Source organism: Nomascus leucogenys, chromosome 19 (genome assembly GCF_006542625.1).
Source record: "Nomascus leucogenys isolate Asia chromosome 19, Asia_NLE_v1, whole genome shotgun sequence".
NCBI classification, from domain to species: domain Eukaryota; kingdom Metazoa; phylum Chordata; class Mammalia; order Primates; family Hylobatidae; genus Nomascus; species Nomascus leucogenys.
In genome coordinates, this window is record NC_044399.1 from 70,266,176 (window position 1) to 70,399,709 (window position 133,534).

Genomic DNA, 133,534 nt, shown 5'->3' on the forward strand with positions numbered 1-133,534 from the left:
AACAAAAGCTGAAAAAGATTAAGACCAACATAACTCATTAAAGGAAATTGTTGGACATGCATCAGACAGAAGAAACATGATCCCAGATGAAAGAAAATTTGAGATGCAAGAAGGAATCATGAGAAAAGATATTGAAGCCAGGCACGGTGGCTCACGCCTATAATCCCAGCACTTTGGGAGGCTGAGGCAGGCAGATCACCCGAGGTCAGGAGTTCGAGACCAGCCTGACCAACATGGAGAAACCCCATCTCTACTAAAAAATACAAAATTAGCTGGGCATGGTGGCTCATGCCTGTAATCCCAGCTACTCGGGAGGCTGAGGCAGGAGAATTGCTTGAACCTGGGAGGCAGAGGTTGCAATGAGCCGAGATCTCGCCACTGCACTCCAGCCTGGGCAACAAGAGCAAAACTCCGTCTCAAAAAGAAAAAAAGATATTGATAGATACCTAAGGAAATCTAAACAAACTTTAATAGTAAAATATAACAATGTCTTATTTATGAGAATTATCACAGTACAAATACTAGTCAGTAGTTGCATTAAATGAAAGAAGGGTTCAGAATTGAAGCACTGTAAGATCCTAGTATGATTCAGTAAGAGAGTAACTGTGTTTTTTAACTATATTTTATCTTATTTTTATTTATTTATTTGATTTGATTGTGATTGATTAGAGACAGCGTTCACCCTGTCACCCAGGCTGGAGTGCAGTGGCATTATCTTGGCTCCCTGCAGCCTCGACCTCCTGGACTCAAGTGGTCCTCCTGCCTCAACCTCCCAAAGTGCTGGGATTACAGGCATGAGTCACTGCATCCAGCCTATATTTCTAACTTTAGACTTTAACTTATATAGCTTAAAATAATTTTGATAAAATTTTAAAAAATACAAAACAAAGAAAAATAATAATTTGGGTAGTCACACACAAAAAATAGACATAAAGCATAGATTTTAAACATATAGTGAGAAAATAATGAAATCGGAAAAAATATTAACCCTCTGGAAGGCATGAGAGGAAAGGAGGAAAAGTGAGAAAGATAACTATGAAGTAAACAAGAGAGTAGAAAGAAAATCCAAATGTATTAGTCGTCATGCTAATGCAAATAGGCTAAATTCTCCAATAAAAGGACAAATGGTTGTAAGAAGGTATAAAAAATAAAAGCTCATGATATACTATTTATAAGAGGCTTAAATGTAAAGATACAGAAAGATGGAAGAATAATATACTTGAAAAATCCCAACTGAAAGAAAAACTGGTGTAGCTATCTCAGATAAAATTGACCCTAAGTTGGCCAGGCACGGTGGCTCATGCCTGTAATCCCAGCACTTTGGGAGCCTGAGGCGGGTGGATCATCTGAGGTCAGGAGTACGAGACCAGCCTGGCCAACAAGGTGAAACCCTGTCTCCACTAAATATACAAAAATTACCCGGGTGTGGTGGCGGGCGCCTGTAATCCCAGCTACTTGGGAGGCTGAGGCAGGAGAATTGCTTGAACCCGAGAGATGGAGGCTGCAGTGAGCCAAGATTGCACCACCACACTCCAGCCTGGGTGACAGAGCAAGACTTCATCTCAAAACAAAAACAAACAAACAAAAAATGACCCTAAGTTAAAAAGCACTTCTTGAGTTAAAGAGGATTGCTACAATGACAAAAGATTCAATTCACCAGGAAAGTATCACAATTTTAAGCTGGAATAAACTAAAAACATTAAGCATACAAAGTAAGACAAGTAAAATGAAATTGAAAAATTGGTGGGACCCAGTGTCTCAAGCCTGTAATCCCAGCACTTTGGGAGGCCAAGGTGAGTGGACCACCCTGAGATCAGGAGTTTGAGACCAGCCTGGCCAACATGGTAAAACCCCGTCTCTACTAAAAATACAAAAAAAATTAGCTGGGCGTGGTGGTGCGCACCTGTAATTCCAGCTACTCAGGAGGCTGAGGCAGTAGAATCATGGGAACCTGGGAGGTGGAGGTTGCAGCAAGCCAGGATTGCACCACTGCACTCCAAACCTGGGTGACAGAGTGAGACTCTGTCTCAAAAAACAGAAAGAAAAAAAATATATATATATATATGTACAAAATAAATCACTCACAGATCAAACATATCAAAATGGAAATTAGAAAATGATTTGGAACAATGATAATAGAGTCCCACGTATCATAAAAACTTATGGCTTGAGGCTGGGCACAGTGGCTCATGCCTGTAATCCCAGTGCTTTGGGAGGCCGAGGCAGGTGGATCACGAGGTCAGGAAATCGAGACCATCCTGGCTAACATGGTGAAACCCAGTCTTTACTAAAAAATTAGCTGGGTGTGGTGGCACACACCTGTAGTCCCAGCTACTCGGGAGGCTGAGGCAGGAGAATCGCTTGAACCCAGGAAGCAAAGGTTGAGCTGAGCCGAAAGTGTGTCATTGCACTCCAGCCTTGGCGACAGGAGCGAAACTCCAACTCAAAAATAAATAAATAAATAAATAAAAACAAAAATAAACGACCTAGCTGGGCGCGGTGGCACATGCCTGTAATTCCAACACTTTGGGAGGCCAAGGAGGGAGGATCGATTGAGGAGGGAGGATCGCTTGAGTCCAGGAGTTCAAGACCAGCCTGGGCAACATAGTGAGACTTTGTCTCTACAAAAAATAAAGTTAGCCAGGCGTGGTGACTTAAACCTGTAGTTCTACCTACTCAGAAGCCTGAGTGGGAAGATCACTTGAGCCTGGGAGGTTGAGGCTGCAGTGAGCTGACACTGCACCACTGCACTCCAGCCTGGGCAACAGAGTGAAAACCTATCTCAAAAAAATTATATATATTCTCAGGATGAATGAAAAAATGGAGAGAGGGAGAGAAAGAGAAAAAGAGAAGACACATACATACAGTTGATTCTTATTGTTTGTGGATTTAATATTTGCAAATTCACCTACTTCCTAAAATTTATTTATAACTTTAAAATCAATACTTGTGGCCATTTGCAGACATGAGCAAACTGGTGAAAAATTTGAGTCACCCAACGCACACGTTCACCACTGAGGTTAAACAAGGCAGTGCTCTGCCTTCCAGTTTTCTCTTTTCAATCTACTTAATGACATGTTTTTCATAGTTTTAAGGTTTTTGTTGATGATTTTGCTGATTAAAATGTGCCCCCCAAGCCGGGCACGGTGGCTCACACCTGTAATCCCAGCACTTTGGGAGGCTGAGGCGGGTGGATCACGAGGTCAGGAGATCGAGACCATCCTGGCTAACACAGTGAAACCCTGTCTCTACTAAAAATACAAAAAATTAGCCGGGCGTGGTCGTGGGCGCCTGTAGTCCCAGCTACTCAGGAGGCTGAGGCAGGAGAATGGCATGAACCCAGGAGGCAGAGCTTGCAGTGAGCCGATATCTCGCCACTACACTCCAGCCCGGGTGACAGAGCAAGACTCCATCTCAAAAAATAATAATAAATAAAATAAAATGTGCCCCCCCAGACCGGGCGTAGTGGTTCACACCTGTAATCCCAGCACTTTGGGAGGCCGAGGCGGCTGGATCACCTGAGGTCAGGAGTTCAAGACCAGCCTGACCAACATGGTGAAACCCTGTCTCTACTAAAAAAAAAAAAAAAAAAAAAAAAAAAAAATACAAAATTAGCTGGGTGTGGTGGCGCATGCCTGTTGTCCCAGCTACTCGGGAGGCTGAGGCAGGAGACTTGTTTGAACCCAGGAGGCGGAGGTTGCAGTGAGCCGAGATTGCACCACTGCACTCCAGCCTGGGCAACAAGAGTGAAACTCCATCTCAAAAAAAGAATGAGAGAAAAATTTGCAAAAATGATTAAGAGTCTCAAAAACCTGTGGGGGGAAAATCAAAAAGTCTAGTAGGCATGCTACTGAATTCTCGAAGGAAAGAATAGGACAGAAAAAAATATTTGAAAGAATGTCTAGGCCGAGCGTGATGGTTCACGCTTGTAATCCCAGCACTTTGGGAGTCTGAGGCTGGCGGATCATTAAGTCAGGAGATCGAGACCATCCTGGCTAACATGGTGAAACCCCATCTCTACTAAAAACACAATTAGCCGGGTGTGGTGGCAGGCACCTGTAGTCCCAGGTACTTGGGAGGCTGAGGCAGGAGAATTGCTTGAACCCAGGAGTCAGAGGTTGCAGTGAGCCGAGATCGCGCCACTGCACTCCAGCCTGGGTGACAGAGCAAGACGCTGTCTCAAAAAAAAAAAAAAAAAAAAATCTAAAAACTTCCCAAATACGCTAAAAGACAATTTTACGGAATCAAAAATCTCAGGGGATCGCTTCTCGGCCTTTTGGCTAAGATCAAGTGTAAAAATCTCAGGGAAACCCAAACAGGATAAATATGCCTGGGCACACAGTGATGGTTAATGTTATGTGTCAACTTGACTGAGTTAAGGAACGCCCAGAGAGCTGGAGAAACATTGTTTCTGGGTGTGTAGGTGAGAGTGTTTCTGGAAGAGATCAGCATTTGAATGGGTAGACTGGGTAAGGTTCTCTTGCACCAGCGTAGGTGGGCATTGTCCAATCAAGTGAGGGCTTGGAAAGAACAAAAAGGTAGAGGAAGGGTGAGTCCTCTCCTTGAGCTCAGACATCCAACTTCTCCTGCCTTTGGACCCAGGAGCTCCCAATTCTTCGGTCTTTAGACTCTAGGACTTACACCAACGCCACCGCTGCCACCACCACCACCACCCCACCTCCAGTTCTCAGGCCTTTGGACTCAAGACTGAATTACACCACCAGCTTCCTGGTTCTCCAGATTACAGATGGCAGATTGTGAAACTTCTTGGTCCCTGTAATCGTTTGAGCAAATTCCCATGACAAAACCCCTCATTTTTGCTGTGGGGAAGCTCAAGTAAATAGAAAAAAATATATATATAATGCATATATATGTATATATATAATCACATATAAAAGTAATGTGATTATTAGCGCAGGAAGATATGTATCTACTCCGGTGGTTCTGCTTCTCTGGAGAACTCCAATACACACACCAAAGCTAAACTGTCAAAAACCAACGAACCAGAGATAAAAAGAAAATCTTGAAAGCATTTAGAGAAAAATAACACAAGAAATAATGACCCCAAAGACTGTGAATTTCTCACCAGAAACTGTGAGGGCCGGAAAACAGGACATCTTAGGGACTTCCCTTTCAGAAGCCCCTTCTCCCCTGCAAGGGAGAGAGCTGTTCTCCTTTCTCTACCTTTTGCATATTAAACCTCTGCTCCTAAAAAAAAAAAAAAAAAAAAAAAGTGCTAAAAACAAAAAATGTCACACCAGAATCCTATCTCTAGCGAAGATATTCTTTAGGAATGAAGGCAAAATAGACATTTCTAGATAATAGGCTGGGCGCAGTGGCTCACGCCTGTAATCCCAGCACTTCGGGAGGCCAAAGTGGGCGGATCACCTGAAATCAGGAGTTTGAGACCAGCCTGGCCAACACTGTGAAATCCCTTCTCTATTAAAATCACCAAAAGTAGCTGGGCATGGTGGCAGGCACTTGCAATCCCAGCTACCTGGAAGGCTGAGGCAGTGAGAATTGCTTGAACCCAAGAGGCAGAGGTTGCAGTGAACTGAGACTGCGCCACTGCACTCCAGCCTGGGCAACAGAGCGAGACTGTCTCAAAAAAAATAAGTAAAATAAAAATAAAAATACCTCAAGTAAACCAGAAATGACTTGCAGAGGATGTAGAAGATACCACATTAAGGTGCTAACGAAAGGGGGAAAAATAGCCAGCTAAAACCAGCGTATTACCCCCAAGTCCTTTTACTTCAGCTTCTGTATTACAGCATCTGTATAATCTTTTCATTCTTGGTTTGAGGCCAAAATCAAAGCTCATTTTGGTTCACTTGTTAGTGACTCAAGAAAAGTGTAGGAAAAAATACCAGAAGAAAGTATGCCTCCTAGTGGTGGAATTATGGGTGATCATTTTTCTCCCTCTGCATTACACCTTTCTACACTTTTCCAAATTATTTATGACAATCAGTAAAACAGGTTAAAAAGCTGTTATGGTCAATATCACCTTAATACAGGACAAGAGCTGCATCTGTTGTGACTACAACAGACTCAGTACAGAGCAGCGCCTGGCACAGAGCAGGGGCTGTGTGTGGCTTCAGTGACTGCAAGGTCCCCTCCCCCTAACAGATCAGCAGCAGCCCAGGCAGGAGGCAGGGGCCTGGGGGTCCCCGAACCCCAATGAAGCACTCGATGTACATACTTTTGGTCAAAATTAGTAAACTTTATTTAAACTTCAAAAAAATAAAATAACAGACAAAAGGCAGCTTTAGCTTTGTTCTTCCCGAGGATCAGCTGTAACCACTCAGAGCAGGAACTACCCCTAAGTTAAAATACCCTTTACCCGCCCCGCATCAAGCCACAGGCAAGCAAGGATCTTCAATCTGGGGGCAGGCAGGGGGTGGGTGGGGTAGGAATGAGACCACCACTGGGCCAGTGGGTTCTGACAGCACGAGTGGAGAACAAGACAACAGCCTGCATCAGAAACGGGATCCAGAAGTTCACCGGGAGCTCTGCCACAAGGCATTTATGTACAAGGGAGCTGGGCTGGGGGTGACGCCCCGTGAGGGAGGCAAGAACTGCACAGCAGCATGGGCAAGCTGCCCTGGGCCCTAGCCCGCTGCCACACCCCACACGCCCTCAGTTCTCCTCGTCACTGTCATCCGGGCTGATGGCTGGGCTGGTGAGGCTGTATGTGGGGCTGGTGGGCGAGTAACCGGGGGAAGTGGGAGAGTAGGTTGAGCCTTTGGGGGAGGTGGGCGAGTAGGTGGGGCTGGTGGGCGAGTACTTGGGGGAAGTGGGCGAGTAAGTGGGGCTAGTAGGTGAGTACTTAGGAGAGGTTGGGGTGTAGACTGGAGAGGTTGGAGAATAAGTAGGAGATGTTGGGGAGTATTTCGGGGTGGTGGGTGAATAGGTGGGACTGGTAGGCGAGTACTTGGGAGAGGTGGGTGAATATTTGGGACTGGTAGGTGAGTACTTGGGAGAGGTTGGGGTATACTCTGGGGAGCTGGGACTGTAAGAAGGACTGGTTGGGGTGTACTTGGGTGAGGTTGGGCTGTAGCTGGGCGAGCTGGGGCTGTAGCTGGGTGAGCTTGGGGTATAGGTTGGAGACTGTGGTGTGTATCGTGGGCTGGAAGGGGAGTAACTTGGTGAGGTCGGGGAATAGCTGGGTGATGTTGGAGAGTAGCTTGGAGAGGTTGGGCTATAGTTAGGGCTGGTAGGCGTGTAGTTGGGACTAGTAGGTGAATAGCTGGGTGATGTTGGGCTGTAGCTGGGTGACGTTGGGGTGTAATTGGGACTGGTTGGAGAATAGTTCGGGCTGGTAGGTGAGTAACTTGGGGAAGTGGGTGAGTAGCTGGGGGAGGTGGGTGAATAGCTTGGAGAGGTCGGTGAGTAGCTGGGGGAAGTGGGAGAATAACTGGGTGAAGTTGGCGAGTAGCTGGGAGATGTCGGCGAGTAGCTGGGAGACGTTGGTGAGTAGCTGGGAGAGGTGGGCGAGTAGCTAGGGGAAGTGGGCGAGTAGCTGGGAGAGGTGGGCGAGTAGCTGGGAGAGGTCGGTGAGTAGCTGGGAGAGGTCGGTGAGTAGCTGGGAGAGGTTGGTGAGTAGCTGGGTGACGTTGGCGAATAGCTGGGTGATGTGGGACTATAGTTGGGACTGGTTGGAGAATAGGATGGAGAGGTAGGGGAGTAGGAGGGTGAAGTGGGGGAATAAGAGGGACTCTGGGGTGTGTAGCCCCCAGGAGAGCGGGGCTCGTAGGCAGGTGACGTTGGCGAGTAGCTGGGAGACATGGCACCACCTGTGGGGAAGCAACCAACAAAGGAGATGAGCAATGGACAGACTCACCCAGAACTGAGGAGAAAACAAACCTGGCCTGACCGATGGCGACAACTCACCTGGTGAAGGGATATAGGGGCTTGAGGGACCTGGAGACCCCGGAGAGCCCGGTGTGGGAGACCAGGCAGGGGAGTAACCTGGGCTGAAGCCGCTGGCATCTGACGCAGCACTGGGAGAGAAGCCGGCTGCCCCTGGGGTCATTCCACTCCCTACAGAGTGAGAGAAGCAAGTTAAGGCCAAAGCTGGAGACCAAAGGCCCCCAATTCTCCCTGCCCCACCTTTCACTAGCCCTCTGCGGCCTTCAGAGTTCCAACAATAGCTACCGTTCACGATCCCAGCTCACCCACCTCTGAACCACCTGGAGGGCTCTCTTCCTGGATCAGGTTACTCACCAACACTGGGGGACCAGGCGCCATAGGCGGGGGTTGCACCCTGGTTCCAAGGTGTCATGGCAGGAGAGATTCCACCCATGGGACTGGGTGCTGAACCAAAGAACATGCCGGTGGCTGCAAAGAGGCACACAGGAAATCGTGAGGAGCAAGAACAACCACCACGGACTGGTGACACCCTCGCACCCACGGCCTGCCCCACTGCCTCGCCGACGCAAGCAGCTACCGCAGCTGGGGCCTCATACTCACGTCCAGCAGCCCCCAGGCCGGGGATATTGGTGGGGATCTCCATGCCATACTTGCACTTCTCTGCATCAAGCAGGAGATCAAAGCAGCCGGTGCCGGCCGGAGCCAGCTGGCCCAGCATGATATTCTCAGAGACCCCCTTCATGGGGTCACTCTCGCCATGTGCGGCTGCTTCCATAAGCACGTCCACCTGAACAGAGCAGACCGGCCCCATGAGACCCCTCCACACACAGCACCTGGCTGTCCCATCACCACAGCCCAGCTGCCCAAAGTGGGTGCCCTTCTTCCCACACTGCTCCCACCTTCTGCCCTATTCAGAAATTCCACTGTTACCGTTTCCTCAAAGGAACACTTCATGAGTGGTCCTGTGTCCTGGCGGTTGACTCCGTGTCGGGTGATGGCCATCAAGTGGCCACGACAGGTCATGGTATCACACAAGAGAGCCAAATGTCGGTAATTGACATAGGAGCCATCAAAGGAGATGACGTGGTACAGCTCCCGCTCCAGGGCCTTCCGCACGGCTTCAATGCCCAGCACCTGGCACAGGGGAGGGAAGCGGAGGGGAGGGCCAGGACTGAGCAACTCTGCTCTCTTCCCTGCTTCTGTCGCCACCGAGATCCAGGGAGGGTGTCAGGAGCCAGGATATCCCACACTCAGAAATGGAAAAAGTCCGTGAGTGGACAGGACAGAATGAGAGGCCTGAGAGCCAGAGATCCACGAAAGGCTGCTGGGCAGCACACGTGGGCTCACCGTGAAGATCTCCACGATGTCATTGGACGTGGTGCGTACGGGGTCCACATCCTTCTCACTCAGCACCCGCATCAAGCTCACGCCGTCCGTCTCCAGGATCCACTCCTGCAGGGCCTTGAATTCCCCGTCCTCCGTGATGATGATCTTCTTCTTGTTGTCTGTCTGTGGCAAGTGCATGTACACCTGTGGGAAGACAGCGTGCTCAGAGTGGGCAGGGCGGGGAGTGGGGGAGCGAGGAGGAAGGCGGTGGCAGAGGGGATGGCTGACCTTGCTGATCTGCTCGATGCCCTGCAGGGTCATATCTGTCAGCATGTTGGACTCGATGCAGCGCAGGAAGACATCATCATCCATCTTGTCCACCACCTCTTCCTCCTGCAGTGAGAGTGAGGTCAGCACTCGGCATCCTCTGGTCTCTTCCCCGGCTCTCAGCTCCAACTACAGCCTCTTTGAGGGCCGAACAAGTCAGTCACCAGGCTCTGCCCCTCACAGTTCCAGTGAGACTTTTTTTTTTTTTTTTTTTTTTTTGCGATGGAGTCTCACTGTTATCAGCCTGGGCTGGAGTGCAATGGCACGATCTCAGCTCACTGCAACCTCTACCTCCCAGGTTCCAGCAATTCTCCAGTGAGACTTTTAATCCTGACTTTACAATATTAAAAGAAGCCTAAGGAAAGGCACCCAAATCCCATCAACCCATCACAACTTCCACTCTCGTGCAGTCCTGCCTAGCAAGAGGCGGGCTCCATGTACATGTCATATCCTCCAACTGCTGTACCCGAGCACACACCATTCCCTGCTCTGGCACTTCACTGCGTGTTCGCCTAGGCTGCCGCTGGCATGACAGTGATCTCTTCTAATGGCCATATACTGTATTCCATCAAGACCTATCAATGCTTTTATAACTGTTCTCTGACAGCAGTTCAGCAGTTAGTTCTTCAGTTTTTTTTTTGTTTTTTTGAGATGGAGTTTTGCTCTTATTGCCCAGGCTGGAGTGTAATGGTGTGATCTTGCCTCACCGCAACCTCCGCCTCCCATGTTCAAGCAATTCTCCTGCCTCAGCCTCCTGAGTAACTAGGATTACAGGCATGTGCCACCACGCCCGGCTAATTTTGTATTTTTAGTAGAGACGGGGTTTCTCCATGTTGGTCAGGCTGGTTTCGAACTACCGACCTCAGGTAATCTGCCCGCCTCGGCCTCCCAAAGTGCTGGGATTACAAGTGTGAGCCACTGTGCCCGGCCTGAGTTCTTCAGTTTTTATTACTAAAGCACCAGGCACCAACATGTGCCAAACAAATATCTCAGGAGCCATGCCCAGGAGTGAAGTCCCTGATCCTGCCTTTTCAGGGGTCTTGTTATGTCTGTCCACAACTTCCCCTAGGACGCAGCAATTCCTACTGCCCAACCTGTCCCCAAGTCTGGCTCCTGCCTCAGGGCTTGGGTTTGTATTCCCTAAGCAAAGCAAGCTGCAGGAGCCTTGGGGGAGGAGAGTCAAGTGACAGGGCGACAGGGAGGCACTCTTATCTCCTATTTCAACACTACCTGTTTTATCTACTTGGCCAGTGCTGTGGATTTTGAAAATCATTGCTAATCACCATTCCCTATCCCTAAATTAGGTGGGTATGACTGGCCCCTCAATGTTTTTTTATTTTTTGAGATAGTTTCATTCTTGCTGCCTCAGCCTCCCGAGTAGCTAGGATTACAGGCACATACCACCATGCCCGGCTAATTTTTATTTTTAGTAGAGACGGGGTTACTCCATGTTGGTCAGGGTGGTCTCGAACTCCTGACCTCAAGTGATCCACCCGCCTCAGCCTCCCAAAGTGCTGGGATTACAGGCGTGAGCCACCATGCCCGGCCGCCCCTCAATGTTGATTGCATCTTCTTTTCTTTGGTCTCTAACATGATTCATAAGTTTTATTCATGTGACACATCGACTTCTTCTAGGACCCCCATTACCTCTTGCATCTTGTTCTCATCGCTGTTCATGATGCGAATACGGAGCACCAGCTTCTCTGCATTGTCATCATTAAAGATGCAGTTCAAGTCATCACCAAAACCTGGTGGGGCGAGGAGCCATGAGAAAGGCTGCAGCTAAGGGGACTGGCCCCAGCCACCGTCCATTTGCAGCTCTCTCTGAGCAAGGCTCTCTTTTGGCTCCCCGCTCCTCTTCACAGAACCTTTCTTTTCATAGAACCCCTTGGAAAGGGGAAGGGGGAACACTGAGAAGAGAAAGGGAGTGCAGAGGGGACCTGGAGAGTTGGAGGATGCCTCGGAGGGGTGGAAGTGGTACATGGACGGGGGTGAGGGTGGGTAGCTCTTTAGGGGCTCAAGTGCGGTGAACACGATAGGTGGTAGCCCAGACAGCGGGGCTCCTGAGCCAGGCCTGCCCTCCTAGGCTTACCAGCATTGATCTTTTCAGCAATCTGCTCCATGGTGAGCTTCCGGTCAGTCATGTGCTTCCGATCCAGCTCCACTCGCAACAGCCAGGGGGAGATTCGGGCCACATCAAAGTCAGGCATTTCATAGTAGACATTCACCCACTCCTGATCCTCTGCCACCACCGTGCTCTGGGGGTTGGGGTCATAGTAGATGGCTGTGTTGGCAGTAACCTTCCTCAACGTTGTATGCTCCAGGCGGCACAGAATATCCTGGGAAGAGACAGAAGTCCATGACACAGAGAACTGAGTAGCTCTAGAGGCCTCTTCTAACCCTCCTTATCAAGGGAATCCAAAACCCTTTATTCAAGGGGAAGAGTTCTCCTTTTGTTTTCTTTTTTTCAGACGGAGTCTCGCTCTTGTTGCCCAGGCTGGAGTGCAGTGGCACAATCTTGGCTCACTGCAACTCTGCCTCCCAGGTTCAAGCAATTCTCCTGTCTCGGCCCCCACTAGCAGCTGGGATTACAGGCACACGCCACCGTGCCCGGCTAATTTTTCTATTTTTAGTAGAGACGGGGTTTCACCACGTTGGCCAGGTTGGTCTTGAACTCCTGACCTTAGGTGATCCACCTGCCTTGGCCTCCCAAAGTGCTGGGATTACAGGCATGAGCCACCACGCCCAGTTGAGTTCTCCTTCTTTTCTTCCGGCCAAAAAGCCCAGCAGCCCTGATCCCTACCTTGGCTCTCTCAGCATCTCGAGCGGACTGGCCCAACAGGAAGACAGTAAGTGAAGGGGTCTTCGGCTTCTTGGAAATGTTGATGAGCTCCTTAAGTCGGGGCACACCCAGCGTCACATTCTTCGCAGACACACCAGCATAGTGGAAGGTATTCAAGGTCATCTGGGTGGCAGGTTCTCCAAGCGACTGTGCGGCCAGAGCTCCCACCATTTCCCCAGGATGGGCCTAAGGAAAAGCTAGCATCAGACAAAGCCAACGCCTCTCTTTCAGTTAATGAGAATAGGATGCGGATCCGCATCTGGCTTATCACAGTCAGGGCCAGGACTGTAATCTTAAAGGACATGGGCAGATGAGTTTGGAAAAGGCAGACAGACTCCACAAAAAAAAAAAAAAAAAAAAAAACTCTTATTTAATCATCCCCTTCCTCACACAAGAGCTTCCATTTATAGGACACCATTTGGCACCTGGTATGCAGCACATTCAAAGAAAGCTACTATACCATCTGAGATCCAAATTTTTTTTTTCTTTTTTTTTTTTTTGACATGGAGTCTCGCCGTCGCCTAGGATACAGTAGCATGATCTCAGCTCACTATTGCAGCTTCAACCTCCTGGCCTCAGGTGATCCTCCCACCTTAGCCTCCCAAGTAGCTGGGATTACAGGTGCACTCTGCCACACCTGGCTAAATTTTTTGTAGAGATGGGGTTTTGCCATGTTGCCCAAGGGTAGTCTTGAACTTCTGGGCTCAAGTAATCTTCCCACCTCAGCTTCCCAAAGTGCTAGGATTATAGACATCAGCCACTGTGCTTGGCTGTTTGTTACTTTTTTTTTTGAGATGGTCTCCCTCTGTCGCCCAGGCTGGAGTGCAGTGGTAGAATCTCAGCTCACTACAACCTCTGCTGCCCGGGTTCAAGTGATCCTCCTGCCTTAGCCTCCCAAGTAGCTGGGATAACAAGCACGTACCACCACACCTGGCTAATTTTTCTATTTTTGGCAGAGATGGGGGTTTCACCATGTTGGGCAGGCTGGTCTGGAACTCCTGACCTCAAGTGATCTGCCTGCCTCGGCCTCCCATAGTGCTGGGATTATGGGTGTGAGTCACCAAGTGGGCCCAGCCTGTTCATTACTTTTTATTGCTGAATGATGTTCCCTCGTATGGACATACCACATTTTGCCTACCCATTCATCAGCAGATGGACACGTGTTTTCACTGCTTAGCTACTGTAACACTGATATGAACACTTGTGTATAAATGTTTGTGTGGCCATGTTTTCTGTTATCTTGAGTGTGTGTGTGTGTGTGTGTGTGTGTGTATATAGGTCTAATTCATCTATTTTTTCCTTTGGATGCTTATGCTTTTGGTGTCATACCTAAGAATTCACTGCCTAAGCCACAGTCATGAAGATTTATTCGTTCCCTTCTAAGAGTTTTATAGTGTTAGCTCTTGAATTTAGGCATTTTGAGAGTTTTTGTACATGGTATGAGGTAGGAATCCAACTTCATTCTTTTACACGTGGGTATCTAGTTGCCCCAGCACCATTTGCTAAAAAGAGTATGCTTACCCCATTTAATTAAATTGGGACTTGCAAAAAATCAAGTGACCATAAATGTGAGGGTTTATTTCTGGACTCTCAATTCTACTCTATCAGTCTTTATACGTATCCTTATAACAGAAGCACAGTCTTGCTTACTGTAGCTCTGTAGTAAGTTTTGAAATCAGGGAATGTGAGTTCTCCAACTTTTGCTACTTTTAAATATTGTTTTGGCTATTCTATATCCCTTGCATTTCCATATGAATTTTAACATCAGCTTGTAAATTTCTGCGAAAAAGCCAGTTGGAATTTTGATAGGGATTATATTGGATCTATAGCTTATTTTGGGAAGTAATGCTATTCAACAATATTAAGTCTTCCAATCCACGAATATGAGAGGTCTTTCATTTAGGGCTTTTTTTTTGATACAGTCTCACTCTCGTTGCCCAGGCTGGTGTGCAATGGCACAATCTTGGGTCACCGCAACCTCCATTCCCAGGTTCAGGTGATTCTCCTGTCACAGCCTCCAGAGTAGCTGGGATTACAGGCATGTGTCACTATACCCGGCTAATTTTGTATTTTTAGTAAAGGTGGGGTTTCTTCCTGTTGGTAAGGCTGGTCTCGAACTCCTGACCTCAGGTGATCTGCCCACCTCGGCCTCCCAAAGTGCTGGGATTACAGGCATAAGCCACCGCACCCGGCCTCACTTAGGTCTTTTAAAATTTCTTTCAGCCATGTTCTATGGTGTTCCCTAATACATTTTTAACTATTTAATTTATAAAAACTGACTTACAGTAAACAGGTTCAGAGGTATGCCTGCAACAATGCTTTACCCTCTTACTGCTTAAAGCCAGTGAAAGCACATTCCAATATCTATAAATCTTTTTTCCTATTTACTCTCTCCAACTCCCTTTTTGAGACAGAGTCTCGCTCTGTTGCCCAGGCTGGAGTGCAAAGGCGCAATCTTGGCTCACTGCAACCTCTGCCTCCTGGGTTCAAGTGATTCTCCTGCCTCAGCCTCCCGAGTAGCTGGGATTATGGCGCACACCACCACGCCCAGCTAATTTTAGTATTTCACCCTTGTTTCACCATGTTGGTCAGGCTGCTCTCGAACTCCTAACCTGGTGATCTGCCCGCCTCGGCCTCCCAAAGTGCTGGGATTATAGGTGTGAGCCTCCACACCCAGCCCCAATTCCCTATCTTTTATCTAAATTAGACTCTGCACACAGCAGGGAGTATAGAGGAAAAAAAAGAACAATTCTCCTATGTCATATCCCAGTCATGCCACTTACTTCCTATATGACCATCATACAATCCAGTCACTCTCTCCAAGCCTCAGTTTTTGTCTCTGCAACGTGGGACTAACAAACCCTCCCCTACTAGGAGTGTTTTAAAGCCATGATGGTATAAAGGGATAATGGGCCAAACACAGGACTTGGTAAGGTACAAGCAGTCTCTCCATGAATGAGAGCTATTATTAGGTGGTTGTGGTCAGAAGTGGGCTGCTCTTGGAAACCAAAACCACAGAAGTCAACAGGTAAAAGGAGAAAAATAAGACTGCTGTGAAGAGCACAACACTCACAATGGCTTGGTTGAACTTGGACTCAATCTCCCCAAGCAGCCAGTCGAAGGCCTCCCCACTGAGCCGAAACTCCTCTGCCATGCGGCGTGAACACAATGTGGACCGCAGGTGGATGTTGAAGAGCAGCGTGGCATTTTCCTGGGCCTGTCGACTTAGTGGGTCATCCCCATTCACAATCACCAGCTTCTTGCTCAATTCCTTGACTCCTGGGGACCAATTAAAGGTGAGGAGATCATTAGACCAGGGCCCAGCAGTCTCCTATCCCCTAGCCTGGCTTGGAGACCCCTAAGCAGGAACTTACCCTCCACCACTTTGATGGGGTGCAGGTCGGAGGGAAGGCGCGGGTTGATGTGGAAGATTTTCTGAGCATTCCAGATCATCCGCAGCAGGTTACAGGGGAGGACGACCTGAGAGAGGAGGGAATGGAGGGAGGGTAGCTTCTGGGGACAGCCATCCAGGGAGGCACATCTCTAGCGTTAGCACTTCCCACCCACACGCACCTTGCTGTCTCCAGTTGGGAAGATGACCCTGAGCACCTCCCGATCCTCCCGCATCCGCTCAAATTCCCGCTCCAACTCATTCTGGATGTGTGCGTTGCTCAGCACGTCCTTCACCAGGTCCTCCTGCAGAGTGCGCCGCAGGGCCCTCTCATTGGTATAATCAAAGCGGAACCTGGAAGTGCAAGGGGTAGCTAGCGGGCAGGTGGGCTCTGGGACCTTGGTCCCCACAAAACGCACTGTAAGGTTCCCAAAGGTGCACAGCCAACCAGGTACAGTGGTTTGGAGGCAAGAATCCTCGACACAGAAAACTTCAGGCCCAAGGACTGCCACCGGGACCTGAGTACAGGCCCACCCCTCTACATCTGCTTTATAATATCAGCAGGGACAAAGTGGGGACCAATCTTAAATCCACCTCCATCCACCCCCTCCCCCATGTCATACAGCTGTTTCAGATAGGTGGGGAAAGGACGCTGAAAGGTAAGCTCTAGTGCAAGACACATACCAGGCTATCTCTCTGGAATAAGTATGGGAATCCTACTACTCAGGCCCTGAACCCCAGGGGCGAGAACCACCCGCCTGCCCGCCTCCTCACTTCTTCTCAAACGCCTTGTTGGAAGGCTTAAGCGTAGCCAGGTTCTGGAACTCAACACTCTCGCCTGCCAGGCCGTCTTCACCGTAGCGCAGCTGCACCACCTGGTTGATGGAGTTCCGCACAGTCGCATCGTACTTCACCATCACTGACTCCATGGACTTAATCAGCCGCCGCTGGATGTATCCTGGAGAGAAGTAAGGCAAAAAGGGGATGATAAAGCCCAAAGACCCAGGCTGGGGCCTTAACCTACCTGACTGTCAGAAGAGTCAGCTAGTACTCCCTTTGTCTGAGGCCTTTGAATGCAGACTCAGTGTCTACCACTAGATGGACAAAAAGCCCAGCAGGGGGCTTCTGCTGGCCCATGGGACAGGCCAGCAGAATCCCGGAAGCTCTATCCCTGCACTGTGGAATGCTGCACAGCAATCCAAACAAGGGTGTTTGCCTACTCTTGAGTCTCTATTCTTTCCACAAGGGCCAGAATTATACCCTGGGAATAGGAGCCTGAGAATTTCCACTCTCCACCTGTTAGGGGTTTCTCAGCCTGCAGCAGTCCCTGCTAACAGCCCAAGGAAGATCCCTGAGGAAAGCCTCACCAGTCTCAGCAGTCTTGACAGCCGTGTCAATGAGCCCCTCACGACCCCCCATGGCGTGGAAAAAGAACTCAGTGGGTGTGAGGCCGGCTAGGTAGGAGTTCTCCACAAAGCCACGGCTCTCAGGCCCGTAGTCATCCTTGATGAAGTGAGGCAGAGTCCGGTGCTTGAAGCCAAATGGAATCCGCTTGCCCTCCACATTCTGCTGCCCGACGACAGCAATGACCTGGGAAACAGAAAGGTGGGGTGTACTGAATTCCCTCTGCCTTAAGAATAACAGTTCCCAAAATTTCCCCCAACTCCCGTGATCCTCCTGACCCTAATACATACAAACACCTTCCTTCCTCCTCCCAAACTTCAGAGTGGCCCCGTATGTGGAAAGACAAGGCTTTTCACCTGGGAGATGTTAATCTTGGAACCTTTAGCTCCGGACACGACCATAGACTTGAAGTTGTTGTATTCAGACAGGGATTTCTGAGCAGAGGAGCCAGTCTTGTCTCGGGCATCATTAAGAATGCGGTTCACCTGATTCTCAAACGTCTGCCTCAGAGTGTTCCCTGGGGTGGGCTCCAGCTCGTTGTTGTGTGCCTTCTCGATGACCTGGAGGCAGAGTTCTCAGTGAGACATCAATCCCTACTCTCCGCCCCTTCCCTCTAACCTTACACTCCCTTTGCTCTTGATGATGCTAACTTCTAAGTCCCTGGAAACTCCTTATTCTGTCTCTGGTGGCCTCCCCTCTTACCTCTATTACATCCTGCTTGGCCTTCTTAATAGTGTTCTGAATGTCCTGGTAAGTCTTAGAATCAGCAATGGAGTCCCCAATGCCAATAGTATGACCTAGAGACAGGGAAAAGCATCAGCAAACCCCTTTGGACCTCTAAGAAACATGGAATGGAATGATAGCCAAGAGAGTAGAAGCAGAGGGCACCAAATCCAAGGAGGAAAGAAAGGGATGGAAGGACAGTAAGAAGTTAGAGAATTCACAGAGCGGTCTTGGTACCACGCCTCCATGCTCACCCTCGATGAGGAGCCAGTTGTTAATGACAGTCTGAATGTTGGAGTAGAAGAGGCGAGTGATGTCATGCCCCATCTCTAGGTAGGAGATGTGGACCAGGGAGCCAGCTGACGTGCCCAGAGACTTCTTACACAGGATGCCCATGATCAGCTCCCCATTCTCCACCACCACCTAAGGACAAAGCACCCACTCAAGGCCCCTGCTCTGGTCCTGGCTCCCATGTCCAAATTCTGTCCTCACATATCCAGAAGCCAAGCCCTACCTTGGTGTCCCCAGGAGAGATGTGCTTGTAAGGGCCACTGTCTTCATCATCGGGATGGGTGCTGTGGGTACGGATACAATTGATGTGACCAGGTATGATGAGGGAGAAGATCTGCTTGCCTGTCCACAGAGGTCGGGGTTTTAGGATGGCTGGCTGTGGGACCTTGCCGTCCCACGTCGACAAGAACATCAGGAGGTTCATTACTTCACCCTGTAAGACAAAGAGTAAGGCAGACAGAAGTCAGAGTGCAGGCCCCACATCTCAGGGATGAGAGAGAAATGTTGGGGAGATTTCCCTGCCCAAGGGAGAAAGCCAGATTTTGGAGGCAAAGATGACAGGAAAAGTTTTTTCCAAACTTTAATTTTTTTTTGAGACAGGGTCTTGCTCTGTTACCCAGGCTGGAGTGCAATGGTGCAATCAGGGCTCACTGCAACCTCCGCCTCCTGGGGTCAAGCAATTCTCCTGCCACAGCCTCGAGTAGCTGGGATTACAGGCACCTGCCACCACGTCCGGCTAATTTTTGTATTTTTGGTAGAGATGGGGTTTCTCCATGTTGGCCAGGGTTGTCTCCAACTCCTGGCCTCAAATGATGTGCCTACCTCAGCCTTCCAAAGTGCTAGAATTACAGGTGTGAGTCACCACCATGCCCAGTCCCAAAAGCTTTTTTTTTTTTTGAGACGGAGCCTTAGCTCTGTCGCCCAGGCTGGAGTGCAGTGACGCAATCTTGGCTCACTGCAGCTCCGCCTCCCAGGTTCACGCCATTCTCCTGCCTCAGCCTCCCGAGTAGCAGGGACTACAGGCGTGTGCCACCACGCCCGGCTGATTTTTTGTATTTTTAGTAGAGACGGGGTTTCACCATGTTAGCCAGGATGGTCTTGATCTTCTGACCTCATGATCCACCCGCCTCGGCCTCCCAAGGTGCTGGGATTACAGGCGTGAGCCACCGCGCCCGGCCCCAAAAACTTTTAATTAAAAATTCATTGTAATAGTGAAATTTTTGTTTTTGTTCTTTTTTAATAATAAGCAAAAATTTATTTTAATAATTAGGAAGTAAGTGAAGGTTAAAATAGAAAAATAAAATTTTAACAAGGTCCTACTTATTTTTCCCTTTATCTTTCCTTTATGGACAATACCTGGTATTACATGAAATTTTAAGGAATCAAATGGGGAATTAATGCCTTACACCATTTTGGCCTGAGTTTTCCTAACCCCCCTTTTGTTCGCCCACCAGAAAAGACAACCTCACAGACCACTGCTGGGTAAGTCAGGAAAAAAAACACAGCTCTTCCTCCCTAGCCTCCACCTTGCACCCCAGAGCCCCACTGCCCACTTGAGCCAGGTTTCCATTTGGACCACACACCCGCTCCAGGAAGACGTCTCTCTTGGTGAATTTGCGCACTGCTGTGAGTGTGTCCTGCACAATACCCATGACAGGCCGATTGCTCTGGGGTGTGACAATCATGCGAGGAACCATGGCCAGCTCCTGGATCTCTGCTCGTGTCTCCAGAGACTGTGGCAGGTGCAAGTTCATCTCATCCCCATCAAAGTCTGCATTGTACGGAGTTGTCACACTATAGTTAAAGAGAAAAGTCAGGGTTGGGAAGATGTCTGCAGTGAAACCTCAAGAAGCCACCCAGCCTGCCCCCCTTCCCCCCCTTTCCCCAATTCCAGCCTGCTTCCCTCAGCCAGGGACTGACCTAAGATTCAAGCGAAAGGTAGACCAGGGGAGAATGCGGACCCGATGCCCCATCATGGACATTTTGTGCAGAGTTGGCTGCCGGTTGAAGATAACAATGTCCCCATCACACATGTGCCGTTCCACCTAGGGAGATGAGGTAAGTAAAAGGTCTCAGTGAAGGAGGTATCTAAGAATGAAAGGACAATGGACCTAAAGTCCTTTCCAAGTCTGGTGCAGTAGCTCACGCCTATAATCCAAGTACTTTGGGAGGCTGAGGCGGGCACGTCACTTAAGGTCAGGAGTTTGAGACCAGCCTGGTCAACATGGTGAAACCCCGTCTCTACTAAAAATACAAAAATAAGCTGGGTGTGGTGGTGCGTGCCTGTAATCCTAGCTACTCGGGAGGCTGAGGCAGAAGAATCACTTGAGCCTGGGAGGTAGAGGTTGCAGTGAGCCAAGATCACAGCACTGCATTCTACACTCCAGCCTAGGTGATAGAGCGAGACTGTCTTTTGAAAAAAAAAAAAAAAAAAAAAAGTCCTTTGCAAACTGAAAGAGATGACACCGTGGTGCTAATTCACTTGAAACACTTATTAAACACTCCTCTGGACAAGGCCCTGGGCCAAACACCAGGTTATCAGGGATGAATAATACACAGCATCCACCAATCTCAAAAAACTTAAGTCTAGGAAGAAAAGCAAGAGAGACTCTGAACATAGTCTTTTGCACTGTTCCTCCACAGATCCCTCTTCCCTGCCATATGCATGCTGCCCCGGGTTTATGCCACCCCCACCCTGAATGCCAGAGGCCAGCAGTTCCCTGCACACCTGGGCAGCAATAGCCTTTAACAAGACAGTCAAGTCTGGATCCCAATGAACGAGACAGACTCAGATGGCCTATCCCAGCCTGCCCTATTTCAGAAAGCTTTCTGCTCAGGTGGCTGAGAGAGGCCCTGGCCTGCTACGTGCCTTATAGCCGGTCTGCAGGTGAAGGTCACTGGGCTTGGGGTGGAAACGCAAGTCAATGCGATCACCATTGTCTCGGATGATGTACTTGGCGCCTGGGTACTGGCTGTTCCCCCTGCGCACTAGTTCTTGAAGTCTAGGAAGGCAAGAGGTGCAATGAACTCAATGCTTCCTAAAAAGCCCCTGCAGCCACCCTCACCCCAGAGCCCTGAGTGGAAGTTAAACTTCAGAACTTCAACTCCTCCTTGCTCCAAGCCCACGCCCGAGGTAGGATGAGCAGACTCTCGAAGCCTTGCCACTGAGGCCATGTCTTCCCTAGCCATTCCAGGAAGGGCTTTCCAACGGAGGCACACCTGTCAATGTTGAAGGGGGTGACAATCTCCGCAAAGGTCATGTTGGCAGCAATGGAGCGGGGCACGCCAACCTGGTCAATGGAGAGGTTGGGGTCGGGGGTGATGACAGTACGGGCCGAGAAATCCACTCGTTTGCCCATCAGGTTCCCTCGCACCCGGCCTTCCTTGCCCTTCAACCGCTGCTTCAGGGACTTGAGGGGACGCCCGGACTTCTGCATGGCCTGTGAGGAAAAAAACACAGGGTGGGGGCAATCCAGAAAGTCAGCACTGGGCCCTCTTCCAGAGCTCTGAAGCCTCATGCTAGCCCCCACCCTGGCTCCAATACACAGAGGGGTGGGGAGCATGCTGACTCACACGGGGCAAGCCAGGCAGCTCATTGTCCACCATGGTGGCCACATGGAACTGGAGGAGCTTCACATCCTCTGCAATGACATGGGCCGCTGCGCCGTTCTGCTCATTGCGCCGCAGCTGATTGTTGATCTTCACAATGTCAGCCAGTTTGTGAGTCAGGTCATCCTGAGGCAGGAAGTCAGAATCATCATGGTCCAGCCACCACTGCCAGCGCTCAGCAGGCACGTGCCAGACACACAGCACAGCTCTCATCCTCACACCACCCCAGGAGGCAGGACTGCCCACTATCATTTATAGATTCAGAAACACCTTTGTGGCCTTTAACCACGTGAAAGGACTCATTAAAGATCATACAGCTAGTAAGTGGCAGGGGAATTTTCAAACCCAGGTCCATCCATCCATCCCCCAGGCACACCCCAGCCCCACCTACAGGGCTTCCTCCCTTTAGACACCTCGCCCTCCAGCTAAGAGGCAGAGCCCTGGAGCCACTGACCTGGTTACGGGCAGAGCCCTGCATCACAACAGCAGGCCGCACGGAGAGCGGGGGCACAGGCAGCACTGTGACAATCATCCACTCTGGCCGTGCATAGCGGGGCTCCATGCCCAGCACAAAACACTCCTCATCTGAGATGCGTTTGAAGATCTCATGCACTCGCTCTGGACTCAGCAGGATCTTCTTCTCCTGAGAGTCCTCATTAACGTGCTTCCATTCCGCATACAGCTCTAGGCCGGAACGCCGGATCCTGGGCTGGTACCGCCCACAGCCACCATGGCCCTTCCAAGGAGAGACAGGGGCCATCAGAGCCCAGAGGTTGGGCCATTTCCCTCCACACCTGGCCAGCCCCTCCTGTTCCTCTGTGTCCTTCCCTTCCAGTTTCCTCCCTCCAGGCCTCTGACCCCTCCTTCCCAAAAGTCTCTGCCACCCCCAGCCACCTTTTCTTTGGTCAGATCCTCGTCACCCTCAGGTTGTTCCACACCGAACTTGTTGTCCATCTCCTCCCCACCCTCGCAGATGTTTTTGCCCTTGCAAAGGTCGTAGACATGTGTAAGCCGCTTCTTGGGCTGTCCCTTGGACTTAGCCAGGATGTCCTTGATCTTTGGGTTGTTCTGGGGAAGGGCAGAGCGAGGTCAGTTGAAGCTGTCCCCCTGCCCCCTACCAAGCACCCCCACCTCCCAGACCAGAGCCTGTTCCCCACTCACAGAGTCCACAAGCAGTTTGGAGCAGAAGAAGCAGACACAGCGCAAAACTTTCATTGTCTTCACCAGGAAGCCCACGTGAAACACAGGCTTGGCCAGTTCAATGTGGCCAAAGTGGCCAGGACACTCTGTCATGTTTCCTGTGGGACACACACCCAGTGCTTTCCTCCCAGCTCCCACTCATCTCAGAGGCCTCCAGGTGTCGACCGTCAGCCCTAGTTTTGAGGACCCAACCCACCTCCCCTTTGGGATCCCACCTGGCCCCCAGCACTTACCTGCACATGTTTGGCAGCGGCCAGTCCGCTCAATTACCCCCTGCCTCGGGTCCATCAGCCCCCCAAGCTTGGGGCGGCCTCCCTCAGTCGTCTCTGGGTATTTGATGCCACCCTCCGTCACAGACATTCGCTTCTGCAAAGAGAAAGAAAGGCCAACAACTGAACAGCATTCCTAGTTTCTAGCCTTTGTGGCTGGGGAGCTCTGGACTAAGGTCTGGGAAAACCCTGAACTACTTACAGAAGAGCTAAGTTTAGCTTGGAGTGAGGGGAATGGGGGATTGGTGTGTGTACACTTCTGAAAAGGCCAAAGTTGAATATCCCAAGTCAGAGGCTTACTCCAGTCACTGAGGCAGGGAAAGCACTCACACTAGATAATGGTCGATCCTGGGTTCCATACAAATCACCTGCTACTGGGACATGAACCCCAGACTTCCATCTGGGTTGAATTCTAGGTCTCTGACATCCATAGGATTTAGTCACAAAAAGAAATCAAAGTTGCTTCAGGAAAAACAAAAAAACAAAACAATGCTTTATTTGTTCCTCCCAAGCAGAAATCAAGCTCATGAATCTGAGATCCTGGCAGGAGCCTCTCTGTACCTGTACCCTTGCCATGATGGCCCAGGTGTTCTGCACCAAGACATGCCCCGCCAACTCAAGCCCCTGATAAGAAACGAGGCACTCAGAGATGCAGATCTGTTTCTTTACCCTCATCTTTGTCATGCCCTCCTTCTCAAGGCCTGACCTGCTTGAACCCTTTCGTGTCCAGATGGAGATTTTATTATTGGTTTTGTTTTGTTTTGAGATGGAGTCTTGCTCTGTCGCCAGGCTGGAGTGCAGTGGCGCAGTCTCAGCTCACTGCAACCTCTGCCTCCCAGGTTCAAGCGATTCTCCTGCCTCAGCCTCCCAAGCAGCTGGGACTACAGGTGAGCGCCACCACACCCAGCTAATTTTTGTATTTTTAGTAGAGACAGGGTTTCACCAGGTTGGCCAAGATGGTCTCTTGACCTCATGATCCGCCCGCCTCGGCCTCCCAAAGTGCTGGGATTACACGCCTCGTGAGCCACGGTGCCAGGCCAGAGATTTTATTAAAAGACTGGAGAAACATTGTACTGTACTAGGAAGACAGGTTGGTGGAAATGATTTGAAGCAAAAGTGAATAGCTGGAATCCCAAGAAAGGCAGGGCCAGGACTTGATGGGGACATTTCAATGAAGGAAAGAAGGAAACAGAAGAACTCAGAAGTAGATGGGCCGGGTGCGGTGGCTCACACCCATAATCCCAGGACTTTGGGAGGCTGAGACGGGTGGATCACCTGAGGTCAGGAGTTCGAGACCAGCCTGGCCAACATGGTGAAACCCCATCTCTACTAAAAATACAAAAAAATTAGCTGGGTGTGGTGGCGGGCACCTGTAATCCCAGCTACTTGGGAGGCTGAGGCAGGAGAATCACTTGAACCCAGGAGGCGGAAGTTGCAGCGAGCTGAGATCGCGCCACTGTACTTCAGCCTGAGTGACAGAGCAAGACTCCGTCTCAAAGAAAAAAAAAGATGTAATGCTATTGCACACTTAGACTTAGTAGACTACAGCATAGTACAAACGTAACATATGCACAGGGCAACCAAAAAACTTCATGTGACTTGCTTTATTGCGGTGGGCTGGAACCAAACTCACAGTATCTCCAAGGTATGCTTGGATACTCATTCTCAACTCTCTAACTCCAGGCCTTACTTTTCTTCTGGACTTTGGGTTCACATATGTGACTACCTACTGAACCCCCTGTAAACATCCCACCAAAAAATCAAATTAAACATGTTTAAAAGCAAACTCCCTTTTCCACAAAAGCTTCTCTTTTTCCTTTAGCCTCCATCCCAGATTCAGAAACCTGTGCTTATCCTTCCTTACCTTCAAGCACAAAACAGTCCAAAGAACATGGACTTAGCTGTCAGGCACCCTGGCTTTGGAATTCTGCCTCTATTACTTATGAACTATGTAACCATTAAGGACTTAATTAGCTTGCTTAAGTCCAGTTTGTAACTGGTGCTTTATGAATGGACATTATTATTATTCAATCATTCACCAGGTACTGGTCACTTTTACCTCCCCCCACTTTTTTTTTTTTGAGAAGTCTCACTCTGTCACCCAGGCTGGAGTGTAGTGGCGGGATCTCAACTGGGTTTACACGCATAAGCCACCACGCCTGGCCTCCTAAGTGTTTCTTGAATCTTGCCTCTCTTCTCCATCCCCACCACCACTGCCCTAGTTCAGGCCCTTCCTTTGTAGTCTACAACAGAGCATTCCTATGGGTCACCAGCCTGTCTCTCTCCAATCCTTCTACATTACAACTGGGGTGCTCATTCTAAAATAAAAATGTGTGCCAAAAATAAATAAAATAAAAATTAATAATAAAACAAAATAACATAAAAATGTAATCATTCATACCCTCTTGTCCTCAGACTGACATCCAAACTCAGCAGGACAGCTTCCCAAAAGGATTTTATGATGTTCTCAACCTTCATTTCCCTGATGCTCCATACATTCCTGTTCACTCCTCAGTAACAATTCCCCGGAGTCCGCTATGACATCCAGCACAACATGTGCTGCGTTCCTCTAGGGTTTTCTATATGCTAGTGCCTCTCTCTCTCTGCTTGGAATGCTCTTCCCACTGTAAAACTCCTATTTCAAGACTTGGCTCAGGCACTGCTTCCTCCAGGAAGCCTTTCCACAGCCTCCCCAAAGTAGACAGGGACCTCTCCTCTGTGCTTCCACAGCCCTCTATCACTGCACATACAACAATGCAATAAAATGACCTTCAGGGGTCTGTCTTCCCTATAACTGTAAGCACCTCTCAGGCAGGCAGAATGCCTCAACCATCCTGAATCCCATGTGCCTGCCTGAAACATGGCAGGTTCCTAACAAATGTCTGTTAAATTGACCTACTGCTTAGGACTCTCCACTGCAGGGAGGTACCCTCAAAAAACTTGGAAAAAGAGAGGTTACCCTCTGACAGTCAAACCAGTAATCCCCTCATAACAGGTCTGATTGGCCACTGCTGGGTAGAAACCAAAATGGTCTACAGATGCAAAGCTGAAGAAGTTCTGAACACCTCTCAGCCTCAGACAGGTTCAAAACTCTCATCAACATGACCTGATGAAATCTCAGGGAGACAGTCCTCATGGATGACTACATTTGCAAAGCTAGAACCTCATCAGCTGCAATGTGTCTGGTGAGAAACATGAAGGGGATTTGCTCACCTTGAATGAGACCAAAAAAAGTGGAAGCAGTTACAAATCTGGCCTCCAGAACAGACACTGCAGAGGAGCCTAAGGGAAAATCAGGCTCAACATTTTCAACCTCTTTCTGCTCAAAGTCTATGCCAGCCAAGCCAACCACCCTTCTAATGACTAATTCTGCTTTCAGGCTTTCTGAGACCAGGTCAGGGGGTGTCCTAGACAGCAGACATGCATATCCTTGTTAATGAGAAGAGCTATCCCTCCACCACCAAGTTCATGAACTCTCATTTTTTATTTTATTTTATTTTGAGACAGGGTCTTGCTCTGTCACCCCGGCTGGAGTGCAGTGGCACAATCTCGGCTCACTGCTACCTCTGTCTCTCAGGTTCAAGTGATTCTTGTGCCTCAGCCTCCCAAGTAGCTGGAATTACAGGTGCTCACCACCACACTTGGCTAATTTTTGTATTTTTGGTAGAGAAAGGGTTTCACCATGTTGGCCAGGATGGTCTCAAACTCCTGGCCTCAAGTGATCCACTCACCTTAGCCTCCCACAGTGCTGAGATTACAGTCGTGAGCCACCACACCTGGCCTCAAACTGTCATTTTTAAATTAGCCCCCAACCCTTCAGCCAACACGTTCTCACTGCCTACAGGATAAAGGTTAAACACTTGAGGGGGTGGCCAGTCAGGCTGGGTTCTCTTTGGGTTCTGCCCCTGAGGCCAGAGAACAAAAGGGCTGTCACTGAATCTCAGTAAATACTCATTCTCTTTCCTCTGCTTTAGCAAAGCTAACAAGGTCCTTATTATAACTTGGCTTCAAGTCGCTTTTACAGCTTTATTTGGTACCAGATTCTCCTACCCACCTCCCACATTTATGTTCTAAATACAATAGATTTCTCAAAATTCCTTTTGCTTCACACGCCCCCTTGGGAATAAACTTCTATTTATTCTTTAAGACCCAGTTCAGAGGTCACCTCCTTATGAAGTCTTCTCTAACTCTTCCTAGCCTTATGCACACCCCAGCAAGGTTCTCAGCCCAATTTTAATTACTTAGTGACACATCTGTCTCTCCCATTGGACTGTAATCCTTGAGGGCAAGGGTCATGTTTTCTCTTTATATCCTCAGCACCTAGCACAGTAACCAACATATGGTTGAGGCTCAGTAAACTATTTGCTGCATACACAGGAAATCCCTCACAAGATTATAAATAACTTGAAGACAAGGATCATCTTCTGACTCATCAATGTAGCCCACACTCGACCTAAAAGAATACATTACTGGCCAGGCACGGTGGCTCAAACCTGTAATCCCAGCACTTTGAGAAGCCAACACGGGCAGATCACCTGAGGTCAGGAGTTCGAGACCAGCCTGGCCAACATGGTAAAACCCTATCTCTAATAAAAATACAGAAACTAGGCCAGGTGCGGTGGCTCATGCCTGTAATCCCAGCACTTTGGGAGGCCAAGGCAGGTGGATCACGAGGTCAGGAGTTCGAGACCAGGCTGGACGACACAGTAAAATCCCATCTCTACTAAAAACACAAAAAAGAAATTAGCTGGGTGTGGTGGCGCACTCCTGTAGTTCCTGCTACTCGGGAGGCTGAGACAGAAGAATCGCTTTATCCAGGAGGCAGAGGTTGCAGTGAGCACAGACTGTGCCACTATACTCCAGCCTGGACAACAGAGCTGGACTCCATATCAAAAAAAAGCAACAAAAAAAGAATACATTACTGCTTTAAATCCTTATTTAAATAAGTCAAGGTATAAATAAGTTATGCATTCCATGGTAGACAGTTGTTTTTAATGAATAGGGGTCAACTACTGCGAATGAAATCCGGCACCCTCTTTCCCCCAAATTTTGTGCACACACTGGTACAAAGCTCTAGTACCAACCTGCTTTGTAACGTTCCCCTCACCTAGCAACATCTAAATCCATCTTTTAACAGCAAGGACAACAGCTCTATCTCAAAGCCAATTCGAAGAGCTCTCTGTACCTCCATACACTCTGACCTCAAGACTTCTGTAAAACATTTTAGCCTAAAATACCACCTGTTTCACAACAAGAGGCCCCCTTACCCTCACCCATCCTTCTACCCAAAATTGAACCATCTGTTGGTCCCTCAAAATACAGACATCGTATAAACTGCAAGACATGCGGAGCACTATCAAAGCCCAACAATCCTACACCCCAGAGATGACTCTGGTAGAGCTTTGTCAACAGTGTCCCATACTTTTACTTGTTATTATTATTCCATCTTGCATCAGTACAACCTCTGCCTACCAGGTTCAAGTGGTTCATATGCCTCAGCCTCCCAAGTAGCTGAGATTACAGGCACCCGCCACTACACCCAGCTAATTTTTGTATTTTTAGTACAGACGGGGTTTCACTAGGCTGGACACAATGGTCTTGAATTCCTGACCCTCAGGGATTTGCCCACCTTGGCCTCCCGAAGTGCTGGGATTACAGGAGTGACCCACCGTGCTCGGCCCATTTATTATTATTTTTTAATTGAGATAGGGTCTTGCTATGTTGCCCAGGCTGGTCCTGAACTCCTGGCCTCAAGTGATTCTCCTGCCTCAGGCTCCCAAAGTGCTGGGATTATAGGCATGAGCCACAGCCTCCATTTTTTTTTCATGCTTTTAAAAAAATGTAAATATGTTCCCATTTTAACGTAAGGCCTTCACTCTGCATACTCTTGAGTAACTTTTTCATTTATCCATATATTCCCTAACATTATCAACAGCCCACAGTGCCCTTACCATTTCAGTAACTCTCACAGCACTCACTAGGTCAAAGGAGAGCCACAGCCAAGCGTGGTAGCTCACACCTGTAATCCCAGCACTTTGGGAGGCCAAGGTGGGCAGATCACTTGAGGTCAGAAGTTTGAGACAGGTCTGGCCAATGTGGCGAAACCCTGTCTCTACCAAAAATACAAAAATTGCGGGGTGTGGTGGCGGGTGCCTGTGATCCCAGCTGCTTGAGAGGCTGAGGCAGGAGAGCAGCTTGAACCCAGGAGGCAGAGGTTACAGTGAGCTGAGATCTCACCTCTGCACTCCAGCCTAGGCAACAGAGCAAGACTCCATCTTTCAAGAAAAGACAGCAACTTATTAAGCACCCAGACCCAAACAACTTAAGCATTTATGTCCTAGGAACTTACTAGCCATTTGAGAAAATACATACAAGTTGAAAATACTATTATTAAAACAAAATAACATTTTTATTTCTTTCCCAAATAACCATCTCATTCACTTATGGCGCCTGTTAGGCACTGCACCTCTCAAACCTTGGAATCAGACTAAACAGCACCACCTTTATTTCTTCTACAAACTGATTTTTGTCTGTACTTAGCAACTGCTAAAAACCCAGCTTCATAAAAATATGACACTATAGAAAGGGATTTGGCACCATCTAATGTTGAAACAGAACTACCAGGAACTAGGAGTTCCAGGGTATCTAACAAATGTACCTGTGCTTCTCTTGGAAATTTAAAATACCTCACTGTGCCCACTGTGAGTGTGCCACAGTGTCTCAGGGCATCATCAGCACAGTGTGGGATCCTATTGGGAAGCTCTTCTCGTACATTGTAAGAATACACCCTAAGTTATTCAACAGGATTCCTATTAGTAAATACCAAGTAATTTATAATTGTCACTTTCAAACAATGTTGCAATAAAAGTCCTTCTACATTATCTATGCATATTTGTCCAATTATTTCTTTCATTTGTTTATTCTACTAATTTTTATTACATGTCTATCACGTGCCAGGCACTACCTGAGATACTAAGGCAACGTGAATAACATAGACAAAGTCCCTCATGAAATTCATTCTCTAGCAAGGAAGCAAGAAACAGAAAAACTAATCCTTTCTAGAGTGACAGGCTGTGAAGGAAAATATAGCAGAGATGATCAGAGAAAACAAGGGCAGGGCGGGGGATGCTATTTAAACAGAGTGGTCAGGAAAGCGCTCCTAAAGATATGACATCGGCCAGGCGCAGTGGCTCATGCCTGGAATCCCAGCACTTTGGGAGGCCGAGGAGGGGGATCTCTTGAGCCCAGTTCACCAGCCTGGGTAACATAGTGAGAACCCATCTCTACAACAAATTTAAAAATTAGACAGGCACGGTGGTATGAGCCTGTTGTCTCAGCTACTGAGGTGGGAGCATTTTTGAGATGGAGGCTCGCTCTGTTGCCCACGCTGGAGTGCAGGGGCGCAATCTCAGCTCACTGCAAGCTCCACCTCCCAGATTCACGCCATTCTCCTGCCTTAGCCTCCCGAGTAGCTGGGACTACAGGCGCCCGCCACAACGCCTGGCTAATTTTTTGTATTTTTAGTGGAGACGGGGTTTCACCGTGTTAGCCAGGACGGTCTCGATCTCCTGACCTTGTGATCCGCCCCCCTCGGCCTCCCAAAGTGCTGGGATTTCAGGCGTAAGCCACCACATGTGGCCTTGTATTTTGAGACAGAGTCTCACCTGGTCACCCAGGCTGGAGTGCAATGGCATGGTATCATGCTCACTGCAACCTCCACCTCCCGGGTTAAAGCGATTCTCTTACCTCAGCTTCCCGAGTAGCTGGGACTACAGGGGCATGCCACCACACCTAGCTAATTTTTGTATTTTTAGTAAAGACAGAGTTTCACTATTTTGGCCAGGCTGGTCTCAAACTTTCCTGACCTCGTGATCTGCCCACCTTGGCCTCCCAAAGTGCTGGGATTACAGACGTGATTGAGCCTGGCCAGGGAGCATCTTTTGAGCCCAAGAGGCTGCAGTGAGCTATGATCGAGCCACTGTACTCCAGCCTGGGGGACAGAGGGAGACCCTGTGTCCAAAAAAAAAAAAAAGATATGCCATTTCAACAGAGAACATACAGACATAAAGGAACAGGCATGCAGAGCAGAGGTCTGAGCAATGTTGTTCCAAGCAGGAGGAATAGTGAATAATAAAGTCCTTGAGGTAGGAATAAGCTTGCAGTGTTAGAGAAGCAAGCAGTCAGCATGCTTCAAGAAAAGCAAAGAGAAGACTAGTAATGAGATGGAAAGGCAAGCAGGAGCCAGACAAAACAGCACTTTATAGGTCAGAATGAGTCCTGAAACCTCTGGAGAGGATTCTATGAAGGGAAGGGATGAAGAGATCTCTCTAGCCTGTTCTAGCTGTTCTTGCCAACTGTAGGAAGACCAATTAGGGCTACTATAGCACCCCACAGGAAAGATGAAAGTAGGGTGTAATACGGTGGGACATGGTGGTGGAGATGGTCATAAATGGCTGGATTCCAGGCATATTTTGAAAGGTAGAACTGACACTCTGGCAGATGGACTAAATGGAGATTGTGAGAAAGAGAATCAAAGATGGCTTTTAGGTTTTTGGCCTGAGCAAATGGATGAATGGAGAAACTATTTAATGAACCATGCAAGACTGGGAAAGGAGCATCATTGAGGGGAGAATTATGCTTTTTTAACCTAAGGATGAATTTTTATAAGCGGTAATGATCAAATGATTTACATATTAAAAGGTTGATAAAATTGTTAGACCAGAGGCCAGGCATGGTGGCTCATGCCTATAATCCTAGCACTTTGGGAGGCCAAGGCGGGCGGGTCCTCTGATGTCAGGCATTCAAGACCAGCCTGGGCAACATGGTAAAACCGCATCTCTACTACAAAAGTAGCTAGGCGTCGTGGCACACGCCTGTAATCCCAGCTACTTGGGAGGCTGAGGCAGGAGAATTGCTTGAACCTGGGAGGTGGAGGCTGCAGTGAGCCAAGATCGTGCCACTGTACTCCAGCCTGGGCAACAAGAGTGAGATTCCATCTCAAAAAAAAAAAAAAAAAGTCAGACCATCCTCCAGAAAGGTTATACCAATCTTTCTACCAACAACATATAAGCATGTCTATTTCCCAATATTTTTGCCAGCAGGGAAAAAAAATCAGATGAGAAATAATTTTATTTTAATCTGGATTTTTTTATTAGAAAGTCAACTCTTTGTTGGCCATTTGCACTATTTCTGTGAACTGCCTATTCATCTCCTTTACCCATTTTTCTAGTAGATAGGTACTTTCTTTACTGATTTGTCAATGTTCCTTGTACATCAATAAATTTAACCTTGTCTGCGTAACTGCAAATACTGTTTCCTGATCTGTTTTTCGGCTTTGCCACAGTGCCTCTATAAACAGAAGTGGCTCTTTTTATGTAGTGAAATCTGCCTTGGTCTTCCTTATATATAATGTTTAGCTCATTTTAGGCACTCCATAAAATTTGCCTGTAACTAATTCACTACTATTAAAGACTTCTGTCTCTGGTATCAGCCCTGCAAAAGCCTTCTATTTTTTTTCTAGTGCTTTATGGGTTTTTTTAGATTTAAGTCTTAACTTCATCTGGAACTGATTCTGTGGTATGGTGTGAGGTCAGGACGTTCTGACTCCTGACATAGCTGAACTTTCTCCCAGCAAAAATGGTCTCTATCCACAAACAACCACTTAACTCCATTCTTTCCAGCCAGTGGGCTCCCTCTACTTAGCTCCACAAGGGAAGTCCAAGTCACCAACAGCTCTCCCCTAGGGCTGCCCTCCTCTCTCTGGTCTCTCCTCCCGCATCAGTTTTTCATAGAGCAACTACAGCAGTATTTTTTTCAAATGTGAGTTTGCTGTCACTCTGCTTATAATTGTCAACGACTACCTACTGAAAATAGAATTAAGTCCTGACTCCTTACCATAATATACAATATCCCATGCTTCTCCAGCCTATTTCTGTAACACTCTTCTTCTGTCATCCACTAAACCTCAGCCACACCGGCCGCCTTTCACCCTCTAGGACAAGCCGAAGTTCACTTCTCCCTCAGGCCCTTTGCACTTGCTATTTCCTCTGCCGGAAAAGCTCTCGCCATAGAAACTATGGCTTCGATGACTGCCTGCCTCTCATCATTTGGGTAATGTCTTCTAAGGCAGGCCTTCCCAGACCCTGACACCATCCCATCTAAAGTAGCCCCACCTCGGCGGGCGCAGTAGCTCACGCCTGTAATCCCAGCACTTTGAGAGGCCGAGGAAGGTGGATCACCTGAAGTCAGGAGTTCAGCCATTGCACTCTGGCCCGGGGAACAAGAGCGAAACTCCTTCTCAAAAAAAAAAAAAAAAAAAAAAAAAAAAAAAAAAAAAAGACAGCGGAGAATCACCTCAGGGCAGGCGTTCGAAACCAGCCTGGCCAACATAGCGAAACCCCTCCTCTACTAAAAATACAAAAATTAGCGGGGCATGGTGGCGCATGCCTGTAATCCCAACTACTCAGGAGGCTAAGGCAGGAGAATCGCTTGAACCCGAGAGGCGGAGGTTGCAGTGAGCCGAGATCGTGCCATTGCACTCCAGCCTGGGCGACAGAGCAAGACTCCGTCTCAAAAAATAAAATAAAATAAGATAAAAATAAAAAAATAAAGTAGCCCCAGCTCAGTGACTCTCCATGGCATTACCCCGTTTCACTCTATTCGAGACAATTGCCATTAACTGAATTATCTCGTTCATTCATTGTATTCATGTTTACTGCCTTCTCTTTCCCATAGACAGTGCTCTTGAAGGTAGGATCCTGGTCTGCCGTGTTCACCTCTGTAACCCCAGAGTCTCTGGTGTCTTCAACAGAGCAGGTGCTCAATTAATATTTGTATTACAGAAGAAGAGGAAGCTATCCGGGGTTTGGCTTCTTAATCAAACTTGTAAAGACTCCCTAGGATTCGTCTGATCGCCTTTAACGTCGGTAACTATGGAGTGTGAAATCAGTCATCCTTCTCTCCCTCCAGCCAGCCCCCCATCTCGGACAAAGCGCTAAGCTTGCTCAACTCTTTGCAAAATATAACTCTGGGAGGCCAGAGACTGGCGCCTGCACGGCCTTGGCGCTGCTGAGCCATGCTCCTGGCCCGTCACCCATAAGCAGCGAGAAAGCGCCAAGTTTCCGCAGCCCCCGTCTGGCCCCGCCCGCCAGGGGAGGGAGGGAGGAAGGGGAGGACAGAGCCGCTTACCAGTTCATCCGGACTCAGGACTCCGAACTGGACTCGCTTGATGGTGCGCAGCGGGCATGCGCTGTCCCCAGAGGGGGGGCCACCCCCGTGCATGGCGGAGGCAGGCGCGCTGCGCAGGCGCAAACCTCACTACAAAAAGCCTGCGCCGCCTCCGCCTAGGTGCTCAGACCTCGTCAGGGCGGCCACCGGGAAGGACCTCCCCGAGTTGGGAGGAAAAAGCCGAAGGAGGGGAAGGTGGGGGAGGGAAGGAGGCGGGGAAATAAGGAGCGAAAGGAGCCCTTCTTTCCCTTACCGGAAATTTTTCAGCTCCCAAAAAAGGAAAAACAAAGAAGGGGAAAGGAAAAGGTTTTTGGGGGAGGAAGAAGAAAAAGGGTAACGAATAAATAAGTAACCGGGCTCCTGTACGGCAGAGGTTACGGCAGTTTGTCTCTCCCCCTTCCGGGAGCCGCCTTCTTCTCCAACCGTCCCGGCCGCGCTCTCGGCGCTTCTGAGCGGCGAACTCGCCGAACGACGCTTCTTATAGATTCGCCCTCGCGTCCCCGCCCCTTCCTTTCCCGCCCTCCCTTGCGCTACGGGGCCGCCTGCGCAGGCCCGCACGGGGTGCGAGCCAGAGTCGTGGGTCAACCCCCCGCTCGCTGGTTGGGCGACCTTTTGAAGTGACAGGGAGAGAGGAATTTTTTTCCTTAATCCCACCGCCTCTCCTCGCTGCTCCTTTCTGCACTGAGGCTTAAGGTTTGAAGACTTAAGGGTAAAATTGGGCCGCTTTCATTCTAGTTTGGACAACGGTTTCATCTTCAGCAAAAGCCTCTCATTCGTAGCCCCCCCCAGCTGGAAAATGGTCTGCTCTGCGAATCGGTAATGGATGCGGGGCGGGGCGGGTCCTCCCCGGGGAGGGCGGTTGCTCATGAATATGCAGTTATCTTGCTGAATATGCATGAACAAACCAAGATGGCGGGACCAGTGGCTTGTCCGGAAGTAGCCGATGTGTGTCAAACGGCCCCCAGAGACGGGTGGGCATCTCCTGGCCTCTAATGCCGCGGTGTACCGAGCCATGGTCCTAGATCCATGGCCTGAGCCGCTCGAAGAGACTTCAGCTGGGAGGCCTGCTCTGATAGGAGTGTGGCCACTGTCCGGGAGAGATCACGGGACCGCGACAATCCGAGAAAAGCAGATTAGCCATGGGGCGGGCCACGAAAGTCCTGGGGGATTTGGGGTCAAGGCATCTGAACATTAGGAAATCCTCCACTTTGTAGAATATTTCAGGAATAAAATGGGGGGCGGGGATCCCAAGGGATTCTCCAATGAGAACGGTCGTAGGACTTTCCACTCTCCCTCCAAAGCAGAGACGACACCACTGCAAGGCACAGAGTAATCCTTGTTTGATGTCAATGTCACGTCACCACCCCAAGGGGGGGGGCCACAAGCACGAGGAAAGGAAACCTTTGCCGTGAGGGGAGGGGTGGGGAGGCACGCTCCCCTCCCCCAGCGCAGCTGCTGGCTCTGTCTTTGCCGGAACACTCCAGCCCCAATGCTCTTCTCTTTGCTGCTGAGTGAAGTCCTCCCTGTGGCCCACGGGCTCCCTGCATCACACCCTTGGATCTGCTCCTCAGACTTTACCCTTTAGTTATGCCCTGATTCCAGGACCCATCCTGGACTCCACATCCCTTGGTCCCAGGCTGGCTCCAGGTCTTCTAGGTAGTCTCTCTCCACCAAGTCCCCAAGTCACCCTTGACTCTGAGAGGTATCCCTCTCCCACACCAGTTCTTGTCCAGTCACTTCTCCTCCCATGTTTGTCTTCAGTCTTTGCCTCTATTTATCCCTGTCCCTCCCAACCCCCGGGCTCCCAAGTTCTATCTCACTCCTCCACCTTCCCTTCCCTCTCACAGCTGAGGTTCCGGGCTGTGATGATGGCAATGCTGCCCAGCACAACCCCTGCCCCCATGATGTCAGAAGGTGCCACAGTCTCATTGAGCATATAATACTGCAGTATAAGGGCCACCACCACCTCGGAATGCAGGACAGCGCACACCAGGGCAGGGTGGGCCTTGGTGACTGCATAGCTCACACATGTGAAGGAGACCAAGGCGAGGATCCCCACTGCCCCCACACAACTCCAACTCAGGAGGTCACTGGGCAGCACGGGGGTCTGCAGCACAAAGAGGCCTGGCACAGAGACCAGCAGCCCCACCAAGCCAAATAGGAAGGCCACTGTTGGGAGGCAGGAGGGAAAGTGCAGAGAACGACAGACCAGAAGCCCCAGGGACAGCGCCAGGCCTCCCAGGAAAGCCAGCACATAGCCCAGGATGGTGTAGAGACCCGTGGTCCCCTCCTGTAGTGTCCCAAGTCCAGGTCCCACAATGATGATTAGTCCTAGGATGCTGCCCAACAGTCCACACCAGTCGTAGCCACTGAGACCCTGGCTCTCAAGGCAGAGGGTGAGGACGGCGGAGCAGACGGTGGAAGAACCTTTGCGAACAGTGGCAGCGTTGCCAGCGGGCACCATCTGAACCGCATTGTAGGCACATCCAATGCTGAGGACGTTGAGCAGGGCATGGAAGCAGGCCCGGCCTCGGATGTCAGGAGGTCCCAGAAGTGGGTCGCCACGCAGTTTAAGTAGCAGGGCAATAGGGAGGTGGAAGAGGCATCGACAGATGAGCAGCTCCAGCGAGGGCAGGCTGGAAGCCTGGTAAGCCATACGAGAAAGGGAGCCCACGAAGCCAGCAGGCAGGCCCCCACCCAGCAGGGCCACCAGCAGGCCCTTGGTGGCATCAGAGGGCTGGCAGCGCTGGTGCCAGGGGAGGCTGGGTGGAGTGGAGGGCGGCGATGGCTGCGTGAAGTCATGCAGGTTGCAGTAGGGGTGACTGCCAGCCTGTTAGGGAGAAAGGAGCTCAGGGTAGACAGCAGCCACAGCCCAGGCGACCTGGGGCAGGGCAGATGCCAGGATGGGGGTCTGGGATCCTATGGGACTGTACAGTGTCGGGCTATTTTGCTGAGGAACTCTTGGGAGCTAGAAAGGGCCTAAAAGATGAGTGAGATGGTATAATGTGGGCCTGGAGCAGGAAGCAAGGAGTGAGCAGTCCTGGAGCATCGTTACCCTGGGTAAGTTGTTCCTGGGAGGACCCAGGATGCTCTCTTGGACCCAGGATGCTCTCTTGGATTGAGGAAGGGGAGGAAGCCTCAGACGTTATGCATCTGTGTGATGCCACAGGTTCCAGAGACATCTGGGGACACCATTATGAATTCTATTTGTGGGTATCTCTAAGACAGCTAAGTTTTAGGAAAGGAGGGGAAACGGAGCAACCAGGAGCTATAGGGAGGGAGTACTGGGCCCCTGGCCTCCACACTCACCATCTTTCCTTGGACTTTCTTCTCTCCTCCTGGCTCAGAGAGCCTGGGCCCCTCAGAGCTCCAGCCATTGTGACCTGGTTGGAGTGGGGGTGGGGTTCTTCCCTGGAACCCTCCTGAGGTGGTAGCACGCCTGTCTTCCCACTGAGTCTAACTCTGCTTCCTTTCCTTCTTTTCTTTCTTTTCTTTTCTTTCTTTCTTTTTTCTTTCTTTCTTTCTTCTTTCTTTCTTTCTCTTTCCTTCTTTCCTTCTTTCTTTCCTTCTTTCTTTCTTTCTTTTCTTTCTTTCTTTCTCTTTTCTTCTTTCCTTCTTTCCTTCTTTCCTTCTTTCTTTCTTTCTTTTCTTTCTTTTCTTTCTTTCTTGACGAAGTTTCCACTCTTGTTGTCCAGGCTGGAGTGCAATGGTGTGATCTCATCTCACTGCAACCTCCACCTCCCAGATTCAAGCAATTCTCCTGCCTCAGCCTCCCAAGTAGCTGGGATTACAAGCATGCACCACCACACCTGGCTAACCACTTGGCTAACTTTTTTTTTTTTTTTTCCAGACGGAGTTTTGCTTTTGTTGCCCAGGCTGGAGTGCAGTGGCACAATCTCAGCTCACCGCAACCTCCACCTCCCGGGTTCAAGCAATTCTCCTACCTCATCCTCCCAAGTAGCTGGGATTACAGGCATGCGCCACCACACCCCGCTAATTTTTTATTTTTAGTAGAGATGGGGTTTCTCCATGTTGGCCATGCTGGTCTTGAACTCCTTACCTCAAGTGATCCACGCTCCCCTCTGCCTCCCAAAGTGGTGGGATTACAGGCATGAGCCACCGTGCCCAGCCCAACTCTGCTTCTTTTCTATTTATGTCTCCATGACTCCAAAGTTTGTCTGATTCTTTTATTCTTTTTATGGCTAGCTCTGTGGCTTTACATTAATTTGTTTATTTATATCTTGCATTGTTTCAGAGAGGTTTTTGTTGTTTTTTTTTTTTTTCAGACGGAGTGTCTCTCTGTCGTCCAGGCTGGAGTGCAGTGGCGAGATCTCGGCTTACTGCAAGCTCCGCCTCCCAGGTTCACGCCATTCTCCTGCCTCAGCCTCCCAAGTAGCTGGGACTACAGGCGCCCGCCACCACGCCCGGCTAATTTTTTTGTATTTTTAGTAGAGACGGGGTTTAACCGTGTTAGCCAGGATAGTCTCGATCTCCTGACCTTGTGATCCGCCCACCTCGGCCCCCCAAAGTGCTGGGATTACAGGCGTGAGCCACTGCACTCAGCCTCAGAGAGGTTTTAAGGCAAGGAGCTCTGAAGCCTGGCTCCTCCATCTCCTTAGTTTTTAATTTTCCAGCACCAGGGAGGAGTTCTTGGGATTGTCCCTGTGGAGTTTCAGGAATGTGTTTTTTTCTGTGTGTGCTTCCACCTGGTGTTTTGTTGATGCTGTCCCCAGAGGCCCACACCAAGGCCTCTGCATTTATGTTCAAGTCTATAGTTGTGGATCTATCTGCTGGTGGGGACAAAGTACCCAGCCAGCTTCGTGTGTTCATTTGCGCTGGTGGTCGTTCATGTGTGCCCCGTGTGCAGGGCCAGGGCCTTCCTTTTCCGCGGCCTGCTGAGCTTTCCTGCGCACTCCTGGAGAGGGTGTGTGTGTGTGTGTCCAGGGCTGGCCCTCTTTGAGTGTGCCGACCCTGGGTCTGTGAGTCCCACTGGGCCTGATTATGAGTCTGCCATGTCATGTCTGCACCCTGAGAGCCTGTGTGTTATGCTTTCAGGCAGTGTGCACCGCTGAGTGAAGGGCGTGCAGGAGGAAGGGCGGAGGGAGCCCTTTCCCTGGGGGTCAGTGGTCGTGCACCCCTGCCACGATGCTGCAACCCGGCCTGCGCCCCGCTCGGTGTCCACCCGCCCGGTGGCCCAGCGCGGCGCAGTGTCCTGCCGCGGGGATCAGTCCTGGGGAAGGCCGTCGGGCGCTCGGAGCTTTGTGTCGGTGTCGGCTGCGCTGCGCCGGCCTCCTCTCGGCGGCGGCGGCGCTGGGGGGGGACTGTTTCCGGGGGTGGGGGTGGGGGTAGGACCGGGGCGGGGGGGAGCCGATGATGTCAGCGGCGGCGGCGGCGGCGGCGGCGGCAGCGGGGCCGGGCCGGGGCCAGGCGCTGGGGGGGCCAGGGCCGGAGCCGGAGCCGGAGCCGGAGCTGGAGGCGGGCGAAACCGGAGCGGCCGGGGGCGGCCACGGTGATGAGCCGGGCCTGGCGGACGCGACGCCATCGCAGTCAGGTGGGCCCCGGGGCGAACTGGGCAGGGCCAGGGCGGACCGGAGCCAACTGCCAGGCCCCCTCTCCGCTGCCCGGCGCCGCGGGAGCCCCGACCGCGCCCCGCGCCCAGACCGCTCTCCTTTGGGGTTGACTTGGGGGCGCAGGGGTCGGGGGCTGAGCCTGGCCCCGCCCCCGGGCGCGCACGACGCTGGGGGGCGACCAAGGGGGCCCTGGTATGGCGTCCGAGAGAGGGGCAGCCGGGGGACGCGATCGCCTGGGGCCGTGGAAGGGGCGGCGCTCACTCCCCCTTTGAAGGGTTAATTCTGCAGCCTAATGTCCCCCTCCCCCCGTGGGGCAGGTTGGGGGTGGGGTGGGGCGGGTGTGAGCCCGGGCAAGCGCTGCAAGCTGCTGGGAGGGTGATGGCGTAGGAGCCAGGCAGAGAGGGGGAGGGGTGGGCCGCCGAGCGCCCCAGAGTTGGGGTGTGCGGGGTGCGCAGGGCGAGCTGGGGCCCCGGAACCGCCGCGCCGTCGGGGCAGGGTTGTGGCTGTGAGTCTTGGAGATCGTGTGTCTCGTGCTGTGTGGTGGGGCAAGGTAAACCTCTCCTGGGCACCACCGTTTGCTGGCAGCCAGGGGTCTGGGTAGGGCCCTCCCTGGGCCATGGAGATAGAAAGCCAGGAGGGGTGTCCAGTGTTGTGGGGCAGAGTTACAAGACGAGCCCTGTGGCTTTGGGTGATAGATGGGCATTCTGAGCAGGGCACAGCATGCTGGGTGCAGAGTTTGTTCGATGTGGGGCTGTATGTTTTCTACAGCATGTGTTTTCTCGCATGTGTGTTTGTGCTGCACCTATGACCTGTTTATGAACTGTTTTCTGCAGAGCTGGCATGCTGTATGTGTTGCGGAGGGTGCCAGGATGCAGTGTATGTGCCCTTTCGGAGGGGGCAGTTGTGGGCCTTTGAGTCAGAAGGCGTCACGTCTGGGTCCCATTTCTGTGGCCCTGCTGAGGTGTGGTCCAGTGGTGAAGAGGGCGATGGATGGGTTTGCGTGTCCGTGATGAGCGCGTTGCATGGGAGCTGCGCGTCTAGAACTCAGATCCCGAAGATCATGACGGGAGTGAGGAACCCCAGGGTGTGTCTCAGGGGCCTGTGGGTCAGCTGGCACTGATGTGAGGGGCTCGGGGTGGAATGCGCCAGTTGTGTTTATGGGATCATGGGCAGCCAAGCGAGGGGAAGGTTGTGTGTTTGCAACATTCTCCACAGGATTCTTTTGTGACGTTGTTTGTAGGAGTCTGTCTGGGCTGCTGGGCTGGGAGGCAAGCTGGTCAGAAAACACATGTGGGGAGGGAGGTGGCGTGACAAGGGCAGTGTGGGCCTCAGACCCAAGAGGCCAGCCGCAAGCAGGCTGTGTGTGCGTGCCTGCCGTCTGTGTGCTTAAGTGGCGGTGGGGCTGCGGAGGGGATTTGGTATGAGGAAGGCGGGAGATAAATGCAGGGTAGCGCATGGCGGCGGGCGGGAGGCATGGGTGTTGTCAGACGGCCCAGCTAATCTTTGCAGGGTCTGTGTGTTTGCCCCTCATCAGCCTGCCCAGTGTGTCAGGGTCACCCGGAGGAGAGGCTGGGCGGCCACAAGGGAAGTAAGCTTAGACAGAGCGGCTCCTTGGCCATGTTTATGTAAAGGCTGGGTGTGACTCTTGTCACTAAAATGGAAAAAAGAAACGTGAAGTTTTCAGCCTCCTCCCCCTTCACCCTCTCCCTCTCTCTGCCCCCCTTGTGAGTATCTCTGACGCACACTGGGCCCCACTCCTGCGAGGGTGGAAGGGCCTCGGAACGGAATTCGCTCACTAGGCAGATTCCTCAGAACAGGTTTTCCTCACCTTTGGGGCCTGGGCCCTTCTAGGGGTGTGTGTGCAAGTGCATTCCAAGCCTGCACACCGCTGTCTACTGTGCCCGGCCCCACTGGAAGGATGTGTGTACGTGGGGGAAGGGAGGGTGCTGCAGACAGGCCCTCCGGCATAGGGGGCTGGGAAGGGGTGGCCGCCGTGGGAGCCTGCACAACAGGTGCACAGTGATGGTCTGGTGAAGAGAAAGGAGCCATGGTCCAGGGCTAAGGAGCTCTGGCGTCTTTACCATTCCCTCACTGGCACTTGATCTGAAGGAAGCTTGGTTCCTCATCTGCAGAATGGGGCTGATTGCCTGCCCTGCGTATCTTCCAAAAGCACATGGGAAATGGACCCAGAAAGTGGCTATAGTCTGGGGGCTGTGCCTATGCCAGCCCCTGTTAGCCCTCCCCCAGAACTGGGAATTCCCTTCTTGGGGCTTCGCTGATAATAATGGCAGCACACACTTGCTTAGCACTGACCGTGCACCAGCCTGTCCTCAGGGCACTTACATGTGGCCACTCTGTCCTCAGAACAACACCATGAAGTAGGCACTCTAATTACCTCCCTTTTTCAAGTGAGGCAGCTGAGGTCCAGAGAAGTTAAGTAATTTGCCCCAAGTCACTTAGCTAGTAAGAGGTGAAGCTGTATTTGAACCTGGGTAATCAGGTTGAAGATCTTGTGCTCTTAACTACTGTACGCTGCTGCCTTCTGGAACATTCAGTGGATGGTCCTTTCTGCGCAACTCCCTCCGATACTCTTCTCCCCAGTTGCTGCAGAACTGAGCGTCTGCAGCAGTCCATTTCAGAAGACTCGGATGCTCAGGGAGCCCCAGCCGAGGGCATGAGAACCTGAGTCTCTGCTGCTGTATAAGGTGGATGCTGGCCATGGCAGCACAAAAGGTTGATGAGTCAGAGGAAGGAGTGATTGTTCTCATCCTGTGGATCAGGGAGGGCCAAGAAGGAGGTGGCCTCGGAGTTAGATCTTAACGTTTTGGAGGGATTTTGACAAGCTTGGGGAAAGAGCATTTCTGGCAGGACAAGCCAGCACAGGCAAAGGTGTGAAGGTGTGGGTCATGTAGAAGCTGGAGGGCACACTGGGTGTCTGGGGTTTTGTTCATTTGTTTAGAGACGGGGTCTCACTATGTTGCCCAGGCTGGACTGAAACCCCTGGGCTCAAGCAATCCTCTAGCCGCAGCCTCCTGAGTAGCTGGGACTATGGGTATGTGCCACCACACCTGGCTCCCACTGAGTACTGTGTGTTTGAAGAGGACAACACAAGGCAAGATTAAAAAGGAAGATTGGAGCTAGACCAGAGCCCTTGACTACCTGGTAGAAGAATTTGAACTTTATTCTAGAGTCAGTGGGGACAGTGGAGGTTTTGAGCCCAGGAGTGATAGTCCTGAACTGTGGTTAGGGATGTTGACCCTCAGGGGGAGGAGGGCTGGATGGAGGAAGGTAAGCCTGGAGGCCAGGGGATAGCTGGGAGGCCATAACCTTGGACCACGTGAGTGTTAACAAGGACCTGAGCTATCAAAGGGAAGGTTTCCAGAGCCATTCCCAAGCTCGGCGGCGATTTCAGCCACACTTGATGACTGCTGGATGTGGGAGCGAGGGAAAGGGTGGAGTCAGACATGACACATTTAGCACTTAGCACGTGAGACCTTGTGCGGTGGTTTATGTAACCAGCTGGCGGGCCATAGGCCTCTTCAGGGCCAGCTCTAGCAGTATGGCAGAGGGAAAGATTGAGCATCTGGGGTCAGCTGGGCCTGAATTCGAATCTTGACTGCTGCTTATAAGCTGTGCGACTCGAGCAAGGTATATCCCTCTCTGAGCCTCGGTTTCCTCTTCTGTAAAATTAGAATAATATGGCCGGGCGCAGTGGCCCATGCCCGTAATCCCAGAACTTTGGGAAGCCAAGGCAGGTGGATCACCTGAGGTCAGGAGTTCAAGACCAGCCTGGCCAACATGGAGAAACCCTGTCTCTACTCAAAATACAAAAACTAGCTGGGCATGGAATCCCAGCTACTCTGGAGGCTGAGGCAGGAGAATTGCTTGAACCCAGGAGACGGAGGTTGCAGTGAGCCGAGATCATGCCACTGCACTCCAGCCTGGGCAACAGGATAATATAAAACCTACTGTGGGTGGCTGTACTGAGAATATCATTAAATGAGGTAATGTGTGTGAGGCCCCAAGAAGAGTATGAGGCAAATTGTGAGGACTCCAGAGTGGTCAACTTATTTATGGTTTCTTTTAATTTTTTTTTGAGACGGAATTTCTTATTGCCCAGGCTGGAATGCAATGGCATGATCTTGGCTCACTGCAACCTCCGCCTTCTGGGTTCAGGTGATTCTCCTGCCTCAGCCTCCCGGGTAGCTGGGATTACAGGCGCCCGCCACTACGCCCAGCTAATTTTTTATTTTCAGTAGAGACCGAGTTTCACCATGTTGGCCAGGCTGGTCTTACCATGTTGGTCAGGCGGGTGGTCAGTCCCTGACCTCAGGTGATCCACCTGCCTTGGCCTCCCAGAGTGCTGGGATTACAGGCATGAGCTGGCCATACCTGGCCTTTTTTTTTTTTTTTTTTTTTTTTTTTGAGGCAGAGTCTCACTCTGTCACCCAGGCTGGAATGCAGTGGCGCAATCTCTGCTTGCTGCAACCGCCACCTCCCCGGTTCAAGCAATTCTCCTGCCTCAGCCACCTGAGTAGCTGGGGTTACAGGCGTGCACCACCACACCCAGCTAATTTTTGTATTTTTAGTACAGATGGGGTTTCATCATGTTGGCCAGGCTGGTCTGGAACTCCTGACCTCAAGTGATCTGCCCGCCTCAGCCTCCCAAAGTGCTGGCATGACAGGTGTGCACCACTGTGCCTGGCCCAGAAGTGATCAAGTTATAATTGTCATTCCTATCTCCGGGCCAACTCAGTCCGGCATGGATGATGGCTTCCGTCCTGGAGGATGGACTTTGAGGACAGGTTCATTCATTTACCAGCTTTTTTGTTTTGTTTTTACCACCTATTATGTGCTGGGCCCTATTCTAAGGACTTGAGATACGGCAATGAACAAAGCAGACAAAATTCCCTACCCTTGGCCGGGCGCCGTGGCTCACACCTGTAATTCCAACACTTTGGGTGTCCAAGGCGGTAAATTGCTTGATCCCAGGTGTTCGAGACCAACCTGGGCAACATGGTGAAGCCCTATCTCTACTAAAAATACAAAAAATTCGCTGGGCGTAGTGGCATATGCCTGTAGTCCCAGCTACTTGGGAGGCTGAAATGAGAGAATCACCTGAGCCTGGGGGAGGTCAAGGCTGCAGGGAGCTGTGGTAACACCACTGCACTACAGCCTGGGTGACAAAGTGAGAACTCATGTCAAAAAAAAAAAAAAAAAGGCTGACCACGGTGGCTCACGCCTGTAATTCCAGCACTTTGGGAGGCCAAGATGGATGGATCACCTGAGGTCAGGAGTTCGAGACCAGCCTGGCCAACATGTTGAAACCCTGTCTCTACTAAAAATACAAAAATTAGCTGGGGGTGGTGGCATATGCCTGTAGTTCCAGGTTTTTGGGAGGCTGAGGCAGGAGAATTGCTTGAACCCAGGAGGCAAAGGTTGCAGCGAGCCGAGAGAGATCGTGCCACTGCACTCCAGCCTGGGCAACAGAGCAAGACGCCATCTCAAAAACAAAACAAAACCAAAAACATTCCTACCTTTTACCCCTTGGAGCTTACATTCCAGAGATAAGTAAGAAATAGGAGCTGGGCGCGGTGGCTCTCCACTATAATCCCAGCACTTTGGGAGGCTGAGCTGGGCAGATTGCTTGAGACCAGGAATTCAAGACCAGCCCTGGGGAACATGGTGAAACCTCATCTCTACAAAAAATACAAAAATTAGCTGGGCATGGTGGCAGGTACCTGTAGTCCCAGCCACTCAGAAGGCTGACAGGTGAGAGGATCACTTGAGCGCAGGAGGTCAAGGCTTCAGTGAGCCTCAATCTCACCATTGTACTCCAGCCTGGGCAACAGAGCAAGATCCTGTCTCAAAAAAAGATAAAACAATTGGCCAGGCTCTGTAATCCCAGCACTGTGGGAGGCCCAGGCAGGCAGATCACCTGAGGTCAGGAGTTCAAGACCAGCCAGGCCAACATGGTGAAACCCCATCTCTACTAAAAATACAAAAATTAGCTGGGCCTGGCCGGGTGCGGTGGCTCATGCCTGTAATCCCTGCACTTTGGGATGCCAAAGTGGGCAGATCACAAGGTCAGGAGATCGAGACCATCCTGGCTAACATGGTGAAACCCCGTCTCTACTAAAAATACAAAAAAAAAATTAGCCAGGAGTGGTGGTGGGTGCCTGTAGTCCCAGCTCCTCGGGAGGCTGAGGCAGGAGAATGGCATGAACCCGGGAGGCGGAGCTTGCAGTGAGCCAAGATCGCACCACTGCACTCCAGCCTGGGCGACAGAGCGAGACTCCGTCTCAAAAAAAAAAAAAAAAAAAAAAATGATGGCACGCGCCTATAGTCCCAGTGACTCGGGAGGTTGAGGCAGGAGAATCGCTTGAACCCGGGAGGCGGAGGTTGCAGTGAGCCGAGATCATGCCACTGCACTGTAGCCTGGGCGACAGAGCTAGACTCTGTCCCCGCTCCCCCCCCCCAAAAAAAGAGAAGCAGTTGGGCCAGTTTCAGTGACTCATGCATGTCATCCCAGCACTTTGGGAGGCCGAGGCAGAAGGATCACTTGAGCCCAGGAGTTTGAGACCAGCCTGGCCAACATAGAGAGATCCAATCTCTACTAAAAATAAAAAATAAATTAACTGGGCATTGTGGTGTGCACCTGTGGTGCCAACTACTAGGGACGCTGAGGTGGGAGGTCATGAGAGCCTGGGAGGTTCAGGCTGCAATGAACCGTGATTGTGCCACTGCACTCCAACCTGGGCAACGGAGTGAGACCTCGTCTCAAAAAAAAAAAAAAAAAAAAAAAGCATGGCCAGGTGCAGTGGCTCACTCCTGTAATGCTAGCACTTGGAGAGGCAGAGGCGGGCAGATCACTTCAGGTCAGGAGTTCAAAACGAGCCTGGCCAGCATGGTGAAACCCTGCCTCTACTAAAAATACAAAAAAATTAGCCAGGCTGGGCGCAGTGGCTCATGCCTGTAATCCCAGCACTTTGGGAGGCCAAGGTGGGTGGATCACGAGGTTGGGATTTCAAGACCAGCCTGGCCAAGATGGTGAAACCTCATCTGTACTAAAAATACAAAAATTAGCCAGACGTGGTGGCAGGCGCCTGTAATCCCAGCTACTTGGGAGGCTGAGGCAAAGAATTGGTTGAACTGGGGAGGCGGAGGTTGCAGTGAGCCCAGATCGCACCACTGCACTCCAGCCTGGGCGACAGAGCTGGACTCTGTCTCAAAAAAAAAAAAAAAAAAAAAAAAAAAAGGTGTTACTAAGTGCCAAGGAGCAAAATAAAGTAGGGTCGGGAGATAGGAAGTTTTAGAAGGTGGGGAGTGGCCAAGGAAGGCCTCAGGGGAAGGTGGCTTCTAAGTCAAGGCTTAAAGGAAGTTGGGGTTCACTGCATGAGGCTATCTGGAGGAAAGAACATTCCAGCCGGAGAGAACTGCACGATGTAGGGTGTGTCTGGTGTCCATGCTCAGATCCCCACCTCAGTGGCACATCTGAGGTCACACAGGCACTGAAGAGTAGAGAAATGGGAAGAACAAACAAATAAAAAACTCTAAAACCACAGAGCCACCAAACCTACCAGGAAGCCCAATTTGTGCCTTTTTTTCTTCACTACTCTCCCCACCATTTTCCAGGACTGAGTTCTACGAACTAAATATTGCCAGTTGTTAGCTCATTTAATCTTTACAACAACCCCACAAGGTAGGAACTATTAATTGTCCCCACCGTACGGACAAGGAAACAAATACAGAAAGGTTAAGTAACCTGCCTGGGGGTCACATAGCTAGTCTTTTCCACTTCCTATAAGGCCTTGCAGGGCAGTAGCCAAGATAGGGCAGTTTAACTCAAGCTGCGTCCAAACGCTGGGTTGGCTAGCAACAAAACCAGAGGCAAATAACCCCATCACTACCTTCCTTCTACCTGAAAGGGAGGAGTTTAGAATATTTGATTTCTCTAAGCCGGTTGTCTCGCTGTGGCCATTTTGAGTGTTGAAATGAGATGATACAGATAAAATGCTTAGCATTATACTTTGCACATCGTAAGTATTTCAAGCCTGGGCAACATGGCAAGACCCCATCTTTACAAAAGTAAATAATTAAATTAGCCAGGCATTGTGACATAAGCCTATGGTCTCAGAGACTCAGGAGGCTGAGGCAGGAGGATCATTTGATTCCAGGAGGTCGAGGCTGCAGTGAGCGATGTTCACACCACTGCACTCCAGCTTGGGCAACAGAATGAGACCCTGTCTCAAAAATAAATATTTCATAAATGGCAGCTACAGAGACCATGATGACAATGATTGTATGTGATCTCTAAGGGCCAGTCCAGCATTGGGTGTCTCTGGTTCTAAGAAGCCCTGACAGGTCTCGTCCAAGTACTGTGGCAGTCAGCACATGGTCACACATGCATAGCCCACCACATATGGTTGTGCAGGTTGGCAGGCCCAGCCAATGGGGTGAATGGGGACTGGAGGCAAACCTTGACTTTGCCCACCTACACAGGGCTGCTACCTCCTGGAGGAAAGAACCTTGCTTCTAATTTTCAGAAAGGCACCCAGGTAGGCTATTTGTACCCTAGTGGGTGCCATAAACACATCCTTCATTAATGTATGGTGAAGTCATCAGGAACACAGGCTTTCGAGCCAAACTTCCTGGGATCAGATCCCAGCCCTGCTACTAGCTGGTCATACATCCTTGGGCCGGCTACGTAGCATCTATAAGCCATAATCTGACATTTTATTTATTTATTTATTTTGAGACGAAGTTTCATTCTTGTTGTCCAAGCTGGAGTGCAATGGCATGATCTCAGCTCACTGCAACCTTTGCCTCCTGGGTTCAAGTGATTCTCCTGCCTCAGCCTCCTGAGTAGCTGGGATTACAGGTGCCTGCCTCCATGCCCTGCTAATTTTTTATATTTTAAGTAGAGACGGTGTTTCACCATGTTGGCCAGGCTGGTCTGGAGCTCCTGAACTTCAGGTGATCCACCCACCTCAGCCTCCCAAAGTGCTGGGATTACAGGCATGAGCCACCATGCCCAGCCTATTTTATTTTTTTGAGACAGGGTCTTGTTCTGTCACTCAGGTTGGAGTGCAGTGGCATAATCATAGCTAACTGCAGCCTTGAACTCCTGGGCTTAAGGGATGCTCCCACCTCCGCCTCCTGAGTAGCTGGGACTATAGGTGCATGCCACCACACCTGGCTAATTTTTGTATTTTTTGTAGAGACCAGGTTTCTCCATCTTGCCAAGGCTGGTCTCGAACTCCTGAGCTCAAGGGATCCACCTGCCTCAGCCTTCCAAAGTGCTAGGATTACAAGTGTGAGCCACTGCACCCAACCTATAGTCTGTCATTTTATTTATTTATTTATTTTTTGAGACAGAGTCTCGCTCTGTCACCAGGCTGGAATGCAGTGACGCAATCTCGGCTCACTGCAACCTCTGCCTCCCGGATTCAAGTGATTCTCCTGCCCCAGCCTCCCGAGTAGCTGGGACTACAGGTGCCCGCCACCACGTCCGGCTAATTTTTGTATTTTCAGTAGAGACAGGGTTTCACCATGTTGGCCAGGATGGTCTCAATCTCTTGACCTCGTGATCCACCCACCTCAGCCTCCCAAACTGCTAGGATTACAGGCGTGAGCCACCATGCCCGGCCTATTTTTTATTTTTATTTTTATTTTTATTTTTTGAGACAGAGTCTCACTCTGTCACCCAGGCTGGACTGATCGCCGTCCAGCGCTCACTGCAGCCTGTAATCCCAGCTACTCAGGAGGCTTAGGCCGGAGAATTGCTTGAACCCAGGAGGCGGAGGTTGCAGTGAGCTGAGATTGCACCACTGCACTTCAGTCTGGGCGCAGAGCGAGACTCCATCTCAAAACAAATAAATAAATTAAAATTAAAATTAAAAAAGAGGGAAAGCTAACTGCTTTCAGGGTAGTGATAAGGAAAAAATGAGGTAATCCAAATAAAACACTGACTCTTGGGGTCCCATTAAGCCAGTGGTTATCATGGAAGCGAGTGAGAGGCCTGAGCACCAGCCCATGAATGCAGTGAGGCCCCTTCCTCAGGATGCCTGACCTATCTGAAATTCACCAACTGACAGGGTAACACTTGACCTAGAACGTGATCTGTCCCTGGCAGACAGGGTTGTTAAAACTTTGGAATATCATCCCTGTTTACCGTCTTCCTTCTTCCCATCCAGGAGAGGTGTCAGGAAAATATTTTGGGGAATGTGAAATGGGGTATATGTGGGGAAAAGGCCTTTGAGTCCAGATAGTATGAGTGATAAATGGGAAGGAACATTTTTCAGGGGATGGGAATTGTATGAGGAACTCCTGATGCCGGACACCTCTGAAGACACATGTGGCCCCCCACGGCATACGGAAGGACACCCTCAAAGATGGGTGACAGCTCCCAGGCTTTGTGGAGGGCAGAGGAGAGGGTCTGGAGAGCTCTGCTCTCAAGTCTGCAGGCCTGAATCTCTAAATAGGTGCCACCTGTCATTACCAGCGCTGTGTGACTTTGGATAAGTCTGGCTTTTGAACTCAAACCTTCAACTGAAAAGAGTCCTCAAGGCCCTGATGGTGCCTGCAGGTGAAGGTGGCTGTGCGGTGCTTTCTCTGCTGCTGACTGCCTGAGCTTGCGTTTCAGTTGTCTGCTCTTCCCTTTGTTTTTTGGGTTTTTTGTGGGTTTTTTTTGAGATGGAGTTTTGCTCTTGTTGCCCAGGCTAGAGTGCGGTGGCGTGACCTCGTCTCACTGCAACCTCCAGCTCCCAGGTTCAAGTGATTCTTCTGCTTCAGCCTCCCAAGTAGCTGGGATTACAGGCACGTGCCACCATGCCCGGCTAATTTTTTGTATTTTTAGTAGAGACGTGGGTTTCACCATGTTGGCCAGGCTGGTCTTGAACTCCTGACATCAGGTGATCCACCCCTCTTGGCCTCCCAAACCGCTGGGATTACAGGCGTGAGCCCCCGCGCCTGGCCTTGCTCTTCCCTCTGGACAAGTCTCCCAGCAAGAGGTGAGGTAGGAGTTGTGATTCTGCAGCTTTTTAAGTCCAAATCCCTAGGGCATCAGGTCTCTGAGTAAGGCGTGGGACCAGGCCTCCCGGTCTTGCGGCCTTTCCAGTGCCCTCCAGAGACTGGAGCAAGCTGGCAGTTGTGTATGGGACAGTGGTCTTCGATGGTTGCCTGGCAGCTGGGCTAGAAACCCCCCTCTAAGATTTATGGGGCTGGGAGGATGTTAGGAGGTCCTCTCCTAATTTGAATATCTATCAGCTTAGGTCTAATTTTTAAAAACTCACAAATTATTTTGATATGTAAATGAGACCATTGTGATAAATGACAACATGCAAATTTTTTACTTCCTCTGAGCCCTGGAGATTGGGCCAAAGGGACTTGAGAGTGCTGTGACAGGCTTCCCTGAACCTATGGGCTGGACCTGTGCTACTATATTGTTTGGAGGTGAATTGGGAATATGCACATTATCTTGTCACTGTACTTCTCTGGGCCCGCAGAACAAGGCTCTGCAATAATCTGCATGACCTCCCAGGTTTGACTGGACACAGCTAAACAAATACCCTGGCGGAGGCTCCGGGGAGGGGTCTGGGCTCACCCAGGTGTCCTCTCTGGCCACAGTGCTGCACCCCTGCCCACTTCCTGGGGGCTTTTCCTCCCACTTCCCTCCCCGAGGACCCTCTCCTGCTCCTCCTCTAGGTTCCCCTGACATAATTTCTGTTTCTCCGCAGAAGGAAGCGGCCCAGCAGAAGGGACTCGCTGAGCCACCCCCCGCCCCACTCCATGTTGGCTGTGCTCTCAGGTGAGAAGCTACCCAGAGGCCTACAGTGAGGAAAAAGTAGACCCAAGGCAGCAGGCCAGCAGGGGCGGCCATTTTGTCTAGGCTGGGGAGTTCTGTGAAATGGCTATCAGGAGTTATGGAGCTTCCTCCTCCTTCCCATGAGAGAGGTTTCCCTCACTTACCTCTCTAGTCTGTGACTTCAGAGGTCATGACCCCTTGACCTTCACCATGACCTGAGGTATCTCTGGCCTCTTCCAGCCTCAGAAGTGAGTTAGACATACTGGTCTTGGATGCTGGCCAGACTTGGGTGGCTAAGGGCCAACCCCTGACTTCTGTGACCTGAAGTGATTCAGCCTTCCACTAGTTTCTGACCAGCAGCTCCTGATCCTCTCTCTGCCTGATCTTAGAAGCCCCTGCCCTCTGCCCAGCCTCTGAGACTCTACCCGGCCTCTTCTCCCACTGTCTAGGCTGGCACCATGCCCCCCCCTGCAGAGGTGACGGACCCGTCCCATGCCCCCGCTGTCCTGCGCCAGCTCAATGAACAGCGGCTCCGTGGCCTCTTCTGTGACGTCACCCTCATAGCCGGAGACACCAAGTTCCCTGCTCACCGCAGCGTCCTGGCTGCTTCAAGTCCCTTCTTCAGAGAGGCCCTGCTCACTTCAGCCCCACTGCCCCTCCCACCAGCTACTGGGGGCGCCGCACCCAACCCTGCCACCACCACAGCTGCCTCTTCCTCCTCCTCCTCTTCCTCGTCTTCTTCCTCTTCCTCCTCCTCTGCTTCTTCTTCTTCCTCCTCTTCCTCTTCCTCTCCCCCTCCAGCCTCTCCCCCTGCTTCTTCCCCGCCCCGGGTCCTGGAGTTGCCAGGAGTCCCAGCAGCTGCGTTTTCTGATGTCCTCAACTTCATCTATAGCGCCCGGCTCGCACTGCCTGGTGGTGGAGGGGACGGGGCAGCTGTAGCAGAGATTGGAGCTTTGGGGCGCCGTCTGGGCATCTCCCGCCTTCAGGGCCTGGGGGAGGGAGGTGATGCCTGGGTACCTCCTACCCCAGCCCCCATGGCCACCTCGCAGCCTGAAGAGGACAGCTTTGGGCCCGGGCCCAGGCCAGCTGGGGAGTGGGAGGGTGACAGGGCTGAGGCCCAGGCCCCTGACTTGCAGTGCTCCCTGCCCCGGCGGCCCCTCCCCTGCCCCCAATGTGGAAAAAGCTTCATCCATCCCAAACGGCTGCAGACCCATGAGGCCCAGTGCCGACGGGGGGCCAGCACTCGGGGGTCTACAGGGCTGGGAGCTGGGGGCGCTGGCCCTGGTGGTCCTGCAGGGGTGGACGCCTCAGCCCTGCCTCCACCAGTGGGCTTCCGAGGGGGCCCCGAGCACGTGGTGAAGGTGGTGGGTGGCCACGTGCTGTATGTGTGCGCGGCCTGCGAGCGTTCCTACGTGACCCTGTCCAGTCTGAAGAGACACAGCAATGTACACTCGTGGCGGAGGAAGTACCCCTGCCGCTATTGTGAGAAAGTGTTCGCCCTGGCTGAGTACCGCACGAAGCATGAAGTGTGGCACACGGGGGAGCGCAGGTGAGTGATACAGGCTCGCAGGGGAGCGGCTGGAGGCCGTCACTCAGAGATCATAGGAACAAGGGCGGCAATGGGTGGGGCTTAGGGCCTAGAAAGTTATCCTGAAACTAGGCTAGCTGCAGCAGTAATCCCAACACTTTGAGGGGCTGAGGTGGTAGGATCGCTCGAGGTCAGGAGTTTGAGACGAGCCTGGACAACATAGAGACCCCATCTCTACAAACAATTTTTTTTTTTTTTTGAGACAGAGTCTCTCTCTGTAGCCCAGACTGGAGTGCAGTGGTACGATCTCGGCTTACTGCCACCTCCGCCTCCCAGGTCCCAGTTCAAGCAATTCTGCTTCAGCCTCCCGAGTAGCTGGGATTACAGGCATGCGCCACCATGCCCAGCTAATTTTGTTTTGTATTTTTAGTAGAGTCGGGGTTTCACCATGTTGGTCAGGATGGTCTTGAACTCCTGACCTCATGATCCGCCTGCCTTGGCCTCCCAAAGTGTCGGGATTACAGGCGTGAGCCACCACACCTGGCTTTTTTTTTTTTTCATTATTATACTGATATTTACTTATTTATTTATTATTATTATTATACTTTAAGTTTTAGGGTACATGTGCACAATGTGCAGGTTTGTTACATATGTATCCATGTGCCATGTTGGTGTGCTGCACCCATTGACTCGTCATTTAGCATTAGATATATCTCCTAATGCTATCCCTCCCCCCTCCCCCGCCTTTTTTCTTTTTAAGACCAAGTCTCACTGTGTCCCCCAGGCCGGAGTGCCGTGGCGCAATCTCAGCTCAGTGCAACCTCTGCCTCCTGGGTTCAAGCGATTCTCTTGCCTCAGCTTCCTGAGTATCTGGGATTACAGGCGTGCACCACCACGTCCAGCTAATTTTTGTATTTTTAGTAGAGACAGGGTTTCACCATGTTGGCCAGGCTGTTCTTGAACTCCTGACTTCAGGCGATCCGCCAACCTCGGCCTCCCAAAGTGCTGGGAGTACAGGGATGAGCCACTGTGCTCAGCCTCTACAAACAATTTGAAAAGAAAAAAAAAAAAAGCCATCCTGAGGCCCCTGCTCACCACCACTCACCGGTCTGCCTCCCTCCAGCCCCAATTCCTTCAGCTGAGGTTTTTTTTTTTTTGAAGGAGTCTCGCTCTGTCGCCCAGACAGGAGTGCAGTGGTGCAATCTTGGCTCACTGCAACCTCGTCTCCAGGGTTCATCAGCTGAGGTTTATTAGGGCCTCTTTGTGCCATGTCCTGGCTTGCAGCTGTGGGGAGGGCCTAGAGGGACAGAGAAAGCTGCCCTCACCAGAAAGGACTGCGGCGGCACAGACATGTCCAGGAATCATTACGCTATTCCAAGCAGGGCCTTGTGTTTTCACGCGGTGTCCCTGTTCTTAAGTCATTTCCCATTCTGTCATTTGGGCTTGAGAAGAAGGCTCTGTGAGTTAGGCTGGGTCCCAGATGGGACAGCCGAGGCCTAGAGTCTCACAGCTGGTGGGGGCACCGAGCTCAGACAGGCACCTGCACTGAGGCTGGCCGGGTGAGGGAGGCAGCGCAAGGCTGCGGGAGTCACAGGTTTGAGTGCAGGGTGCAGGAGGACCTGGGAGGCTTCAGGGCCCTTGACTCAAGTGGCTGTGTTCCTGCCCTATTCCCTGCTGTCCTGACCCAGGTACCAGTGCATCTTCTGTTGGGAGACCTTTGTCACTTACTATAACCTGAAGACCCACCAGCGAGCCTTCCACGGCATTAGCCCGGGCCTCCTCGCCAGTGAGAAGACACCCAATGGAGGCTACAAGCCCAAGCTCAATACACTCAAGCTCTACCGCCTGCTCCCCATGCGGGCAGCCAAGCGGCCCTACAAGACCTACAGCCAGGGAGCCCCGGAGGCCCCTCTTTCTCCAAGCCTCAACACACCAGCCCCTGTGGCAATGCCAGCCAGCCCGCCGCCTGGGCCCCCACCTGCCCCAGAGCCTGGCCCTCCACCCTCTGTCATCACTTTTGCCCACCCAGCCCCCTCTGTCATTGTCCATGGGGGCAGTAGCAGTGGTGGAGGGGGGAGTGGGACGGCCAACACAGGAGGGTCCCAAGCTGCCTCGGTTATCACTTACACTGCTCCCCCGAGGCCACCCAAGAAACGAGAATACCCACCTCCTCCCCCTGAGCCTGCAGCCACACCCACCAACCCAGCCACAGCGGTCAGCCCAGCCACTGCTGCAGGGCCAGCCACCGCCACCCCCGCCCCCACGGAGGAGGCCAAGGGCCGGAATCCACGGGCTGGAAGGACTCTGACTTACACAGCCAAGCCAGTGGGCGGGATTGGTGGAGGTGGGGGTCCCCCCGCAGGGGCTGGCCGGGGTCCCTCTCAGCTGCAGGCTCCACCTCCACTGTGTCAGATCACTGTGCGAATAGGGGAGGAGGCCATCGTCAAGCGCCGCATCTCAGAGACTGACCTGCGTCCTGGGGAGCTGAGCGGAGAGGAGATGGAGGAGAGTGAGGAGGACGAAGAGGAGGACGATGAAGAGGAGGAGGAGGAGGAATCAAAGGCTGGTGGGGAGGACCAGCTCTGGAGGCCCTACTACTCCTACAAGCCTAAGCGCAAGGCTGGAGCTGCTGGAGGTGCCAGCGTGGGGGGCAGTGGGCTGCCCCGAGGCCGTCGGCCACCACGCTGGAGGCAGAAGCTGGAACGGAGGAGCTGGGAGGAAACCCCAGCGGCTGAGAGCCCAGCGGGACGTGCCCGCACAGAGCGGAGGCACCGCTGTGGGGACTGTGCCCAGACCTTCACCACCCTGAGAAAGCTGCGGAAGCACCAAGAGGCCCACGGTGGGGGCTCCCACAGCTCCCGGGCCGGACGGAGGCCCTCCACCCGCTTTACCTGCCCCCACTGCGCCAAGGTGTGCAAGACCGCAGCTGCCCTGAGCCGCCACGGGCAGAGGCATGCTGCTGAGCGGCCTGGGGGCACCCCAACCCCTGTCATTGCCTATTCCAAGGGCAGCGCTGGCACCAGGCCCGGGGATGTCAAGGAGGAAGCCCCCCAAGAGATGCAAGTCTCCTCATCCAGCGGTGAGGCAGGTGGCGGGAGCACTGCTGCTGAGGAAGCTTCCGAGACCGCCTCACTCCAGGACCCTGTCATCTCAGGGGGTGAGGAGCCCCCAGTGGTGGCAAGCGGGGGCAGCTATGTATACCCACCTGTGCAGGAATTTCCACTGGCCCTGATTGGGGGTGGCCGGGAACCTGGTGGTGGCAGGGGAAAATCTGGGAGTGAAGGGCCAGTGGGGGCTGGTGAGGGGGACCGGATTGAGGGGATAGGGGCTGCCAAAGTCACTTTCTACCCTGAGCCCTACCCGCTCGTCTACGGCCCCCAGCTCCTTGCCGCCTACCCTTACAACTTCAGTAACTTGGCCGCTCTCCCAGTTGCTCTCAACATGGTCCTACCTGATGAGAAGGGTGGGGGGGCCCTTCCCTTCCTACCAGGGGTCTTTGGCTACGCAGTAAATCCTCAAGCAGCACCCCCTGCCCCGCCAACACCACCTCCCCCAACTCTTCCTCCACCAATTCCCCCTAAGGGAGAAGGGGAAAGGGCAGGGGTTGAGAGAACCCAGAAGGGCGATGTGGGGTGAACCCTGGGGCTCAATCCCCCTTTCACCAGATGCCACCCTCCCTGAACCCCCCACCACTACCAGCTCCCTGGCCTCCCTGCCCCTTGGGAGCCCCTCCACACTCTTGTGCAGGGACTTGGGGGCCCCTGGAGCTCAGGGGTCAGGCTGCTTTGTGTGAGATTGTAGTTTTCCCATCTCCTGGGAAGGGATCTTTCGAGGTTCCCCTCTCAATCTTCCTCCAGGGAATGGCCTCCAGGAGGGGCAGGGCCAGCTTCCATCCCTTCTCCAGCCCTTGGGGCAACTGAGCAATATACTTAACCTGAATCTCTACTCACAGCCCCCACCAGCTCTGAATGTCTAACCTGCTCCCCTGATTCGTAAACCTAGGGGGAAACCATCTCTGTCACCTAATGACCCCCTTTGTTCTGAAGCTTTCTCTAAGCCCTTCCCAGATGCTTCCTAGCACATTCCATTCTTTGTGGCCCAGGGCCTGGACCAGACCATTGTGATACCTGACCCCGCCCACCTGGGAGTGTGGCTTTGGGTTCCATCCTTCCCAAGCGTGGGTCTCTACGTCCCTGTTTCCCTTGCATCAAGACGCCTTCCTCGGCTTCCATGCCTCTGGATCTTCCTTGTTCCTCCCCATATTCCTGGACTTTGGAGATGGCCTCTCCCAAGCCAGGTCAAGGAGGTTTGGGGGAGGGCTGCCCCTCTGCCCCTCTGTTCCGTGGCTGAGCACTTTCCCAGTCCAGGGCAGGGAAATATTGGCCCTATCTTGACCCCCAAATCCAGTGAGCTCCAGATTCTTCCAAGGCAAAAGAGGTGAGCAGATCAAACCTTTTTCTGCCTCTACATATGGCCTCTTCTGGGCTAAACCAGATTTGGGGGCCAGGAGGGAAGAACTCCATATGGGATGGAGAAGGGAATCTACTTTCTCCCTGTTTGTTTTCCTGATGGTTTCTCCCAGACTAGACCAAATAGCCAGAAAAATGATAGGGGTCGGATGGGTGGGTAAGCCCAGGATTTGCACATGACCTTCCATCCTTACCTGTATTCCCATCTCCTCAGTGTCACTCCCCTCACCAATCACTCCAGATGGTTTTGGGGGAACCATTCTGCTCTTCTGGTGGGCTTTGGGGTATCCCCACCAACTTTCCCTTCAAAATAGCACCTTACACCCCATCTTTGACTCAGTTCCCCACACCCAAAGATCCCAGCCTAGGGATGGGGTACAGGGACTTTAAGTAGTCCCTAATCCCTAATTTGCACTAGTTAACCCTGGTCAGGGGTCCCTGTATTTCCTTCCAGTGGGGGAGATGAAGAAATGTTTGCTCCTAATTCTCTTTGAAAACTGGGCCTCCCTGCTCTGTGATTGGATGAACATTTCCATCCCACCCACCTCCCCCCAAAAAATAGCTCACAAGGGGAGAGCCAGTTTGGGGGAGCAAATTTGACAAATGGGAATTAGAGGAGTGCAGTTTTAAAAGGAAAAGTTGCTGTCATCAAAATGGCAGCCTTTTCCCCAGCTACTGTTTTTGGGGCCAAGATGGCTGCCCTAGCAGCAATCACTGCCAAGGGCAAGATCATGGCTTTTGGAGGGAGGTGAGTTTAGGGAGGGCCAGGACCATCCTCCTACCCCTCATACCCTCCCAGCATATACAAAAGGGGAGGTTTTAGACAGGCTCCCTGAATGTTAACCACAGAGGAGTCACTCCTTCATTCCTCCTCTGTCTCTTTGCACTTTTCTTGGTCTTGGCCACAGCCTGAGTGATGAATTTCCTACTGAATGTACCAAGTTCCAATTTTTAAGAGGGGGAAAAGTTTCAAATGGGGAAAAATGCAAAAAAAAAAAAAATCACTAAAAATTCCCACAAATCTTGTTTCTGGCACTTTAGAAAAACTGCAAAAAAAAGCATAATAAAGAATACATATATATATATATATCTACACACAAATTATATATCTATCTATCTATACAGCGGAACCACAAGAGAGACTGAGGAAGGCCTGGAGGCAGGGGCAGAGGTGACGACAGTGCCCCTATATCCTTAACCCATACTCCTCTGAGGCAAACAGGCATGGGAAAATGGAAGGGTTGAGGATGGACCGGAGAATTGGAACTTCAGAATAGGTCAAAATTCCAAAACTATGGACTTTTTTTTTTTTGGGGAGAATTGAGATTGTAGTCATTTATTTTTTTTAAATATAATTAAGGAAAATAGCTTCCAGAATGTGGTGGTTCTGGGCAACAAATGAGATTGTGGCGACGTGGAGATTAAAATATATGTATTTGAGCTGGGGAATTTGAATATTGTGAGTTTCAGATGTTGGAAACTTGGGATTTTGCAGTTTTGTCTTTTGAAAATGATCAAGTCTTGTCAGTTCGTGCCCTCTTTCCCTATGTTCCCTGGGAAGAAGGGTGGTGGCAGAGTGGGAAGGCCACTGGTTCTGTGCCACAGCACGCAAGATTTAGAATTCTACAGACTCTAGCTCTATACGTAGTGAGGACCCAGATTTAGAGAAACTGACCAATATTTATCTCCGCATTTGTGTGTGTGTCCAACTCTGTAGGCCAATAAACCAACAAGACAAATGAACTGTGCCCCACAGTGGGATGCCAGGTGCAATTATTTGCGTGGCTGGTGGGTCTGGGGGAAAGGAACATGCTAACTTTGTCCCACAGGGATCCCTGCGAGTTGTGGCCCAATGCTCCCTCTTTGGACAGCAACTTCCAGCAGTTGAGTAGTTGAGTGAGGGCTTGTTGACTATAGGCTCAAGCTGACTTTGGCCCAACATCCAGCCAGAAATCTTAACAGTCTAGTTCATACAACCTGCTGGGCGCGAGATCTCTATGTCCAAAATGCCCTGCTTTAAACCAGTTCTAACCTTCCTTCCAAGTTGAAAGAAAACTGAGGCACAAAATGTGTGATGGCCATAAGAGACACAACCTTTCTTTTTTCCACTTGTAGCTTCCCCATTGGCTTCAATTCCTTGCCCCCTATATCTTTTCTAGTGTTATGGAGGGATGGGCAGGTAAACTAAGTGACGTGGGTCAGGTGTATAGGGGCTTTGAGGAATTATGATATGAATAACTTGACCAGAGCGGGCAGCCACTAAGCTCTAGCCAAGTTGTTGCCAACAGGGGAATCAGGCCTGGTGTTACTATAGTTTTTTGTTGTTGCTGTTGCTGTTGTTGTTTTTTGAGATGGAGTCTTGCTCTGTTGCCGAGGCTGGAGTGCAGTGGCGCGATCTCGGCTCGCTGCAACCTCCACCTCCCAGGTTCAAGTGATTCTCCTGCCTCAGGATCCTGAGTAGCTGGGATCACAGGTGCACGCCACCACCTCCAGCTAATTTTTGTATTTTTAGTAGAGATGGGGTTTCAGCATGTTGGTCAGGCTGGTTTCGAACTCCTGACTTTGTGATCTGCCCGCCTCAGCCTCCCAAAGTGCTGGGATTACAGGCGTGAGCCACCGTGCCCGGCCTACTATAGTTTTTAAAATTATTTTTGAGGCTGGGTGTGATGGCTCACACCTGTAATCCCAGCATTTTGGGAGGCTGAGGCAGGTGGATCACTTGAGCTCAGAAGTTCAAGACCAGCCTGGGCAACATAGTGAGACCCTGTCTCTATAGGTTTTTTTTTTTTAAATGATTATTTTCAAGAGAAGCCAGGAAGCCAAATTTCTCGTGAAATATCCACATTTTGAAAGCAGTGAACTAGTAGCCGGGCGTGGTGGCTCACGCCTGTAATCCCAGCACTTTAGGAGGCCGAGGCGGGCAGATCACGAGGTCAGGAGTTCGAGACCAGCCTGGCCAACATAGTGAAACCCCATCTCTACCAAAAATACAAAAATTAGCTGGGCATGGTGGTGTGTGTCTGTAGTCCCGGGTACTCAGGAGGCTGAGCCAGGAGAATCACTTGAACCCAGGAGGCAGAGGTTGTGGTGAGCCGAGGTCATGCCACTGCACTCCAGCCTGGGCAACACAGTGAGACTCTGTCTCGAAAAAAAATAGCTGGGCGCGGTGGCTCACGCCTGTAATCCCAGCGCTTTGGGAGGCTGAGGTGGGTGGATCACCTGAGGTCAGGAGTTCAAGACCAGCCTGACCAACATGGTGAAACTCCACCTTTAGTAAAAATACAAAATTAGCCAGGTGTGGTGGTGCATGCCTGTAATCCCAGCTCCTCGGGAGCCTGTGGCAGGAGATTCGCTTGAACCTGCGAGGTGGAGGTTGCAGCGAGCCGAGATCGCGCCATTGCACTCCACCCTGGGCAACAAGAGCAAACTCCGTCTGAAAAAAAAAAGGAAAAAAAAAATTAGCCAGGCGTAGTGGCGGGCGCCTGTAGTCCCAGCTACTCGGAGGCTGAGGCAGGAGAATGGCGTGAACCCTGGAGGTGGAGCTTGCAGTGAGCTGAGATTGTGCCACTGCATTCCAGCCTGGGCGACAGAGCGAGACTCTGTCTCCAGAAAAAATAAATAAATAAATAAATAAATAAATAAATAATAAAAGTAGTGAACTAGTTCAAATTTAAAACCGTGCAGGCCAAACAAAAAAACACACTGTTGCAACCTCTGAAACATATCACATAGTGCTTTTTTCCCATCTTCTCCTGTGATCCCCAGACGATCCTATAGGGCATATGCTATCATTGTTTCATTTTACAGATGTGGAAACAAGTACAGAGCAGGCTAGTGGCTTGTGTGAGCACCAAGGCTGGAACTTGAATGAAGGTCTTTAAAACACTTGTTTTTTCTCATTACCAATGCACGCTTGTAGAAATAACTTTTTTTTTAATCCTAAAGGTAGTACACATTACAAAACATAATAAATTACAGAAAGGTAAAAAGAAAACGACTACAAGACCCGACATGCAAACAATAAGCACTACTTTATTTCTATTTTTATTTTTTTAGAGACAGGGTCTCACTATGTTGCCCAGGCTAGTCTCAAACTGTGGGTTTCAAGTAATCCTCCCACCTCAGCCTCCCAAGTCACTGGGATTACTGGCCTGAGTGACCATACCCAGCTTATAAACATTATTAATTGCTGTATTTACTTCTGGAAATTTCTTTCCCCTATTCAACAGATGTTAAGCACTTACTATAGGTCAGGACCTGTGTATGGCACTGGGGATGTTGCAGTGAACAAGACTTTTTTTTTTTTTTTTTTTTGAGATGGAGTTTCGCTCTTGTTGCCCAGGCTGGAGTGCAATGGCATGATCTTGACACACTGCAACCTCTGCCTCCCAGGTTCGAGTGATTCTCCTGCCTCAGCCTCCCTAGTAGCTGGGACTATAGGCATGTACCACCACACCCGGCTAATTTTGTATTTTTAGTAGAGACGGGGTTTCTCCATGTTGGTCAGGCTGGTCTCAAACTCCCGACGTCAGGTGATCCGCCCGCCTTGGCCTCCCAAAGTGCTGGGATTACAGGCATAAGCCACCGTGCCTGGCCGAGACGCATTTCTTGACCTCATAAGGTTTATAATCTAGTTCCTGTTCTTTGTTCTATTTCACTGGCGACCTAGGTGTTGATATCCATAAGAGCTTCTTCAAGATCCCAAAGAGTAAATCAGATGATACTGCATTTCAGGTGGGTCCAAGACACCTGCTTACCCAGCCCTCAGTCCAATGCAGTCCCCAGAAATGAAAATAAGAGGCCCGGATTCCTCGTGAAGGAGTTAAGAGGCAGAGAAGGATAGGGCTTGACAGTATCACCAAACTCTCACTTCAACTGGCAGAGGGCCTGGGTCTCGACCCTCCAGTCTTCAAGGAAAGGGGTCTGGAGGGGGCAAGTGGTACGTGGCGTCCAGGAAGATGACTAGGGTCCCAACGCTGGTGAAGATGATGAAAGTCCACAGGAAGAGGCGGTCCACTACCATGGCCACAAACTGCCAGTCCTCCTTCAGCTGTGGGTAGGCAAAGGAAACTTCCTGAGCTCTGGGCCCAGACCCCCAGGGAAACCCTCCCATTTCCCCGCCCAGTACCCGCCTGAGTCCTCCTACCACTGGTTTGAAGCAAGAGCCGGCATCCCAACAGGAGAGCGAGACTGCAGGCAATGCATGGGCATAAAGAACCATTAGGTAAGCAGGGGGTGGGACCAAATGAGGGAGAGGTCCAATCAGAAACGAAAGCGAGGCCGGGCGCGGCGGCTCACGCCTGTAATCCCAGCACTTTGGGAGGCCGAGGTGAGCGGATCACCTGATTTGAGACCAGCCTGGCCAACATGGTGAAGCCACGTCTCTACTAAAAATACGAAAATTAGCCGGGCGTGGTGGCGCGCGCCTGTTGTCCCAGCTACTCGGCAGGCTGAGGCAGGACAATCGCTTGAACCCGGAAGGCGGAGGTTGCAGTGAGCCGAGATCGCGCTACTGCACTCCAGCCTGGGCGACAGAGCGAGACTGTCTCAAAACAAAACAAAACAAAACAAAACAAAAAACAAAAAAAAAAAAAAAAAACGAAAACGAGTGCTGGTGCGGAATTTGGGGGTGGGGCCAAGGTCGCCTAGGCCCGGCCTTGTTCCACCCCCGTTGGACATACCGCATCGTGGTCCTCCTGTTCCTGCAGCTGTCGAGCGATGTAGCTGATAGAGGAGACGACCTCCCGTAGCTCTGGAGGCAGGGCCACAGCCCGGTTTGGACCATCGATAAATCGCCGCAGATCAGGGGCAGACAGTTCAGGCTGGAATCTGGAAGAGGAGTGACTGGCCACGCCCAAACGCAAAGAGCCAGTGCCAGCGACCCAGGCCCCGCTCCAGATGCCTCCAACAACTTGCCAGTTCTCAAAACCCGAGAGCCCTTCATGCTCTCCCCGCCAGCAGTGATCTCTCTAGCCTTGTGCAACTTCTTCCACCGCCTCTGTTTTAGTTCCCACCTCCCCTCAAAGTGAGCAGCAGGGGTACTACAACTCCCATGATGCTCAACCACAGCATCTTCGGGGAGCATGGGCCGCTTCTTCCGCACACTCTTCTGGGAACTGTAGTTCTCCCTCTCCCTTTTATGTGGGTAACGGGCGTAGTCCTACCTGTTGGGTTTGGGGAAGAGAAAATCACTTGGCGGCTTCCGGATGAAATATTCATCTGTTCCCCGACCCCAGCCACTTCCTGGAGAAGAACAGTGAGGGGGCTCCGGCATCAGGTCTCTCTCGGGTTTGGGCCTTTTTAGACCCAGGTACAGCGGAAGTTTGTGAATGAAGATCTGCAGAGTAGAAGAGGCGTATTGGTGGGGGCTTTCATGCTTTCAGACCAGAAGGGAAACAGCCAACCACCCCACTCCACATGCCCATTCCCGCGCGTGAGTATGTGCGTGCATATTCTTCCACAAACGAGCTACACAAGGAAATGCAGCCACACAGACCTAAGAGCTCTTTAGTGGGTTGGGCCTGTCGCGGTGGCTCATGCCTGTAATCTCAGCACTTTGGGAGCCCGAGGCAGGTGGATCACCTGAGGTCAGGAGTTCAAGACCAGCCTGGCCAACATGGTGAAACCCTCTCTCTACTAAAAATACAAAAATTAGCTGGGCGTGGTGGCGGGTGCCTGTAATCCCAGCTACTTGGGAGGCTCAGGCAGGAGAATCACTTGAACCTGGGAGGTGATGGTTGCAGTGAGCTGAGATTGTGCCCTTGCACTCCAGCCTGGCCACAAGAGCAAAACTCTATCTCAAAAACAAACAAACAAAAAAGCTCTTTAATGGGTTGGGAGGTATCCCGACTGGAAAGAGAGGGCTTCCAATCTGATAGTACCTAACCCTAAGAATATTTCCCTGGGACCCGAGATGGGCAGTATTGATGAAGAGAGTATGGGATCTGTGAAATGATAATGATGGGGGCCAGCTTAACTGTGCAACATTTCAACACCCAACAAGCTTGGACACCTCAACACTCTGCCACATAGCTATAGTTCTCCCTATGGTCTGTAAAAGGAAAGTTGGGGTTGGAGGAGGAGATCTTTCTTACCTGACGGACCCAAAGGGGCATTTGGTGGGTGTGGGGTGAGCGGTGGTGCAGGTTGAGAACCACGACACTAAGGATGACTGAGAAGGTGACGAGGACCATGGTAAACATGAGGTACTTGATAATAATGGGTACTGATAGGGAGGTCTCAGGTACTTTGTCGGCCAGCAGCAGCAGGAACACAGTAAGGGTCAGCAGGGCAAAGATTGAGAGCCCCATCTTCTCTCCTTGGAGGGCAGAGGGGAAGAGAGAAGGATTAGACTTGCCTGAAGGAAAGCTCTATGGCATAATCAGTGACCATGTTTCCAGGCCATTCAAAGACAGATTTCTGCAGCCAGGCACAGTGGTTCACACCTGTAGTTCTGGCACTTTGGGAGGCCAAGGTGGGAGGATTGCTTGAGCCCAGGAGTTTCAGACCAGCCTGAGCAACACAGGGAGACCTCTTCTCTACAAAAACAAATTTGAGGCTGGGTCTTGCTCTGTCACCCAGGCTGGAGTGCAGTGGCATGATAATAATGGCTCATTGAAACCTCCACCTCCCAGGCTCAAGTGGTCTTCCCACCTCAGACTCCTGAGTAGCTGGGACTACAGGTGCGAGCCACCATGCCCAGCTAATTTTTGTACTTTTTGTAGAGACAGGGTTTCACCATGTTACCCAGGCTGGTCTCAAACTCTTGAGCTCAAGTGACCCACCCACCTTGGCCTCCCAAACTGTTGGGATTACAGGCGTGAGCCACTGTGCCCAACCTCTACAAAAAGAAAAAAAAAAATTAGCCAGGCACGATGGTGCATGCTTGTGGTCCCAACTATTTGAGAGGCTGAGTTGGGAGGACCGCTTGAGCGTGGAAGATGGAGGCTGCAGTGAGCTGTGATGGCACCATTGCATTCCAGCCTGAGCAACAGAGCAAAACTCCATCCGAAAAAAAAAAAAGACAGGCTTTTGGAAGGACCATCTGCATGTAAATAATTCCTACATTTGTATGTCCACCCTGGACTTCTCCCCTGAATGCCAGATATATAACCATCTGCCTACTCAACCTCTCTTGGATACTTGGATGTCTAATAAATATTTCAAGCTTAACATGTCCAAAACTGAGCCTGGCGCAGTGGCTCACACCTGTAATCCCAGCACTTTGGGAGGCCAAGGCGGGCGAATCACCTGAGGTCAGGGGTTCGAGACCAGCCTGGCCAACGTAGTGAAACCCCATTTCTACTAAAAATACAAAAAATTAGCTGGGCATGGTGGTGGGCGCCTGTGATCCCAGCTACTAGGGAGGCTGAGGCAGGAGAATCACTCGAACCAGGGAGGCAGAGGTTGCAGTGAGTCAAGATTGCACCATTGCACTCCAGCCTGGGCATCAGGAGCGAAACTCCGTCTTAAAAAACAAAAGCAAAAACAAAATAAAACAAAATGTCCAAAACTAAATTCTCTTACTACCAAAGCTACTCCTCCCATAGTCTTCCCTATCTCTTATTTATTTATTTATGTATTTATTTTTAGACAGAGTCTCACTCTGTCACCCAGGCTGTAGTGCAGTGGCGTGATCACAGCTCACTGCAACCTCTGCCTCCTGGGTTCAAGCAATTCTCCTGTCTTAGCCTCCCGAGTAGCTGGGATTACAGGTGCATGGCACCACATCTGGCTAATTTTTTGTATTTTTAGTAGAGACAGAGTTTCACCATGTTGGCCAGGCTGGTCTCGAACTCCTGACCTTAAGGGATCTGCCCGCCTTAGCCTCCCAAAGTGCTGGGATTACAGGCACAAGCCACCGCACCTGGCCTATACCTACTTCTAATTGCATGCAGATTAAGCAACGGATTAGGCAGAAATTTCTAGGGAAAGGACAGTAACCTCTGTGTCATCGGGTGATTGCCATGGAAAGGGGTGGTAACTCCCAGGTGTTTCCATGGCAATGGTAAACTGACAGAGCACACTTGTGGGTACATCTTGTGGAAAGCTGCATCTGCCCTGTTCCTGTTCTAGCTGGTCCTCAATTTGGTCTGGAGTCGAGTCCCACCTCCTACATCACCACCTTGCTCCAAAGCACATTACCTTAGGTCTGAATTATTGTAAAGCCCTCCTAACTGGTCTCTTTGCTCCATCCTTTCCTCCCATGCTGACTGTTCTCAACCGAGCAGCCAGACTGATTTTGTTAAAATATAAATCAAGCCGGGTGCAGTGGCTCACGCCTGTAATCCTAGCACTTTGGGAGGCCGAGGCGGGCAGATCACCTGAGGTCAGAAGTTCGAGACCAGCCTGGCCAACATAGCGAAACCCCATCTCTACTTAAAGTACAAAAAATTTAGCTGGGCATGGTGGTGTGTGACTGGAATCCCAGCTACTCAGGAGGCTGAGGCAGAATAATCTGAACCCAGAATAATGTTGAACCCGGGAGGCGGAGGTTGCAGTGAGCCCAAATCGCGCCACTGCACTCCAGCCTGGGCGACAGAGAGGGACTGCATCTAAAAAAAAAGAAAGAAAAGAAAGAAATAGAATCAGATCATATTATTCCTCTTTCCAGAAACTTCCAGTGGCTCCCCCTCTCCTGCATGAAAGCAAAGGCCTTATTATGGTCTATAGGTCCTTCCCATGAGCTCCTTGACTTCATCTCCTACTGCTTTCCCTTCTGCTTACTTCATTCAGTTGCACTGGCCTCCCTTCTGTTTCTTGAATGCTCCTGACCTCAGGTGATCCACCAGCCCCAGCCTCCCAAAGTGCTGGGATTACAGGTGTGAGCCACCGCGCCCGGCCTGCTTTCCTTCTTTAGACAAAGGATTTGATGGCAGAGAGGAGGAAAGCGTGTTTTGAATGCCAGAGTTAAGGATATCAGGTCTCTGAATCAGACTGCCACTGACCCGGGTTGGAATTGCAACACTGCCCCTCTCTAACTGTGTGATGATTTCAGGCAAATGACTTAAACTCTTTCAGCCTCTTTATCCTCCACTGTAAAATGAGAATGACAATTCATTACTTACCTCACAGATTGTTGTAAAGATTAGAATTAGTACATGTACCATGTTAAATGAATTACCTTATAGCAAGTGTTCAAAAAAGAAAAACAAAAAACAACCCAAAACCCAATGCTTACATAGAACTTACTGAGTGCCAGGCATAGTTCTATTAACTCTGTCAATCCTCAAAATAATTCTATGCACTAGGGACAATGGGTGGCCCACTTCCAGATCAGGAAACTGAGACACATAGAGATTAAGGAATTTGGCCAGGTGTGGTGGCTCACACCTATAATCCTAGCACTTTGGGAGGCTGAGGCAGGTGGATCACCTGAGGTCAGGAGTTCGAGACCAGCCTGGCCAACATGATGAAACCCCATCTCTATTAAAACTACAAAAATTAGGCAGGCATGGTGGTGGGCGCCTGTAATCCCAGCTACTCAGGAGGCTGAGAATTGCCTGAACCCAGGAGGTGGAGGTTGCAGTGAGCCGAGATCACGCCACTGCATTCCAGCCCTTTCAACAGAGCAAAACTCTGTCTCAAAAAAAAAAAAAAAAAAAAGATTAAGGAATTTGCCAAAAGTTATCCTATTATGCTGCCTCCTAAAGAAATGTTGACTATTACTATTTTTTATTATTATTTTTATTTATTTATTTATTTATTTATTTTGAGACGGAGTCTGTCTCCCAGGCTGGAGTTCAGTGGCGCAATCTCGGCTCACTGCAAGCTGCACCTCGCGGGTTCACGCCATTCTCCTGCCTCAGCCTCCCAAGTAGCTGGGACTACAGGCGCCCACCACCATGCCCGGCTAATTTTTTGTATTTTTAGTAGACACGGGGTTTCACCGTGTTAGCCAGGATGGTCTTGATCTCCTGACCTTGTGATCCACCCGCCTCAGCCTCCCAAAGTGCTGGGATTACAGGCGTGAGCCACTGTGCCCGGCGGCTATTACTATTATATATTTCCCAGGGAGATAGGAGGTTAAAGGACTAGTGGGGGCCAGGTGCCGTGGCTCATGCCTATAAGCCCAGTACGTTGGGAGGCTGAGGAGGACAGATCGCTTGAGTTCAGGAGTGGCAGACCAGGCTGGGCAACATGGTTAAACCCCTTCTCTACCAAAAATACAAAAAAATCAGCTGGGCCTGATTGTGGGCACCTGTGGTCTCAGTTACACAGGAGGCTGAGGTGGGAGGATTGTTTGAGCTCAAGAGTTTGAGGCTGTAGCAAGCCATGATCACAGCACTGCACTCCAGCCTGGGCAACAGAGCAAGACCCTGTCTCAAAAAAAAAAAAAAAAGATTGGGTGCTGTGGCTCACGCCTGTAATCCCAGCACTTTGGGAGGCCGAGACAGGCGGATCACAAGGTCAGGAGATCGAGACCATCCTGGCTAACACGGTGAAACTCTGTCTCTACTAAAAATACAAAAAATTAGCTGGGCGTGGTGGCAGGCGCCTGTAGTCCCAGCTACTCAGGAGGCTGAGGCAGGAGAATGGCGTGAACCCGGGAGGCAGAGCTTGCAGTGAGCCTATATCGTGCCACTGCACTCCAGCCTGGGTGACAGAGCGAGACTCTGTCTCAAAAAAAAAAAAAAAAAAAAAAATTAAAGGAGTAGTGGGAGTCTGAAAGTGGGCAGGGGATGTTAGGAATTGGGGAAAGGGAATGGGAGAGCTATCTAAGCCTGGAGGCTTGTGGTTCAGAGGAGTAAAGGCTTTATGGATTAGAGGCTAGGATTCCCATTAGGAAAGAGTTCCAGTTTCACTGAGCGGAGGCAAGGTGGCAGTCAACGGGAGGCAGAGCCTGGGCGGGATTGCTGAAGCCCAATCTATGATGCTTTGGATTGGCAGGAAAACCCTGCCTGGATTAAGGATGAAGAGGAAGAAGCTGAGCCAATGACAAAAGAATAGGAGCCCCTTCCCCCATTACCTGCATCTGGTGGCAGGTAGAAGACGAAGATGGCCAGAAGAGTGATGAGGATGCATGGGGCAATGACGTTGACCAGGTAGAAGAGAGGCTTGCGGCGGATGATGAGGTAGAAGATGACTTCCTGGCGCTGTCCTTCCCTCCCTCCCCTAGGACCGCCTGGGGGCTGGATTAGCCGAGAGGGCTTGTGGATAATCTCCCATTGGCCATTCTCTGGGGATGAGCAGAAGGAGGGGAACACAGATGTGGGAGCTGTCCTAGTTAGTGCCAGGTATGGCTTGCTCTGCCATAGCCCAGACCTGAGAGGGCTGACTTGAAGAGACTAGCTGTGAAAACTGGGCTGAGTAGCCCATCTCTAATAAACTTGGGTGTCTCAATTTCCATATTTTTATTTATTTATTTTGAGACAGAGTTTTGCTCTTGTTGCCCAGGTTGGAGTGCAGTGGTGTGATCTCAGCTCACTGCAACCTCCGCCTCCCAGGTTCAAGCAATTCTCCTGCCTCAACCTCCCAAGTAGCTGGGATTTACAGGCATCTGCTCCATGACTGGCTAATTTTTTGTATTTTTAGTAGAGATGGGGTTTCACCATGTTAGGCTGGTCTTGAACTCCAGACCTCAAATGATCTGCCCGCCTCGGCTTCCCAAAGTACTGGGATTACAGGCGTGAGCCACTGCCCCCCGCAATTTCCATACTTTTAAAATGTAGATAGTCATACCCATCTTCCTGATCCCACAGGGCTATATTGGGCATCACTGACAGTATATTTATGAGCCTGTTAAAAGCTGGAAATCATAGAGCCCATGGATGTAGGAGCCATGCCTACTCACCAATGAAAGTCCCTTCATTAATGTGGATTTCCTGCTGCTCTTGCCCCTCAGAACCCAAGCCTGTCTGCAGGCTGACCTCCGAGCTGTCGTAGCTGTAGGAACTGAACACCATAGTGCAGTTCTGCCAGTCGAAGGGGAAGTAGGTGACCTGGATGGAGGGGAGAGTCACTAGAGCTGCCAGAGAACCAGTCAGCGCTGGTGGAGTTTGGGAGGCCTTTGGGGAGGGCACAGGGAAGGGGAATCACAGAGGAACTGGAGGGTTATGAAGGGAAGCCATTAATGGCGGGGGGTGGGGAGGGCTGTCACTGAGTAAGACTAGAAGTCAAAGAAAGTGTACAGAACACTCAGTGGAAAACCAGGAGGGTAGACAAGAGGTGAGGGTCATGGGGATTAGATAACGGGGGAAGGATGAAGGATGGGAGTCGCTGGGGAGTCAGGATGTCGAAGGAAAGGGGGGTTTTGTAAGAGCTCCTTCAGCTTCGGATGTGGAGCCCAGAAACCTGGATGCTGCAGCTGCTGCGATAGATGCCCGGGGGTTGCCAACGCACGGAGCCGTCGGAGGACACCACGACATTAATGTCCAGAGCCACGTCAAAATTCCCATCATTGCTGCAGAGAAGGGATCTCATCTGGGATCAGGCTCCGCGCCTGGAGGCCCCGCCCCCCGAGGCCCCGCGCCACCTCCCGGGCTTTGGAAGGTCTCCTACTTGTTCAGTAGCACCACGTCAGGGAGCCACACGGATTCCGCCGTGATGCGGAGCAAATCGATGCCGTCGTGCTCCGCAGGGTCCCAGCTCAGCCTGTAGTCAGTCCACTCCTAGTGAAGCAGAGGCTGAGGGGCTGCCCCGGGTTGGAGGCCCGGAGGGACTTGGGATTTCCAAAGGAAGCCCAGGAAGGGAGTGCAAGGAAGGGGAGCAGGGCAGGCATAAACTGTGGGTCAAGGGGCCGGAGTTCTGGCTCTGGCTCCGCCTTCACTCGCTGGGATCCACATCAGCTAATTTCCCTTCCCCCGCACCGGGCTTCAATTTTTTACTCTGAAAAAATGAGGAGGCTGCAGTAGCTAGCCTCTAAAACAGTGGTTTTCAAACTGCAGTTCGAAATCCTTTAGTGGATGGGGAATTAAATTAGCGGCCCCAAACTAGTGTTTCAAAAATTAGAATGGGCCAGGTGCAGTGGCTCACGCCTGTAATCTCAGCACTTGGGGAGGTTCCCCCCGAGGCTGGCGGATGGCTCGAGCCCCCGCGTTCAGACCCCCCCGCGTGCAACATAGTGAGACCGCATCACACACACACACACACACACACACACAATTGGAATTAAAAATGCATGGGGTGCAACTCCTGTAGTAAAGTTAGGTGTTGTTTCCTCGAGCTTTTGCTTCAATTATAAACGTGTTATCTAAAGTCATGATGTAAAAAATATTCTTACTGGGCTGGATATTCAAGGAAATTGTCAAGACAGCGGGAAGCCCTTTCCCACCCCGCGGGGTCTCCATACCAGGTCTAAGTACACCTTTGTGCTCATCTCTTCATCCTTCTCGTTCTAGAAGGGAAAAATTTAAGGGGTAAAGGTGAAGTAGGGTGGAGAGAAATGAGGGGGCTGGGGGGGCCAACCTCTTTCCAGGGAACCCCGCCCCCTTTTCTGAGCCCCACCCTCTTGGGTCCAAGTCCACCTCCCAGAAGCGGCGTTAGTTTGAGACCTGCCTCTATCTCAGAAACACCCCTTCCTGCCGTCTACACTCCCAGCCTATCAACCTACCAGACCCGCCCCTGCCTAGCCCTCCGCCTAGCTCTGTCCCGGGTCCTGCCTTCAGCTCATAATCCACCCAGCCCCGAACCTCCACCCCGCTGCCATTTATTGACCCCTGAGCACCAAGCTCCGCCCCACCCTGGGCACTCAGGACCCATGTGGCCCTACCTCGAGGTCCGTCCCCCAGCCCCTGCCTCGTTCCCAGCTCCACTTTAAGGTCCGGTCACAGGTCCGTCCATCACCCTACCCGGCTCTACTCCAGGCCCGTCCACCACCCACGGCCAGAGCTTGTCCATTGGTGTGATTTCGATCCAATCTTCACCAAAGGCTGGTCCATCTCAGCCTGGTCTTGTCCCAGGCACCACCACCCCCCCCCCCGCCCCCCCCCGCCCCCGGCCTGTCCCCTGTCCGGCCTTGCCTAAAGCCACGCCCCCGGCTGGTCGGCGGGCCTGACCTCCACCCCGCCCCCGCGCGCCCTCACCAGGCTGATGAGTTGAGCCAGGATGAGACCAACGCTGACCCTGACACGGTCTCCCACCTCCCGCGCTGGCCGCACGGAGCTATCATAGCCAGAGAAAAGTTTCTCCCGGAGTCGGCCCTCCGCCTCCGAGCCGCGGACGCCTGGGGGAGGAGAGACTAAGTGCAGCCCTGGTGCCTGGCCACGATCGCTGGCCCCGTCACTGCTCCTTCGGGGCCTACACTTACCTGGGGCGAGCGGCGCCCCCAGCGCCCCCAGCAGCATCAGCAGAGCCCCTGGGGTCATAGCCTGGCGGCCTGCTCGGTGACTTCGCTCGGAGAGCCGCTGGGACCGCCAGCACAGGGGAAGTGACGAGGAGCCCGGGAATGTGCACCTGTTGCTGGGGGGCAGCCGCCAACCCACCCGCCCCGCCCCCGGGACTTGATCCTGCCTCGAGCAACTGCCAAGCCCGCCACCGACAGATGACAGACAGCACTTCGTTGTATAAATCGTGTTTAATTGAGAAAGCTGGAGTGGAGACCCGATCCCCTGGGAGCAGGGCCAGGAGTTGGGTGGAGCCTGAGCGGGCTTTGTATGGGTGAGGGGGCATCTACTCCTCTTGCAACGAGCCAGAAGTAGAACAGCCTAAGGAAACGCGACCTGCCTTGGAGCCCTAGTCCCTCCCTTAGGGCCCCCTCAGCCTACCCTATCCAAGTCTGAGGCTACGGAAGTCTCCCTCCTAGTTCACTAGCAGGTTCCCAGTCTTTTCCAGGCTGCCCCTAGCGCTCCACGTTTTTCTGAAAAAATCTAGACCGGCCCTTTTTGGGTACCTAAAACCCGGCTGAGGTTGTAAGCTGTAAGGTAAAGCAAGTTCTATCCAATTAGAAGCTGTTGGGGCGTATGAGGTCTGGAGTGCAAGAGGCCTTCACCCTCCTCGGCCTGACCTGTAGGGGAGAAGGGTGAGACTTATTGCTGAATTGGGGTCTCCTCACTGGGAGGGTCAAGGCTGTATCCATTTGTCCTTTTTATTCAGGACATATTACTCTAAGGACCTCAGCTTTAAAGGGGACCTGGAAGGAATTCCTGCTGAGGTAGCTAAGTATTCATGTCCACGCAACACAGATGCAGGTTCAATCATGCCATAATTTTGGCCCCTCCCCCATCCCAGCTTCCCTACTATGAGCCAGGGATCCTTCCAAAATTCCTCTGCCCTTCTCCAGACTCTGTCTCCCTGGCACGACCTCAGCTGGGTTGAAGGAGCTAGAAACTACATGTAAAAATAAGCTTAGCATTCTACATGGAAGAATCATATTTTTAGAGAATTATCTAGGAAAAACAAGAAATGGCTCTTGATTCATCCAGAACTGTTTTTATGAATCATAGCTGGGTCTTTTCCAGAACTCATCCGTAATAGGTATCACTCAAGAAGGTGGGAGGGTGGGGCTAGAACTTACTTAGAGCAATAATATGGCCATACATGCCCCAGCTCCATCCTGTGTAAAAGGGCTGAGAGTCATGATCTATGTCCTAGAGCTAGGATTTAGGGGGAAGTATGGCTCCATAAAGCTCTAGAATTGGTTGTCTCTGGGATAAGAAGGTTAAACCTGTGGTCATCTGAGACTGGTTCCAGTTCAGGCCAAAGCCAGCAGCTAGACAAGGCTCAAATCTAGCCTCTTTCTACCTGGAAACCAGGGGTCCATCTGAGTCACAGACAGAAGCCTGATGGATCCAGAGCAAAGGCTGGCAGCATGCCTGGGTTCCAGCACACAGCCCTAGTGCAGAAATGGCCCTGGCTAGGGTGTCCAGTGTTCCAGAATGTGTCCAGACCAAGGTAGAAGGTAGAGTAGGGAAAGAAGGACACAGGAATCCTGAGCTCCAGTGAATCTAGAAACGGCTCAGTGGCAATGAAAAGGGGCACAGGACTCCAGGAACTGGATGAGCTGGGGTGGGAAGTGTTTATGCCCTGGCTGTCCATGTGGGAACTCCCAGCGCCATCTCAGGAAAAGGCATGGGGTTGTGTGAGTGTGGAAAGAAAGAAGTGATCAGCCAGGACCATCTTCAGACATCCCCCTCTCTGACTCCCTCCTAGGCCCAAGGATCTAAGGGTCTCAGCAGCCTCGGAAGTCACAGCCAGCCCCTGAGCTCCCTCAGAGTAGAGCACCCGGTGGGACCTGGCTGCTCAGGGCATGTGTGTGGCAGCAGGGGTGACAGCAGGACTGGGAGACAGGTTGTGGTGGTGGCTGGCTCACTGGGAGTGCAGGGAACCTCCAGTCCAGGGACTACATTTCAAGGGGCAGGGGGACTGGAAGGGGAGGCCTCGGGGACACTGTGGAGAGAAGGCTCCCGGTACATGGCCACTGTGAAGGGGAGAAAGAGAGGAGCAGGGAAGGAGAGTTAGGCACAGAGGGACCCAGGCAAAACCAGTACTCCGAAAGGGCTCCCATCCCGTACATTCACCCTCCCAGAACCCCAACACCACAGGAAGACAGCACCCAAACCCCCAAAGGGCAAAGCCTTCCTGGCTTGATCTGTCATAAAGGGTCCTCTTATCACTTGTAGCCTGAGCTGTCTGCCCCTAAATGTCCATATCAAGGTCAATACCCTCTCTTGTGGTCCACATTTTTTTGAGTCTATACCCACCCTCCAGGAGCTTGGGCAGAAAGTGGGCAGCTGCCTTGGTCTTCTTAACTCGGTTTCCCTTCATGACCTGGCCCTCCTTGTCCAGGCCGAGGTACCAGGCCCGGCCAGAACGACGCTGGCGGTAGAGAGCAGAGGCGTACAGGACGTAGTAATTCTCAAAGACACACTCCTTAAAGCGACACTCAGCTGTGAAATGTGGCTAACGAGACAAAGACCCAGAAAGGCACACAAAGTCAGAGAGATAAAAAGACACATCACTGGGCAGAAAGGAGCTCGTGGAAAGCACAAATCCGTACGTTTTTTGGGGGAGGGGGAGGACAACTTCTGAGTCCATGTAGGACCTGGGAGCAAAGGGAGGACAAGGAAGAGGGCTGAGGGCTAAGAACTAGGCTCTGGGCCAAGCACGGTGGCTCATGCCTATAATCCCAACACTTTGGGAGGCTGAGGCCGGTGGATCACCTGAGGTCAGGAGTTCGAGACCAGCCTGGCCAACATAGCAAGACCCTGTCACTATTAAAAAAAAGAAAGAACTAGACTTTTAGGGGTCTTGGAATAATATTCCTTCTCTCCACTGTACTCCCAATCTCTCACTATCCTCTATCCTGGATGACTCTAGGGAAGTGAGTAATGACAAAATCTGGAGGAGGTGGGATGAGAAGTAGGGGCCCTAAAAGGCAGAAAGAGTTGGACGTTCAAAGAACCTGGGGCTGTGTTGGGGGTGTGCAAGGAGTGGGGATTGGAGAGACCCTAGAGGAGCTGGTCTGGAACCGGCAGCGATGACAGGCCATCAGCAAAAGCTGGAGGGAGGAGTCCCGGGCAAAATGTCTGTAGTTGAGGAAGGCTGTCATTCCTTCAAGGGACAAATTGAGGAAGGGGAGTCCCCAGTATTTCCCGGCCACTCAGCCTCATTGTCTCACCGAACTGTAGAGCAGTCCCTCAGCATTCATGGCCATGTAGTGACCCAGCTTGGCGCTCTGGATGGTGACCACACGGAGGCCCACAGGGATCAGGTTGAAGTGGGCTGCGGGTGGAGAGAGGGAGCATCAATACCCAGGCTTCTGACCCTCACCTGAGCTCCCCTCATCCCAGCTCCGCTTTTTCCCTTAGAGGTCAGGAAGACGGACCAATGGCAACAGAAGCTGAAAAGGGAATAGGATTGTCATCTCCTGTCCCCATTCGCCCCCTTCCCACCCAGCAGCCAGCTTCCCCTCTCACTGAAGGAGCTGGTATCCTCTGGGGTGCCCTGGATGCTTCCGTCGGGATTCACCTGGAGGTAGAAACCCTGGCGGCAGAACAGTTTGGTGACGATGCCTTTGAGCTGAGGCTCTGGAGAGAGAGACATTCATCTTTGAAAATGACATTTCTGTTCCCAGAAACATTCCTACACTTGGCAGGATCAGAGGGAAGAAAGGAGAATGAAAGGAAGGAAGAGGGTCCCAGGGCCCCAGCTCTCTTACCCTCCAAGCACGCTCTCTTCCCACCTCTATTTCACTCCTGGGAAAGCTGGTGTGGGTCCCTTCTGTTTCCTATAACCAGGAGCTTTCAGTGTAATTTATTGAAATTTATTAAAATGGCTTAATTCCTACCCTACAGCTCAACCAGAAGGGGAGAGGAGTGGGGGAGGAGGGAGGGGAGAGATATATCAAAAGGCAGGAACAGAGAGAGACCAGCAGGGGTACTGAAGGGGCAGCGTGTTTGCGAAGGTGGGGGACCTTGGCAGCAGCAAATTGACCACAGGGTAGGGGCTCTCCCTCAGGAGTGGGGGTGGGACTGGGCCTGACGCTGACTCAGCACCTGCTGCGGCTGCCGCTAGCTTGGCGAGAGCCTTGCCTTGGCCCAGCGCCGGCCTGTCTGACACTGACCCATCTGTCTGTCTGTCTGTCTGTCTGTGGCTCGCGGCGGCCCAGTTTTCCCTGAGGCTCAGCCTCTCCCCTTCGGCCAGGTAACCCGCCTGGGGTAAGGGAGACCTTACCAAGGATATGGGGGGTGGGAGCTGAGGAGATGGAGAGGCAGGCTGAGTCACGTGGGGGCCCGGTCCCACTCAGAGGGTGGGCTGCGGATTGTACCACTACGGGCAGCCGGTGGCGCGGGGAGGAGGGCGCGAGGGGGCTACCCTTAGAGGAGCTGGGAGCGGGCGGGAGCAAAGCCAGAGGGACTCCCTGACTGTCGTACATGGACGGGGACCACACTCTAACTCTCATAACTCTCCTCCCCTACGCTTGCTCTCTGCCGACTTCCCTGTCCCCCCTTGTAGGTGGTACGACCCCCAAGAGTCGGCGCCCATCTCCAGCCGTGAGCTGTGTCTGAGTTCCTCCCAGCGTAGGGTCCCCTGAGCCTACGGGACCCGATTTCGGAGTGGCGCGGGGATTATGGGAGGGGGTGCCCAGCTCCGTTCTTGAAGCGCAGGTCACAGGAGGAGGGCGCATAGAGGGCTGGCTGGCGAGGTAGCTGCAAGGACACCCGAGGGAGAGCTGGGGAGATTGGCTCGGAGCCAGGAGAGCTCGACCAGGAGGAACCGAGCCCAGGCGTGGAGGAGCGGGAGAACCGGGGCGGGCGGGGACTGGGGGGCCGTGCAGCTGGAGCTGCAGAAATCCTTGGGGTGACCCAGGCATCTGGAAACCCCCAGGCCCCTCCGCTCCAGATTGAAAGAATCGCGAGAACCGGCACGTAGGCGGAGGACGATGGGGGTGGGGACTGCTGTGTTGGGAAGGGGGGACGAGCAGGAACTGCGAGGCTTTCGGGGCGCCAGACTTAGCCCCTCAAGCCTTCCCCTTGACCTCGAAAATAAGGAGACTCCGGTTTATGGACAAAAGAGAAGGGAAACTGAGGCACAGTCTGGCAGGGACTTTGTCGTCCTGGCCCACCCCCTTCCACTTTCGGGGAGCCCCTCAGCCGGGCCCTATTCTTCAGAGTCCCTGGCCTCAATCTCCCAGGCAGAGAAACCTCTGGCCGGGAGACCCCGCCCCAGCCGCACTCACCCGGGCCGCGGTCCGGCCGCGCGGGTCGCCCCCCGCACAGTCGCACCTTGGACAGCAGGATGAGGAGCTGCTTCTGGCAAAGGGACTTGGTGCCGCGGGGACACACGCGCCGCTGCGACGACACTGGCCGGCTGCCCCCGGGCTCGCGGACCTCCCGCTTCTGCCGGATCAGGCTACTGGCCAGCGCCGCCATGGCGCCCCGGGAGGAGACACCCCCAAACCGGCCGGCGCCCGGAGCGCGCTGGGCTCCCCCAGAGGAGCCCGCTCACTAGGGCATGCTCTTGACGCTCAGGCCCCGACTCGCTGCCCCACCCACAGGACCTGAGGATAAGCCCCAGAACCCCCCACACGTACCCCCCTCCACAGCAGCCAGTTACCACCCGTGGGCCCAGTGCTGGCTCCACCAGATCCAGCAGCCTATGTACTCCTCCGTGGATCCCACCCTCGAGTTTTGCCTCCTATTGAAAACGTCCCCTTTCCCTCCTCTCCAGTGTCTGTCCCCACTTCGCCTATCCCAAAGCCAAGACCCCCTAAATTTCCAAGACGTGGTTGAAATATCTCCAGGCACCTTTCCACTGTATTTTGGGACGCACTCCTGCCAAATCCACTCTTGTAATCTACAGGGTGTGGGACTTTAGCTTTGGGGATATTCGCTCATCCCACCCCTACTGGGGCACTGCCAGTGTCAGGAAGGAACCCAACCTTGGTGTTTTTTCCTTTGCTACACTCTAAATGGAGGGGATCCCCCACTTTTTTCACTGAAATCCCCCCAAAATATGTCTCAGAATATCCAGGTTGCCCAGGTTCAGTATGACAGGGCTCCCAGACCCTCTGGCTGGATAATACCTTTTTCACCAAGTCACCCCCATGTCTAGTAGCGTAGTATTCTAGCGGCCAAGACCCTTTCTTCACCTTCACACCCTCCGCTCCTTTTGAAGTCACCTCCAAATCCACCCTTCCTAGTGGATACACCAGGTAGTTGTCTGGAGGGCCTTCCGCCACCTCAAAATGAGGAGCATCCGTGTTTGTTTTTGTTTTTTTCTCCCCTGGCTGCCCCTTAAATTTTCTTGGGGACAGCTGGTGCTGTTTAGATCCCACGCCCTCCAATCTAACCAGCCCTCCAAGAGAGGAGTGCACCCACGTTGTCACCAGTACCCAAATGTGAACAGGCCCCCTTACAAGTCAGAGCGGATCACAGCTTCCTGCGACAGGGCTTCCTCGTCCTCCCCGGGATTGCCTATAGCACCCCCCTTCCTTTCCCCGACGCCCCTCAACCTGTCCTGTCCTGTTGATCCGGTGACGGGTGGCGCTGGCTTCGGCTCCAGGCTCCTCCCTCCCTGTCCCCCGCAAATAGAGCTTCCCCCCACGCCCGACTAGGCGTCCCGGACCCTCGGGAAGGAGTGAGGATGTCTCTGCAGAGCTCCCTGGTCCGGCGAAGTCAGAGCACTGGGCCGGTGGCTGGACCAGGCAGAGCGGCGGCAGCGGCGGCAGCGGCAGCGGCTATGGAAAGCTGAGGCGGCGGCGGCGGCGGCGGCGACAGCAGTTCCCCCTCCTCGGAGAGCCGGCCCGGGGGCGGGGCAGGGGGCGGAGACGCTGGGAAATAGGAGGGTGAAGCCGGGCAGGAGGAACCCCGGGGTTCCTTGGAGGTAGAGAGTGCGGACTGTGTCTTACAAGCAGGCAAAGCCGAGGCAAGGCCGCACGTCTCAGCCTTCAGAGGAGGAGAGACAAGAAGGCCTCCTGAACGCACTCCTGGATAGGAGGGAGAGGTTGGGCCTAAGGGAGGGAATGGCGGACGCTGGGAGAATGGAGAGAGACCCTACTGGCCGGGATGTTAGTGAGGACAGAACCGCACGAGGAAAGTGGGGGAAGAACTGGAGAGATGGAGGAGGGGTGGTGGTGAGATCCAGCCTCGGGCAAAATCCGGCCTCCTTCATATCTCTGCCTTTGTGTGAGCCAAATTGATCAGACCCTGGTCTCCATAACTCCTTTTCGCGTTTGGTCAGCAAATATGTTTCTCCCATTTCTATTGGCCCTTAAGAGAAATGACCAAAAGAACTGGGGACAGACGGTTTCTAGAAGCTGCCCCTGGAAGAAGTGCTGGCCACAGATGTGGAGAATAGCGAGGTTGGAATGGGGCAACCTGTGCGGGGGGCAGGCGGGTGGGCGTAGAGGAGGAACCAACAGGGAGGCCTTCCAGAAGGGGGGCTTCAGGCCCAGGGCACACAGTCAGTCCCCCAGGCGAGGGGCGAGCAGGGCCCCCCACGTCCCGCTCCCCCACGGAGGCACTTTCCACTGGTAGGAACAGCGTCTTTAATGGGCCCCGCCCCCCACGCCCGCCAAACCGCCCCCCTTGCGGGCCACTTTGGCCTCCTCCACCGCGGCACGGAGGGCCCGGGCAGGGTCCCCGCGGAGCCGGGCCAATTCTCCCAGCAGCGCAGCGGAGTCGTCCCCCGTACGGAGCTGTCGGCCGTTCAGAAAATAGTGAGGCAACGTCCCGGCCTCGAGCACTCGGCCCAGCTCGTCTAGCAGCCCGAGGCAGCAGGCGCCCGCATTTTCCGGCCGCGCCAGATAGAGCGCAGGCAGCCGCTCGCACGCCCAATACAGCAGCGTCCGCAGGAGGTAGGGCGCCGCCGCCCGGGTCCCGGCCACCAGCGGGCGCAGTAGCGCCTGGGCCGCCGCGTGCGCCTGCAGCAGCGGCGCTGGTATGCGCGCTTTGAGCGCCAGCTCCTGGCGGGCGAAACAGAGCTGCCAGGCGGAGGCGCACGGCCGCTCGGTGCCGCCACCGGGCACCAGGTAGAAGGAAGCCGACTCAGAGGCCAGCGGACCAGCCCACGAGTGGCTCCGAGCCCCCTCGGGCCAGCCCGCCACGGACACCACTGGGATCAGGTCAAAGAGCAGGAGGCGGCGAGGGGGCTCAGGGGTAGCCAGGAGGACTGTGGTGAAACCCGCGTGGCGAGCTGCGTGCACCAGACGCGGAGCACCCGGGACAGGGATCAGAGACTCGGCGACCGCCGCCAGCGTAGCAAAGAACCAGGCAGCGACCTGGGCGGAACATAATGTGGGCCACGCTTCCCGAGCCTCCGACGGCTTTGGGACTGGGCTTTCGACAGCTGCCTTGGTGACGTCACTACTCATTGTTTTCAAAGGTGCGGTAGAGCCAAGGTCGACGACGTCATGCTGAGGCGACTCGGACGCTGAAACGTCACTAGGTGATTTTTCCAAAGACACTGGCGCCTCGTGCTCAGTGACGTAGCTGTGCGGCTGGTCTACAGAGCTTTGCCAGTCCTTGGAACTTTCTTCGCTCTCCTTTCGGTGGATCGAATCACGTGCTCCTGGGACTGGGGGTCCTAAGCAATCCTGCCACATCTCCCGGATGAGGGTTCCGCACACCATCTCTGGGAGGCAGACCTGTGCGTAACAGGATTCCAGGTCCAGTTGCAGTTCAGTGCCGTCCAGTGAAAACATGGGCACTAGGAGTGTGAAGCCGGCATCGTAGTGAGGTCCCCGGGCGTAGGGACCCAGGGGTGCATGCCCCAGATCCAGGGAGCCCTCGCGAATCCCACCACGAAGCAGCAAGAGCTCTGCCTGGGGAGGAAAGCGAGGGTCCCGGCGGTGAACTAGACCTAAAAAAAGGGAACGGATCGTGGAGGGCGTCGCCCGAAGCCGGGGCAGGGGCGGGAGCGTGGTGAGGCTCAGAGCTGTGAGTTCCCAAAGGCAAGTAGGGTTACTTACCAAGCAAAGAGAAGACAAAGTCCTTGGCCCGGAGGAGATCGGCTCCCGGCTTGGGCCCGTCACTCCAGCTCTCCTGCACACCCAGCTCCTGGATCAGCTGGGTCAATTCCTGCAGCTGCGCCCCGGAGCAGAAGTCGATGTCCGTGAGCGGCCGAGCTGGGGCCGGGGGCGGCGGGCCCCACCAGGGGGCACTCCCCCAGACCGCAGAAGCCATGCGGTTCTATCGCTTTGGGCTACGGAAAACACGGAAGGGAGGTGGCTTTGCTGCCCCAAAGTCGTCCCCGTTCTTCCCTCTTTCTGAGGCCGAGCGAGTGCCCCAGACACAAGCTACAAATGGGTCTGTAGATGATAGGTTCTGAATTTAGTCCTCAAAATGAACAAATAAATACCTCTTCTATCCTGGCCCTTTTCTCATATGCAGTTCCCCGCCCCCATGAACTGGTTTACCGGACTCAGCAGGTAAAAAGTAACTGTTGGCTCCTCCTACGGAATGCAGTAGCCAGCCTCCGCCGCCGCCCCTTGTCTACCTCCCTTTACCTCTCTTTTGGAAGAGGCTTATTGGTCTGCGGCTTCCCCCTTATGGGAAGCAGTAAGGGTGGGGAGGAGAAATAGATTCAACAGGTTACTTCTTCCTGATGCCCATGTGGCCACGCCCCTACATTTTAGGCCACGCCCCTTTCTGGAGGCTGTCGAGGTGGTTTCTGCCGGGTAGGGTCGCCAGTCAGAGCTCGATCACTCCTTTGGCCCCGCTGAGATCCCGCGTTATCCTGGGAGTTGTAGTTTCCCGCTCTATTAGGGCGTAGGAGCCACGCCCCCACATCCTTTCCTGTTCCGCTGAAGTAGTGCCTGATGGAAGTTGTAGTTCCTCTGGAGATAGATTATTCTGTCTCTTTTCACGCCCATATCAACCCCACTCAAACATTCCTTGGGGTTTGAGAGGGGTAATAGAATGGCCCTGAGTCGCAAAAAAATAATGAGGGATGGGCCGGGAGCGGTGGCTCACGCCTGTAACCGCAGCACTTTGGGAGACTGAGGTGGGTGAATCACCTGACGTCAGGAGTTCAAGGCCAGCCTGGCCAACATGGCGAAACCCTGTCTCTACTAAAAATACAAAAATTAGCCGGGCGTGGTGGCGGACGCCTGTAATCCCAGCTACTTAGGAGGCAAGGCAGGAGAATCACTTGAACCCAGGAGGCAGAGGGTGCAGTGAGCTGAGATCGTGCCATTGCACTCCAGGCCTGGGCAATAAGAGCGAAACTCCATTTCAAAAAAAAAAAGTAATAAGGGACACACCCTAGGGCCTGGGGAGAGATAGGGACCCCTGCATCCCTGTGTGATACAGGAGCCCTGGTCACTTAGATCTACTAGGGTTCTTCCATGCAAGTATAACTTCCACATTTTGGGGATGAGGAGAGTACCGCCTAGAAAGGTTACACAGCTGAGCCAGGGAGGTGCTGGAAAGGGGTTCCCTGACTGGGTGGTGTTGGGGGGGGTGCATCTTGGAATCCCAAAGGTGGTAGTGTTAGGCAGGAGCACACAGATGGTGACCCAGAAATGGACGTTTGACTCGTAGGAGAGACATACATGTTAGTGATGCCCACCTCAGGTCCCTGCTACCTGATTCATGGCAGGGAAAACACTTTGGGATCTCAAAGTTTTGTTTTGTTTTGTTTTGTTTTTGAGACAGAGTCTCGCACTGTCACCCAGACTGGAGTGCTGTGGCGCGATCTCCACTCACTGCAACCTCCACCTCCTGCGTTCAAGCAATTCTCCTGCCTCAGCCTCCCGAGAAGCTGGGATTACAGGCGCCTGCCACCACACTCGGCTAATTTTTTGTAGTTTTAGTAGAGACGGGGTTTCACCATGTTGGCCAGGCTGGTGTCGAACTCCCGACCTCAGGTGATCCTCCCACCTCGGCCTCCCAAAGTGTTGGGATTACAGGCATGAGCCACTGTGCCTGGCTTGGGCCACGACTTCTTACATTCCTTCTGCCCTTGGTCTGTCTCCAGGACGGGATAGGCCTAAGTCCATGGATAAGATAATTAAGGAGGGACATCTAGGAAAAATTAGAGGCATGTAAAAGAAGAGACTCCCCAGCTGTAGAGATCAATTTGGGAAGCCCAGGACTCAGGGGTTCCTAGTCACTGACAGAGAGATTTTCTCCTTCAGCAACCAGAGCTGGGGTCCCTGGGAGAACCGAGAGCACCAAAGCAGCCCAGAACTGCGCAAGTACGTTCCCATACACACACATCTGGCTGTGACCCAAGAGGCCAGATCAGGAGAATTGGAGACTGGGCTCTTTCTCACAGTCTGGAGTAACCAGGCATCAGACATCCCTGCATCTCACCTCCTCCCCAGAGGGTGGCTTCTGAGGCACTCTAAAAAGAACTAAGTTCTCTGGACTCTGGAAGCTTTGAAGATGTTAAGAATGGGTGACAAGGAATAGTTCCTCTAAACTCTAAAGCATGGCTCTCCAATATAATTTTCTGTGACGATAGCAATGTCCTGAGTTGGTACTGTCTGATACAGTAGCCACCAGCCACCTGTGGCTGTTGAGCACTTGAAATGTAGATAATGTGGCCAGGCGCCCTGGCTCATGCCTGTAATCCCAACACTTTGGGAGGCCAAGGCGGGTGGATCACTTGAGGTCAGGAGTTCGAGACTAGCCTGGCTAACATGGTGAAACTCCAACTCTACTAAAAATACAAAAATTAGCTGGGCTTGGTGGTCCACGCATGTAATCCCAGCTACTCAGGAGGCTGAGGCAGGAGAATCGCTTGCTTGAAAATGGGAGGCAGAGGTTGCAGTGAGTCAAGATCGCGCCATTGCACTCCAGCCTGGGTGACAGAGCAAGACTCTGTCTCAAAAAAAAGAAAAAGAAAAAAAGAAAAAAAAGAAAATGTAAATTAAAATTAAACAAAATTTAAAATTATGTTCTGCAGTAACATCTACTCTTTTTTTCTTTTCTTTTTTTTTTTTTTTGGAGACAGAGTCTTGCTGTGTCACCCAGGCTGGAGTGCAATGGTGCGATCTCGGCTCACCACAACTTCCGCCTCCCAGGTTCAAGTGATTCTCCCTGCCCCAGCCTCCCGAATAGCTGGGACTACATGCGTGCACCACCATGCCTGGCTAATTTTTGTATTTTTAATAGGGACGGGGTTTCACCATGTTGGCCAGGCTGGTCTCGAACTCCTGACCGTGTGATCCGCCCACCTCGGCCTCCCAAAGTGCTGGGATTACAGGTGTGAGCCACTGCACCAGGCCTAATACACATTTTAATAGCCGCATTTGGCTAATGGCTAGTGTATGGGACAGAGCAGCTCTAGGGCCTTGAGGATAATGGGCTTAGCTGTGCAGCTATGGAGGAGAAACAGCAATCTGTCCTCAGTGGCTCTGTGAGTGGCCAGCATCGGGGATGGGCTGGGGTGGATGTCCTCAAACAAACACAGAACATTTCTGTCGCCTCTTTATTCCTGATGCACTTTTGTCCCCTCTTTGTCCAAGGTTCTCATCACATTCTGATATCCCCACTCCTTGATGGTTTCCCTGAGTTGCCGGGTGCCTCTTGACGAAGGCGCCTAGGAGACAGAGCTTCACATTTGTCCTTGCCCACTGCCAACTGTCTCTGACGGGCATCAAAAACCACATGCCCTGCCCGGGTGCCTGGTCCAGGGCAGTGGGACTTCCAGTTGATATGGGAAGGCATAGACACCTGACGATAGTTCTGGTAGCCTGAAGGAACTGTATCCACAGGGCGGTACGCCCCGTGCTGGCTGCCTGCCCGCCAGGAGGATGACTGCAGCTCAATTAATACAGGTACCTCTGAGAAGGTCTGCAGGTCATTGGAGACCACTTGGGCCTTGGAAGGGCAGGAGTTCTGACTGAGTTGGACAGGAGCCCAGAGGACGTGCCGCTGTGCGTCCTCCTTCTGAGCAGCCTTCTCAGGCACAGATGACTTCATCAGGGACAGTGTGGACTTTGGGATCTGAAGTGGGGACAAAAGCTGGACAAAATCAGAACCTAGGGCAGGGCTTGGGTTCTTGTGGAGGCCGGGATCTGGGATGAGGCATGAGTTCTTGTAGGGGCCGGATTCCTGGGTAAAGCCTGAAATCTTGGGGAGGCCAGAGTCTTGGACAAGGGCTGGGTCTTTATGGGGGCCAGGATCTTGATTAGTTCCTGGGCACTTGTGGAGATTAGAGTCTTGTATATGTTCTGAGCTCCTGTAAACTCCAACATCTTGGGAAGGGCTAAATCTTCTTTCAACTTTAGTGGCTTGGGTAAGGCTTGGGAGGTTGGAATCTTGAGGAAGGCCTTCAACTTTGTGGCCACCACAGTCTTGGATAAGTCCTGGATTCCTGTAGTCTCCTGAGTCTTGGGTAAGGCCTGAGCACTTTGGGAGGCCAGAGGTTTGGACAAGGCCTGGGCTCTTGTGGAGACAAGATTCCTGGATAACTCCTGAGCTCTTATTGACTTCAGAGTCTTGGGCAACATATGGACCCTTCTGTGATCCAGAATCTTCAGTAAGGCCTGGGGTACTACAGACTCCTGGATCTTGGACATTGCCTGTATTCTTGTGACCTCCAGAATCTTTAGAAGAGCCTAGGTTCTTTTGGTGGTCAGTTGCTTGGGAGAGATCTTGATTTTTGTAGACCACAGTCTCTTGGTTTGGTTCAAGATTCCTATAGATTCCAGAGTCTTGTGTAAAGCCTGAGCTCCTCTGAAGATCAGAAGTTTGGGTAAATGCTGTTTTCTTGTGGAGGCCAGGGGGTTGGGTGAGACATGCGCTCCTAAGGATACCAGCTTCTTGAGTCAGACCTGTGTTCTTTTGGGGGTGGGAATCTTGAGTAATGCCTGAATTCTTGTGAAGACCAAAGTCTTGAGAAGGGCTTGGATTCTGGCAGAGATAAGAATCTTGGGGAAGGCCTGGGAATTCATGTAGGCCTTGATTTGGAGCAAGACCTGGGTTCTCGTGGAGGCCTGGATCTTGGGTAATGCCTGGGTTCTTGTGGAGGTCTGGGTTTTGGGCAAGGTCCAGATTCCTGGGAACTCTGGAGTCTTTTGAAGGGTATGGAGTCCTTTGAAGGCCAGAATCTTGGGTAAGGCCTAGACTCTCATGACATTCAGGGCATTGGGGTTGGATCAGGGGATGGGAAATGGTGGCAAACAAGGAAGGGGTGGGGAATTGGGAAGTGAGGATGGACTGAGGAGACTTGGAGGTTGGAAGAACAGTAGGGGCTTGTATTAAGGTGGAAGGCCTCTGATGGTTGGTGGGTTGAGGAGGGACAAAGGATCTGGGAGGAACGAGAGGCAGGGAAAGAGTGCACGGTGGAGGAGGGGTGCACACTGAGCTCTGGGCAGTGGTTGCAGAATGAAAGCAAGTCTTGGCACATGCAGTATCCCGGGAGTAGACAAGGAATTCGGGGTAGACTGGAGCCTGGGAGTCTGTGTTCTTCTCAGAACTGCAAGGATGGGAGCTGCAGTAAGGGGAAGTCTTGGTCTGGGGGAACTTATCATTGGCATCATCTGAGATCTTCCATTCCATATTCCCCAACTCCAGGTAGCCCAGTGTGGATCCTGCAGGAAGCTTGGCACTATCCCCACTGCATTGCTTTGTTTGCTCAGATATACCAGAACTCACCAGGTCCTGACCCTCTTGGGGCCTGGAGAGGGTGACCAAGTCTTTTCTTGAATACTCAGGGTTCTGGGGGCTGGACATATGGAAGAAATTCTGCTTTGCCCTGCGGGCATCATAGACCACATGGCCAGTGGAGAGGTCATGGCTGAAGGCAGGTGGGGTAGAGGGTATAAGAGTTTTGATAGGGGCAGGGGTGGTGGCAGGGACAGGATCAGGGACAGGAGTGGTAGTCAGGGCCATGACCAGTGCTGGGGCAGGGGTGGGGAGAGAGGCTGGGACAGGGGCTGGTGTCGGAGCTAGGACAGGAGTAGTGGCTGGGGCAAGAGTTCCGGGAGGAGCTGGGGCAGAGGTTGGGACACGAACCGAGCTGCGGACTAGATGAGAGTGGTCTGGGATATACGCTGGGGCATGGGCTGAGGTGTACTCAGGGGCATGGGCCTGGGGGTGGGCTGGGACAGGCATAGGAGCCTGGGCTGGGGAGTGGGCTGGGGTTAGGGCTGAGGTGTGTTCAGGGCTGTGGGCCTGGGAGTGAGTATGCTCAGGGGTGTGGGGTGGAGAGTGGGTTTGGGCCTGGGCTGAGGTGTCCTGGGCCGGGGAGTGTGTGCCCTCAGGGGTGTGGGCCTTGGAGTGGGTCCAGGACTGGGCAGGGATGTGCACAGCGGTGTGGTCCGTGGAGTGGGTCCAGGGGTGGGTTGGGGTGCACACAGCAGTGTGGGTTGGGGAGTGGACCTGGGCCTGAACTGGGGCCTCAGCTGGGGCACAGTCTGGGGTCTTAGTCTTGCTCTCTTGGGGCAGGTGGCATGGACCCGTGTCCAACTTGCTCATCTTTGGGAACTGGGAAGATGTCTCTGGCCTGGAGAGCAAGGAGGCTTGAGCCTTTAAGGCTGTGACCTGAGGGGCCTCCTCCACTCCCATCATCCCCTCCTGGTACAGCCCCCGTGGAGGCTCCCCGGGAAGCCTGGCACGTCCACATTTAGGCGGCATCCAGCAGCACGTAGAAACCTTCTCATCGTTCGCGTCTGGTATCCAGGAGTCAAGGTGGTTAACCTGCCTGAGCAGGAAACCTGGGCGAGGACGGACGCGGGAAGAGACTTCTGAGCACGGGTTCTTGGGATCCATGGAGGAGCGAATACTTGTGGGATGGCTGCCGCTGGGCTGCTTGTCTGCAGGGAGAGGTAGGATGGGACAATGTCCAGGTGCCCTAGGGACTCAGCACTGGGCCAGGGATAGGAGAAAGGGGACAGGCCCATATCCCTGGAAGCCCATACAGGGGCCCACTCACCTTTGGGAAAAAAATGATGGAAAATAATCCTCAAGGATCTCTTCAGATGCTTCCAGAGCTGAGGGGAGTGGGAGGGCGGGTGAGTCCGGAAGCTGGGTGAGCCCCTAAGTCCAACGCTTATCTGGCCACACCCCAACAGCCCTCCCACCTCAGCCCCTTCAAGACCCCAGGGCTCCCCCAACCCTGCTACCCAGATCCTGCCCTGACCAGAGTCACCACATTGATCCACACGTTGAGCAAGATGAAGCTGCCCAGAAGAAGAAGAATCGAGTCTCCTAAGTCCTGGCACTTGCTGGGGTTGGTGTCAGAGCACACCTGGGCCCCATGATAAGCTCCCTCACCCATGGCCTCGGCTCCCAGGACTGCCTGGGCCCCCGGCCCTCACGCAGTCACTAGGAGCAAGACTCCTGTTGTTGGGGAGGGGTGGACTGAGTCATAATGAGGCAGGTGGTCAGGCTCACAATGAGAAAGGTCAGGGTGGAACTCTCTGGTAACCAGGTTTGAGTAACCAGGTATGGACAAACAGGGTCTGGAGGCCAGGGACCCTCTCCTGTTTCTCCATCATTCTCTACTGCTGGGTGACTCACTCACTCACTCATTCCATCACTCCTGCAGTTTCTTTCTTTCTTTCTTCCTTTTTTTTTTTTGGAGATAGATTCTCGCTCTGTCGTCCAGGCTGGAGTGCAGTGGTGCGATTTCGGCTCACTGCAACCTCCGCTTCCCAGGTTCAAACGATTCTCTGCCTCTGCCTCCCGAATAGCTGTAGCTGGGACTACAGGCATGCACGACACCTGGCTAATTTTTGTGTTTTTCGTAGAGATGGGGTTTCTTTTTTTTTTTTTTTTTTGAGATGCAGTCTCACTCTGTCGCCTAGGTTGGAGTGCAGTGGTGTGATCTCGGCTCACTGCAACCTCTGCCCTCCTGGGTTCAAGTGATTCTCCTGCCTCAGCCTCCCGAGTAGCTGGGACTACAGGTGCCCACCACCACATTCGGCTAATTTTTTGTATTTTTTTTAGTAGAGACGGGGTTTCACCGTGTTAGCCAGGATGGTCTCGATCTCCTGACCTCGTAATCTGCCCACCTCAGCCTCCCAAAGTGCTGGGATTACAGGCGTGTGCCACTGCGCCCAACCAAGATGGGGTTTCATCATGTCGGCCAGGCTGGTCCCGAACTCCTGGCCTCAAGTGATCCGCCGCCTCGGCCTCCCAAAGTGCTGTACTGGTGTGAGCCACCGCGCCCGGCCACTCCTGCAGTTTCATTTCAGAATCCTGAACCCTTCATCTCTTGACCACACCAGAGTCTGGGAAGACCTCCACTTCAGAGCCCTGGAGAAGGCGTGGCTGGAATCCAGAGCCTTGGCCTGGTCCTGTACCACCTGCTAAGTAAATCCCAAAGAGCTCCACTCAAGACACTGAATTCAGAATCCAGACCTGATCCTTGCTGGAAACAGGGAGAATAAAGAGCCCGGGTGGTTGTCGTCAGCCAGTGCAAGATCTACGTAGTGCATGGTGCAGACCAGGAGGGCCTGCTGGCAGCCACATGGCCACTAAGCCAAGGGGTGCCTCACACCAAGAAGGGGACACTGGTTTCTCATTTCAGGAAGCCAAGGGCAGGGACCCATGCTGGCCGAAGGAGTGGCACTCCCACGCCACAGACCACCACAGTGTTTCCTGGACTCTGTTTCTCTTTATTCCTCTCCCTCCATGCCCTGCCCCGCACCCCACATCTGCCTGCTGGTCAGTTGAGTTTCCCGGTCTGGCTCCTGTGCAGAGAGGGCCTTGAGGTGGAGGTGGAAGCCGGTGGCAGTGAGTTGGACCTGGCTCTGCTCTCCTGCACCTGCCGCTTCAGCTCCAGGCTGTCGTACACCTGGTAGCTGGCATTGCCCCCTGGATTCCGGCTGAGTGGGACGAACATGGTCGGGGGAGGGGCGGGATCTGCAGCCTGGACTTTGGGCCGGGGCTGGGAGGAACGGGGGACCCGCACTGAGCTTGGAGCTGGGGTCCGTTGGTGGGAGGCCTCGCCCAACACTGTGAGGGAAGCAGAGGTAGTCAGAGGACGCCAGGCGGGCAGAGCCTCAGCCCAGTCAGCTGTCCGGCGCCGCACCTCATGGGGGTCCTGGGAGCTGTAGCCCAAGGGTTCCGCGGATGGGTGGGGGCTGCGGCGGGACTGGCTGTAAGTGTGACCAAGCAGGCTCTGCTGGTGGGACTGTGAGGAGTGGTGCTCCCGGCAGCCCTGGGCCTCAGGCTGGGCGTTCCGGGACACCAAGGCAGGGGGGCACTCAAAGCCCTCCATGCCACGATGCCGCTGATCCCAGGAGTCATACAGTATCCAGCCCACTGAGGGGTAAGGGCTGTGCCCCACGGGGACCCAACAGGGGTTAGGGGGCAGCCGGCGGGGAGGTGGTGGAGACGAGGCCCACTGCTTAGCCTCCACATTGCCCCACAGTCGGGACTGGGAACCATGGCGCCCATAGGACTGCAGCCTCAGCTCGGACTTGGCCTCTACACGCTTGGGCATGCAGCGCAGCTCAGGTGACAGGTGGAGAGAGGGTGGTGGCAGACTGGCCAGGATACCACCCTGGTGGCCCCACAGCCCCACATTGGAGGGCAGGCCCGCTCTCTGATAAAACCCACCCCAGCCACGACGTGGGTACTTGGGATACGGGAAGGGCAGTTTGTCCTCCTCCTCCAGGTAGGAATCTGGGTCCTCCTGATCAAAGAAGGGCACTCGGTGTAGTTGTGACATCTTTTGGCTGCGATGTGGGTTACGGAAGACTGTGCGGCTATGGGGGATTTGTCTGTAGTTCTGCGGCTGCTGCTGGTGGTTGCAGCAGCGACGGCGACAACGGCGGTGGTGGTGGCGGCGGCGGCGGTGATGAAGACAACGAAGAAGACTGCTGCTGTGATGGTTGGAGAAATGGTGGCAGGAGAAAGAGGAGTACTGCGTGGGCTGGGACATCTTCACCTGCACGGGGTCCAGGATGCAGTGGATGTGGATGTCCTGAGCCTTGTCTGGGGGACCACTGGGGGGACTTTCGCTGGCCTGAATTTCATCTGGGGAAGGCAAGAGTCCATGAAGTCAGGGCAACTGTCAGAAGAGCTCAAGGTTGGGAACACTGGGGCCTGGGTTTCTAGGGCCATTGTCAGGGTGGGGATGGGGGTCCCCTACCTCTCCAGCAGCCACACTTACTTTTCTGAGTAGCCCAATCAATCAACTCGTCTAAGGCGTTCTGGAGTCCATGCCACATCTGGGGCAGGGTGGAAGAGAGTGAAGGCTGGGCCCTCCGCGCCCAGCACCACCACCCCTGCCCCCGCCCCAGTCTAGACCGCACCTGCAGGTGGAGATGTAGGCTGCAGCTGGCTCCCACCCTCGGCCCTCTTCACCCCTAGAGGTGGTCCACAGTCATCACTGACCATAGTTGCCACGTTGATGCCAATGTTGACAAGAACGATGAGGCCCAGCAGCAGGAATAAGATGTCCTCGGCATCGTGGGGGCTTTCTTGGTATGGATTGCAGCATCCCAGGGTGTTATGCCATAGCTGGTTTTCCATGGACGGGGGATCCTAGGGCCACCCGGGCCACCCCCCTCCGCCCCCACCCCCGGCCCCAACCCACACTGCACTCATGCCAATCCCCGGAGATAACTACAAGCTGGTAAGGGAGCCAGGTCACAATGAGGTGAGCTAGCGAGAGTCACAATGTGGAGGTAGCAGCTTTTATCCATTCTGCTGGCCCCTTCTACCGCCATCTCCACCCTTGGCTCCTACTTGGTGGAGCCCGGTCCCCAGATATCCCAGATCTCAGTCTGTTCCTCTGTCTCCAGGAGGTTTGCTTAACCCCACACCTGGTTCCTGAGCTGAAGATAGGGTAGTTAGAGGATGACACAGTCGTCACAGGGGTCAAAGCATGCCTAAGATATGTCCTGTTTCATTGTTCTTTTGAGATATTATGGCAACTTACATAGCCTGTTGGTGTGCCTTGCCCCATGGTTACTTTGGGGCCAGCAGCTAGGGTGACTAGATGGGCGAGTGACACTAAGAGTCCCCTTGGGCATCACCCTGCTGTACCAGCCCCTCCCTACTCTGCCCATTTCCCTGTCAAAATTCCTCTAGCTCCCATCTCTGCCCAATTCTTCCTGGCCAGAGACTCCAGCCCTAGGTGTTGGTGGTCCGTGAGCCCACCAGCCCCTTTGTCACACTGACATCTGCCTCACTGAGGTTGCTGCCTCTTCCGGGAACCAACCCCAGCCATGGTTTCTCCATCCTAACCACCTGCACTCCCACCAACCCACCCTTACTCCAAGGTGAAAAACAGTTAAGCTACTACCTGAAGAAAACCCGGGCTGGGTGCGGTGGCTCACGCCTGTAATCCCAACACTTTGGGAGGCTGAGGCGGGTGGATCACCTGAGGTCAGGAGTTCTAACCTGGCCAACATAGTGAAACCCAGTCTCTATTAAAAATACAAAAATTAGCTGGGTGTGGTGGTGCGTGCCTGTAGTCCCAGCTACTCGGGAGGCTGAGGCAAGAGAATCATTTGAACCCGGGAGGTGGAGGTTGCAGCAAGCTGAGCTCTTGCTGTTGCACTCCAGCTTGGGTGACACATCAAGACTCTGTCTCCAAAAAAAAGAAAGGAAGGAAGGAAGGAAGGAAGGAAGGAAGGAAGGAAGGAAGGAAGGAAACTTGCTGGGCGCAGTGGCTCATGCCTGTAATTCCAGGCAGGTGGACCACCTGAGGTCAGGAGTTTAAGACCAGCCTGGCCAACATGGCGAAACCTCTACTAAAAACACAAAAATTAGCTGGGCATGGTGGTGGGCGCCTATAATTCCAGCTACTTGGGAGGCTGAGGCAGGAGAATCGCTTGAACCTGGGAGGTGGAGGTTGCAGTGAGCTGAGATCATGCCACTGAAGTCCAGCCTGGGTGACAGAGCAAGACTGTCTCAAAACAAACAAACAAACAAACAAGAAGAAAACCACATGAAATTAACAAAGCACAAAATAGATGTAATTGTTAATATACCAAACAGAGTGTTTGACTTAAAACAGGTACATCACTGGGGTCTGTGGCGCCCTGGAGACTGCAAGCCTTTTGTTTACACAGTGAACCACTCAGCAGAAAGAAAGGCCAGTGAGCATTTCCCATCCAGCCTCCAAACACATAGTAGATGCTCAATATATATCCACTGAATGGAATCCGTTGAAAATGATCAGTAACATCAGTTGAATGAGAGAAGTAGGGCCATTTGCAAACGGTCCATCTGCTCACATTCCAGGAATCTGTCTAGAGTGGAAGGTGAAGTCCAGCTCCCTCAGCCTGGGCTCACACAAACGGCTGCTTGTTCCCAAGTGATACGTGTGTGCATGTGCATATGATCTCAATTGTGTAGGAGAAGGGCAGGGCCTGAGTTTCTCTGTTTCTCAGTTTCTGAGTTCACATGGCAAACTGGGGAAGGTGGGAGATTCTGGTGGGTCAGGCTGGCTCTGCAGCAATGGGATGGAGCATCTGAGGCCATGAGCTTGATCCTCAGTGTCTGTGTAACCATGAGCAAGACGCTTAGCTTCTCTGAACTTAGTCTCCTCACTGGTGACATGGTGAGTTAATCAAAGGAGTGAGGTCACAGAGAGCTGTGATGTTACAGTGAGGTACCTCTTGAGGGGGGCCCCAATATTTCTTTTTTTTTTTTTTTTTTGAGATGGAGTCTCGCTCTGTCACCCAGGCTGGAGTGCAGTGGCACAATCTCAGCTCACTGAAAGCTCCGCCTCCTGGGTTCATGCCATTCTCCTACCTCAGCCTCCCAAGTGGCTGGGACTACAGGCACCCACCACTACGCCCGGCTAATTTTTTGTTTTCATATTTTTAGTAGAGACGGGGTTTCACCATGTTAGCCAGGATGGTCTCGATCTCCTGACCTTGTGATCCGCCCGCCTCGGCCTCCCAAAGTGCTGGGATTACAGGTGTGAGCCACCTTGCTCGGCTTTTTTTTTTTTTTTTGACGGAGTCTCGCTCTGTTGCCCAGGCTAGGGTGCAGTGGCGTCATCTCGGCTCACTGCAACCTCTGCCTCCCAGGTTCACACCATTCTCCTGTCTCAGCCTCTTGAGTAGCTGGGACTACAGGCGCCCGCCATCACGCCCGGCTAATTTTTTTTATTTTTTATTTTTTAGTAGAGACGAGGTTTCACCGTGTTAGCCAGGATGGTCTCGATCTCCTGACCTCGTGATCCACCTGCCTCGGCTTCCCAAAGTGCTGGGATTACAGGCGTTAGCCACTGCGCCCAGCCAAGGGGGCCCCAATATTTCATCCTCTGCTCCAATCCTGCTTAAGGGTATAGGATCTTCAGGGTGACTAGGGAACTGTGAGGGACTAGACACCCTCTCAGCCATCCCTCCCCAAATAAACCAGGGCTTACATGGGAACCAGGCCTCACCTGTGGGCTGCAGCCTAACCCTGGGCTCTGGCAGGCACCAGCCTTCTGAGGAGCTAGGGCCATGGAGATGGAGATCTCTCCTCTAGTGCACGACTGCCTGGGGACCTGGGGTAGAATTTAGGGCCCTTTCTGTGCACTAAAGAAAACAAGGTATTAACTGGGCACGGTGGTGCCTGTTGTCCCAGCTACTCAGGAGGCTGAAGGCAGGAGAATCGGTTGAACCTGGGAGGCTCACACACACACACACAAAAACCCAACCAACCAACCAAACAACAACAACAACAAAAACTAGTGGCCCATGCCTGTAGTCCTAGCTACTCAGGAGGCTGAGGTGGGAGACAGTTGGGACTGCAGTGAACTGTGATTGCACCACTGCACTCCAGCCTGGGCAACAGAGAAGACCCTGTCTCCAAAAAAAAAATTTAAAAAATTGAAAACAAGGTAGAGGCAGGTAAGAGCCTTGGAACCCAGAAGGGCCTGGGAAAGGCTGAGGACAGGGACAGGCCTGTGGGGCAAAAGGTTAATGAGGGTCCTCAGGGCTCAAGGCCCTGTGGCTAGGGACAGCATTCTCTTCACAGCCACAGCTTCTAGGTGCTGTGTGGGCCCTGGCACCCCAACACCACCACAGATCACCTCCTCTCTCCTTTTTATTTTTTTCCAGTCACCTCCCAGTTAGGGAACGGTACATCCAATTCTTGCTTGTCTCCTCGGCAGTGCTGGATCCAGAGGCCAGGGGGTAGCAGCGGGACAGGGCCTGCACCTCCCGGGTCAGTTCCCGAAGCCGCCGCCTCAGGTCCCGGGCATCATACACTATTCGGCCTGAGGAGCGGTGCCGGGAAAATTCAGGGATGGCTGCTGGGCCCAGGATGGGAGCTGGGACAGGCTGGTACTGAGCTGCCTCTGCCTCTGGCACCGCCCCCTCCCCACCGTTCTTGTGGCTAGGAGCCTCAGGGCTGGGAGGTGGGGGGTTCACAGGATACACATAGGCCCTTAGGCCCAGCTTGGACCGTATGTCTGTTTTGAGGGGCCTTTCCTCTACGGTAGGCTGGAAGCGGATGGTCTGGGGAGGGGGCTCCGGGGCATCCTGAGTCCAGGGAACCCAGGTCCCCTGAGTGCGTTGGAAACCTTCCCAGTCCTCAGGGCCATCCCAGTGGTAGGAGCAGATGGCTGGGTACTGATGGGGCTTCTCGTCATCAGTGTCAGGAGCCCAAGCTACTGGGCAGTGAGCACAGCATGTGGGAGAGCCTCGACGGCGATGGCGGCGAGCTGGGGGCGGGGTCACAGTCATCTTCACAGGGTCCATGGTGCACCGAAGATGGACTGCAGGGGAACTCTGCTTCTTAGGGGGCTGGGTCTGCTTTCCGAGTGAGGATGACTTAGGAGCTTCTGTGGATGGGGGAGTGGTGAGACTAGCAGGGAGGCCAGCTCCTACAGGCATAGAGAGGCAGGGCCCAGGGAGGGCAGCTGCACAGCTATGGTGTCTGAGAGGGGCAAGCAAGAAGGGAAGGGGCTAATTTAGGGCTGAAGCTAGAGCGCTTGGTTTCTGTCCCTCCTATGCCCCAGCCCCCAGACCTGCTTACCTTTCTCACAAACGATATCATGGAACACTTGGTATAAGACACCACGGAATCGGCTCCAGAGCTAGGTAGGGGAAGACACAGTGATCCCAGGCAGGCCCTGGCCGGCAGGCCTGCACCCCGCCATCCCACCAGCTCCCTCCCATCCGGCCCCACCCTGACCAGGGTCACTATATTGATGCTAATGTTAATGCAGATGATGAGGCCCAGCAGCAACAGGACAGAGTTGCCTAGGTCCTGGCAGCTGTTGCTGTTGCAGTTGTGATACGAGGCCCACTCGGGCCTCGGCCGCTCAGCCATGGCCATGGGGTCCCTAGGACCACCGGGGCCCTTACGCCCCCAGCCCACCGTGCCCACAGTGTCCACTGACTGCCTGCCTGTCCCTGAGGGTCTTGGGAGTGAACGGGTCACAATGGTGCCAGGCCACTCCCTTCCAGTGTGCCAAGGGGCTACCCTGAGTCCTGGACCCGTGGCTGACCCTCTCGCCTGAGCCCAGGCCTTGGCAGAGGCCATGCCTCTCACCTCACATGCCTCTGCTGAGCTAGCTGCCTACACCAGCCCACTGGGCCTCTGGCCTGTTTGACATCTTCCCCCATCAGCCCTTGTCCTTCCATTATAGAACGACGCCAGGCTCCAGTCTTGGCATAGACACGGGTCCTGACGTTCATTTGTCAAACAGACTCATTACCATGGCAACCAGACCCCAGCACCCACTCCCCCTTCCTCTCAGACCTCAGAGCTGGTCACTGAAAAGACCCCTCCTCCCTCATCACTTCCCCAGGGCTTGTTTCTTTAGAGACCGCCCTCCCCACAACAGAGCAGGCACAACCAACAGTTAAACTTTTATATTTACAATATTCTCTTCATCTTTTGCCAGGTTTAAAAATGTGTACAGAGCCGCAAAGGGTTGGGGTAGGGATAAGGGATTGTTGGGATTGTTTTGGGGAGAGGAGCTGGGCATTGGAGTCCGTGGCTGAATCATGGGGTCCCCCAGCCCCCCTCCCATGCCCCAATTCTGGGGGCATCTGTCTACAGGGTTCAGGGCCCAGGTCTCTAGCATTTGGAGGGCATGGCTGTTTGGAGAGGAGCTAGACCAGGCAGGGGAAAGGATCAGAAAAGAACTAATTTTCCATGGATGGAGGTAGGAGGAGAAGGGACAGTCAAGAGGCAAAGTTCTGGGGACTCAAGACCAGGGATTCTGGATTTGGGTGTCAGTGGAAGACAGCACCCCACCCCCTATTCAAGTTTGGCACTAACACCCCACAAAATGCCAGCAGATGAGGACTCTCCCCTCGTCCACTGTGTCCCTTAAGCCCTTCCAGACATCATTCTTTTCCCAGAGGCTCCAGCCCAAGGCCCTCCGGGGAGTCACCTCACACATTTCAAATTCTTCCTGCTGGTGTCTGCCCAAGACCCGTCCCCACCGCCCCCTCCATCTGTTCCTCAGCACCGCTGACCTCATTCTCCCCAGCCTGTCCGGTGAGACCTTTCTCCCCACTGCCTCCCCTCCGCCCTTCAAGGCTCCTTTCTTTCAGTCAAGGAGGGGGAGCGGGTCAGAGGAGGGTGGTCAGCTGAGAAGAAGGCTGGTCTGACATGGAGATGGGGACAGCTTCAAAGAGGGGGACAGAGATGAAGGGGAACGGAGAACTGAGGCAGGGTGGGGGAGACATGGTGAGGAGAAGGGCACAGGCGGGAGCCCCCTCACCTGCCACATCCCTCGCCCTGTATCCTGCTTGTCCTTAGTTTCCCCTGCCCTGCCTGGGACTGGGAAATTCTTGGCACATTTTGGGGGTCTTTCTGCTCAAATCCGCCTACCCAGTTTGGCACGGATGAGCAACGCTCTGAGGCCTGAGGAAAAGGCTGTCCTCGGACCCCAGTGAGGGCTTTGGTCAAACATGCATGGCCTCTGCGGGCAGCACGTTGCCACGCCCCCTCCCCCCAACTCGGGAGCAAGGGCCGGGGGCCCCCCTCCGGGTTTGTTCACCCTCCTCAGCTCCTGCCAACCAGAAGTCTGTGCTCACCTGCCATGTGAGGAGGAACTGAGTGCTGGGCCTGAGGCCTGGGGGAGGCAGGGAAGTGCTGGGAAGAGAGGGGCCGTCTGCCTGGGAAAACACACATCCACATGCAGGAACATGTTTCCACTCAGAGAAATGCGTCCTGGACCACGGGAAAATAAGCTTCCAGGCAGCACTGGGATGCGAGGACTCCTCCCTCCCCCGGCAGGAAATCTGTGTCTGTCCTCTCTGGAAGGTGAGAGCCTCCCCAGCAGAACGTGCTTCATCTGACTTGTGCCAAGGGGGGTGTGGGGGGGAACATGCTTCGCTGGGGTGGGGGCAGGGGAGGCAGGGGGGCGAGGGGGCTGTGATTTCCTCGCTGCTTCCCAGGCTCCATCCTCTGTGGTCTGGTGGCCAAGGGTCACTGTATGTGAACACACCACTTCCAGGGTCTCCAGGGGGAGGGAGAGGGGAGGAGGTGGGAGAAGGGGTGGGGGAACAGGATTCTGGGGTTCAAATCCCCACGGAAATTCTTTGAGGGGGCCAACATGTGTCCAGGGCGGCAAAAAAAACCCTCACCCTGCACATGGGAAAACACACGCTGTTGTGAGAAAGCACACCTCCACGCGGGAAAATACCACATTCCACACACCGAAGACTGGTGTCCCAATGTGGGGGAGAAAACGCCCCCCAGTTGTTCAAAGGCCCAGGTCCAGAGAAGAGACTGGGCTTCTCTGTGTGGGAAAGACACGCATCCCAGGGAGGAATTCCATGTCCACCTTAGCGCTGCTGGATGGCGTGTGACAACTCCACAGGAGAAAAGCCAGTTGCCAAGTCCTCCTCCCTGCCTTCGGAGTGGCCGGGCCAGGGAGGGCCGGGGAGGAGGGCCTCCCCACCCGCCCCCTATACCCGAGTGGTGGAGTGGGGGTGGGGTAGCGTGTTGTTGTGGCTGGTAGCGGTGGGAGGGGGCGGGGGGAAGGGCCCGAAGGGATGAAGGGAGGGGGGCGGTGGGGGTGGCGGTGGCCCCAGGCCACTGGGCAGCAGGGTCAGGGCCCCGGGGGCCAAGAGAGGCACATCGTCCGGTGCCCGGCGCAGGGCCAGGGTGTAGTCGGGCGGGCAGGCAGGGCGCAGAGCCTCGGCAGGGTCCGCCCCAACGCCACCACCCCGCTTCAGCTGCAGTGACACCAGCTCCTCCTCTGGTGGCAGCTCACGGCCCGCGGTGGGGAGCAGGGGGCCACCACCGGGCACACCAGAGCCTGAGCCACCAGGTGGGCTAAGCCGCCTGCACCGCAGCTCCTGCCGCCGGTCCCGCTTGTAGTAGAGGGCAGCAAAGGCCAGGATGTTGAGGAAGAGGAGGGAGGCACCCACGGCCACGGTGACGCTCAGCTCCGTGGAGTAGTCCCGCGAGTCCCCGGGGAAGCGGTCGTAGGCCCTCGGGCCAGGCTCGGGCTCGGGCTCGGGAGGCAGGGTGGCAGGCGGCGGGGGCCGGCGTGTGCCCGGGGCACCGGCGGGGGGACGAGGCGGCCAGCGCGTGGCGTAGGGAGGCAGGCGCGTGGTGGTGGTGAAGAGCTCCGTGTGCAGGTTGTGCAGGTGGGGCACGAGCTCCAGCCAGAAGGCCACCTTGTTGGCGCGGTAGTTGTCACGCACACGCGGCTTCAGGCCTATGTGCAGATACTGCTTCTCCTTGCTGTTGAATTTGCTCCACACCACCTCCTCGAAGCGATTGGGCTTGGTGTGGATGAACTTGGTATCCTGCGGCACCGGCTGGTTGGGGTCCCTGTGGGCACAGGAGGGCAGGGAAAGGAGGAGTGAGGGCAAGGCTCTGAAGGAGGGTGGGTGGCAGTGGGCAGGGAGGCAGACAGAGATGCAGAGAGACAAGAGACAGGGGGATGGCGAGAAAGTCAGAGAAAAAGTCACAGAGGCAGAGACACAGATGGGTATGAAGAGACACAGAAACTGCAGGAGACAAAGCCAGAGAGACAAATAGGGATGGAGACAGACTGCCAGAGACAGCCAGAAATGCGGGCAGAGGGGCAGGGACACACACAGAGATAGCCAGGGAGAAGCAGAAGCTGAGCCTGAATGAAACAGAGACAGGGTCAAAGACACGGGAGGGACAGCCAGAGACAGAGACACAGCCAGGCTGAAATCAGCCGGCAGCCAGAGACAGCGAAAAGTAAGCAGACAAAAGAGAGCAGCAGAGGGAAGTGGAGAGCTGTCAGTGGATTTTCAGAGAGACAGAGACAGAAGTAAAGAGACACACAAACTCTTACACACACTCAGGCACACACACCTGAGCAGTCAGCCAGAGGTGCAGAGCCCTAGGGGGGTTGGGCAGGGGGGATCAGGCAAGGAGGAGGGAGAGATGGACGCCAAGCCAAAGCCACTGAGGGGGCCCCCAACTCCCCAGAAAGGACACGGGCCTCTCTGTCTGATACTGCTGAGTCTCCAACGCTCAACTCAGTGCCTGGCACAGAGGCGTCTGGGTTGGTTTCACTCCAGCAAGAGGGCAGGCCAGAGTGAGTGCCTTAACAGAGGAACGGTGGCCATGTGAAGGAGGGAGGGCCCCGCCCAGCCCCGCCCAGCCTCGCCCAGCCCCGCCCAGCTCTTCTGGCCCTCACCCAGTCTTGGCGAAGTTGGTCCAGTAGGTCATGACCACGGCACTGAGCATGACATCATTCTTGGAGAAGTTGCAGGGGAAGAGGTCAGTGGCACCCACCATGGGCACGCCAAAGACATAGGGCAGTTCATCCCCGTGTGCCGCATCTGCCCACTCAGGCCGGCCCTCCGCCTGGCAGTGGTGGTAGAAGGTGTAAAAGTAGACGGGAGACTGGTAGTCGGCGTGCAGCTTGGCAGTGGCCACAGCTGGTGCTACCCATTGGTGGTCAGTAAAGAGCGCCAGCAGGGTTTTGCGGCGCATTTCGCCATTGTCCCGGTCGGCCCAGTCTGTGTACATAAACTTGATGGTCTCCCGAAGCACATCCTTGCCTTCCGGATAGCCATACAGGTTGTCCACAAAGTTGGAGACAGTGAAGTCAAAGGCGCTGGCAGACACACCATCCTCGCTCTCTGCAGAGTCCTCCACGAACTTGAGGCCCTCTCCCTGGTTGACGCCGATGAGCATGTCGTAATTGAGGAATTCTCCCTGCTGCATGAGGATCTCAGGGTCATCAGGGACCACGTCGCCGTCCACCACGGGCCCAAAGGCGATGTGGTAGCTGGGGAGAAGGGGTCAGGGTCTCACCACCTGCTCACTGGCCTCCTCTCGGCCTGTGGCCTGCTAAGCCCACACGCAGATGCTTCCCTCTACCTGCAAGACCCTTCTTCCCTACTTGAAATCCTCCAATGGGTCCTTTGGGAGATCTGGCCTCTCCGGAAGTCTTCCCAAAGCACTTCACGGCACCCTGTGCTCATCTGCTCTGTCTGAGCACCTCCACTGAAGGAAGGCTTGCAAGAGGAGGCCACTTACTGGGGGCCTGAAGCCCATTTCTCCTTGCCAAATGGGATGCCCACAGGCACCTCTCACCTCAGCCTCCTTGGAACCAGCAAGGATAGTGAAGGCCTGGACCCAGCCCTCTCCCACCCCATACCGGGCAGGCTGCACGTCCTGGTCCACCAGCTCCCGGGAGGGCTTCCGACGCAGACACTCCACAGCTTCAGCGCTGTCCTCTCGGTCACAGCCCACCTTGGCTGCTAGCAGCCGCGTGTACTTGAGCGGCTGGTAGTTGACAGACCAGCTGGAAATGGCGGTGCCACTCTGGGCGATGGCCTTCTGGAACAGCCCTGGTGGGACAGGCAGACCTCAGGCCAGGCTGTGAGTACCGGCCTGAAGGAGAAGCGGGGAGCTGGCAGGGTCGGGAAGGGTGGAACAGGCTGGGACACTGCTGGTACCTTCTGAATGGTGGGAGAGGATCAGAAGGTTGACGCAGGAGGCCCCTGCCCCGGACCCAAAGATGGTGATACGCTCGGGGTCGCCCCCGAAGTGGGCGATGTTTTCACTGAGCCAGCGCAGGGCCTGGATCTGGTCCAGGAGCCCATAGTTGCCTTTTGCAGCCTGGTCCCCAGTGCTGAGAAAACCTGGGAGTAGAGAAGAAGAGGGCCCCCTGGAGGTGTCACAGCGCCCCTGCCCCCTTTCTGGGCAGCTCAGTCCAGCCCAGAAGCCATTCTGCTGGATGTGGAAGAACCCTGCCCACCAGGCCCACCTCCCAGACTCCCCTGATCCCCAGAGTTGGCTGCCCACCCTCACCGAGCACCCCAAGACGGTAGTTGAGCGTGGCTACAATGACGTTGCCGTAGGCGGCCAGGACTGAGCCATCGAACATGTTTCCGGTCCCCTCCATGTAGGAGCCGCCGTGGAGAAACAGCATCACAGGCTTCTTCCCAGGGTCACGGATATCTGTGTGGGGAGGGGGTGGGCAGGTGGGCCAGGGGGTCAGGGACAAGGACACAGTCAGACCGGAAGCAGCACCACCCAGCTCCCAGGCCTGCTGAGGACTGGCCTGGAGCTCAGGGGACATGTCACTCCCATCCCTGGGGGGCAAGACCGGATTCCCCTCCTCCCTCCCCAGCTAGCCCTGGCAGACGGTCCCTCCCCACCCTCTGCCAGCCTTCCCCGCAGCACTTCTCCAATGCAGACTTTCCAAGAAACCCCATAGAGGCTGGGGGTGGGCAGTGGCCCCCCTTAGGGCATCTGCTGGATCCAGGGAACCCCCAGCACCCCCACACACAGCACATCTCCTTCCTGTCCCTGGAAAGAGCAAGCTCCCGACGCTAGAACTGGAGCTGGAGCTGCTGGGGGGGTCCTGGCGTCTCCTCCGACTCAGGCCTTGGGCCTCCGCTCCACATGGTACCCTGGTCTGTGGGTGAGGGGGGCCATGCCTAGGGTCCCTGGTCTGTGGGTGAGGGGTGCCAGGCCTAGGGTCCCTGGGGCTTGGTCTTCTCCCCGCCCTAATTCCTTTCTAGGTCACCTCCCCAGTCACCATGGCAACCCCCAGCCTAATTACTGTGGCAGGAGGAGGAAGAGCCTGCTTAATGAAGCCAGGGTGCAGCTTAGTTTTGGACACCCCCAAACTGGCCTGAGCCCTGGGTTCTGCACTGGACTCCTGCCTGCCATACCCCCAGAGGATCCCCTGATCACTGCCACATGTGACCAGGCCCTTGAGTTGCTCCAGATTGGACTGAAGGGTGACTAATTCCAGAGGAGGCGGAAGTCTGAGAGTGCTTGCCAGGGCCCCCGAGGCTACAGTATCCTCCCCTGTAGCTCCCCATGATTCAGCCATAGTGCTAGGGCTGGGGTCACCCCTGGCCCACAGGCCCTCCTCTTTCTTGATACTGGCCCTCCCTGCTAGCCTGGACACTCAGCAAACCAAAGCCAGGCCTGGGCCTCCACAGCTGGTCCCCAGCGCCTCTGCCCACCTCCCTCATCCTGGTAGAAACATCCCTCCTGCCAGAAGGTCAACCTGCAGGTCACTAAGACATTCTCCTTGACCTCACAGACAGCTTCCTGCCTCCCATCCCTAAGACTCCCTGTGCAGCCCCCATGCTCCTGACTGCTTCCGCCAGAGCTTCTAGGTGGGAAGCACCCTCGCTGAGTTCTCCTCAAATCCTGTCCTCTCCTTTGCTCCTGAACCTCCAGTGACCTCCCGGCACTTTCAGGTGCCGGAATCTCCTTGCCTCCAAGGTCCTGTCCTAATTGTCCTCAGTTCTCCCATCCTCACCCCACCCCTCTCCCAGTGTGAGGGGAGGAGGGGTCAGAAAGGGAAGGAGCAGGAAGAGGGGCTGGGGCGACAAGAATTCAAAACCAACAACAAAAACAGGATCAAGAAAGAAGAAAGAAAGAAAGAAAAAACAACCAAAAAGCAAGAAGCTCTCGGGGCAGATTCAACAAGAAAAGAAAAAACAAAAAGATCCATTTTGGAAAAAAAGAAAAAAAGAAAAAAATTCTTTGCATTTTTTTTCTTCAAAATTTTGTGGTGAAATTCAAGATATTGGGCCCTGTTTTAAAAAATTGTCAAATTCTTTAATTCACTTCAAATGTTTGCGTTTTCTGTGTCTGACAGGCTTTTGGAAATTGCGGCAGCCTTCTGATGTTTCAATGGTGTCATCAATTTGCGAACTTTAACATTTTTTTTGAACTGTTGTTTTGCTCCAATTTCAAATTGTTTTTTTTCAAATGTTACATTTCACAGGTTTCAAAACCGTCCAGATTTCTTTCAAATTCTAAACATTTTAACCAATTCTTTTGAATTTTATTTTTCTGACATTCCAATTTCTTTTTGTTTTTCGGCTTATTTTCACCATGTTTAGCTTTTCTGGCAGGTTTTCTACTGGGTCCAACATTGTTCAAATTTCGTTTGAAGTTTTCATAATTCTTTTTTCCAATTATTAAACATTTTTCTTTTCTTTTCTTTTTCATTTTAGTTGGGAGAACGACTGAGGGGCCTTGAGGGCTGTGGGGACATTTAGTGAGGGGCAGGGCCATGAACGTCCTCTTATAAGCAACCACATGCAGCAGCGGGATTTTTAAATCTACCTGTGTCTGGCGGATTGAGCGTCGCCTCGTCACGTTTTTTTGTGAGCGGACCTAAGACCGGGAACACAAAACAGAGAAAAAAGGACAATTTTGTGGGGAAAGATGGGGGTCGGGGGGAGGTGGTGGATGGGGAGGGGAGGAGAGAAAGCAGAAAAGGGGAGGGTGGGGGAGGCAGAAAAAATAAGCCAAAAAAAGCAAAATTTGTTTGCAAGAAAAAGAAACCAAGAAAAGAGAAAAACGTTTCTACAACCCAATTTTGTTCCCCTCCCCGGAAAAAGTCATGCCCCAAAGAAAAGGCTGGTTTTGGGGGGGTGGGGTGCCTGAGTGGGCTGAGGCCTGTCTTAAGACATATCGACTTGGCTGGAAAGGTTTTGGCTTGTCGATGTGTTTGCTAATTGCTGGAAATGAAACAGTGTTAGAGGTGGGGTGGGAGGGGAGGGGAAGCCCACCCAGAGCCCCTGGGAGACAAAGGCCAGCTTGCCACCCAGGCCACCTCTCAGAAGGCCCCCTTCAGGGCCAGCGAAGCACCTGCCTGCCGCCCCCAACAAGGCTGTAGGGAGGAGAGACTGCAGCAGAAAAGACTCTGCTTCCCTCTGGACCACTCTGCAGGGCAGCGAGCAGGACAGGGTCGGGGGGCAGCCTGCCCCGCAGCTCAGCCCCAGAAGCCTTCCACTCCCCACTGGAGGGCTATGGGAAGGTCAGCTGGGGCTGCCCGCCCGCTACCCAGCCTCACCACCAGCACTTCTCGTCTATCCGCACTCACAGGCCTGGCTTCTCACCCCAGCTCCCCAGTGTAGGCAAAGCAGGGAAGGGGGTCATCAGGTCTTGCCCTCCGCTCCAGCTCAACCCTCCGCACTCCCCCCAACCTCGTCCCTTACCCAGGCTTCCTCTCCTCCCCGCAAAACGGTGAATTTCCCACCAGGGCCACCAGCCACCGCCTCCCCTGCCCCTGCTCCACTGCAAAAAAGCACCCCTTCCCCAACGGCCGAGCAGGTGGTTCAGTCCACAGATAGGGAATGAGGAACACAGTGCCCTGAGCCAGCCTGGCACACAGGTGCCAGCAGGTACCGGGAGCACCAGGTTCGCCCAGTGTCAGGGCTTCATCCAGATTATGGGGTTGGTCAGGGGCGAGCTGGAGCCCAGAGGCCTGGGGGTTCCCCGAGGCTGATTGGTTTTTCCTCAATGGCACAGGGACTGGCACGTGGGTCAAGGCCAAGGCAAGCTCTGGAAGGCATCTCTTAAGTGGCAGTGATGGCCCCATGGGGACCCGCTGGGAACAGGGCCTCTTCTTTGTGAGAGGATGGGGTGGGGACAAAGTCAGCAGGGCATGTGTGCACGTGAGTCTATGAAGCGCGTGTGTGTGTGCGCGCCTGAGTCAACCTCTTCCTCCCAGAGCTGGTGTGAAGATTCAGTGAGATCACCTGAATGTGTCAGGCCCCAGCAGGTCTGCAATCAGCAGTGGCTAAAAATACAGAAGGTGTGGGCAAGGGTGGTGTGGGGGCAGGGATGGACAACTGTGTGGAGGTGTTGGGGTGGACAGTCCATTGGTGGCAAGTGCTGGGTGGATGTTTCACATGGAGGGTGACGAGACAGCATTGAGGGGGCCCTGGGGTGTGCAGAGCCTGTGTGAGAGTGGGGAGTGCTGGGATGGGCAGCCCACATGGAGGTGCTGAGGTGAAGGACTCATGATGGGGCAGGCGCTGGGATGGCAGAGGAGTGTGGCGTGCACAGCTCTCCTGTGGAGGGCGTTGTACTGGGGGGCACGTGGGGCATGTACTGGGATAAATGCTTATGGGGAACTAGGGTGCTTCAAATTTGAATAGGATTAGAGTAGATGACACTCTGCGTTGTGTGTATGGGTTGTGGGGAGGCGTGGTTTATATGGAGAGGGGTATGGCTGGGATGGGGGATACAGGGTGAATGGTCCATTTGGGAGGTATCGGGATGGACATGGGTGGGTGGAGGTGCATGAGATGTTCCATGCTTGGCAGGGGGGGATTCCGGGTGCAGGGGGCATGGTGTTGGAGTACTTGTTCGGTGAGTAGAGTGCAAGCTTGCTGGATGTGTTTTCGCCACCTGAGGTCTGGTGCAGATGATCTCTAGGTAGGAGTGGGGTAAACAATGATTGAGGAGTGTTGGGGATGTTGGAGACTGTGGTGTGAGGGGCCTGCTGAGCACACAGCCCAGGCGCACAGGTTACTGGATGTGTGGATGTGCTTAAGGCATGTGATCTATATCCAGGGATGCTGGGGAGCACAGGTGTGTGTGGGTGACACGGTACACAGTTTCAGAGATGTACTGGGGGTGTGTGTGATGTGAAAGTATTGGGAATTGTGATTGTGGGGTGCTGGAGCACAAGGTCAGTGTATAGGTTGGTTGGGTGATGATTTAAGTGTGGAGTAGTGGGGATTTGCAGTCTGTTTTGGGACTTGAGCACACGCCGTGGAGGTGCTGGGTATGTACAGGGTACATTAGGAGCTCCTGGGTACCAGGCCTCTGTGTAAGGTTGCTGGAAACATAGACTGTGGGAAGCGTGGTGGCAGCGGATGGTCTCTACGCAGATGCTGCCATGTTTTGGAGCGGTGAGATGGGTGTCAGAAGAGCCATGTGGGGTGAGGGGGGTGGGTGTTTGTGAGGCTGGTCTGCTGCGATGGCTGGAATCCACCTATTGCACCCTGTTCACACTCTGGAAGGTGTTCTGATTAGTCTTGGAGTGCTGAGGATGGAGGGTGGAGAACTGTCCAGAAGGAATGTGCCAGGGGCTATAAGCAGTCCTGTGGTGAACAAGAGTTCATTAAGAACAGAAGTTCAAGAGCCCCAGGGAAGATGGGTGGCCTGTGCTGTGAGTGGAGGGGCCCTCCGCAAGGAGCTTCCCCGATCCTTCAGGGGCGTACAGGGGTCAAGGGAGAAGAGAAGGACATCAGTACCACTGCCAAGGCGCTCAGCTCAGGCAAGGGGCTCTGGACATGATGTGATAGATGGAAGGCAGCCCTCGCTGGCCAGGGGGAGAGGGAGAGCCTGCGTTGTCCTTGAGGTGCAGATGTAGCTAACCTGGGTATTCTGCCATGAACAAGCTCAGGTCTGGCAGCGGGAGGTGGGGCAAGGTTGGAGTGGGTGTCGGAGCAGAGGATGGATCACCTGATTCCCCCTCCGTGGCCAGGTTGAGATTAGCTGGCAGACTGTGTGTCTTTGGGGAGAGAGTGGGTGAGCCTAGTCCAGTGCCTGCCATCCCTGCCATGGCCCCCCATGGGCATAAAGAACTTATGGAGCGGCTGTCTGCAGGGTGTGTGCCTGGGACTTCCTGGAGGCACCCTTATAATCCTCAGGGGGCACGTAGAGGTTGCAGGGACACTCCATCCCTCACTGCCCCACAAAGGCCCAGCTCTGAGCCCGAGAGCGGTGCCAGTGCCTGAGGGTCTGCATGTGCGTTTGTGGGCTGTGTCCACGGGGTGCCCGGCTTTGTGCCCGCGCCCTTACCGTCCTCGGTGGGCACGTAGAGGTTGAGGTACAGGCAGTCCTCGCTCTGGTTCTGCACGTAGGTGGCGGCCGCCTCCAAGTTGTCGGTGAACCACACAGGCAGCATGATGGCGGGCAGCGCCCCGTGCAGGTTCTGCGGGCAGGCGGGCGGCAGGGTGGTGGCGTTGCGCACGCCGGGCCACGAGGCGGGCGCCTCAGGCGGCTGGAAGCGGCGGGCGCCCAGGGGCGGCGTGGCGTAGGGCACGCCCAAGAACTGCACGACTGGGCCCAGGATCTCGTTGTTGAGCTCGCGCCGCACACCGCGCACTCGCCCGTAGGCCGTGTTCACCACCGGGAAGCGCTCCTCCCCGAGGCTGCCGAGGCCCAGGCCGGGGCCGCCCGGGGCACCGCCGCCGCCGGGACCCCCTCCCCCCCGTTGAGCCCCCGCCAGCCCCACCAGACACAGCGCCAGGAGCCACATGCTGATCGGGGGACCCCCCCTCCCTCCCCGGGACCCCCCCCCTCGGAGAGAGAGAGAAGGGGGGGGAGAGGGAGGGAGGCCCCCCTCGCCCCAGGAGGGAGGGGGGGGTGGGGGAAAGGAGGGAGGAGGGGGTTGGGGAGGGACCTGGGTTAGACTGGACAGAGAAGGGGTCTGTTCCTCTCCATGGAGGGGGCACGGGGTGGGGAAGGGGAAGGAAGTGGGAGAAGGTGAAGGCAGGCCCGACCTGCGGGAGGTGGAGCGAGAGGGGCAGGGCGGCAGGATACAGACAGACGGACGGACAGAAAAATACAGAGGTGGAAGAGGGCAAGGGAAATTGGATGGGGCAGACAGAAAGGAATGGGGAAACAGAAGAGACAAGTGGTTAGTGACCTGGAATTCAGACCAAGTTGCCCCCTTCTCCCACCCACAGGCCCCCTGACACCTCCCCACTCCCACCCAGCAGCCCTTCTCCCCTCAGCAGACGCCTAGGCTGGGGGTGGGGCCCAGATGTGGTTCAAGTCCAGGACCCAGCCAGAGGAGAGGCGGGTCAGCTCCCCAGACCCAGCATGCTCCCTTCCAGCTGATGTATCCCTCCCAGGCAGGTTCTCCTCAGGGACTCAGGAGTCCCAGTTCCCACCTCCCTGGGAGGGAATGAGGTAGACAAGGAAGAGAAAATAAAAATACCAAGTCATTAATTAGCTGGAAGTGGCAGGTTTGTTTATATGTGTTAATTACTCCTGAGCTGTAATTTCATGGCGCTGAATCCCCACCCCAGGCCAGACTCAGGCCTTTCTTGGGACTGCACAAACCCAGCACCTTATCCCCACTTCAACACACCATTCGCTAAGGATTTGTGCTGCCCGCGACCCCTCTCTCCCCAGACTCTCTCCATTTCCTCCGTCAGAAGTTGGGGTACCTTGAGGCTGGGGTTAGAGTAGGGAGGGGACGCTAGAGGGGCAAATCCAGGGACAGATGCGTGATCCTGCAGCCGGTTGCCGGGTGACAGGATGCTGCCCCGCAATGTTACCTCGGCAACGGGCTGCAGCTTTAACCCTGGAGGGGGGGTCTGGAGGAAGACGGGAAGGGGCTGGCTTGGTTTGGGGGTCCATTCAGGGCATGAAGGGGAGGGCAAAGGCATGAGTCAGAATGCAAGAGTTCCCCCCAACCTTAACATAGAGGAAGAAGTATACATGTTGAGAGGAAGGGGAGATTGGGGGCACCAAGAACGCTAAGAGCCCTGCCTGTTGGCCAATCAGAGCCTAGCCTTAGTGACCAGGCCTCTGGCTTGGGAGAGGGGGTGCTGAGGTGGGCTTGAGGAGACATCACAGGAGCCTACTGACTGCCCCCCTCCAGCAATTTCAAGCAACCTTGGACCCCACCACCTCATGTTTGCAAGCCATTGTGACCCATGTCCTGGGGGCAACACTTAGCTTTCTTCTCTTCCCATCCTGACCCATCCATTCACCTAGCCTTCCCCTTGCCGCCCCCCCTACAGTTGCTGCTCTGATGCCTGGGTGCTTAGGGCAGCAGGGGCCAGCCAAGGGAGAAGATCAGACCGGAGGGGCAGACACCCAGGTCATTTCGGCAAGCCCCCCCCCCACCCCCCCCCCACCAGCCGCCAGAGCTGTTTGCTGACGCGGGGTTTTCAGAGCCAGGCGCCAGCCCGCGGGTGGCTCTCTGCAGGTGTCAATTTATTCCAGAGATAAGGACACAGGAATCCTTACCACACACACCCAGTCATGCCCCCTGCCTTTCAGCATCTCTAAGGCTCCTCTATTCCCCCATCACCTGGAGGTGGCTGGGGGCTGATTCCCCCAAGATCTCCTTTTCCTGTGCCAGACTGGGCTGAGCTACCATGGCCTTGCTGCCCCCTCCCCCTCCCCACAACAAGATCTGCCTCAGTCACCCTCTCCTCTTGAGGGTACTCTGGGTCCCTGCCCTCCTCCCACCAGCCAGCTCCGCTCCCTCCTTCCCTCCCACTGGAGGCCCCCCCATCTCTCTCTCCGTAGTGCTCCCTGGGAGCATCTTTCCTGGGCCTCTTCCAGCTTGCTCCAGCTCTTGCCTTCAGTCTCTCACCCTCAGTCTTTTTACATCTTTCTCTTCTGTATCTCTCTCCCTGGTGTTTCTCATTTCTTTCTCTCTCCTCCAAATACCTTCCCCAAATTTCCCCCTTAAGCCTTCTGTCTCTCTCTCCTGTCTTTCCCCATCACTGTCTCCCCCATTTTCTCTCCCCATCTCTGTCTGCCACATCTTGCTCCCTCCTCCTTCTCCCCATCCCTCTGCCTTCTCTTTCCATTCCTGCCCAGGCCTGACTCCCCCAGCCGGGGAGAGTTGAGGGACGGGGGCTCAGGCCTCAGGCCCCCCCTTCCTGCAGTGGTGAAAATGGCTTGGCCGGGAAGGGGAGAAGGAGGGGGAGGGGGAGATGGGAACACACGGGGTCTGTGGGCCCATTCAAAGGATCATTCATGGACTGGAGAGAGGCAGAGACAAAGAGACCAAGACGCAGAGACACGGCGAGAGCATCCCTAGGCGGAGACACGCAGACAGAGCAGGCTGGGGGAAACCAGGCGCAGGGAGGGAGATGGGGAGAGGGAGACCCCAGTGGACCGCCACGCAGCCCCCTCCACCGACCCGGCTTAGGTCCTACCTGGCTCAGCCCTGGGGCCGTGGTGCCTCCATCCAGGGCTCCGAGTGGGGGGCGAACGGCCTTCGGGAGGGGGCGGCGGCCTCTGAGCCCCCGCGGCCTCGCAGGCCCAGCCCCCGCCCGCAGCGCCTCACCCGGCGGGGGAGGGGGATCGCCCCAGCCCCGGGGGGCGGGGCCGGGATCCAGTCGATCCCCGGGAAAAGGAGAGCTAGGGGATGGTATCAGTGGGAGCCCGAGAACAGGGAACCCCGCAGTAAGGACGACAGAGAAAGGAGGGGGCAACGGGACAGGACTAGATTGAGGATCCGCTGGTTCCGTGGGCCGGCTTCGAGGGACCAGAAGGCGGTCCAGGCGGAGGATCCTAAGGATCGGGTGCTGGAGGAGGAGTCCACGTTAATCCCCAGGGGCCCGGGGCCCGGGAGCGCAGGATCCGCGGTGCAGGGGCAAGGGATCCAGCCGGAATCCTCGGGGAGGGGGAGGGATCTAGTCGATCCCGAGGGCGGGCGGGAGGGGGAGGTCCAGGGAGTCAGAGGAGGGCGGGAGCCGAGTCCAGAGCCCCGGGGCGGGGGTCAGCGCGGATCCTAGGAGGGAAGGCGGGGGTGAGGGGAGGCTTCGAGGGACGCTCAGCAGCCAGGAGGCCCGGACTCCTGGCTCCGCGCGCCAGGGCCCGCCCGCCCCGCGTCCATCCCAGCCCGAGAGTGATGATCCGCCGGCGGAGCAGCCGCAGCAGCCCCGCGCGTCACCGCGCGGCCGCCTCCCCCGCCCCCTGCCGAGAGAGCGGCGCACACCCCCCGCTCGCACCCGCCTGCCCGCCCGCCCTCCGGAGAGTGGGGGGATTGGAGATGGTGGGAAGAGGCGGGAGTGGACAGACGGACAGATGGATGTAGCGGGCCAGGGCAGGGTGGAGACACTCCCCCGGATCTTCCACCCTCGGGGCTCTCGAGGTCTCGGGGAGACTGGGGGGGAGAAAAATCTTAACTACAGGGGGCGGGGCATCATGCAAAGAAGGCGGAGCCTTCAGACATGGGGGAGGAGCCATTTGTGCAGTGGGCGGGGTTTACTGGCAATAGGTGGGGCTTTGCTATCTTTGGGGCCGCCTCTTTTTGGTAGTGGGTTTGATTTGAAGCTGAACAGGAGGAGCCTGTGGGAAAAGGGGCGGAACTTTGAGAGAAGACCGGGATCTTTGGAAATTGGCCGGAGCGTGGGGGTGGGGGGTTCGAAGAGGCGATCAACTTGGAAAGTGGGCCAATCCGTGACGCAAATCCCCTAGTCCCGCCCTCAACCCCGCCCCCCACTGCTTAGCTCCTCTGCTCCTAATTGGTGCTGGTTTCTCCGCCCGCCAGACGTCTTCGCCACTCTGCAGCGGTTTTACAAAGGCAGGTGAAGAGCTCAATGCTGAAATGAACACGGCCCGGATTGGGCGCCTGTGAACCTTATTTGCATGGGCGGCCGGGATTGGGTGGCCTCTTGGGTGGCCTAGGCGGCGTTGGTCCGGTGCGTCCTGTTCTACAGCTATGGCCGGGCCAGCTGCAGCTTTCCGCCGCTTGGGCGCCTTGTCCGGAGCTGCGGCCTTAGGCTTGGCCTCCTACGGGGCGCACGGTCAGGGGGCTGGGGACGAAGCTGGGACTGTGCTTAGGGCGTCCTCTGGGGTCTGCTGCAAGGGCGTAACCTATGGGAAGTGCCCGGCCGCCCGTTTATCAGACAGTCCGCTGAGCCCTAAACCTTTTAAAGTCCCCCAGCTGGGTCCAATTGGTTCTCAGTACTGCCCGAGCGTGTTCCCACCAATCGGAAGCTTCCTGGGGCGGGGGGGGTGCCCTTTCTCGCCAATGTCCGCCTGGGTCCCCCCGGATTGGGGGCGGTTAGGGCTGGCACTAGGACCGGTAACCTTTGCTTCTTTTCTCCACAGGCGCCCAATTCCCAGATGCCTACGGGAAGGAGGTGAAGTAACTGCGCTGGGGCTCCCTGACTCGTGGGTCTACAAAGGCACAAAGTCTGGGGTCCCTGGGGGAAGTGGGCGGGGAGAGGGTGGGGCGAGTCGCGGATCTCTGGAGCAGCAAAGGCCAAAGGCTCTGTAAACCAAAGGCCTGGGGTCAAGCTGGGACTTCAAGGGTGGGGTGGGGGAAGGAACTTTGGTCCCTTGTGTCATCAGGGGATCTCAGGCACCTGTATTGCCTACGATATCCCTTCGTTTCTCTTTTTCTTACAGCTGTTTGATAAGGCCAACAAACACCACTTCTTACACAGCCTGGCCCTGTTAGGGGTGCCCCATTGCAGAAAGCCACTCTGGGTAATCTTTCCCTGTGCCTAACCCTGATCAAGCCCCACACACTCCCTCTCAGCCTGCCCTGTACTTAACAATCCTGTTTTCTGTGCTGTGTCTCCTTCAGGCCGGGTTATTGCTAGCTTCCGGAACGACCTTATTCTGCACCAGCTTTTACTACCAGGCTCTGAGTGGAGACCCCAGCATCCAGACTTTGGCCCCTGCGGGAGGGACCCTGCTACTCTTGGGCTGGCTTGCCTTGGCTCTTTGAGCTCCCTTTTGCTTAATTACTGGGTTTTCTGGGCAGTTTTTTTTAAAAGAGTTGGAGTAAGAAGAGGATTAAAAAGGAAAGGCAAATAAACTTTGGAGTCTTTGTTCATCTGACCTCTTGGAGGAGGAAGGGTGGGGATTCAACCTCTGAACTCCCTCCATTTCCTAAGACTTAATCAGTGAGCCTTAGGTCTGGGGATTCTGATCACTTCAAGTTAACTTATAATGTTCTTACCCTGGTGGGCATCAAAGTCATAAAGGATGCTTGAAATAACGCAGATTCCTACTGAGGCACTCTTTCAGGCCTGAGAATCTGTATTTTAATAAGCTCATCTTGTGGTTCTGATGCGTACTAGGTTTTTAATTTTATTATTATTATTATTATTATTATTATTTCGAGATGGAGTCTTGCTCTGTCGCCCAGGCTGGAGTTCGGTGGCGTGACCTCAGCTCACTGCAACTTCTGCCTCCCAGGTTCAAGCGATTCTCCTGCCTCGGCCTCCTGAATAGCTGGGATTACAGGCGCCCGCCACCATGCCCAAGCAATTTTTTGTAATTTTTAGTAGACACGGGGTTTTGCCAATGTTGGCAAGGCTGGTTTTGAACTCTCGACCTCAGGTGATCCGCCTGCCTTGGCCTCCCAAAGTGCTGTGATTACAGGTATGAACCACTATGCCTGTTTTTAGTTTTTTTTTATTTTTTTGAGACAGAGTTTCACTCTGTTGCCCAGGCTGGAGTGCAGTGGTGTGATTTTGGCTCACTGTAACCTCCACCTCCTGATTTCAAGTGATTCTCCTGCCTCAGCCTCCCAAGTAGCTGAGATTATAGGCACACGCCACCATGCCTGGTTAATTTTTGTATTTTTAGTAGAGATGGGGTTTCACCATATTGGCGAAGCTGGTCTTGAACTCCTGACCTCAAGCAATCCACCCACTTTGGCCTCCCAAAGTACTGGGATTTTAAAAAATTACTATAGGGTCGTAGTTTTCAGACCTGTTGTTATCAGCACCCACTTACTCTAGAAGTGAGAATTAAGGCAAGGCAGGATAGGGGTGTCATTAGTTACAAAATACTTTGGGGTTCAAAGCTGGGACAGCTCATGTATTGGGGATCAGAAAAATGTGTCACAATGCTTGAGATGATCCTTAAAGGAGCTCTATTGTGTGGAAGAAACAATGAACAAAGAAGAAGATGGAGAGGGGAGGGGTCTGGAGAAGCAGGAGTCTTCAGTGTGGGCTGAGTTTGAGTTAGGTAGGAAAGGAGTGAGAAAAGGTGGCAGGGCAGGCTGGCGTGGCAGTCATAGCATGTAGAGAACTGGAAGATATTTAGTGGGGACAGTATTTATTTATTGTGATGGAGTCTTGCTCTTTTACCCAGGTAGGAATGCAGTGGTGTGATCTCAGCTCACTGCAACCTCCGCCTGCAGCGCTCAAGTGATTCTCCTGCCTCGGCCTCCCTAGTAGCTGGGATTACAGGTGTCTGCCACCGCGCCCGGCTAATTTTTGTATTTTTAGTAGAGACGGGGTTTCGCCATGTTGGCCAGGCTGGTCTCAAACTCCTGACCTCAAGTGACCCACCTGCCTCAGCCTCCCAAAGTGCTGGGATTACAGGTGTGAGCCACTGTTCCTGGCAGGGACAGTATTTATTAAACCAGTGTTGATCATGAGTCAGACACATTACAAGGAAGATCAACTGTGAGCGAGACAGATATCCCCTCCGTCAAGGAGTTTCCCACCTAGTACTGGAAATGGACCTGAAATAAGTAAACATTTATAAAATTTGCAACACATATATCATTGCAAATTGTGCTGCATGTTTAAAGGCTTGAACCTGCGCGATGGCTCAAGCCTGTGATCCCAACATTTTGGAAGGTGGAGGTGGGAACATTGTTCCAGCCCAGGAGTTTGAGACCAGCCTGGATAACATAGGGAGACCCCTGTCTTTACAAAAGTAAAAAAAAATTAGCAGGGTGCGGTGGCTCACGCCTGTAATCCCAGCATTTTGGGAGGTCAAGGCGGGCGGATCACAAGGTCAGGAGATCGAGACCATCCTGGCTAACACGGTGAAACCTCATCTCTCTGAAAATACAAAAAAAAAAAAAAAAAAAAAAAAAAATTAGCTGGGCGTGGTGGCGGGCGCCTGTACTCCCAGCTACTCGGGAGGCAGAGGCTGGAGAATGGCGTGAACCCAGGAGGTGGAGCTTGCAGTGAGCCGAGATCGTGCCATTGCACTCCAGCCTGGGCGACAGAGCGAGACTCTGTCTCAAAAAATAAATAAAGTAAATAAAAATAATAAAAACAAATAGCCATGGCCGGGAGCGGTGGCTCACACCTGTAATCCCAGCACTTTGGGAGGCCGAGGCAGGTGGATCACGAGGTCAGGAGATGGAGACTATCCTGGCTAACGTGGTGAAACCCCGTCTCTACTAAAAATACAAAAAAATTAGCCGGGCGTGGTGGCGGGTGCCTGTAGTCCCAGCTACTTGGGTGGCTGAGGCAGGAGAATGGCGTGAACCCAGGAGGCGGAGCTTGCAGTGAGCCGAGATGGCGCCACTGCACTCCGGCCTGGGCGACAGAGCCAGACTCCGTCTCAAAAAAAAAAAAAAAAAAAGCCAGGTGTAGTGGCCTGTGCCTGTAGCCTGTAGGACCAGCTACTCGGGAGGCTGAGTTTGGAGGAACACATGTCTGGTTCCTGACTCTTTTTTTTTTTTTTTTTTTTTTGAGTCGGAGTTTCGCTCCTTGCCCAGGCTGGAGTGCAATGACGTGATCTTAGCTCACCACAATCTCTGCCTCCTGGGTTCGAGCAGTTCTCCTGTCTCAGCCTCCCTAGTAGCTGGAATTACAGGCATGCGCTACCACGCCCGGCAAATTTTGTATTTTTAGTAGAGACAGGGTTTCTTCATGTTGGTCAGGCTAATCTCAAACTCCCAATCTCAGGTGATCCACCCACCTCGGCCTCCCAAAGTGCTGGGATTACAGGCATGAACCACTGTGCCTGGCCTCTGACTCATCTTTAAAATGAAGAAATATTGTGATCTACGAGTGTACCTCAAATTATGCCACCTCCCTGGATATACATGCTTCATTGGCTCCCCTTTGCCCTCAGAAGACAGTCCAACATCTCAGCACAAGGCCCTCCACCATTTGGCCCTGTCATCCTTATCTCTTTGCTGACCTTCTCACAATCCTCAGGCCAGCCCCTAGGAATTCCTTCAGGTCTCTAACACACTCTCTTGCTTCAGGGAAGCCTGGAAAGCTGCTGTTACAGGAGTAGGGAGCTCAGTAGAGACTAGTGTTGGTGATAGAAATTCTGGAATTAAAAGTATGCAGATTGTAACTAGAGATACGGAATGAGATGAAATTACCTAAAATCTTCTCATTAGAGAAAGAATCTGCACACTTTTAAAAATGCATACCGGCAGGGCATGGTGGCTCACATCTGTAATCCCAGCACTTTGGGAGGCTGAGGCAGCCAAATCAAGAGGTCAGGAGTTCAAGACCAGCCTGGGCAACATGGTGAAACCCTGTCTCTACTAAAAATTTAAAAAATTAGCTGGGCTTAGTGGTGGGTGCCTGTAATCCCAGCTACTCGGGAGGCTGAGGCAGGAGAATCACTTGAACCCAGGAGGCGAAAGTTGCAGTGAGCCAAGATCATGTAATTGCACTCCAGCCCAGGCGACAGTGAGACTCTGTCTCAAAAAAAAAAGCTACCTTCAGGCCAGTCACAGCAGCTTACGCCTGTAGTCCCAGCACCTGTAATCCTGGGAGGCTGAGGCAGGCGGATAACATGAGTCCAGGAGTTCGAGACGAGCCTGGCCAATGTGGTGAAACGCCGTCTCTACTAAAAATACAAAAATTAGCTGGTGTGGTGGTGCATGGTGCTTGTAATCCCAACTACTTGGGTGTCTGAGGCACGAGGATCGCTTGAACCCAGGAGGCGGAGGTTGCAGTGAGCCGAGATCGTGTCACTGCCCTCCAGCCTGGGCAACAGAGCAAGACCCTGTCTCAAAAAAGAAAAAAATGCATACCTTCAGAAAAATTAAGTATGCCCTCAATATATTACACAGATTGTACTATATAAATCATACACAAAAATAGAAATGAAAAATGATGACAGCTGGGTGCGGTGGTGTGTGCCTATAGTCTCACCTACTCAGGAGGCTGAGGCAGAAGGATCGCTTGAGGTTAGGAGTTTGAGACTAGTGTGCTAAGATCAAGCCTGTGAATAGCCACTGTACTCCAGCCTGGGCAACACAGCAAATCCCCATCTCAAAAAAAAAAAAAGAGTGACTTAAACTTTTCAATGACTTACTTACTACTGCACTGCAAATAGATTCCAAGTGCCATACCACTGTCTCCAAGGCCTGCACTGGCCATCCGGGCCTTGTGACTCTTTGTCACTACATGGCATCCACATTGCCAACCCAGCACATTTTCTTCTGCCTCAAGATTTTGAGCTGCTCTTTTCACTCTGTTTTGCAGTTATTCTTTGTGCCTGGAATACACTTCTATACTTTGTGCATGCTTAGTTTAGCTTCAATAGGATCACCTTGGTGAGGCCTTCCAAATCTGAAGGGGCACACCCTCCATCCTCCAGCTGTTCCACTGCCTCTCTGTGTTTTTCGTTTTGAGACAGGGTCTCGCTTTGTCACCCAGCTGTAATGCAGTGGTGCCATAAGGACTCACTGCAGTCTCTATCTCCCAGGGTCAAGCAATTCTCTCACCTTGGCCTCCCGAGTAGCTGGGACTACAGGTGTGCGCTACCATGACTGGCTAATTATTACTTTTATGTAGAGATGGGGTCTCGCCAGGCGCGGTGGCTCACACCTGTAATCCCAGCACTTTGGGAGGCCGAGGTGGGCAGATCACAAGTTCAGGAGTTCGAGACCAGCCTGTCCGGCATGGTGAAACCCGATCTCTACTAAAAATACAAAAATTATCTGGGTATGGTGGTGCGCGCCTGTAGTCCCAGCTGTGGGCAGCAAGCCACCCAGGCGCCGAGGCAAAAGACCGAGGACACGAGCTGTTCCAGTATAATAAAATATAAAACAAGAATAGTCATACCAGATATAGATCTTAGATATTATTATATATGAATATCATTAATCATTAGTTGGTAGTAATTACTCTTTATCCCAATATCATAATAATCCCTGCTCTATAATCATAACCTAGGAAAAACCAGGCCATACAGAGATAGGAGCTGAGGGGACATAGTGAGATGTGACCATAAGACAGGAGTGCGAGCCTTCTGTTATGCCCGGACAGAGCCACCAGAGGGCTCCTTGGTCTAGCGGTGACACCAGCATCCGGGAAGATGCCCATTGCCAGGCGGACCGTGGTCTAGTGGTAGCAAAAGGTGTCAAGGAACAACACCCGCTGCTTAGCAGACCGGGAAAGGGAGTCTCCTTTTCCCCGGGGGAGTTTAGAGAAGACTCTGCTCCTCCACCTCTTGTGGAGTGCCTGACACCAGTCAGGCTTTCCCACAGTTATCCGGAGGCCTAACCGTCTCCCTGTGATGCTGTGCTTCAGTGGTCACGCTCCTAGTCCGCCTTCATGTTCCATCCTGTACACCTGGCTCTGCCTTCTAGACAGCAGTAGTAAATTAGTGAAAGTACTAAAAGTCTCTGATATGTAGAAATAATGGCGTAAGCTGTCTTTCTTTTTGTCTTCTCTCTCTCTCTGCCTCGGCTGCCAGGCAGGGAAGGGCCCCCTGTCCAGTGGACACGTGACCCACGTGACCTTACCTATCATTGGAGAAGACTCACATTCTTTACCCTGCCCCTTTTGCTTTGTATACAATAAATAACAGTGCAACCAGACATTCGGGGCCACTACCGGTCTCCGCGCATTGGTGGTAGTGGTCCCCCGGGCCCAGCTGCCTTTTATCTCTTTGTCTTATGTCTTTATTTCTATACTCTCTCGTCGCCGCACACAGGGAGAGACCCACCGACCCTGTGGGGCTGGTCCCTACACCAGCTACTCGGGAGGCTGAGGCAGGAGAATTGCCTGAACCCAGGAGGTTCAAGAAAGAGGTGAGATAGGGTCTCACCATGTTGGTTGCCTAGGCTAGTCTCGAACTACTAGGCTCAAGCAATCCTCCTGCTTCAGCCCCCTACCCAGTTACTTGGGAGCCTACAGTGGGAGAATAGCTACAGCTCAGGCATTCAAGAGCAGCCTGGGCAACATAGTGAGATGCTGTCTCTAAAAAAATAAAAATATCCCAGCACTTTGGGAGGCCGAGGCAGATGGATGACCTGAGGTCAGGAGTTCAAGAACAGCCTGGCCAAAGTGGTGAAACCCTGTCTCTGCTAAAAATACAAAAATTAGCCAGGTGTGGTGGCAGGCACCTGTAATCCCAGCTACTCAGGAGGCTGAGGCAGGAGAATTGCTTAAACCTGGGAGGCCATTGCACTCCAGCCTGGGCAACAAGAGCAAAACTCCATCTCAAAAATAATAATAATAATAATAATAATAATAAAATAATAATAATGTGGTAGTATGTGCCTGTAGTCCCAGCTACTTGGGAGGCTGAGGCATGAGGATAGCTTGAGCCTAAGAATTTTGTTTCGTTTTTGTTTGAGACGTAGTCTCGCTCTGTTGCCCAGGCTGGAATGCAGTGGCGCAATCTCAGCTTGCTGCAGCCTCCACCTCGCGGGTTCAAGTGATTCTTATGCCTCCGCCTCCTGAGTAGCTGGGATTACAGGCATGTGCCAACCACGCCTGGGTAATTTTTTTGTATTTTTAGTGGAGACAGGGTTTCACTGTGTTGGCCAGGCTGGTCTCAAACTCCTGACCTTCAGAGATCTGCCTGCCTGGGCAGAGTGGGATTAGAGATGTGAAGTGCTGGAATTAGAGATGTGAGCCACTGTGCCCGGCCGAGCCTAGAAGTTTGAGGCTGCACTGATCTCTGATGGTGCCACTGCACTCCCTCCTGGGTGACACAGCAAGACCTCAGTCTCATAAATAAATAAACAGGCTGGGTGTGATGGCCCACACCTCTAATCTCAGCACTTTGGGAGGCTGAGGCAGGTGCATTGCTGGAGCCCAGGAGTTCAAGACCAGCCTGGGCAACATGGCAAAACCCCGTCTCTACAAAAAATACAAAAATTAGCTGGACATGGTGGCACACGCCTGTAGTCCCAGCTACTCAGGAGGCTGAGGTGGGAGGATGCCTTGATCCTGGGAAGCAGAAGTTGTAATGAGTGGAGAGCATGCCACTGTATTCCAGCCTGGGCAACAGAGCAAGACCTTGTCTCAATAAACAAACAAACAAACAAACAAACAAACCCTTAGAGGGGACCTCCAGAGTGGCCCAAAGGGGCTGGGTGCAGTGGCTCATGCCTGTAAATCCCAACACTTTGGGAGGCCAAGGTGTAAGGATCACTTGAGGCCAAGAGTTCGAGACTGGCCTGGCCAACATGGTGAAACCCCGTCTCTACTAAAAATACGAAAATTAGCTGGGCATGGTGGCTGTAGTCCTGGCTGCTTGGGAGGCTGAGGCAGAAGAATTGCTTGAGCCTGGGAGGTGGAGGTTGCAGTGAGCCAAGATCGCGCCACTGCACTCCAGCCTGGGTGACAGAGTGAGACTCTCAAAAAAACAGAAAAACCAGAGTGACCCAAAGGTCTAGTGGCAGAGCCAAGGCTGGGTCCGCAGGCTCCTTCCTCCCAGTCCAGTGCTCTCACTGCATTTCCATCCTTCACCTCAGGTGGCATCTAGGGCACAGGGAGAACCTCCACATGGAGAACCACTGCAGTACGTCTCACGTCTCTTCTCTGTCCAGACCCTCCAACACTTCCCATCTCAGGGTATAATTCAGTGGACTAAAAGGCCATGCGTGATCTGGCCTCTTGTGACTTCTCCGACCTTCCCCTCGTTAACTCCATTCCAGTCTCACTGGTCTTCTACCTCAGGACCTATGCCCTTGCTGTTCCCTCTGCCTGAAACACTTACCCAGTAATCTGCACAGCTCAGTCCCCTCATCTCCTTTAGGTTCTGGGTCAACTATCGTCTTCTTTCTTTCTTTTTTTTTTTGAGACACGGAGTCTTGCTCTGTCGCCAGGCTGGAGTGCAGTGGCAACATCTCAGCTCACTGCAACCTCTGCCTCCCGGGTTCGAGCGATTCCCCTGCCTCAGCCTCCCGAGTAGCTGGGACTACAAGCGCCCGCCACCACACCTGGCTCATTTTTTTGTATTTTAATAGAGACGGGGTTTCACCATGTTGGCCAGGATGGTCTCCATCTCCTGACCTCGTGATTCGCCCGCCTCGGCCTCCCAGAGTGCTGGGATTACAGGCGTGAGCCACCGAGCCCGGCCTAACTATCGCCTTATTGGTGATGCTTTCACGGCCTGACCTTTTTCATTTACTTATTTATTTATTTTGAGATGGAGTCTCGCTCTGTTGCCCAGGCTGGAGTGCAATGGCGTGATCTCGGCTCACTGCAACCTCTGTCTCCCAGGTTCAAGAGATTCTCTTGCCTCAGCCTCCGGCGTAGCTGGGACTACAGGCGCCTGCCACCACGCCCGGCTAATGTTTGTATTTTTAGTAGAGATGGGTTTTCGCCATGTTGGCCAGGCTGGTCTCAAACTCCTGACCTCAGGCGATCCGCCCACCTCGGCCTCCCAAAGGGCTGGGATTACAGGCGTGAGCCACCGCGCCCCGCCACGATCTTTCTAAAACACACATTTGACCTTCTTTGTTCTAAAAATGTCTCGGTGGACTCCTTGCTGCCCGTGGGGCAAAATCCCAGCTTCCACACAACCCGCCGTGTATGTGGACTGCACTCCGTTTCTAAACTCATCTCTTGCGCCACTCAGCCAGTAGCCCCCAAGGCCAGGACTGGTCCTGGTTCAGGATCCAGTCGAAGAGACTCGGCGGCCTTTTCTGACCGCGCTTCCTCCTCTGGCCCTCTAGGCGGCCTGAGCACGCTCACTGACACCGTTTGGCGGCCTGTCACCCGCGTGGCTGGGGCACCTGCGGAAACTGCTGGCGCTGCGAGGTGCCCGTGTGGGTCACCGCTACGCCAGGGAGAGAAGACGGCGAGGTCGCCCCTGGGAGGCAGAAGGCGAGCCAGGAGCCAGTCCTGGAAGCCAATGAGTGAGTGTGAACGGTGTTCCGCTGCGTCAGCGAGGCCTGACCGCCCTTGGGAGGAGGAGCCCAGGGGCCAGCGCGGCGCGGGCCGCCCTCGCCTCCCACCCAGGGCGCTGAGCACGCACGCCGCCGGCCTGGCGGGGTTCGCGGGGCCCGGGCCCAGCCGCTGCCTTCTCCAGGCGCTCCTACTCTCCGGACATCTGCAGTCCGAGCGGAAGGGGCGGGAACGCCGGCGACGCCGACGAGCAAAGCCCACACTCGGCTTCCCCGAGCAGCGGACGGCCGCTTTCCTCCCCGCGCAGACGCGCCGCCTAGGAGGGGGCGGGCCCGGCGGGTCGGGGGGCGGGGCCGGGGTCCGAGTTCGGGCCCGCCTCCGTCTCCGCCAGCTCCTGTGAGCCGCCGAGTGCTAGGCACCCGGGCTCTTCTGGGGGCTCCAGGTGAGCGGGGGCACAGAGGGGTCAGGGAGACCGCCCTCGAGGTGGGGCTGTCGGTCTGACCGCGGGTCCATCTGTCCTGCCGTCCGCCCACAGCCTCCTCTGCAGGATGGGAGAACAAAGGGAGGGGGCGGTTCTGGGGCCCCCGAGGGAATCCAGGGTCCCAGGTACCCAGTCCCGCCCACTGACACTTGGGTTTCTCCCCGAGTCAGAGGCGCCGCCCAAGAGACCCTGGGCCGGCGCCGGGCGCAGCTGCCTCTCCGTCTTTGTGTCTGTCTCTGTGTCTGTCTGGCTATCTCCGAGTTTGCCTCCGCTTCCAGAACTAAGCCACCCAGACACCATCATCCCAAAAACCCCAGCCCTTCTCCCATGGCAGGTAAGTGCGCGCAAGTCCGGGGGTCTCCGTTATCCCCCCACGGACTTGGGAGCCGGGTTTGAACACATCCTCCCGGAATGTGCTCGGACTGGCTGGGTGGGGCCCCTCCCTTCCTTCCGGGGAACCTCCACCCTGCTCCCCTGCCCCATCTTTCTCTGCCTCTTGCCACCTCATTTCCCCCGAAGACTCGCGGCCCATGGGCTGAGGAATAAGGGGATGAGGCCTTGGGTCCCTTTCTAATCTATCCTGCCCCCACCGCTTTACAGGCTACTTGCCCCCCAAAGGCTACGCCCCTTCGCCCCCACCTCCCTACCCTGTCACCCCTGGGTACCCGGAGCCGGCGCTACATCCTGGGCCCGGGCAGGCGCCAGTGCCCGCCCAGGTACCTGCCCCAGCTCCCGGCTTCGCCCTCTTCCCCTCGCCCGGCCCCGTGGCCTCGGGGTCTGCTGCCCCCTTCTTGCCACTGCCAGGGGTGCCTTCTGGCCTCGAATTCCTGGTGCAGGTGAGTGGGAAGGAGGGAGGGAGAATGACTGGGAGGGGACCTGGGCGTCCAGATGGGTCAGCTGATGTGCGCGCCGCCCCTCTCTTTCCAGATTGATCAGATTTTGATTCACCAGAAGGCTGAGCGAGTGGAAAGTAAGTAGAAGGAGTGGGAGGTTGGACCTTATGATGGTGGCCCGGATGGTGGGCTCCTGGGCGCGCGAGGCTCTATGAGTCTCCCCGTGTCACCCCGGGCAGCGTTCCTAGGCTGGGAGACCTGTAACCGCTATGAACTGCGCTCTGGGGCCGGGCAGCCCCTGGGTCAGGCGGCCGAGGAGAGCAACTGTTGCGCCCGTCTGTGCTGTGGTGCCCGCCGGCCGCTGCGTGTCCGCCTGGCCGACCCCGGGGACCGCGAGGTGCTGCGTTTGCTCCGCCCGCTGCACTGTGGCTGCAGCTGCTGCCCCTGTGGCCTCCAGGAGGTGGGCGGAGGGATGGGGCCGGGAGGGCGGGCCTTGGTGGGGCGGGACCTTGATGAGGTCCACCTGAGATGAGGCCTGGATCAGGTGGGAGTGGGCAGGTGGGGATGGGAGGTTTAGTGAGGGCCAAATAGACAGATGATAGAGCTGGGACCCCTGCCTCCGCAGTGACCCTGTCTGCTTCCCACTCCCAGATGGAAGTACAGGCTCCACCAGGCACCACCATCGGCCACGTGCTACAGACCTGGCATCCCTTCCTCCCCAAGTTCTCCATCCAGGATGCCGATCGCCAGACAGTCTTGCGAGTGGTGGGGCCCTGCTGGACCTGTGGCTGTGGCACAGACACCAACTTTGAGGTATCAGGAATACCAGAGGTTCTCGGGACATTTGTAAACCAAGATGATGCTTCCATGAGGCAGGATAGTTAACACTAAGGTCAAGACCCTGAGCTCATCAATCCAAATCTACTGTGACTCCGACCACATTTGCAGCATTCCTCCATTTGGAAATAGGATGGCCCTGTGCTCTTATAAAAGCATAACAACAAGGATTTCATCTTAAGGAGCAATGCTGATTATTACAAGTGGCCCTGAGATGGGCAGAAAAAAAATCTAAGGCCAGCCTGGATTTGGGGTGAAGGATGATTAAGTCTGTGTGGGCTGGGCCCATGTGGCTGCTGTGCATGAGTTTGTGAGCCCAGGCCCTGGAGCAAGCACGATTTTAACATGTTAACATCCTGTGGCCTGCCCTGCTAAAATAGAATCCAAATGTCCCTGCCATTCCGAAATCCAGTATATCCTTCTCACTGTGCATTCCTGTCACCGGCCTGGAAGCTAGAGATCCCAAGTGGTGAGAATTTCAGAGTGAGGTGAGGCCTGGGAAGCACCTTGGTTTCTAGAAGACAAAGGCACTCCGCAGACCCTTGAGTTCTTTTTTTGTTTTTAGTTTGTTTGTTTTGAGACGGAGTCTTGCTCTTGTTGCCCAGGCAGGAGTGCTATGGCATGATCTCGGCTCCCTGCAGTCTCTGCCTCCCGGGTTCAAGCAATTCTCCTGCCTAAACCTCCCGAGTAGCTGGGATTACAGGCATGCGCCGCCATGCCCGGCTAATTTTATGTTTTTAGTAGAGACGAGGTTTCTCCATGTTGGTCAGGCTGGTCTCGAACTCCTGACCGCAGGTGATCCGCCCACCTCAGCCTCCCAAAGTGCTGGGATTACAGGCGTGAGCCACCGCACCTGACCGACCCTTGAGTTCTTTAACGGATAATTGCTTGTGCAGATAAGGGAGAAACAACAGGTATAATCCAGTAGACTTTCCAACGCTTCTAGTGAGGTACACTACCTAAGGTTACTTTGCAAAAATGAGTCACCTTGGTAGCCAGAGGGAGATTCCGTGATGGGAACCAATTGGGAATAAGATATAATAACTGCGTGATCTCCAGATGGGAATGTATAGGCTGTGGGGTTCTCATAGGGCCAGTGTCCCTTTTACATAATTATAAATGGTCCATACTTGGGGCTGTACCCTTAGGACCAGGCAGGAAGTGCCCCAGAGCTGTAGGACAGTGCAGGAAGGGGATGGGAATGACACAAAAGGAAATCACTGCAGTTCCTATCACTGGAGAATGAGCACAGGAAAAGGACCAGGAAGTCACAGGGAGTAACTACCCACATTGGCAGGGCCTGTTGCTGTGTGGCTCAGAGAAGCCAGTGGATATTGTGGTCCTCAAAGGCTACTTACTGCTGCCTCTCCCCACAGTAGATAGGCGTGTATCCCCCCCTAGATGAGGCTCTCATGCAGTGCTGGGCAAGGCCCTCCCCTACTTCGCAGATTAGAGAAAAGGTACTCTTTGGGGTAGACATAGCCTTCTAGGAGCCTTCTTGACTGGTGAAGTACAGCCAGGATTCCAGTAGCTTTCCTTGCCCTTTTGGCCAGGTTACTTTGTGTAGGGCACAAACTGTGCCAATTGTAAGTGGCAGGGGCATTGGGAACCAGAGCAAACCTAGCAAACAGCCATACCCTAAGGGGGTTGGATTGTCATGCTTCCATTCCTCCCACCACTGATGTTCAGTTATGTCATGCATCTCCTTTCGATAGCAGCAGATCTGAGTCTGAATCCTAATTTTGGGTATAGACTCAGCGTGATCTAGAGTGCCTCAGTCTCCCCAGCTGTCATACTCTGTGATGGGAGCCAGTTGGGAAAGCGATCACTCGGTGACCATTAGAGGGGAAGATTCACTGAGTGGAGACCCTGCAAATTCATACATGCGACTGTGGGAATGAGACTGGAGCAGGTGAGACTGGCTGCCTCCTCCTCAGTTGGGTCCTTCCTCCCTTCCTGCTGACAGGTGAAGACTCGGGATGAATCCCGCAGTGTGGGCCGCATCAGCAAGCAGTGGGGGGGCCTGGTCCGAGAAGCCATCACGGATGCAGATGACTTTGGCCTACAGTTCCCGCTGGACCTGGATGTGAGGGTGAAGGCTGTGCTGCTGGGAGCCACGTTCCTCATTGTGAGTTGGCTGCCCCTGCCCCCACCTCCTGCCTGTCCTTTGCTGTCATTCGAAGCTTTATGCCTTTCCTGGCCTCTTGCTAGGGGAAAGTCAGGGATAGGTGCCGCGGGGGGTTGAGGTTCTAGAGCTGGCCTGTGACAGCCAAGCTGGGCTGGCCCAGCCGGATCTCCTGTTGACAGTGGCCTCCTCTTAGGACTACATGTTCTTTGAGAAGCGAGGAGGCGCTGGGCCCTCTGCCATCACCAGTTAGAGGCCACCATGGTGTGAGGAGACCATCACCTCGACCAGAACTCCAGATGGTCGCCTGCCCTGGCCCCTCCTCCGGGCAGCCCCTTTCCTCGATGTACACTGCAGGGGACAGAAGGGGGCCCCCATCCCTACCCTACTCCCTGGCCGCCTGCCCCTGTGGTCCCCAAGGAGGGGTATGTATGAGAGCCCCTCTCCTGCTACCTCCCACCACTGTCCCAGCAGTCCCTCGGCACACAAGCATATCGGCTTTCACACTTTCCCCATGCACTCCCTCCCACCCCCTTCCAGGGCCTCTGCTCCAAAGGAGGCCTCTGGAACCCAGGACTCTGGGGTTTTACAAGAGGGCTGGGGTGGGGAAGGGCAAGCTGCACCAAAGACGGCGGACATAGCCACCGCCCCCCTCCCAGCATCTGCTTGGCCAATTAGTTCAGCCTCAGACCATGGCACTTCGATGGGGTCTCTACCTCCCCATCAACAGCTGCAGGGGGACCCCAGTGCCAAATTCCTCTCCCACTAGGGCCCTGCCCTCAGCTGGTGCTTGCTGCGATTCCTGTGCCTTATGCAACCGCCCTTCCTTCCCTTGCCCTAGGAAAAAGGCTGCATCTTTATATGTTACATTCATATAAACTTTGTAACTTTTTGGACATTGAAAGATGTATGTAATAGGGGAGGGTAGAAGGAGTTGGTGTATGGGAAAAAACAAAGGGGAATGTGAGAGCTGGGCTGGGGTAGGGGCTAGCCCATCTCATAGTCCATACTACCAGCATCAAATGTCCTTGAGTACAAGAGAGCAATCGTCATCACCCACGATGGCCCTGGACCAAACGAAGGCAGTTTGGGCCTATACCCCAAGTCAATATGGCGGCTTCCATCATCCAGGATGGCTGCCCTGTGGAGTCCAGTGTGGTAGCTGATGGCAGTTCAGGATGGCTGTTCGCATGGTCCAGCGTGGTCCCTTCATCCTCTCTAGCGCGTAGAAGCTTCCTCTGCATATGATGTATAGCAGCTCTTTTCCTCCAAGTCCTCTTGTTTGAGAATGTAGTGGGCAGACTAGATCCTTCTTGGCCCAGCCAAAGGAGCTTCAGCCTTCAGAAGCCAAGGAGCATGGGAGGGAGAAGACATTTGCCAGTGTCCAACCCTGGGCTCCTCCACGTGCCTACAGCAGGTGGGATCTCCCCAGGTGGAAAGTCTACCCCTGTCAGGACCTTGTTCTGGTTCTGCCTGGTCCCATGTGGCCAGGCCCTCAGGGGCCTAGGCTTTTCATGCTGGTGTCCATGCCCGCAGAAGCTGAGCTCAGGGCCTGGCTAGGACATAGCGGCTGGCAGCTGAGAGGTCCCACTGGTAATGCTCCAGGATGCGCCGGCAGTCAGCTCTGGACCGGCTACTCAGGTGGAAGAGCTGGTCTACCTGTGGAAGCAGGAGGGTGGGTTGCAGCTGACTGCCAGGTGGCAGGGGCAGGAGAGGAGGGACCCCAAGAGAAGGGGCTGGCTTTACCTTGAGGTTCCGGATGGCAGAAACCACATCTCCCCCAGTGGCTCCTAGTGCTGTCTGGCACTCCTGGTGGGTGACGCCATGCACACTCAGCTCCACCTGTGACAGACAAAGCGTCACTCAGGCCCCTGCCCCTGCCTGTAGCCCCTTCTGGACACCAGGCCGTTTCAGTGAGACCTCACCTCCATAATCTTCCTCTGCAACTCAGGATCGGGCAGGAGGCCTCCAGAGAGGGCAGCGGCTTTACTGGTTCCAGGTGCTCCCATGGGGTGATTGTGTGGGGGTTTTCTTTTGGGCCAGGGAAGCCTCTCCCTAGGGGGCTGGCTGGGCTGAGGAGAGCTAGAGGATAAAGGTGGGCGTGGAGGCAGGCCTGGGGGTCCCTGGGGCACAGCTCTGGCTTGTCGAATTTCGGGGGGGCTTGAACCACCCCCTGTGGGACGAGGACCCAGGGACAGAACTGACTCCAGACTCCTGGAAATGCCTGCACAGTTGAGAAAGAAATAGCTTGAACTCGGCTGGCTGCAGCCTCCGCCTCCTGGGCTCAAGCGATCCTCCCACCTCAGCCTCCTGAGTAGCTGGGACTATAGGTGCCTGCCACTACGACTGGCTAATTTTTGTATTTTTGTAGAGACGGGGTTTCGGCACATTGCCCAGGCTGGTCTCAAACTCCTGGACTCAAGCCATCCGCCCACGTTAGGCTCCCAAAGTGCTGGGATTACAGACGTGAGCCACCATGCCTGGCCCCACTCTCTGTCTTCATCTGTGCTGAGCTGGATGGTTTTGCAAGCATTTGCAGATGAGCTAGCCAGCCGTGTCCCTGGGTGGTTCATGTGTCAGGTGGGACAATAAGACAGATGTGCAAATGGACACCAAGGCCTAGGTGGAGGGCCCAGAGAACTCAGAGCTCAGGACCCCGAGTGTGGAGGTGCTCTTCACAAGGGAAGGCAGGAGGCTTCCTATCTTTTAAGATTCCACAGTATAGGGCCGGGCGCAGTGTCTCACGCCTGTAATCCCAGCACTTTGAGAGGCCGAGGCAGGCGGATCACCTGAGGTCGGGAGTTCAAGGCCAGCCTGGGCAACACGGTGAAACCTCATCTCTACTAAAAATACAAAATTAGCTGGGTGTGGTGGCGCATGCCTGTAGTCCCAGCTACTCGGGAGGCTGAGGCAGGAGAATCGCTTGAACCCGGGAGGTGGAGGTTGCGGTGAGCCAAGATCACGCCACTACACTCCAGCCTGGGCAAAAAGAGTGAAACTCTGTCTCAAAAAAAAAAAAAAAAAAAAAAAAAGATTTCACGGTATAGCTAGGATGCCAGCAGACAGAATTCAGAGGAAGGAAATAACAGATGCAAAGGCATGGATTCAGGGCAGGGGGTCAGAATTGAAGGGCTGGTCTTGATCTCCTCAGAGACCCTGGAGTCCACCACACCCACCTTTCATCCTCTCCAGGGGCACATTCCTCCTCTGGCCCCGTGCTGGGGGCGCATCCCAAAGATTTGCCTTCTTTCTGTCTCTGTCAGAGAGGGATCCAGTTCATCCTTCACACCAACTCTCCCCACCCCACAGATCAACATACCCTCCCCAAAAAACTCATGGGGGAACCCAGGAGACCCAGGACCCAGGGTGGAGGCTGCAGCTTCACTCTGGTCCTGTCCCCAAGCTCCCCTTCCAGAGAAGCTCCTGGACTTCATCAGTTCTCCCAGCCCACCCCTGCCCCCACCCTTTCAGGTCCTCACCCATCTATGCCTCCTGGGTGTTGATCTCCCCGGGCAGGGGTGACTCTGTGGACTGGACGGGTGGCTGGCAAGCCCCCCGCATCTGCCAGCGTCACCGCCGAGGCTGGGAAGCTGCCCACTTTGAAGGTGCGACCATTCTGGCCCTTCCAGATTGTGGAGTCGGGGCTGTGGAAAGAGGAGCTGGTGAATAGGATGGGAATAAGCGCAAGAGTTAGGGCTGGGCCCTGGCCCACAGTCAGCTCACTAGGCTATGTGCCTTGGAGCCGCATCTGCCTGGAGGAAGGGAAGCCTTTTCCCTAATGCAATAAGGCTCTATGGGCCAGCAGTGGCTCCAGCAGGGAGGCCAGGACCATGCTGGAGCTTTCAGGACCCAGTGGGGAGAGGAGATGAGACAGAAGAGCAGGGTTCAAGGAGCTGGAGAGAAGCAGAGAAGGGATCAGGAATTAGGTTGGGAGGGTATCCTCCTCTGAGGATGCTTGGGAGGTATGGGACTGTCACCTGCCCTCGATGACTGTGATGGGGTCACCAGTCTCCATCCTCAGGGCGCCTGGCTCTGTGACATCCTTCACACAGCATCCTTCCGAAGGCCAGGCCTGTGGAGACAAGAGGAAGGGTGGCTGGGCTTGTGGCCTGAATCAGAAAGGTAATATGGGAGCAGGAATAAAGAGGAGCCCCGCTCTGTATGTCGTCTGTGCTGGGCTCAGGGTGGGACTCTCCCTGTCCCCCCACTGTAATTCAGTGAGGGAGGCAGACCTGGATCCCATGACAAACAGGTCAGGGCTCAAGGAGCAAGAGAGGAGGGCCCTGGCTCTACCTGGGGGGACCAACAGGAGCGTCATCCTGCACACTGCTTTCACTCCACATCCATGCCCATCAGATCAGCCTCCCAAGGCCCTCTGGGAAATTTCCACTCCTCTGCAGCCCCACCGCCTCTACCCTCATCCAGACCTCTTCATCTCCCTTCTGCTTCACAGCCACTGTTGCCTATCTGGTCTCCCAGCCTCAGCTGGGAGCATCATCCCTCTAATCCGTTCTTGCACCACACCAGAGTGCCGAAATGGGCAGAGTGGCTTGTAACTCCCCTGCCTAGGAGGCTTCCCTGGCTCTCAAATGCCTTCGGAGTAAAGATTAAACTTTAGTGGTAGAGTGTAGCAGCTTAGGGAACAGCTCTGAAGTCAAACTGACTGGCTCAAATCCCAACTCCTCCACTTACCATGTGACTTTAGGCAAGTCACTTAAACTCTCAGTGCCTCAACTGCCCATCAGTAACATGGAGATAATGATTACCTCATCCAGGCCGGGCACGGTGGCTCATGCCTGTAATCCCAACACTTTGGGAGGCCAAGGCGGGTGGATCATTTGAGGTCAGGAGTTCGAGACCAGCCTGGCCAATGTGGTAAAACCCCATCTCTACTAAAAATACAAAAATTAGCCAGGCGTGGTGGCAGGCACCTGTAGTCCCAGCTACTCAGGAGGCTGAAACAGGAGAATTGCTTGAACCCAGGAGGTGGAAGTTGCAGTGAGCCAAGATCCCACTACTGCACTCCAGCTAGGGTGACAAAGCAAGACTCTGTCTCAAAATAAAATAATAATAATAATAATTACCTCATCCAGTGGTTGAGAGCATTAAATAAGCGAATCTGCATAAGCACCCATGTAAAGCGCACAGTGCAGTGTCCTGCACAGGTCAAGTGCTCTACGTGTTAGCTTAACACGCCTTGCAAAGCCCTCCATGACACAGCTCCTGCTCTCTCTGCAGCCTCATTACTTCTTTTTTTTTTTTTTTGAGGTGGAGTTTCGCTCTTGTTGCCCAGCCTGGAGTGCAATGGTGCAATCTCGGCTCACCGCAACCTCCGCCTCCCGGGTTCAAGCGATTCTCCTGCTTCAGCCTCCCGAGTAGCTAGGATTACAGGCATGTACCACCACACCCAGCTAATTTT

At 53.6% G+C, this 133,534-nt stretch overlaps 13 protein-coding genes across 37 annotated transcripts in view; 3 read left to right on the forward strand and 10 right to left on the reverse strand.

The window, feature by feature from the left end:
* Nucleotides 1-6,199: 6,199 nt before the first annotated feature.
* POLR2A (RNA polymerase II subunit A) lies at nucleotides 6,200-34,931 on the reverse strand. The gene is made up of 29 exons (XM_003274618.4): nucleotides 34,439-34,931; nucleotides 23,216-23,348; nucleotides 22,944-23,080; nucleotides 22,677-22,850; nucleotides 22,237-22,518; nucleotides 21,747-21,908; nucleotides 21,393-21,613; nucleotides 21,043-21,175; nucleotides 20,094-20,218; nucleotides 19,757-19,967; nucleotides 18,397-18,606; nucleotides 18,137-18,305; nucleotides 17,862-17,956; nucleotides 17,516-17,719; nucleotides 17,123-17,345; nucleotides 16,530-16,713; nucleotides 15,938-16,109; nucleotides 15,739-15,844; nucleotides 15,438-15,643; nucleotides 12,326-12,550; nucleotides 11,615-11,861; nucleotides 11,170-11,270; nucleotides 9,484-9,588; nucleotides 9,217-9,399; nucleotides 8,800-9,003; nucleotides 8,470-8,656; nucleotides 8,224-8,337; nucleotides 7,891-8,040; nucleotides 6,200-7,793 (listed from the first exon to the last, which is right to left on the reverse strand). The coding sequence occupies exons 1-29, from the start codon at nucleotides 34,529-34,531 to the stop codon at nucleotides 6,637-6,639; spliced, it is 5,913 nt and encodes a 1,970-aa protein (XP_003274666.1). The 5' UTR covers nucleotides 34,532-34,931; the 3' UTR covers nucleotides 6,200-6,636.
* A 109-nt stretch (nucleotides 34,932-35,040) lies between these two features.
* Nucleotides 35,041-59,603, forward strand: ZBTB4 (zinc finger and BTB domain containing 4). 7 transcript variants are annotated; one of them, XM_030799879.1, is made up of 4 exons: nucleotides 35,041-35,293; nucleotides 51,786-51,856; nucleotides 52,303-53,402; nucleotides 55,070-59,603. In XM_030799879.1, the coding sequence occupies exons 3-4, from the start codon at nucleotides 52,312-52,314 to the stop codon at nucleotides 57,015-57,017; spliced, it is 3,039 nt and encodes a 1,012-aa protein (XP_030655739.1). In that variant the 5' UTR covers nucleotides 35,041-35,293; nucleotides 51,786-51,856; nucleotides 52,303-52,311; the 3' UTR covers nucleotides 57,018-59,603. The 7 variants fall into 7 exon arrangements, with proteins under 7 accessions (XP_030655739.1, XP_030655737.1, XP_030655743.1 ...); XM_030799877.1 differs by lacking the exon at nucleotides 35,041-35,293 and adding an exon at nucleotides 39,847-40,028; XM_030799883.1 differs by lacking the exon at nucleotides 35,041-35,293 and adding an exon at nucleotides 40,362-40,597.
* SLC35G6 (solute carrier family 35 member G6) lies at nucleotides 35,807-37,995 on the reverse strand. The gene is made up of 2 exons (XM_003274617.4): nucleotides 37,787-37,995; nucleotides 35,807-37,307 (listed from the first exon to the last, which is right to left on the reverse strand). Exons 1-2 carry the CDS (start codon nucleotides 37,787-37,789, stop codon nucleotides 36,294-36,296), a joined length of 1,017 nt encoding a protein of 338 aa, XP_003274665.1. The 5' UTR covers nucleotides 37,790-37,995; the 3' UTR covers nucleotides 35,807-36,293.
* Nucleotides 59,604-61,862: 2,259 nt separating the features above from the next.
* On the reverse strand, nucleotides 61,863-72,751 carry CHRNB1 (cholinergic receptor nicotinic beta 1 subunit). Its single transcript, XM_030800770.1, has 10 exons — nucleotides 72,640-72,751; nucleotides 72,141-72,185; nucleotides 71,351-71,460; nucleotides 71,144-71,252; nucleotides 70,644-70,791; nucleotides 69,819-70,028; nucleotides 64,945-65,168; nucleotides 64,015-64,187; nucleotides 63,532-63,679; nucleotides 61,863-62,900 (listed from the first exon to the last, which is right to left on the reverse strand). The coding sequence occupies exons 2-10, from the start codon at nucleotides 72,165-72,167 to the stop codon at nucleotides 62,760-62,762; spliced, it is 1,290 nt and encodes a 429-aa protein (XP_030656630.1). The 5' UTR covers nucleotides 72,168-72,185; nucleotides 72,640-72,751; the 3' UTR covers nucleotides 61,863-62,759.
* A 594-nt stretch (nucleotides 72,752-73,345) lies between these two features.
* On the reverse strand, nucleotides 73,346-79,826 carry FGF11 (fibroblast growth factor 11). The gene is made up of 5 exons (XM_003274615.3): nucleotides 78,468-79,826; nucleotides 76,705-76,815; nucleotides 76,407-76,510; nucleotides 75,490-75,688; nucleotides 73,346-75,206 (listed from the first exon to the last, which is right to left on the reverse strand). The coding sequence occupies exons 1-5, from the start codon at nucleotides 78,658-78,660 to the stop codon at nucleotides 75,136-75,138; spliced, it is 678 nt and encodes a 225-aa protein (XP_003274663.2). The 5' UTR covers nucleotides 78,661-79,826; the 3' UTR covers nucleotides 73,346-75,135.
* A 777-nt stretch (nucleotides 79,827-80,603) lies between these two features.
* Nucleotides 80,604-82,850, reverse strand: TMEM102 (transmembrane protein 102). 2 transcript variants are annotated; one of them, XM_030800771.1, is made up of 3 exons: nucleotides 82,589-82,850; nucleotides 82,200-82,432; nucleotides 80,604-82,090 (listed from the first exon to the last, which is right to left on the reverse strand). In XM_030800771.1, the coding sequence occupies exons 2-3, from the start codon at nucleotides 82,411-82,413 to the stop codon at nucleotides 80,778-80,780; spliced, it is 1,527 nt and encodes a 508-aa protein (XP_030656631.1). In that variant the 5' UTR covers nucleotides 82,414-82,432; nucleotides 82,589-82,850; the 3' UTR covers nucleotides 80,604-80,777. The 2 variants fall into 2 exon arrangements, with proteins under 2 accessions (XP_030656631.1, XP_003274664.3); XM_003274616.4 differs by having other exon boundaries at nucleotides 80,761-82,090; nucleotides 82,200-82,812.
* A 2,860-nt stretch (nucleotides 82,851-85,710) lies between these two features.
* SPEM3 (SPEM family member 3) lies at nucleotides 85,711-89,461 on the reverse strand. Of its 2 annotated transcripts, none has more exons than XM_030800773.1 (3): nucleotides 89,324-89,461; nucleotides 89,117-89,174; nucleotides 85,711-88,898 (listed from the first exon to the last, which is right to left on the reverse strand). In XM_030800773.1, the coding sequence occupies exons 1-3, from the start codon at nucleotides 89,459-89,461 to the stop codon at nucleotides 85,711-85,713; spliced, it is 3,384 nt and encodes a 1,127-aa protein (XP_030656633.1). The 2 variants fall into 2 exon arrangements, with proteins under 2 accessions (XP_030656633.1, XP_030656632.1); XM_030800772.1 differs by having other exon boundaries at nucleotides 85,711-88,997.
* Nucleotides 89,462-90,782: 1,321 nt separating this feature from the next.
* SPEM2 (SPEM family member 2) lies at nucleotides 90,783-92,739 on the reverse strand. The gene is made up of 3 exons (XM_030800774.1): nucleotides 92,530-92,739; nucleotides 92,306-92,363; nucleotides 90,783-92,169 (listed from the first exon to the last, which is right to left on the reverse strand). Exons 1-3 carry the CDS (start codon nucleotides 92,665-92,667, stop codon nucleotides 90,854-90,856), a joined length of 1,512 nt encoding a protein of 503 aa, XP_030656634.1. The 5' UTR covers nucleotides 92,668-92,739; the 3' UTR covers nucleotides 90,783-90,853.
* A 3,434-nt stretch (nucleotides 92,740-96,173) lies between these two features.
* Nucleotides 96,174-97,477, reverse strand: SPEM1 (spermatid maturation 1). The gene is made up of 3 exons (XM_030800775.1): nucleotides 97,279-97,477; nucleotides 97,120-97,180; nucleotides 96,174-96,925 (listed from the first exon to the last, which is right to left on the reverse strand). The coding sequence occupies exons 1-3, from the start codon at nucleotides 97,420-97,422 to the stop codon at nucleotides 96,201-96,203; spliced, it is 930 nt and encodes a 309-aa protein (XP_030656635.1). The 5' UTR covers nucleotides 97,423-97,477; the 3' UTR covers nucleotides 96,174-96,200.
* A 469-nt stretch (nucleotides 97,478-97,946) lies between these two features.
* NLGN2 (neuroligin 2) lies at nucleotides 97,947-113,284 on the reverse strand. 2 transcript variants are annotated; one of them, XM_030800777.1, is made up of 9 exons: nucleotides 113,025-113,284; nucleotides 112,227-112,804; nucleotides 109,120-109,823; nucleotides 105,643-105,693; nucleotides 103,357-103,506; nucleotides 103,002-103,187; nucleotides 102,701-102,893; nucleotides 101,732-102,328; nucleotides 97,958-100,887 (listed from the first exon to the last, which is right to left on the reverse strand). In XM_030800777.1, exons 3-9 carry the CDS (start codon nucleotides 109,577-109,579, stop codon nucleotides 100,014-100,016), a joined length of 2,511 nt encoding a protein of 836 aa, XP_030656637.1. In that variant the 5' UTR covers nucleotides 109,580-109,823; nucleotides 112,227-112,804; nucleotides 113,025-113,284; the 3' UTR covers nucleotides 97,958-100,013. The 2 variants fall into 2 exon arrangements, with proteins under 2 accessions (XP_030656636.1, XP_030656637.1); XM_030800776.1 differs by lacking the exon at nucleotides 113,025-113,284 and having other exon boundaries at nucleotides 97,947-100,887; nucleotides 112,227-112,978.
* A 439-nt stretch (nucleotides 113,285-113,723) lies between these two features.
* On the forward strand, nucleotides 113,724-114,844 carry TMEM256 (transmembrane protein 256). Its single transcript, XM_003274614.4, has 4 exons — nucleotides 113,724-113,822; nucleotides 114,130-114,161; nucleotides 114,430-114,510; nucleotides 114,611-114,844. The coding sequence occupies exons 1-4, from the start codon at nucleotides 113,738-113,740 to the stop codon at nucleotides 114,752-114,754; spliced, it is 342 nt and encodes a 113-aa protein (XP_003274662.1). The 5' UTR covers nucleotides 113,724-113,737; the 3' UTR covers nucleotides 114,755-114,844.
* Nucleotides 114,845-123,914: 9,070 nt separating this feature from the next.
* Nucleotides 123,915-129,019, forward strand: PLSCR3 (phospholipid scramblase 3). Of its 13 annotated transcripts, none has more exons than XM_003274613.3 (8): nucleotides 123,915-124,281; nucleotides 124,599-124,654; nucleotides 124,921-125,156; nucleotides 125,248-125,290; nucleotides 125,393-125,613; nucleotides 125,805-125,966; nucleotides 127,957-128,118; nucleotides 128,312-129,019. In XM_003274613.3, the coding sequence occupies exons 2-8, from the start codon at nucleotides 124,648-124,650 to the stop codon at nucleotides 128,366-128,368; spliced, it is 888 nt and encodes a 295-aa protein (XP_003274661.2). In that variant the 5' UTR covers nucleotides 123,915-124,281; nucleotides 124,599-124,647; the 3' UTR covers nucleotides 128,369-129,019. The 13 variants fall into 13 exon arrangements, with proteins under 13 accessions (XP_003274661.2, XP_003274659.2, XP_030656642.1 ...); XM_003274611.3 differs by having other exon boundaries at nucleotides 123,955-124,281; nucleotides 124,491-124,654; XM_030800782.1 differs by having other exon boundaries at nucleotides 123,957-124,281; nucleotides 124,487-124,654.
* The window catches only part of TNK1 (tyrosine kinase non receptor 1), an 8,722-nt gene continuing 4,167 nt past the window's right edge, over nucleotides 128,980-133,534 (reverse strand). For 3 of the 4 annotated variants that reach the window (XM_003274610.4, XM_030800779.1, XM_030800778.1), the window contains 6 exons: nucleotides 132,093-132,187; nucleotides 131,595-131,759; nucleotides 131,292-131,371; nucleotides 130,041-130,339; nucleotides 129,862-129,957; nucleotides 128,980-129,774 (listed from right to left, as the gene is read on the reverse strand). In XM_003274610.4, coding sequence (XP_003274658.2) covers nucleotides 129,661-129,774; nucleotides 129,862-129,957; nucleotides 130,041-130,339; nucleotides 131,292-131,371; nucleotides 131,595-131,759; nucleotides 132,093-132,187 — 849 coding nt within the window. In that variant the 3' untranslated portion in view covers nucleotides 128,980-129,660. The remainder of the gene's footprint in view (nucleotides 129,775-129,861; nucleotides 129,958-130,040; nucleotides 130,340-131,291; nucleotides 131,372-131,594; nucleotides 131,760-132,092; nucleotides 132,188-133,534) is intronic. The other variant, XM_030800780.1, reaches the window with a different exon arrangement.

Bases quoted from the DNA above. Each gene is read 5' to 3' on its own strand.
- POLR2A (XM_003274618.4), bottom strand. From the start codon at position 34,531: ATGCACGGGGGTGGCCCCCCCTCTGGGGACAGCGCATGCCCGCTGCGC. The intron at 22,519-22,676 runs GTGGCTGGGGGT...TCTCCTTGGAAG, and splicing joins AGGATCTGACCAAAGAAAAG to GGCCATGGTGGCTGTGGGCG. The intron at 21,909-22,236 runs GTCAGTGGCTCC...TTCCTGCCTCAG, and splicing joins AGGGCTCTGCCCGTAACCAG to GATGACCTGACTCACAAACT.
- ZBTB4 (XM_030799879.1), top strand. From the start codon at position 52,312: ATGCCCCCCCCTGCAGAGGTGACGGACCCGTCCCATGCCCCCGCTGTC. The intron at 53,403-55,069 runs GTGAGTGATACA...GTCCTGACCCAG, and splicing joins TGGCACACGGGGGAGCGCAG to GTACCAGTGCATCTTCTGTT.
- CHRNB1 (XM_030800770.1), bottom strand. From the start codon at position 72,167: ATGAGCACAAAGGTGTACTTAGACCTG. The intron at 70,029-70,643 runs GTGAGTAGGCAT...GCTCATCCCCAG, and splicing joins TAATGAAGGGACTTTCATTG to AGAATGGCCAATGGGAGATT. The intron at 62,901-63,531 runs GTATGTCCAACG...GCCTACCCACAG, and splicing joins AACAGGAGGACCACGATGCG to CTGAAGGAGGACTGGCAGTT.
- FGF11 (XM_003274615.3), bottom strand. From the start codon at position 78,660: ATGGCGGCGCTGGCCAGTAGCCTGATCCGGCAGAAGCGGGAGGTCCGC. The intron at 76,816-78,467 runs GTGAGTGCGGCT...CTCTCTCTCCAG, and splicing joins GCGGCCGGACCGCGGCCCGG to AGCCTCAGCTCAAAGGCATC. The intron at 75,207-75,489 runs GTGGGTATAGAC...TCCCCTTCACAG, and splicing joins TCTGCCCAAGCTCCTGGAGG to TGGCCATGTACCGGGAGCCT.
- TMEM102 (XM_030800771.1), bottom strand. From the start codon at position 82,413: ATGGCTTCTGCGGTCTGGGGGAGTGCCCCCTGGTGGGGCCCGCCGCCC. The intron at 82,091-82,199 runs GTAAGTAACCCT...CCCTTTTTTTAG, and splicing joins CTTTGTCTTCTCTTTGCTTG to GTCTAGTTCACCGCCGGGAC.
- SPEM3 (XM_030800772.1), bottom strand. From the start codon at position 89,461: ATGGGTGAGGGAGCTTATCATGGGGCCCAGGTGTGCTCTGACACCAAC. The intron at 89,175-89,323 runs GTCAGGGCAGGA...CACTCCCCTCAG, and splicing joins GGATCAATGTGGTGACTCTG to CTCTGGAAGCATCTGAAGAG. The intron at 88,998-89,116 runs GTGAGTGGGCCC...CTCTCCCTGCAG, and splicing joins CCATCATTTTTTTCCCAAAG to ACAAGCAGCCCAGCGGCAGC.
- SPEM2 (XM_030800774.1), bottom strand. From the start codon at position 92,667: ATGGAAAACCAGCTATGGCATAACACCCTGGGATGCTGCAATCCATAC. The intron at 92,364-92,529 runs GTCAGTGATGAC...ACCCTGCCCCAG, and splicing joins GCATCAACGTGGCAACTATG to ATGTGGCATGGACTCCAGAA. The intron at 92,170-92,305 runs GTAAGTGTGGCT...TGCCTTCCCCAG, and splicing joins TGATTGGGCTACTCAGAAAA to ATGAAATTCAGGCCAGCGAA.
- SPEM1 (XM_030800775.1), bottom strand. From the start codon at position 97,422: ATGGCCATGGCTGAGCGGCCGAGGCCCGAGTGGGCCTCGTATCACAAC. The intron at 97,181-97,278 runs GTCAGGGTGGGG...TCCCCTACCTAG, and splicing joins GCATCAATATAGTGACCCTG to CTCTGGAGCCGATTCCGTGG. The intron at 96,926-97,119 runs GTAAGCAGGTCT...CCCCATCCACAG, and splicing joins TGATATCGTTTGTGAGAAAG to AAGCTCCTAAGTCATCCTCA.
- NLGN2 (XM_030800776.1), bottom strand. From the start codon at position 109,579: ATGTGGCTCCTGGCGCTGTGTCTGGTGGGGCTGGCGGGGGCTCAACGG. The intron at 103,507-105,642 runs GTAGATTTAAAA...CTCCCCACACAG, and splicing joins GCTCAATCCGCCAGACACAG to ATATCCGTGACCCTGGGAAG. The intron at 102,894-103,001 runs GTACCAGCAGTG...CTGTCCCACCAG, and splicing joins CCTCTCCCACCATTCAGAAG to GGCTGTTCCAGAAGGCCATC.
- TMEM256 (XM_003274614.4), top strand. From the start codon at position 113,738: ATGGCCGGGCCAGCTGCAGCTTTCCGCCGCTTGGGCGCCTTGTCCGGA. The intron at 113,823-114,129 runs GTCAGGGGGCTG...TTTTCTCCACAG, and splicing joins GGCCTCCTACGGGGCGCACG to GCGCCCAATTCCCAGATGCC. The intron at 114,511-114,610 runs GTAATCTTTCCC...TGTCTCCTTCAG, and splicing joins ATTGCAGAAAGCCACTCTGG to GCCGGGTTATTGCTAGCTTC.
- PLSCR3 (XM_030800781.1), top strand. From the start codon at position 124,388: ATGGGAGAACAAAGGGAGGGGGCGGTTCTGGGGCCCCCGAGGGAATCC. The intron at 125,614-125,804 runs GTGGGCGGAGGG...TCCCACTCCCAG, and splicing joins GCCCCTGTGGCCTCCAGGAG to ATGGAAGTACAGGCTCCACC. The intron at 128,119-128,311 runs GTGAGTTGGCTG...GCCTCCTCTTAG, and splicing joins TGGGAGCCACGTTCCTCATT to GACTACATGTTCTTTGAGAA.